We start from the raw sequence: 143,665 nt of genomic DNA, 5'->3' as shown, positions 1-143,665 counted from the left end.
CTCATTTTGATTTCTTTTTAGCACATGAAAAACTCTGACATCGTTATCGAGATAGACATATATGCTTGATATGACATAAAGTCCTTTACGTCACGCGTTGCCTTAAAAGAAACACACTCTGTTCTCTGACTAGAATTTTGTTTTGTGGTTTTTGTAGTGAGAACAGCGTTTCTTAATTTAATATGTTTTGTGAATAATTCTAAACTAATCACCAGTAGCGATATCTGTAAAAATTTTGATTGATATTATTATTCTTGCAATGGGAATAATGCTAAAGCAATCAATCATCTAAATGCCCAAAAACCCATTAAATGGCCCGCAGGTTATTATATTGCATGACCTTTATTCGAATACAAAACGTCTCCAAGAAAACACAAATAACAGCGCTGAATTGTTCAACAAATACAATATTCTGTTACCTCTAAGGTCTAAGGAAGACCCTGTAATTAAAGGGACACTGAACTCCAAAATATTTTTAAGTTCCTGGATCGGACAGGCATATACGTCAGAACATAAAGTTTCCGTGAACAATTTCTTCAGCATAATACTTAAGCGGGAGGCACATCTTGAGGTAGGAGAGAAACCGAAATGAACACCTTTATGGAGAAATGAAATCTAAAATAGTAGTTATTTTCTTTTTCCTTCCTAAATTAAAACGTGCCTCCCGTCTTAAATATTATGCTAAACACCGTTTTTGTTTTCAGAATAAAGAGGTGACGTACGCGCATAACACCCTAGCTTCCTCGTGTAAGCGGGAATAATTTATGTCGCTCAGTGAAGCCAGTAGACTAGACAGGGCTCAGCAAATGGTCTACGAGCACGCATCTCCGACTCTCACTATAACCACCATCTTGGAAAACGAGTGGCGCCACCTATAGACAGTTTGATTCACGCAACGCAACTTGATATGATTCATATCAAGGACAAAAGCGAGCGTTTTCTTTTAATCTCTTCTTCGCAAAAGCTGATGACATAGAGTGGGGGTCCCACTATCCCCCAGTGACGGCATCTGAATGCGACTCATAGATTGGATCCGAGCATTTTGTGAGCACTCGATTTGGGCTCGTGATAATCAATGGCTCGACAGGCATTGGGGTGGTGGCCCGTGTCCACTAGCGGCTATGGTATAGAACTCAGCACGTGTCCTGTGCTTTGCCAGCCTCAGCGCGTGAATATGTGATCAACATTGGCGGCATATAATTGGCTCCAGTTCACGTGGCCGATTGTTCCGGCTGCGAGTTGAGGGGATGAACCCTGCTCGTTTTTCTCTATTTTTGTCTGCGACGTTTATAGCGTGGGGAGAAAAACGAATGTGGGTTTTATTGGTCATAAACGTCAGGGATTCATTCTAAGCGGTATTCGGGCAAAATACAAGGATTGTTGAACTGCCTCTTGAACTTCAGAACCTTCCTTACCGCGTTCATAAGCCTTTTCTTCTCCAGAAAATAGTACAGATCTTTGATGTCCAGGGACATCACCTAACACTACCTTTCATGATTATAACTGAAGATCCCAATCAGTTTTTTTTTTTTTTCGAATTTGTCGAGGAAAGAGAATTTCATAGAGGCAGTTCCAACTTCTGCTGCAGAAACTTAAATACAACACTCTGCCAAGTCGTTTTCATCCTCCTTCGCATGGACGCTGCCATTTTGGAATCACGTGACGCGGCAGCCATTAGGTTGCTTCAACTTGCTGTTCCGCTCTACCTTCCGCGCCCTAGCGAATGCGTTGTATTCCTGTTTTTCGTCGCGTTTCACCGCGCTTTTTTGCCTTCGGAAATTTTAGCCCAATACGCCTACTCGACGACTAAGACATCACGATTGTTCAAAGGTCCTTGTGACAACTGAGGTTTGTTTACTAATAGTAGCGGAGCATTCTCAGTAACAAGCGCGTAGATTTATATCACGCATTTTGATAGGAAGGAGCGCAAGAAGTATCGTTCTTTGTATTCATAATATATCGAAAATAGCTTCTTTTGATTATGTGAGGAAACTCGCGGAGAATATACACCAACTCATGTTTACAAACAGAGCCGTTTATCGAGAGAGTTTGGCCATACATTGGTTTGAATAGGCGAGCATCTCGGGGCCAACCACAGGCCGCGAAACAGCCCCTAGCGGCGGTCGTGAGCTCTAAATTTGTGACACGACTAATTCAAGCCGTTTTAGCGTCGCTAGAGTTAAAAGGTGTAACTCTCAGTGACTGAAAACTTTGTGCGTGCGAGGTGTTCGTCACGCCAATATTCAAGTGTAGAATAAACGAACGTGCGCTCCAAACCAGGGCCAACTTGCTAGAAACAGCGTGTCAGCTGAGACGGTGAAAGAAAGCACTGCCAAAGCCAGCGCACGAGCCGAGCGGGACACCGCGTCTCCAGACGCTCGCGCGCCCCACCCTTTGCACTGTTTTCTTTCTGCCAGTCACAGGACGCTGTTCTAACAAGCCAACATCAGCAGTGCAGAGAAAGGCATGGGCACGAGCGCGTGGCTTTGGAAAGTGGCTCCTACGCACGAGTTCACGTACAAACAAAAGCGTTTTGCTGAGCTAGGTTCACGCGCCTGTACCTTTGTCTTCACTGCCGACATTTGTGAGATGGAGCAGAGAGACCGAGATTGAACGCCTCTATTTCACGCTTTGAATGTCGTTTGCAATATTCTGACGTCGCGGTCTCCTGATTTGTCGACGCTGTGTCACAAATTTAGTTTACGCTCTAAGCGCGGGGGGAATATTCGGCTCTGGCGGCGGCCTTTGCTCCGCCTGTTGGCCAAACTCTCCCAATACACGGCTCTGTTTACAAACAAACCGGAGCGCCCCTAGCGGATGCCACCGGCGCCGCGCATGCGCGGTGGACGGTGGGCAAGAAGCCCGCCGTCGCCCATAAACAAACCATTGCATTGCGTTGTTTTCGGCGTCGGTGGGAGTCCCCGTGCTCTTTTACGCGTTAGAATTGTTGATTTTACGTCCTCCTAACAATGTCTGACTACTTGAGCGGCTTCAGCAAAATTAACGATGCAAAACTTTGCGTGAATAATGTGACTTGCGGCGATTCATTTCACGCGGACGCTGCAGAACGGGCGCTAAAGCCTGACTCCCACGATAAGATTCTGCTCGCTATTTTCAGTCGCGACGTCGCTCAGGCTGCAAAAGCCACCATCCCTAGCTGAGATGGTGGACGTCGATACTGAAAACCGCAAGTAGAATCGGGCATTACAAATCGGTGATGGCCACTGGTAACAATGATCAACATCTTGTATCTACTGTTTACACTTGCCTACTTACCCCAACCAACCTTCAAAAGTGTTTTGAGGCCTTCACTTAGTTCTTATCGCAATTACCGGGTCAACGTTTGGTTTACGGGCCGCTGTTGTTTGAACGCGCTGACGACAAAAAGCAGACAAGTTTGAAAGGGCAGACGACAGTTCGAACGCATGCGAAATGGATTGAGGGCAAGAAGCACCGCGTCCCGCGTCCACAAACCTTTGGAATGTTACGTTGTCGGCGTCTGTGTGAGTCTGCGTACTCTTTTTCGCGCCGGAATTGTCTAATCTATGTCCCCATAGCAATGTCTTACCACTTTAATCGCCTGAGCGAAACTATCAAGGCTCGTTACACCGCTAAACTTTGCGTAAATAATTTGACTCGCGGCGATTCATTCGCGTGAACGCCACAGAATGGACGCCAAAACCACGATGAGAATCTTCTAGATATTTTCGGTCGCGACGTCGCTCGTGCTGCAAAAGTGTAGAAGGTAGCGGCGATGATCGACGTCGATACTGAAATTCGGAAGCGGAAACAGACCAAGCGTAACAAGTCGGTGATGGCCACTGGTACAAATGATCAACATCTTGTATGTACTGTTTACACCGAGCATACTTAAGTCGTTTGAGGCCTGCAATTTTTTCTTATTGCAATCACCGGGTCAAAGTTTGGTCTACGGGCCGCTTTTGTTTGAACGAGCAGACGACAAAAAGCAGACAAGTTCAAAAGAGCAGAAGAAAGTTCGAACGATCAGGCGGCCGTGTGAATTTGAAGACGCACTGAACCCGCGGGGGGCCCGGACAACTTGGCGGTTTCCTCTCGTTTATGTTGGAACAAAACAAATATATCTGGCGACCACAAAGTGTTGCCCGCACAAGCAATCGCAGTTCGACAGCGTCTGGTTTACCCTTTTCACGGCTACTATCCACCTACTCGGACGAACGGAGCGGGCAGAAACACATGAAAACTGATCTCAAACCTTTCCAAACTCTTTTGGCACAGCCCCCGTCGCAGCATTTTGACGAGAACGCAGGTTTTTTGTCTGGTTTCTCCGAAAAGAACACATGAATGCATGTCTCGCACGGCGACTTCTGCCAACACCACCTAGACTGACTAAGGCCCCTCCGTGTGCTCCTCTCCCCATCGCGTGACGTCAGGCGCTGTGTCCGACCGTCTTGACTGGCGACTCGACGGCCGACTTCGCACTCCGTGCGGAAGGTGGCCGAGCCGAGGGGCCGAACCGCGCGGATCGTTGAACGCTCGCTATGCCTACGATGGCGTCGCTCGTGCGCTAGCGGCTGGCGTTCGATTGAGATCGTATACATCACCAGCAATGGGTCGGTGCTGTGTGCCGGGATGTCGTGGTAACTACGATAACGGGCCGAAAGTACGAGTGTTCTCCTTTCCGTCCGATGAAGCGCGCAAGGCGAAGTGGCTGAGAGCGATTCCTCGCAAAGATTTCGTGCCAACCAAGCACTCTAGGGTAAGTTTAAGACTTTGATTTATTTTTTAGTAAGCACCAAATCATTCCCCTAAACATGTATGGTTTGGGCGAATGACACACGCGAGCGGTAGTGCTTGTCTGTTGCAGCCTGTACACGTTGTACATGTTCGCCCTTCCAGCGAAGTAGCTTCTCCGCCCCTCTAAGTTTCGATTATTTTGGGGGAAAACAGCAATCAAGTTTATACTCGTACCACAGGAAAATTTAAAAATGCGAATCAGCGAATTAGCGCATGCTGTGTGGAACGAGCGCGAGCTAGCTTATTGATTCCTACTTTCTGGGGCTATGCAGCCAAACCGGCGCTTCAGATGCACGAGCGCATCTGAAGTGCATATCAAAGCTTTATAATGCACACTCTTCATCCCTGATCGTTTCTCTGCGCCATTTCGAATGCTCGTGTGACAGGAGTTTTAGTGGATCGATTTCAAGCAGTCTAGTCATAATAATTTAATGAAAGTTTGATATAACTTCAAGATAATAAAGTTCAATGCGCAGTTTATAAGAGACTTGTACCATGTATTCCAAAAGCCTTGCCTCTTACAAGGTGCACAGCATCTGTAATATGTGTTATATATTTATTCTGCAGGTATGTGAAGAGCACTTCGCAAGCAACTGCTACATCACAACTCTGACACACCACGATGAAGCCACAGGGAGAACGTTGGAAGTAACACGTGAAAGGACCAAGCTGACGGAAGACGCGGTCCCAACCAGATTTCCGAATTGCCCGAGTTATCTATCCACAACGAGCACGGCCAGCCGTGAGGCTCCTGACGCGAAACGGGCAAGAGCAGACGCCGCAGCTCTTCAGGAGGCCATCGAGCAGTCTCAGATGGCGCACGAGGAACAAATACAGAAGAACTTTGTTCAGTCTTTTAATGATCTCACAGCCAAACTCCTCACCGCACCAGTTTCAAGCTTTTGGATTAAAACGGTGAACAGCCAGTGTGTCATGTTCCTCCGCATCGAGACGAAGGAGTCCCCGTATGTCAAGCATTCGGTCACAATCGACTCAAACTTGTCTGTAACTGTGTGCTTTGGGGCAGTTGCAATAAGAACACTACCCTCGGGTAATGCCGTGCCAGAAGCGCTCAATGACCTGGGCACTCTTTTTGTCCTGCTAGACGAGATTGAGCAGGTATCAAGTCATGCGGAGCACCAAAGCCTGCCCACGAAGATAGCAGCTCTCAACTTTATAAGCTCACTACTGCAAGACATCATTGCAGATGGATCGGACCTATCCCAGGACGATAAAGATTCCTTGACATTTTTCAATGAGCAAATTTGTTTGCTTGCAACAAAATCCCCACGCTACAGCTCCGATTTCCTTGTGTTTGCGACCGTCTTGCACTCAATCTCGCCTCACGCCTACCATTTTGCAAGGTCTGCGTCGGCCCTCAAACTACCGCACCCTACAACCCTTCGACGTCTTTGTTCCAGGCATGGCGGGGACCCCCTAGCGGAACAGGATCAAAGCTGTTTTCTAGGGTACATGAAAGAGAGGGTCAAGGCGATGAGGGAAGAGGAGAAGATTGTGACATTAATGATAGACGAAATACATATCAAGCCATATTTTGACTACAAAGGAGGAACCGTAACTGGTGCTTCCCACAACGCAGCCGAACCAGCAACCACAGCACACGTCTTCATGACTCAGAGTCTCTTATCATCATCAAAAGATGTTGTTCACATCCTTCCCGTTTCCAAGATGGACGCAAAGACACTCCACGAATTTGTCCTGAAGGTGATCATGCGACTCGAGGCAATGGGAATTCGAGTGATTGCTGTTATCACAGATAACAATGCTTTGAACCGCAAAATGATGTCATTTTTCGAGTCACCGCCGTCAGTGCCTCCCATGACAAAGGTTGTCTACCCGCACCCAGCAGACAAAAGTCGGCCACTATTCTACGTCGTCGATCCGGTACACCTCCTTAAGTGTATACAGAACAACTGGCTTAATCAGAAGAACTTGGGCAAGTGTTTTTACTTTCCGCAGTTTCAGCCTGCAACCCAAGGCAGTACCTCCACCGTAAAGGCTGCATCGCTTCAAGCTCTTCGGGACCTTCATATGCAAGAACAAAACAAGCTGCTGAAGTTTGGATTTAAGCTCAGCGTGAAAGCTCTCAACCCCACATCAATGGAGCGGCAAAATGTGAAGCTTGCGTTGAACGTTTTTAGTCCCTTTGTTTCAGAAGCTCTCCGAACGCGTGGAGTCGACCTCCAGATTGAGCTCTCTGCATCGACTGCAGACTTCATTGACATTGTTGTAAAATGGTGGAAGATTGTCAACGCGAAGAGCCCTCATAAGGGCACAAGACTGCGAGACGAACTGCAGGAGCCCATAACTTGCATCGACGACACGAAGATGCAGTTTTTGAAGGATCTGCTGCAGTGGCTAGACACCTGGAAAAGCCTAAAGTGCGACACAGGCGGCCTCACAAAGGAAACTCATGCGGCACTGGAGCTGACATGTTATTCGCTCTTGAAGCTTAGCCAGTACTGCCTTGAGGAACTGAAGTTCAAGTATGTTCTCCTGGGGAAGTTTCAGACCGACTGCCTGGAGGACCGTTTCGGAAAGTACAGGCAGCTAGCTGGTGCACAGTACCACATTTCTATTCGTCAAGTGTTCGAGTGTGAAAAAAAGCTACGTCTTCAGAAGATGTTGGTGTTGGTGCCACCTCCAGAAGCCAATGATGAAGAGGAAGCAGTTGAGGGTGAGCAAAGCCTGTTCAATGTGATCATCACCGAAGATGATTTACAGAGTTCGCAGTGCGACATGCCGGTCATTACGTATGTTGCTGGCTACAGTGCACATGCTGCACTCAAGCGCATGCGCTGTGAAGCCTGTGCTGAACTGCTTGTGATGGATGGACGAATGTTGGAGGTGGAGGACTTTTCCCTGATTTCCCACTTGACAAGAGGGGGTCTCAAGTTTCCGCAGCCATGCACTGTGACAATGGTCCTCGTCACTAAGCTAGTGGTTGAGAAACTGTCAGCTCCAGAGAATGTTGGTGCATTCTTGAAAGGCGGAAAGCAGCGGTCCTTGATAATGTCCATTGCGTTATCACTGCTCAAAGAAGCCCTCGACATCAGCCCCTGCTCGATGGGCCACAGCGTTTTACTCCTCATGAAGCATGTGGTGAGCGCAGCGACTAATACGCTGTTGAGGAACTACTGTGGTACGATCAACGATGGAATTCAGCAGAAGGCGCAGCAAGTTCAGAAGTCACGAAAAACAAAAACCCTGGCCAAGAAATAGGACAGCAAGCACAACTTATGAACTGTAAGCCTTCATCTAGAACACAGAGGAATGTAAAAACATTGAAGGCAGAAAGTCGACTGCTGAAAAAAGAAAACATGCTCAGTACGTTTGCTTTATTTATCTTTGGTAATAAATTCAACACACTTACATTTTTTAGCATGACTGGAGTTTGTTTTTCTTCCTTTGAACGCAATAAGATTGAAAACTGGATGAACATCAATTAAAATAAGGTAACTACATGTTGCAGGCAACCGCCTGTTGCACACCTACCTGCAACATTCATCAGCGTCAGGGACCCTGGGTTCAAACCCCACCCCTGCTCGTTTCGATCTGGATGAGCATCGTACCGGCGTCCTGTCGTGTGTTACAAGACTCACAACTGCGCGATGCACATTAAAGACCCCAGGCTAACGGTTGTACTGCACTGGCTACATTTCTCCTCTACGGCGAATGACTCGTCGCTGACCAACTACACGCTGTATAAACATCCACACAACCCCAATTATTCTTAATCATCAGCGTCAACAAGATAATGCCGAAAGTTCCAATCAAATTTAGCTAGTCATTGACGTGAAAAACCGTAGGTAACCGATCGATCAGAACGACAGCTTGAAGTTTGAACCTCTCAAGTACGAAGTGTTTACAAGGCTCCGGCCTACCGATCGAGCCGTTCCAAAGTCGTCAAAGGTTACCTGCGCACGAAAAGACTCTTCACAGCACGTAAGCATGTTGTGAATCACAAAATTACGCCAGATTAAATTATGAGCAAGGCAAATGACAAACCTAGAACCAGTAAAACACCAAGCGCAATGAGACCTAACGATGGGCTAGTTTCCAACTCGTCTTGAATCCTGATCACCAACTTCTCGTAATGCAAATATCCAGAGGCTTGCTTCTCACACACATAACAGCACACACCACCACACACGGATCATTCCTGGTACGGTCAGAAGCAGTCTAAAACGGAAACAAATTGGACGAAGCACAAGACGCCGTCACCACCGCAGCCATTGCCGAACGGCAAGAGTCCGGGGCAAACGGACATATGGCGTGACGTCATCAGGGAAGCGGAGAGGCCTTAGTCAGTCTAGGTGGTGTTGCTTCTGCCCACCGCCCCAGACCGGAAGTGCGTTCGACGCGCCACCACCGCGGCGTGACGTAGGCGAGTTGACGTTTAACTTATATTTTATCTGAGGCTAGGCGATATGTTTGTTCATAATGTCATACCAACACTGTAGTCACACCTATGGGGTGTATGAGGTTCTCAATCTTTTTTTTTTTTTTTTTTTTTTGCGACGTAAACATTTAGTTGGTCGGTTTACTTATGAAGTTTAAGAGATTGTGTACCGTGCTCGCTCCCATTTCGACAGTGATTTATTGATTATTCGCCTCCAGATCGAACCGTGTCGCCACCGTGCGGCCGAAATTGGAAACGCGCGAAAGCGGGGACACCGCCGTGCGTCGCTCAGAAGCATGGATCTCGACGCGGCAAGCCCGTTTCAGGCTGAGCTTGACATTCCTTATTAAGTATTTTATGTTTTTGTTACCGTTTCTTCTTACCAAAGGTGGTGTATCGTTTCCCATGCGTAGAAATTCAGCAAAGCGATTATTATTAAGTCGGAAGCTTCCATAATCTTTGTGCGTTGGTTTGTATACAATCGCTGGTCCCACGTATTTTTGTTATCTCGCACAAACCGCGGCTTTCATAAAGCATTGGATGTTGAGTGGGGCTGTGGTTCGATTAGAAAATTAACCCGACTGATCGCTACCCTTTAATAAACTAATCAATCAATAAATTCGTATGCTGATTTTTCGCCGGTCACATTTCGTGAAAGACGTTAAAACTACACATTTTTTACTGGTTTTATTGTGTCATAAATGGCATATCGCATTCCCATTCTAAACTTCACGTTGTGTGTCCTACATAAATATGAACACGGGAAGCCTTTTAAAATGAAGTATTTTTAAGTTATTATTTAAACAGTATAATCACCCTCGGTGAAATGACAAGCACGCTGAAGTGGTTTACCGTGCAAGCCTCAGTCACAAAAGAAATAGAGACGTCAAGAATATTAAAGCAGGCATTTTTTTACTTCTTCTTGACTTTCTCCAGCGCAAGACTAAAATTAACCGTCAAAAAAATTGCAATTGAAGCATTACTTGAATAATCTGAAAGTTAATCGATGAACTGCCCAATCCCGATATACGTTAGGTGAGGCCGGAGGCTGTTCGGAAAGTATCGTGAAGGTCGCTAGCCCTCATCAGTAAAATAGTATCACTGCGGCCGATGCTGTCTATGTCGTGGTGCGCGTCGTTTGTTGGGGTCGCAGAGTCTACTGTGTTTGAATACAAGATTATTTATCCAGAAATTTATATCATTAGCCTCTTGACATCCGCGGCCCTCACCAAGAAAATTGAAGCGGGTGAACTCACACTACCGAGAAAAGCATTTAATAACGGAAACATTGCTGCGTTGCTCGGTTACACTCGTTTTTCACAGTCACGGCAGATATATTAGAACAGTTTGTTTCACTTGTTTCCGTTATCCTGCAACCGTGCAATTTGCTGATCTTAACTAGAAGAGACACTCTCTCCTCGTCGCAACGCAGTAGATTTGTTCCGACTCCAAAAAACTTACCCACACTATGGCACAGTAAGAGGGCAGAGGAACTCAATAGCGTAGTAATTTCCAATACAGCGCTAACTTATCTTCATCCCAAATATTTATATTACTGAAAAAGCTAGAAGTTTAAATAAAAGCATAGAAGCTGGGATTTCACAGCCCGCAGTACCAGTATTATGTTATCTAGGTTGGAATTTATGTTTTTTTTCTTTTAATTCCCGCGTTGATGAACCAATACATTCATTTTAAAAGAAACAAATATTTAACATAAATATTCCAGTTCAGCCGGAAACAGGCATCAGTCGTGTTGATCCATGCTTTCCAACGTCTGCATAGAGCAGACGACGCTCCCACAGAAGCGATTATATAAATTTAGGCCGCACGCTGGCAACACCATTCGATCTTCACTGAAGCACCGAACAGTACCGCATTCTCTACCGCTGGAATAGTTTTCTCACCGATAGTATGTGACAAAGTAAACGCAAGAATCTACGCCGTCTCGCGCACGAACGTGGAAAGCCTATGGGGCGGCCGTTCTCCTATCCCCGCTTTGATGATGATGATAGCGCGACCGTAGCGCAACCTCTAGGTCGATCTCGAGGCCAATATTTAGATAGCTTGTGTCATCCACGTAATTTATTTTAACACAAAGGTTGGGACTTCCCGCGTAAGAAACTGCCACAGACACTTGACAGTAGCGAGTTTTCGAATAGCGTGCACAAAAAAACAACGTCGTTTCTATTTGCAAATCCAAAACGTAGTTTGGGTTCGGCGCATGCAAAATAATGACGACGCTTTTTTTTTGCGTACTTTGTTTTAGTTTTTGCCAGTATCTAGAATCAGCAATTTTTGACGCCAAAAAAAAACATCTGCATAACAATTACTTGAGTCCACGAATGTCGATGGCGAATAGAGGTTCACTCTTGGTGGCTGACGACGCCGAAATTTAGAAAGAGAACCTGTGGAAACAAATAAATATTTGTTCACACAGGTCCGTGAAGTGGTGCCTAGCGCTAGACTTCAGCCAAACTTTCCGAGGTATTTCTGCTCCTGCGCCTTTTAATTTTATTTGGCCAATGTTACGGAAGACAAATGCCAGATTTAATTTGACGAGCCTGCCACCTATATCATATCTTGAGTAAGCAAATGTTCATATAAAAATATTTTGTTTCCTATGGCCAATATCGCGAAATGCTACTTCTGAGTACTTTAACAGGGTTAATGATTAAAAAAATGTCCTACCCTGCCTGTCAAAACATGTTCGAGTACTGCATTTAAAAAAAGAAGCCGAGACGATACTTGTTTATATCAATTGTGTGCCTCATTACACGATACGTTTTTAGTCTACGAAGTTCACTAAAGGTTGGGTGCCCACGAAAACCAAACAGTGAGTAGTAAACTTGCGAGTTCATCTGTTCTGGCCGATTCAGCATATTGCTAATCAAGCTGTCGATATGATTATTTACATTCATGTGTTAGTCTCTTGGTCAGTTTGCTTTCCCGGAAACTGTTGGCATCAGGTACGGCCGCAGAAGATGGTAATCTTCCCTCTACATCAGTGAGGCGTTTCGCAACCGACCATAATCAGATCATCAGAGGAGTTGGTAAACAACAAAAAAAAGCCCACAATTAAGGATAAAATGCACCTTGTAGTCCTCGAAGTGGCTCGGTACCACTGTTTCCTTAGTATTGTGTTATAAGGAAAATAATCGTATCACCAAATTAAGCAAAAACAACGTAAAACCGCAACATAGCCGCATTCACGCTGAAGCCGAAACCAACCAAAAAAATGACGCAACCTAATGGCGCCGAGAGCGTCAGCGCCCTCAATCCGCCGGTGATGCAACTACCAAAATGAAAAGGTCTATAACTACTTGTAGAGGCGTTTCTGGCTTGAGGGTGATCCGAGACGTCTTGCGCAGACCAGCTGGGAGCACGTGAAGCGAAACCAAGCGCTGCAGAATGCCAGGATCATGGGTACTATACCCACCCCTGCCCATTTCGATCTGGATGAGCATTTTATTTATTTATTTTATGTTATTTATGAATACTGCAAGGAGGGGTAGCAAGTTTCAAAGCTCTCTTGAGAAAGAACAGCTTACGAATTGCGTTAGCTCTTACGGAATCAATGTGCTGCGTCCGAGTAAGGTTATTTGAAATCCACAGACCTCGGTACTTATAGTGTGTTACCTCGGACAGAAATGTATTATTAACAAAGTGATTGAACTTAAATGGGAGTTTTTTGTTAGTGATTCTCATAAAGAGTTTTGTCATAGTTAATACACATCTGCCATGCATCACACCAAGCAGCAACTTTTTGAAAAGCACTGTTTAGCAACAACTGATCTGCAATACTGTCTGTTTCTGAGTAAATTACACACTCATCAGCATATAGTTTATTTTAACCGGAATGTCTTGCACGATTTCATTAATAAATATTAAAAAAAGCAGTGGTCCAAGAACAGGCCCTTGGGGAACGCCAGAGTCAACGGAAAGTTTGTTAGAACAACATTGGTTAACACTACGAATTGCTGTCTATTAGAAAGGTACGCCGAAAACCATTTAACTAACTGGGTGTTTTTAAGTATCTTATCTAGCTTGTACAGCAACTTTTCATGAGATACCTTATCAAATGCTTTTGTAAAGTCCATAAAAATTGCATCTGTCTGTATCCGGTTATTGATTGATGTTGAAAAATCGTGTATCGTTTCAATTAGCTGAGTACATGTTGAGTAGCCTTGTCTAAACCCATGCTGATATTTAGTTAGGATATTGTATTTATCGAGAAACTCTGATATGTGGCTATGTATTATATGCTCCAAAAGCTTGCAACAAGTCGATGTCAATGAAATAGGACGGTAGTTTTTGATGCAATGCTTGTTCCCATTCTTATGGAGCGGTTTTACTCTGGCAGTTCCCCAATCATCTGGGACTTGGCCCTCGTACAAAGATCTTAAGAATAATATATACAAATACCTAGATACCCATTCCGCATACCTCCTTAAAAATGCATTGGGAATGTTGTCGGGCCCACAGGATTTCTTAATATCCAGTTTTAGAAGCATGTTCCATATGCCCTGTTCACTAATGACAACATCAGAAATGGGTGGGAAATGAGCATCAAAATTTGGTATAACATCATTGTCTTCCGTGAAAACCGATTTGAAATGTTCATTAAATGCATTTGCAATTTTTCTATCATCATCAACTTGAATACCATCAATTTCAAAAACATCATAAGATCTAGAAGATCGAGATATTAATCGGCAGAACCTCTCAGGAGACGTGGTTATCAAATGAAATGCGGTAATGATTCACCGTAATAATGTTGTTTGTCCCTAGCTAATTGGTTTTTAAGCTGAGTGCAAATATTAGAAATTTTTTCATTGAATTTTTGTGTCCACGCATGTCTTCTTTTTTCTTTTTAGTCGCTTTAGGTTCCTCCGCAGTCGTAATGTCTCCCGAGATATCCAGGAATTACATTTATTCTTTCTTACAATGCATTGTACAAATCGTTCAATGCATTCATTTACAATACCTTTTAAGCGATTCCAAAGCTCATGTGTATTGGCAGTGCTGTTTTCAAAAGCGTCAAAGTTGAAATAAAGCATGTCTACAATGGAAACGTCGTCGGCACAAGAGAAGTTTCGGAAACACAAAGTTTTGTCATCTCGGTCCACAGAAACGTCATCTATGGTCAATAAAACAGCCTGATGATCGGAAATTCCAGGTACTACCTCACATTTAGTATTACCAGAAATCATTCCACTTACAAAAAAAAAAAGGTCAAGTATCAATTTAGAGTTACCTTGAATCCTCGTGAAATCTTCAACGGCTCGTAATAAGTCAAAAGTAAATGCTATATCCAGCATAGCTTCACCAGATTCCTCACTCTGATTTTAGACTAAGAAGTTTGGCCAATCATTGTTTGGCAAATTAAAATCTCCAGACAAAATAATTCGATCCCCAGGCTTAACATGTACGCTAAGATAATTCCTCAACCGCTCGAGGACAGCAACTGAGGAACTAGGAGGCTTGTAAAAGGCCCCCATGACGTACCTAACTTTACCACTGTAAGCTTTGCAAAAGATACACTCTATGTCAGAAACATCTGGCATGCTCAGTATTTTTAAAGAATTCTTAAGAAGGACAAAAACTCCACCACCTTTACTTTCACAGTCCTTCCGGTAAACACTGTAGCCAGTAGCAACAAATTCACTGTCATATACGCTTTCGTTTAACCATGTCTCTGTTAAAATAACGATATCTGGATCATGAGAAAGCAACATTCCTTCTAACTCGGTAAGCCTTCTTAAGAATGCTCCTACAATTCATGTTCAATACTTTCAACGATCGAGGGCCACAGCTACGCCGTCAGTTATGGTTATCGTTTTTACTCAGCCTAAAGCGTGAGCATTTTCCTTCGTCCCAACCAAACAGTACCTTATCAACACTCAGCTTATCATTATACAAGTTTTACTTTCGCCCCGTTTTTTCTTTCTTTGGCCGAACTTTTCCATAACTTTTTCCTATTTCCAATTCTGAAAGAATAGACCTCTGATAGCAATATCGTGGTGCCTTTGAGTTTGTACGCAGACTTTATTATAGCAGTCTTTTCTCGGTAGTCCAGAAATTTTAAAATGGTAGGACGAGGTTTGTTTTCAACTTTTCGGCCAAGTCTGTGACATCTTTCAATTCTCGTTGTAGCAATACCCAGTTTCTCAGAGAAAACTTCGTTCTTTACTTTTCTTTCAAGTTCCTCTGGTGTCTCCGTGTTAGGTTCATCCAGGCCATATTGCCGCGCGCAAGGCTGAGAAAGCAACGCTCGGTCACGGTCCTCCAGAAAGTTCCCGTTTATTCATGTACCGCACGTAACTTCTATCATTTATCCCTGCTTTTGTTTTCTAGAAAGTGCGTGTTCATTCTCGCCCCGATCACGCGACGCTCGAACCGCTTTCGCCGATCCTTCGAGATAGCGGCGCACTCTAGATAAGAGGCCGCCCGCGACCTTGTCGAGTCAGTCTCGCCCTAGCGCTCGATTCTGCTGACACGCCGACTTCGACGACCGCGACGCTCTGCTTTCTTCTGTTTCCTTCTTTATTTTTTTGGCACAAGTTCGCCACATTAAACGTTTATTTCTTTCTGTTTATTTCCTGTTTTTTGTTTGGTCACCACCTGTGACATTTGACCCAAATGTCACAGGTGGTGACCAAACAAAAAACAGGAAATAAACAGAAAGAAATAAACGTTTAATGTGGCGAACTTGTGCCAAAAAAATAAAGAAGGAAACAGAAGAAAGCAGAGCGTCGCGGTCGTCGAAGTCGGCGTGTCAGCAGAATCGAGCGCTAGGGCGAGACTGACTCGACAAGGTCGCGGGCGGCCTCTTATCTAGAGTGCGCCGCTATCTCGAAGATTCGGCGAAAGCGGTTCGAGCGTCGCGTGATCGGGGCGAGAATGAACACGCACTTTCTAGAAAACAAAAGCAGGGATAAATGATAGAAGTTACGTGCGGTACATGAATAAACGGGAACTTTCTGGAGGACCGTGACCGAGCGTTGCTTTCTCAGCCTTGCGCGCGGCATTACTCCCCCCTTTAAAAGTGCATCGCCCCGATGCAGTGTAAAACAAATCAAAATAAAAAAGAACGATAAACTAAAGAGTCTTTGGGAGCACAAAAGGTCCACAGTCCTATCGAGCGTAGTACGGCTTCAGGCGCACGACGTGGACGACCTCAGGTCGTGGTGGGCGGCGTGACGATGTTCGTGTTCCGTCGGGCATCACCTCGTAGTTCAGCTCGCCGAGGCGACGAAGTACCTTGTATGGTCCAAAGTACCGTTTCAGCAGTTTCTCACTGAGGCCGCGGCGACGGATGGGCGTCCACACCCACACCCTGTCTCCGGGCTGGAAGTGGACGTCCCTGCGACGAAGGTTGTAGCGGCCGGCGTCGACGCGTTGCTGGTCTTGAATCAGGAGTCGGGCGAGCTGGCGAACTTCTTCGGCGCGTTGAGCAACCGCCTGGGCGTCGTCGCTCTCGTTGTCAGATGGCTCATGGGGCAGCATGGCGTCCAGCATGGTCGTTACCTTCCGATTATGTACCAGCTGGAAAGGGGTGAATCCAGTGGTCTCTTGAACCGCCGTATTGTAGGCGAACGTGACGTAGGGCAGCACCTCGTCCCACGTCTTGTGCTCTACGTCGACGTACATAGAGATCATATCGGCGATTGTCTTGTTGAGTCGCTCGGTCAGTCCGTTGGTCTGCGGGTGGTATGCAGTGGTTCGACGATGGCCGGTGCCACTGAGACGAAGGATCTCTTGCGTCAGCTGGGCCATGAACGAAGATCCGCGATCTGTAATCAGAACCTCGGGAGCGCCGTGCCGGAGGACGATGGACTCGATGAAAAACTTGGCGACTTCCACAGCAGTCCCTGAAGGAAGAGCTTTCGTTTCGGCGTACCGCGTGAGATAATCTGTGGCGACGATGATCCAGCGGTTCCCCGACGTCGAAGGCGGAAAAGGACCAAGTAGATCCATTCCGATCTGCTGGAAGGGTGTAGTTGGAGGAGAAATGGGCTGCAGAAGTCCGGCCGGCCTCGTCGGCGGTTTCTTGCGTCGCTGGCACTCGTGGCATGATCGTGTGTATAGGTGGACGGTCTTGGGGAGCTTCGGCCAGTAATACTTTTCACGAATACGGGCCAGTGTCCGGCTGTAACCAAGGTGTCCGGATGTCGGGTCGTCGTGGCAGGCTTGGAAGATCTCCTCTCGAAGGTCACTCGGGATTACCAGCAACCAAGGTGTGTTGTTGTTGCCGAAGTTCTCTTTGTAGAGTACACCTTGTCGGATGGCGAAGGTCGGCAGTACTCGTGAGAAGACACGTGGCACGGTACTCCTGCCCCCTTCCAGGTGCTCGATTAATGCGCGCAGCTCAGGATCGTCCCGTTGACGTCGTGCCATATCGTCGGTGTTCACTGCTCCTAGAAAGCACTCGTCGTCATTGTCGTCGCTGCAGCCGGAAGGGGTTTCGACGGGGGCTCTGGACAGGCAGTCGGCGTCGCTGTGCTTGCGGCCTGACTTATAGACCACTGTCATGTTGAACTCTTGTAGTCGAAGACTCCATCGAGCGAGGCGTCCTGACGGGTCCTTCAGCTTCGCAAGCCAGCAGAGCGAGTGGTGGTCCGTGACTACACGGAACGGGCTGCCGTACAAGTACGGACGAAACTTCGTTATTGCCCAGACGACCGCAAGGCATTCTTTCTCAGTTGTGGAGTAATTTTTCTCTGCCTTGGACAATGTCCGACTTGCGTAGGCGATGACTCGCTCTATGCCTTCTTGCACTTGGACTAGTACTGCGCCCAGTCCCGCGTTACTTGCGTCCGTGTGAATTTCTGTTTCCGCATCCTGGTCGAAATGTCCAAGCACAGGAGGAGTCTGGAGTCGTCGTTTCAGTTCGTCGAATGCCTGCTGTTGCTCCTCGGCCCATTCGAACTTCTTGGCGTCCTTCGTGAGATTCGTAAGTGGTGCGGAAATCCTTGCGAAATCCCGAACGAAGCGTCGATAATAGGCACAAAGTCCAAGGAATCTTCGCACGGCCTTCTTAACTGTCGGCGCTGGAAATGCCGCGACGGCGCGAGTCTTCTCGGGGTCTGGGCGGACGCCTTCGTTACTAACCACGTGGCCAAGGAACTTCAGTTCGTCATAGGCGAACCGGCACTTTGACGGCTTGAGTGTGAGTCCGGCGGTCTGAATGGCTTGAAGAACAGCTCGGAGTCGTCTCAAGTGCTCGTCGAAGTCAGCTGAAAATACTACGACGTCGTCAAGGTAGACGAGACAACTCTGCCACTTCAGCCCTGCCAGTACGGTGTCCATGACACGCTGGAAAGTTGCTGGCGCTGTGCATAGTCCGAAGGGCATCACCTTGAACTCGTACAGTCCATCCGGCGTGACGAAGGCTGTCTTCTCTCGGTCCCGTTCGTCGACCTCGATTTGCCAGTAGCCGCTCTTCAGGTCCATCGATGAAAAGTATCGAGAGTGGCGCAGCCGGTCTAGAGTGTCGTCGATGCGGGGGAGTGGGTAGACGTCTTTCTTCGTAACCGTGTTGAGCTGCCGGTAGTCCACGCAGAACCGAAGAGTTCCGTCCTTCTTCTTAACCAGCACGACTGGAGAGGCCCATGGACTGCTTGAAGGTTGGATTATGTCGTCATTCAGCATCTCTTGAACTTGCTGATGGATCACCTCCCTTTCCTTAGCGGAGACTCTGTACGGCGATCGATGCACAGGGCGCGCGTCGTCCTCAGCAACGATGCGGTGCTTGGCAACCGCGGTCTGGCGCACCTTCGACGACGTCGCAAAGCAGTCGCGGTATTCGGCGAGGAGGTTAACCAGCTGACGCCGTTCAGGGTCCGGAAGCTTAGGGTCAATGTCGAGCTGCGCTGGCGACGTACTGTCTTGCTGGGGCGGCGAGGATTCGTCAGTGATCGCAGTGATTTCGGCGGGGTTTCGGAGTTTCTCGACGTGGCCCACGGCTGCACCTTTCGTGAGGTGTTGCGTTTCGTTTCGGAAGTTCGTCACGAGGGCCACAGTCCGCCCATCCTGAAGTTCAGCTACTCCCCTTGCGACGCCTATGCCTCTTCCCAGGAGCAATTGGAGGCTTCCCTCGAGAAGAACTTCGCCACAGGAAGCTTCATCGATCCCGACAAGTACGAAAACACTCGACCGCGGTGGTAGGTTTACGTGGTTTGCGAGGACTCGGACCGTGGGTGACGTCGCTTCGGGTTCCTTCGCTGGTGGAGCAGGTTTTCGTAGCGTCAGCCGGTTTGTTCCGAGGTCGATGACGGCGCCGTACTCGCAGAGAAAGTCCATTCCGAGGATAACGTCCCTCGAACAGTCTTGCAGAACGACGAACTTGACAGGGCACGTTTCACCGTGGATTTCGACGCGAGCAGTGCATCTCCCGACTGGTGTGATGAGATGTCCTCCGGCGGTTCGTATTTGGGGTCCTTCCCACGGCGTCATGACTTTTCGAAGGCGGCGGGAGAGCCTCCCACTCAAGACTGAGTAGTCTGCTCCGGTGTCCACGAGTGCCGATGCGTCGTGACCGTCGATGACGACGTTTAGGTTGTTGGACACCGTTGCAGGGGCGTCGTAGCGATGCGTGGCGTCGGGAGAGTGGGAGCGCTCCGGCGTTCTTGGAGGCTCTTTACGTCGGTCGTCTTCGGCAACTCCACCTCCAGGGGTTGCCGCGCCTAGTTTCCCCGGCGAGGAGCGAGGGGCGACAGGCTTTCACGTCGGGGTCGGTGCATCGGCGAAGCTGGACGTCGTGGCGATGGCGACCGGAACTCTCGGCGGGACGCAGGCTCGGGGGACTGGGGTCGTCGCAGGTACTCGTCGATCTCCCGAGGGCGTTCACCACACCGGGGGCGCGGGTCGTTTGGGTGGAATCCGCGCAGCCCGAGTCGTCGGTATGGGCATCGGCGGTACACATGGTCGGCTTCCCCGCAGTGGTAGCAGAGCGGGCGTCGGTCGGCCGTTCGCCACACGTCGGTCTTCCTCGACGATGGTTGCTCCGGGCGAACGTCGTGGACTTGTCCTTCCTGGCGTCGAGGATACTGTGGCATCGGAGGGTCTCGTCGGGGTGGCGCCGTGGTCTGGCGGTTAGCTTGCGGCGATCTTCGGGCCATGGCGGCGTAGCTCAGAGTAGGCTCCTCTGGCGTCGTCGTTTTGATCGGAATCTCAGGTTGGAAGGCTCGGTGGACTTCCTCTCGGACGACCTCGGCGAGCGACAGGGAGGACGAGCGATCCGTAGCGGGGAGCATCTTGCGGATTTCTTCCCGGACGACTTCACGGATGATGTCACGGATGCCTGGGAGGTCGGTACCAAGGTCGTATCCGGATGTCGCCAGAGTAGTCACGCCAGGGTGCCGCTCGTAGTGTCTGGCGCGTGCTAGTAGCGCACGCTCCATATTCGTCGCCTCCGTGACGAACCCGTCGACAGTTGTCGGAGGATTGCGAATGAGACCTCCGAATATCTCGCTTTTGACACCCCTCATCAGGTGTCGCAGCTTCTTCTCCTCTGTAGCCTGAGGATCGGCGCGGGCGCTCAGGCGAAGAACATCCTCAACGAAGCTGGTGATGCTTTCATTCAGACCTTGGGTCCTTGTTCGAAGGATGTCTTCGGCCCTCTCGCGTCGGTGTTGGCTGGTAAACGTCTTCACTAGCTCTTGCTTGCACACCTCCCACGAGGTTAAAGAAGCCTCGTGGTTCTCCAGCCAGTACCTTGCAGTACCTTCCAGCGAGAAGTAAAGGTTCTGCAAGCAGTGCTCAGCTGACCACCCGTTATGTCGGGCCACACGTTCATAATGTTGCAGCCAGTCCTCGATGTCCTCGTGGGTGTCTCCGTGGAAAGGCGTCGGAGTTTTGGGTGCGACGGGCAGGTATACGACGCTGGCGGTGGACGGGTTCTGGGACGACTGGCTGTCCATCGTTGGCCTCGTTGGCTGCTTAGTCTTGGGCGGTAGAGGTCCGAATTCCGGGTGTAGACCTTGGGTGCGACGACTGAACCGGATCTCGGAAGTGCTTTCGTCGGTTCTTCGTGGGCTAGGCGTCGGACTTGCACTGTGGGCCCTCGGAGGGGTACGCGGCAGGGGCATGCGGTACCCCGCACCTCCACCAAATGTCACAGGTGGTGACCAAACAAAAAACAGGAAATAAACAGAAAGAAATAAACGTTTAATGTGGCGAACTTGTGCCAAAAAAATAAAGAAGGAAACAGAAGAAAGCAGAGCGTCGCGGTCGTCGAAGTCGGCGTGTCAGCAGAATCGAGCGCTAGGGCGAGACTGACTCGACAAGGTCGCGGGCGGCCTCTTATCTAGAGTGCGCCGCTATCTCGAAGATTCGGCGAAAGCGGTTCGAGCGTCGCGTGATCGGGGCGAGAATGAACACGCACTTTCTAGAAAACAAAAGCAGGGATAAATGATAGAAGTTACGTGCGGTACATGAATAAACGGGAACTTTCTGGAGGACCGTGACCGAGCGTTGCTTTCTCAGCCTTGCGCGCGGCAATATATGATCAAATTATTTCTGCGGCTTGTATTCTCCAAATCGTCAACCTTGGCCATAAGAGAGGATAACTGCGAGTCAAACCTTGTCAGTGTAGATTCCATGATTTTAACTTGGTTGGTTAATGCTTTCAAGTCTGTTACTTTCCGTTCTATCTCATCAACTCGTGTATTCAATGCGGTAATTTTCTTTTCAATTTCGTTTTGGGTGACCACCACTTCTTGGATACTGACAGTAATTTTGCCCTGTCCGGCAAGAAGTTGCAGCGGAAGCTAGTTGTCAGGTCCTGGATTTGCTTCTAGATCTCCGCAAACTAAGATATCTAACGGATGTGAAACAACACTGCTAACACGATTCAGTAGGCATCTCACACACAGTTGGCAGGGCAGCAGCACTAAAAAGCGGTCATCGCTCCGATAACAGTAAGATGGCATATATAATCACTGGCCTGCAGTACGAAGCAGAAAGGGTTAATTGCCAGTCGTGCTGCTGCCAAACCCACTGGTGAAGAACGGCGTCTTCGGTGTTCTTATAGCTGGTCGACGACCCACGTGACGTGACGTCACTGCATGAGCGGTCAAATAGGGAAGGCGTGACGTAGGGGAAGAACGGTTAATCAATGATACAGCGATCTTCACGCGCAGGCAATGCGGTGAGAAGTCCTCGATTCCAGTCAGTAGTTGCCGCTGCTTGATCGCAGCCATGCGACGCTGTCTGGGCTCCCAGGAGTACGGTCACAACCTGTAGTACGAAGCAGAAAGGGTTGCTCAGCATTTTTCCAGTCGTGCTGCTGCTGAGCCCACTGTACCGGCATTGTACCGGCGTGTGGTCGTGTGTCACTAGAGAGTTTTATGGAATCATTTCTGCACATCCGATACGGTACGATGGGCCCTCCTGTACGAATTGCGCATGTGCGAGCCTCCTGCGGTCTTACCGTAATGCGCCCTTCGAACCGCAAGGCACGACCCATGGCCGGCACCGACAGTCTCGCTTTGTGACCGAAGCATAACTGTCGGAGGGAGCGGCCTCATACACGAATGCAAGAACTCGTAGTAGCGCCTGGTAAGAGCGCCATAGGTGACAGCAAGTGTATAAAGTTGGAGTCAGCAAGTAAGAAAGAAAGTTCAAAATAAAACGTGATTGAACTTCCTCTTAAGAAATAATGTAACGTTTAGTATATCCCAAAACACACCTGCACAGTAGCTCAGCTGGTTAAAGCGCCAGTTTAGGGCTGGTAGCCGAGCGAAAGATAGGGGTAGAATTCAACAAACCAACAAAATAATGTGTTTATGTTATTACACTTCTAGTTTTTATTATTTTATGCAAACATTGGGGGGGGGGGGGGGGGGGTATGTATTTCAGGCACATATTACCCGTTTCTACAGCTGTCATTATAACAATGGGGGTTACCTGTAGTGGCAACGGAGTGAGCAACAGTTTTCTGCATTAAACTCTCGACACTTACATTAAAAATGTTGCCTGAATTAAAAGTTTGTGTCAGATATACCCTATATTTAATCACATATATCCTATAATCACATATATTCTGTAGAACGTGCCCTCTGAATATTAGGTGATAATTTTAAAAAGTGCACAGCTGTAAAGTGACAAGTTTTTCTTTTTTCTTCATGGTCGTACCGTACATGGCGCGACGATCGGTTCGGAGGCGTACGGGCACATTGGTACTTTAGACCCATGTTGTTGTAAAAAAACGATCTCCAAAGTCCGGTCTAAAAACATGCTTTTCGTGTAAGGCTTGTCAAATTATGAGGCGCTGGAGAAAACGAGCTTTCTGTGTTAAGTCCTTCTTTCGAACTCTTTTTGTTCGCGTTCCGCCCATTGAAAAGCATGCGCTAAGGGCCCCAGCACGCACCTGGTATCGCTGCGCTGCAGTGTCCTTCCGCACCATAAAAACCGTCTGCTTTCATCGCCGTCACCATGGCAACGAACGCCGATTTTCCGAACGCCGTCTGCTAGCCAAAGTTTAATAGTTCTGTAATGAACAGCCGCACACTGTCGCCGCGAGGCAGCGTGAATGCAGGCCAAGGGGGGGGGGGAGGGGGAGGGGGGGGGGGGAGAGTTGACACGCTACCCAGTGATAAACGCGCCATCCGAAAAGATCATTCGGTGTTTGTTGCCATGGTGACGGCGATGAAAGCAGAAGGCCTTTTTATTGCGGAAGAACACTGTGGCACAGCGATGCGAACGTCAGCACGGAGCCCGTTTTTGTCCTTTATGTGCTTAGCAGAATGGATGGGTAATTATTAGTCGGGCAGCAGTTCACGCCACCTCGTCTATCTGTGCAATGTTTCTTCTGACACTGCGCTATAACGGTGGCTCGAACGATTAGCGTAATACCATCGCCCACCCCACTTTATGGGCAAATATCGATTTGCAAACAAACACCGAGTGATCGCCCACCTTAGATATAGCGGACTCCACGATCCGCAAACATTTATCCTACCTAAATGATGCGGCCGCGGACTTTACGGTAGGAGTAAGCTCGTGACAAAGCAAAAAGGAGAAGGGCAAGACATTTCCCTTTGTTTACGCATTTTCTCTCCGATCTCCGCAACCCGAAGATGGTACATGCGTGCAAAAGGAAAACGATGGAGATAACAAAACAAAACTTCGTTTTGCTTAAAAAAAAATTGTTCGAACAATAAAAAAAAACGAAAAGATAACACAAGCACTAACCCATTCAGGGATTGCAAGGTCAACAAACGCCCCATATCCTGGAATGCAACCGCGGAGTGTAAGGTCAGAGATGTAGTAATGTCACTGCAAATACCCAATCATTCTCCCAGAACGTTGCGATCGCAGTTGGTGAGGTCAAGCAATGTTTGAGACAAAGCCAACAGGCAGAGGTAGATTTGCTGGAACACCGCACAGACGCCTGTGAAGCGTCTCATTTCGAGCACCGTGTTCGTTGTGCCGTCCACGCGACGCAGCAACGCTGCCTCAACCCGCGTCGATGGCACGCAGCGCAGGGACGCACCAGGACGCACGCCTGTATGCACCAAACAATAAACTTGCGCAAGAGCCTGACCCTTGTGATTGACAAGGCGCCCAACCTGGCCCGACGCCAAAGCATTTGCCCACGCTACGCCGCCTTTCCCACTTTCCCGGCATCGCTCTTCGTCGCGCCTTTCGTCAGCTGGCTTCCTCGCTCATTGCGTCTGGGTGGTTTTTCCATTTTCTAGCTAAAAGGAATGTTTGGGCTAGGTGGTTGATGATCGAGCACCTTGCGACATGGACGAGACAGACGACACTGCTGTCGTCTGTCTGATCTTTCGTCTTTACTTTGTCCTTGTTCTGTCGCGCTATTTTCTTGCCTTTCTTTTTACTAACGAAAAGAATGTCGCGGTTTTAGAAACGTGGTTTTACGGAACAAACGTTTGCGCTGTATGGCGATCGGCAATTTTCATCGCGCGTATGTAAGCGACACACTTCTCGATAATAAAACTATCTTTCATGAGCATTTCTTGTATAAAACAATGAAACTAATTTGAGTTTAATGTATCTCCTGTGCAGCCGTGCTAGACACGTACCAACAAATTGGCGTTTTTTTTAGCTTTTGCTTAAAGGGCAAATCCGGCCAAAACTTAAAATTAATTAAATTACTGGTATCGCTTTAGTATCACAAAATACGACCCCAGCCAAAATTTCACGTCCGTGGGACGCCGCATTCTAAACTAATGCCGATAATAAGAACGCGACCCGCCGTGAGCCGCTGCTCCTTAGCGGGCGGCCAGCGGGTTGCCGATCGCTAAAGCAACATTGGGCCGTGATGTCAACATCGTTCTCTCTTTTTCCTCCGTTCCGGACGGGAGCACGGCGCAGCCGTCGCGCGCGCTTCAAATTTGTGCCGCTACCACCGCTACTTCGGCTTGTAATTGCGTGTTTAGCCGTTGCTTTTACCTGCAGCCCGTGTAGCTTCGGTATAGCCTTTTGTTTATTTGCTTGTGAGGTCTCCTAGACTCGTTTTAGCGAGCAACTCGGTGCGCCCAAGACTGCCCAGCTGTTCCTCGAAAGATGCCGAGTGCTATGGGCTGCTCAAACAAGCCGCTGCGCAACCCGGAGGTGCTTTTTCACAAGTTTCCAACGGATCGGAAATTGGAGGAGGTGTGGGTGAACGTTGATCGAGGAGTGGACTTTGGAAAGCCTTGGACGTCGACCCCCAGATCGAAGCTCTGCTCCGATCATTTTTCGCCGGAGAGTTACGAACGAAACCTACGGGTGTTGGTTGCTTGTGGCTTGTCAGCGAAGGGGTCGAGGCTTAAAAAAGATGCCGTGCCGTCGCTCTTCGCCCATCGTACATGTACAGAAAAGGTAAACATGATAAAAGTATCCTGATCAATAAATAAAACAGTCATTGTCAAGTGCAGTGTTGAAGATTGAGTATTCATGCTCCATTGAATATCTGTTGAATGGGGAATGGTGGGCATGTAGAGTACGACCACTAACTATAGCTCCAAACACTGACGTTTGTAATGAAAACGAAAACAATGTTCTGCTTTGCGTCACTGCTTGTTTACTACGCAATCTCGTGTGTAGTATTCAGGTCCGTAACGACTACTAGCGAACAGCCGGCGCGTGAGGCTCATGCGATATAAACATTCGCCTCCCAATCGTTCGAACCCGTTACGCAGCAGTATTAATTAACATTGCGCTTGTGAATACCACAAGGGACTTCAAAGAAATCGCGAAAGTTCGGATTTGTAAGTTACAACTCTCTAATTTGCCCGAGTTCGGCTGGAGGTAAATATAATATTTAAAAATGCAAAAAAAAAAACACTTGCTTTAGTCAAAAGTTACGAAGGAAAACTTAAAATCCTATGTATTCTAATAAAAAAATATTGTTGTGGGTGGGGGTGGGAATGCGGAAGGGAAAGAAAGTGTTCTCACCTTGCTAACGTTCTCTGTTTTCCTTTATCACCAACAAAAACTTTTGCTAGCTTTGAGAAGAAAATGACTGCCCAAAGAACTTTTTTTTTAGTGCGGCAAGTTTTTTTTTTATTTGTACAAAGATTCACTACCTGGACGAACTTATGTGGTGAATTAGTGTCGTAGCTTACAAATTCGGCTTTTACGCGCCTGAGGAAAAAATAACGAAAAAACAGACGTCTACAGCTGTCTGTAGACGTCCAACCGAACACGTCTGTTCGGTTGTTGCGGAACCCGCCGGAGAGCCGCAAAGCTTCGTGTCTGGGACTGACCCGCCGCGCGAAAGCGCCAGCACTGTACTACGTCACTGGCAGCGCGGCGTAGAGCAACGCCGCTCCATCCACGGAGCCCCGTACAAATTACTCAAAAAAGGTAGTTAAGTTAAGTTACTGAGTATCGACGCCAAAAGTAATTGGAGTAGAGTAGAAATTACGCATTCGTAATAGTAATTGAGTAAACTACTAACTACTGTAAAAAGTAGCGAGTTACTTTGAAGTTACTTTCGAAGTTACTTTTCTTTGTTTTTGTGGTAGCAAAATGAACAGCAGTTTTGATCAATGAAAAACCCTGCGAGCCTAAAATAAATTCAATCTATTTATGGCTTGCGTTTTCGCCAAAATAGTTTATGCGCTCGCAGAAGCAATTGACTTTCAAAGTTGTTGATAGGAGAGTTTTCCCCTTTTCCTTCTAAAGACGTCCCCAGTCAAGCTAAATAGACGTTCCACCGACGGGCTGGATGGAACGACAGCGTTGAATTTGAGAAACAGGCTGTGCAGGGTCGGGTAAGCGAGTGTCGGCATCTTAGGTGTCCATGACGAAACATGTGAGGTTTGCCTCGGGTAGAGGGTCTTTTAAACAAACTCTCCTTCTTTTTTTTTTTCGTCAAGTTGAGATTGTTATGACTGGCCCCTCTTTATTCCGACGTCGTTATAGAGTATACGCTGAGCGAGTGCACCAGACCGTCAAGGGTTCAAGTCTTGCGCCACGACGATGAGATCATCCGGACGATTGCGCGTCCCGTTGTAGTGCTAATGCTACGCTACTGCAAAAAAAAAAAAAAAGATTGTTTTGGTTTAACAGAAGATGAACCGAAGTATACTTCGCCGCTGACGCCGGGTCCAACAAAAGGATCTCCCAAGGGTAACTCGCAATCCTCACCGGCGACTACAATATTCTGACACGCCTGAATCGTTTTTAACAAAGAGGAGGTCTCCCAGGCATAGATGGTCGGAAGGACGCGAAGGATTATGTGAACAAGCATCGTCGCTCGTATACAGTTGCAGCTGGAAGCGGGAACGTGCTCCCATGAACGGATTATCCATACCAGGGTTTATGCGCGGGATAGTCCGGCTTTGCAAAGGCGTATGCGCTGACGACAAGGCGCCCAGCTGCGATTTCATTCCAGTGGCGCCTTCCGTGGAATCTACCGCTTGAGTCAGAACTCCCTAAAGACAGGCACCACGAAAACAACGACAACCCTCAGAGTGTCCCCGTCTTTCACGGTTGCAGCTGGAAACGCGGCGCCTGCGTGCATTACCGGATTAGGTCAATACCCGGCCAAGGCTTGTTAAGCATCTCTTCCTGCGTTCGTGCGCGCCGGTGTTTTGTTTTGGCTGCTCGTCGCCACCTTGGCCCAAGGACGCATTCCCGAACAAGGGGGCCCTTTTTTCGGGAATGCCACTTCATCTGCCGGCGTCTTATTCATTTCTGCGCTTAAACTTTCGTGATAGGCAAAATTAGCACTGTATTGTCACGGGTGGTGACCAAAAGAAAACAGGAAATAAACAAGAAGAAATAAACGTTTAATGTGGCGAACTTGTGCCAAAACAAAAAGAGAATAGAAAATAATAACAAAGCGTCGCGAGCGTCGAGGTCGGCGAGACAGCAGAGTCGAGCGCTAGCGCGAAATTATTAGGGAGTTTTAGCGAGTCGTTTTTCAAGCACACGGTTCCGAAATCACGAACGGTACAGCTGGTCCGTTCCGTGAAACCGTAAGTCCAATTTGACATACTTTAGCGAATCGTGAAAGTGGCGCGACCGTGTAAACGATGATGATGATCTTGCTTAACGGTGGCGCCATCTTCTAGTAAACATGTGAAGCATTCTGCAACGTGCAAATCAGTGGCGAAGGTGGCCGACACCGTGGTGGCGGCTCGTGTTTCCGGCGTACGACTGATGTAAACAAGACAGCCGACGTAACATTTGCCGGTCGGAATTTCAAGAACTGCGAAGCTAGATAGAGTAAAAAATGTCTGAACGACCTTAAAGGTATGTGGTGTGTCTCCGTCATCTTGAACTTGAACGATCGTGAACGTTGTGTGCCATCGAACCAAATCATTTCGTCTGCTCGCGGTCGCCACGGCAGCTAGTCTGCCCGCAGATCGCTAAAATTTACTAGCATGCGCAGTTTACAGAATTCACAATCGCTTACGATTGTGAGCAGTTCTCGAAATGATTTGGTTCAACCTCTCAAATGAAGCAGACTAACAGGACGGCAAATCGCCTCCCGCTGTCCCTAGGCCTAACGCTCGGCTGGGTCGGCAAAGACGGTCGCTGAACCGGCCGCCATCTTTTTTTTACCCGAGTCGTGAACGGTGCTGGCTGAGTTCCGGTGACGACTCCAGCGGCCGGAATGGGAGAAACGAACGAGAAGAGCCTCCCGACTTCCCGAACGACTCGCGCGCGCATGCGCAGTGGCGTCGCGGATGCGTTCGAGGGCGAACCGTTCGTGTGGGAACGACCTGCTAAAACTCCCTACTGACTCGACAAGGTCGCGGGCGGCCTCTTATCTAGAGTGAGTCACTATCTCGAAGATTCGGCGGAGAAGGTTCGAGCGTAGCGCGCTCGGGGCGAGAATGAACAAGCACTTTCTAGAACAACAAAAGCAAGGATAAAGATAGTTTTGTCCGCAGCAAGAATAAACGAGAACTTTCTACAAGTCTGTGACCCTGCGCGCGGCATTATCCGCCCCTTTTAAATAAGTGCATCGCCCCGATGCAGCACAAAACGAAAAAACAACAAACAAAAACAAATAAAAAAAAAAAAGGCAGCAGAATCGCGAGCCGCAGTTCACCGTTCACAGTTCACCCGTCGACGAGAGTGGAAAGTTCTATCGTTCGTAATACGGCTTCAGCCGGACGACGTGCACCACCTCGGGTCGCGGCTGACGTCTTGCAGATGGGCGCGTTCCGTCGGGAAGGACTTCGTAGTTAAGATCGCCGAGGCGTCGGATGATCTTGTAGGGTCCGAAGTAGCGTTTCAGAAGTTTCTCGCTGAGACCGCGGCGCCGTATTGGTGTCCAAACCCATACCCGGTCTCCGGGTTGAAAGTGGACGTCCCGGCGACGAAGGTTATACCGGCGTGCGTCGACTCGCTGTTGGTCTTGAATCTTGACTCTTGCCAGTTGACGAGCTTCCTCCGCGCGCTGGGAGATCAGTTGAGCGTCGTCGTTGCCATCACCGGTTGGCACGTGAGGCAGCATGGCGTCGAGCGTCGTGGTAACCGTCCGGCCGTGTACCAGTTGGAACGGTTTCCCGTGGTTTCTTGCACCGCTGTGTTGTACGCAAACGTGACGTACGGCAGCACCTCGTCCCATGTCTTGTGCTCTACGTCGACGTACATGGAAATCATGTCGGCAATGGTTTTGTTGAGTCTCTCCGTCAGCCCGTTGGTCTGCGGGTGGTACGCCGTGGTGCGACGATGGCTGGTGTGGCTGAGACGAAGGACTTCTTGCGTCAGCTGGGCCATGAAGGATGACCCGCGATCTGTTATCAGTACTTCAGGTGCGCCGTGTCGAAGGAGAATGGACTCGACGAAAAATTTGGCGACTTCCACGGCTGTTCCCGACGGCAGGGCTTTCGTCTCGGCGTATCGTGTAAGATAATCGGTCGCGACGATAATCCACCGATTTCCTTGCGTCGATGTTGGGAACGGCCCAAGCAAATCCATTCCGACCTGCTGGAAAGGCCTATTCGGGGCAGGTATCGGCTGCAGGAGTCCTGCTGGCTTCGTCGGAGGCCTCTTACGTCGTTGGCACTCATGGCACGACCTTGTGTACAGATGGACTGTCTTCGGGAGTCTCGGCCAGTAGTACTTGTCACGAATCCGGGCGAGCGTCCGGCTGTAGCCAAGGTGTCCAGCCGTCGGGTCGTCGTGGCATGCTTGAAAAATTTCTTCTCGCAGGCTGGCCGGAACAACCAGCAGCCAAGCAGGGTTGCTCGTTCCGAAGTTCTTCTTGAAGAGCACGCCTCGCTGCAGAACGAAGCTTGACAAGTCTCGGGCCAAGACTCGCGGAACTGAACTTCCTTGGCCTTCGAGGTGTTCGATCACGGCGCGAAGTTCCGGGTCGTCTCGTTGAAGTGCTCCCATGTCGGCATCTGTCACTGCACCGAGAAAACGGGCGTCGTCGTCGTCGTCAGTGCTTTCGGGAGGAGATTCGACTGGGGCCCTAGACAAACAGTCGGCGTCGTTATGCTTGCGGCCAGACTTATGCACAATGGTCACGTCGAATTCTTGCAGTCGCAGACTCCAGCGAGCGAGGCGTCCTGACGGGTCCTTGAGGTTGGCGAGCCAACAGAGAGCGTGGTGGTCCGTGACAACGCGAAACGGTATCCCGTACAGGTACGGGCGGAACTTGGTTAACGCCCAGATGACAGCGAGACATTCCTTGTTGGTCGTCGACTAATTTTTCTCTGCCTTGGACAGTGCCCGGCTTGCGTAGGCGATCACCCTCTCTGCTCCGTCTTGTCTTTGGACGAGTACCGCGCCGAGTCCGGCGTTGCTGGCGTCCGTGTGAACTTCCGTTTCCGCTGATGGATCGAAGTGTCCGAGGATAGGGGGCGACTGGAGTCTTTCCCTCAGTTCGTTGAACGCTTGTTCTTGCTCCTCCCCCCACTGGAAGTTCACGTCGTCCTTGGTCAGATGCGTGAGCGGTGCAGAAATCTTGGCAAAATCGCGAACAAAACGCCTGTCGTAAGCGCACAGTCCAAGAAATCTTCTTACGGCTTTCTTGTCTGATGGCTTGGGAAATTCTGCAACAGCAGATGTCTTAGAAGGATCAGGGCTTACACCCTGAGCACTCACGACACGGCCCAGGAATGAGAGCTCGCCGTAAGCGAACCGACATTTTGACGGCTTTAGTGTCAGTCCAGCATTCTGGATAGCCTGTAGCACGGCTCGCAAACGTCTCAGGTGCTCGTCAAAGTCGCTTGCGAATACCACGACGTCGTCGAGATAGACGAGGCAGCTTTGCCATTTCAAGCCGGAAAGAACGGTGTCCATCACGCGCTGGAACGTCGCCGGTGCTGTGCACAGTCCGAACGGCATCACTTTAAATTCGTACAGTCCGTCCGGCGTGACGAAGGCAGTCTTCTCACGATCCCGTTCGTCGACCTCGATCTGCCAGTACCCAATCTTCAGGTCCATCGACGAAAAGTATCGGGCATGGCGCAGCCGATCCAGAGTGTCGTCGATGCGTGGCAGCGGGTAGACGTCCTTTTTCGTTGCGGCGTTTAGTCGGCGATAGTCCACGCAGAACCGAAGAGTCCCGTCTTTCTTTTTCACCAGGACTACCGGTGAAGCCCACGGGCTGCTTGAGGGCTGGACAATGTCGTCATCGAGCATTTCTTGGACCTGCTTCTGGATGACTTCTCTCTCTTTCACGGAAACACGGTACGGTGACCGATGAACAGGAAGCGCGTTGTCTTCAGTGACAATTCGATGTTTCGCAACGGTCGTTTGGCGCACCTTTGACGACGTAGAGAAGCACTCATTGAACTCGGCGAGAAGGTCACTGAGTTGTCTTCGTTGTGGGGTAGGCAGGGTTGGGTCGATGTCAAACTGCGAAGGCGGCGTTGTCTTAGGTGGCCACGAAGAGAGGTCTTCTGATATTCCGGCGATTGCGGCTGCGTCCGGGAGTTCCTCGGCGTGGCCTACGGTGGTGCCTCTCTTAAGGTGCTGGGCCTCCTGTCGGAAGTTCGTTACGAGTGCGACAGTGCGTCCGTCTTGGAGCTTCGTGACGCCTCTTGCGATGCCGATCCCTCTTCCTAGAAGCAACTGGAGGCTTCCTTCGAGCAAAACGTCGCCGCAGAAAGTTTTATCGACCCTGACGGGTACGAAAACACTTGACAGCGGCGGTAGGTTCACGTGGTTTGCGAGGACTCGTACCGCGGATGACGTCACTTTGGGGTCCTCCTGTGGTGGAGCAGGTTTTCGAAGCGTCAGCCGGTTTGCTCCGAGGTCGATGACGGCGTCATACTCGCAGAGAAAGTCCATTCCGAGGATAACGTCCCTCGAACAGTCTTGCAGAACGACGAACTTGACAGGGCACGTCTCACCGTGGATCTCGACGCGAGCAGTGCATCTCCCGACCGGTGTGATGAGGTGCCCTCCGGCGGTTCGTATCTGAAGTCCATCCCACGGCGTCGTGACTTTTCGAAGGCGGCGGAAGAGCCTCCCACTCAAAACTGAGTAGTCTGCTCCAGTGTCCACGAGCGCTGATGCGTCGTGGCCGTCGATGACGACGTTTAGGTTATTGGACACCGTTGCAGGGGCGTGGTTTCGATCTCTGCCCTGCTGGAAAAAAGAGCTAAAATCTCATTCATTTTTGCACCAAAACCAATGTGCATGAATGAGCAACCCGATGAAACTTGAATGTGAAATTACCCTAGAAACCCACAAGCTGAATATAGAAAATGAGACAAAATGGATATGTATTTCGGTGCGAAAATGAATGTGCCCGAATGAGCAAAATAGGCAGACTGCCATGAGCGGTTATGTGCTTTGTAAGGAGGATTCAATCGTTTTGAATGAGAATGCAGGATAGAAACGAATAAGCATCAATGAGCTGAAGAAGTGAAAATCCAGCAGCAGTAATGTGAAATTTTAAGGGATTTGTATGTTATGCTCATTGAATTTTTAATATTATTTCAATGGCAGAAAATATCGCGGGAAAGGTCTACTGTAGCTGCTTTTAATGCGGCAAGCACACTAAAAAACAGCTACAGCAAACCTACCTTGCGGCGAAGTGAGAGACACTCCAGTGTTGAAACACAAATTTTACTTTTCTGAAATAATACATGTGGAAACATAGGAAGCGTCGTCCTTGACAAGCATAGTTCCAGAGACACTTGGTCCGTTATTCTTGGTCAGTACCTAGCGCATGCCGCACGTCACGGCCCAGGTCACGTACGGCGCTGTTTATGTGTGTGGTCATTGCTGCCATCCGCTCAGCCAACACATCGCCACTGGCGCCATGTTCACGTAGCCAGTCCTCATAGCATGCTGGAAAAAAAATGCAACTATTAAACTCTGCATAATTTTGACAGAGAAATTTGTAATATTTAAAACAACCTAAGTGTGGGGTAATTTTAATCTTGCAGTATGCAGATATCTTTTTATCTTTTATATAAATAAAAAAAATGAGATACGTCTATCCTTTAGTTTATATTTGTGGGCATGACGGACATAGACGGCTGGATAACTGTCAGAATATGTCGACAAATTACAAATATATGGCAATGAACTTTTTATTTAGTGGTTTAATGAGGCATGTTGCAATCAGGCACGTAGCCAGGATTTTGTTTTGGGGGGGGGGGGGGCGCCCATGACAAATTGATGCATGAGGGGGAGGGGGGAGAGGAGGTCCCAACAAAATGTAAGATTTCGGGGGGGGGGGGGGGGTGGCGGGCCTCATGGGGGCCCCCCAAAATAGCCATTATTACAGGCTAACCCAATTTCGACAATTCGTAAAAATTTGTCGCTTTGAAACGTTCATTGTTAAAATTTTCTTTTTCGTTGCCTAACTCAAGAACTGCGCACCAAAAAGAATCTGGGAAGTTTTGCCGATAATGGTCCATAGAAAAGTGACAGTTGTTTTAGTCATCTCGTCACTATCTGTACAGCATATCCTCGGTAGTTGCTCCACAGTCAACCACCAATTGCAACATGCCCATTAAACCATTTTTTAACAGGTTTTGGTTAGTTAGTCAATACAGGTGATGGTTATCCACCCATGTAAAAATTATGGAAGAAAAAATGCCCTGCATATTTAAAAGATGCCTAGTTAAATGCATGCAACTTTTACCGAAAAAAATCTAGTGCACTACTGTGAAATATAATATACCAAACAGGTAAAAATAAATGTTCAAAAGGTTCGATACGCTGCACATTATTTCGTGTAGTATTTTTTTTAGTAACATCTCCAAAATCTCCATTTGTTGGTTATATTAATCTGTTGCTTCTTCTTCACCTTGTAGTCAGGTCATGAGAAATATGGCGGCCCTGTTGAATGTAATCAGTTAGTGATAAAACGGAGTAAACACGGAAAGTGCCGTAAACTACAAGCTACTCACCTTCTAGCACATTAAGTTTTGTTGGAGTCAGTGGTGGCTTCGCAGCACCTCCATCATTTATCAAACGGTTAGACACCTTGCCACTCGTAGATCGATTTTTCAAAATATTGCGTCCCCATATGGCAGTAGCCAGACTCCTCACAAACTTGGACTCTTTTTTTGTCGCTGACAGGCGACCCATTGGTCCAAACTAAGGGTAACACTGTCATTTACACAGACCTGCAAATGAAGCAGAGCAATGGATATAAATAAAAACAATAAAGGCTTCATTTGTAATCCTACGAAGCTGTTGGAAATGACAGCAAGTACACAAACTTCAAATTAACCGACAGTTCAAGCCAGCTTTATTTCATGACCACAATCTTAAAACATTGATCGGCCATTTTCTAATTGCAGATTTTAAGAGCAGATATAAATCTAGCTTGTGGCTTCTTTATAATTTTGTCCTTTCCAGTACTTTGTCAAAATATTAAAAAAACTAAAACGGCAACCACAGGCTATAAAAAATTTGCTGCATCAGCTTACCGTTCTTCCGTCAGTTCTGAGTTTAGCCTTCTTCACGATATCATGCTTGGTGTTTGCATTTATTGAGCATCCTTGACGGCGCAAAAAAAAGAAAAAAAAAAACTAAGTTAAACATTTTAAATCACCATGGTTGTCTTAGGCTTTTTTTTTTTTTTTTTTGTAAAATTCATGCTTCAGAAGGAAAGAGATACGCACCTGCTCCAGTGCTCTCGAGCTTTGATTTGATGCTGTTTACACCCTCAAGGATCACATCCAGAATGTCTGTGTTTTTGGCCTCTCTTGTCCGCATCTTTTCAACGTCTTCCTTAAGTTCCCTTGTAGTTTTTTTTTAGGGCAAGATACTTCTGATGGAGATCGTCGTACAACTTTTTGGGAACAACAGCACCATCATCCCCACTGTCTGTATCACTGTGGCTTTCGTACCTGGCATGCTTGGCACTCCGAGCCTTTGGGAAAAGTGGGTTCTTGCGCTTCTGAGACAACTTTTCTGAAATTATTTGCTTCATCTTTGCTGTTGCTTCTCTTGTACGATTCAATTTCTGCTGAGCCTGCACTATTACAAGCACCATGTAGGGAAAGCTCCAGCATCTTTTGATTTCATTGGCGGTCACATTTTCATGGACACTCTTGTCAAAATAATAATTGTAATTTACACCAACATTTCTTTGCTCTGCCAAAGAAAAATTTAGTATATAATTGCAATAAGGATTTCTTCAAATACAATTTATGTTTTCAATCACAGCAAATTATATAGAAAATTAGTAATTTTTGTGTAAAACTCAATTATGCAGTTTCTTAAATGAAATTTTAGAAAGAAAATCAGGTGACGGATTGTCTGGGTGCTATTCTCACTGCATTACTGCACTCGGCTTATCAAGCCTTTGAGAAACATCACTAGTATGTTGACTAATTAACGAAAATCTGTAAATTAACTGTTTGGGGCTATGTTGCAATTGTAGTTAAGCAAACCATTGTTAGGGTACTATCGAATTGAAACAATCTGCAAAAGGGCAACAAGCTTTTAGATATTCAGAGCTGAAATTACGCCTTTTGTGTCCTGGTTAAAAAACTGCATACTGGAAGGAGCGCGTTATGTTGCGCTCACATAGTCGTTTTGGTCTGGCTTGCGGGTTTTCAGTCAAGCCATGAAAGGCAAAATTTATATCTAAAAACTTGTAGCCTTTTATAAATTGTTCAAATTCGGCAAGGCTTTAATAATAGCTCCATTTAAAAGTGCAATTGCAACACTGTCTAATAAACGGTTCTAATGTCAACCAATCACAATAATTATAAGGACAACATTCACATACATACCTATTACCTTTTCGTTTTTCTTAATAGAGAAAAAGAACAAAAATTGTTATATATTGTTTTACACTAGACAAGATGTATCAGTCATACTTAACCTCATTTCTCTGAATATTACAGAAAATTTGTAATCTTCCAAGGTGTGCTTTAAAACTATATGGGGGAATAAATAATGAACTACAGTACCAAAAAACCGAACAGACTAAATGGAAAAACAATATAATTTTAATTTCAACCAGAAACCAGCTAAAATCAGTTTTTTTTGTGAAGTATCAATTTTCATACTTTAATCTGTATTTACCTGTTAAGGCTATTGTTTTATTCAGTTACCACTTGTAGTGACATTTAGTCTTTTATTTCATAGTGTAAATAATTTTTCGTGGCAACACAGCTCATTTGTACATATTATGTGAAGGCACCGGAGGGGTTCTATGATAGTTCTAAAAGGATAAGCAGCAACAAAATGCTTGCCATTTCGACCCGAAGAGCTGCTTGGTCGTCTTCCGAACTGCTGTGCTCAACAACCTGGTCAAGGACTTTAGGTAGAGGGATCCTCTTGCCCCTTTTGATCCTCTCCTCGATCGACGACTTTGAGTCTGCAAAGTGGTACACACAATAACATATAGGGCAAGTCTCCTCTGGTGTGCTGCTGTGAGGAACTGCATTGATATATATCACCTGCCAAAAGTAGTATTTGGGCTTTAAAACAGCCCGGCTCCCCTCCGTCTGGAGTCAACAAAGCATCATAGAGGTGACCCTTCTTGTAGTCATCCTCACTTCTCGGTTCAAAGTTTTTAATTGCAGATGTACTGATGATAGTCTTAGGTCGTGCTGTTCCAGTAAAATATTGCACATATGCGAAATTCATCTCTGTAAGAAAAGAATACAATCGAATTTAATGTGAAGTAATCGCATTATGTTCAAACAATTCCAACCGTCACATCCGCATGTGGTGGAGAAAATGTGGCTGATCAGCGAGGTAATTTATTACACAAACAAAGCACCAAGGCAAGACGAGACTACACCAATTCCCGATTAATATTTTTATATTAATTATACGCCTTAATCAACCGTGACAGCGTGCGGTCTAGAGAAGCTCGTTCTAACGAACGCAGTTTTAGCGAAAACAGTTTCTTCGAGCTGCCTCGAAAGTCGAAACTCGGTTTCGAGAAGATGGCAACCCCCGGCATGCTGCTTCCGATGTTTCTCTGATTCATCAGCCTAGCTTGCCGAGTACTCAGCGATGAACCCTTGTAGGTGCGTGCTCGAACTTGAGATTAACATTCCTTCGAGCGACAGCGAGCGCGCGTAGCAAGGTTTGCTTGCAAGTGTAGGTTCCCGCCGTGCACACATCGCATTTCTCTAAACCACACTTCGATAAAACGTACTCTTTTCGCTTTATATATAAATATGAAAGAAGAAGAAGAAGAAGACGAAAAAGAAGTGAGAGAAAAAAAAAAACGCGTGCAACGCAGTTTCGTTTCGCCGATCCAACCATGCGCCGGCGCAAACTGCTGCCTGAATCGCAGTTTCGTTTCGCCGATCCAACCATGCGCCGGCGCAAACTGCTGTTGAACTATATTTTACTGCAATAAAATCTTACCCTTTCTTCCTGTAGGAATAGATGTCCTGCGGTCTTTTCAGCAACTGAAAGCTCATACGCAGCAGGTGATGCAACCAAAACTAGCAGCTCAACTGGCTCAACCGGCCCAACTGAAACCGCGCGCCGACTCCGGCTGGCCATATGGCGAGACGGCCACCTAACACCCATGGCAAATACAGAAGAGAAGGATAACTCTAATAAAAAAAAATTAAGTTTCATTTTACAACTTAGAATTATATTTAGTTCAGGACGTTGTTATTAGCACTATAGACTGTAAAGATGGTTTTGTTTACAATGCGGTTTATGGCGCGATGGCGTGCGTTTCACGTTTTCGAAGTACCCAGGTCCCCGGGTAGCCATCCCGCCAATCCCGCTACTACAGCCACTGTACCGCTACTAATCCCGCTTCCCGCTCTTCCCGCGTCATTCTTCGCCATTATTGCTCGTCAAACAAGCGCTACGCCGATTCTGCCGAAACTTCTGCATATGAAACGGCATTATGGCCAGTAAGCAGCGGCCGAAGCAATACCGACGTTACCTGGCACCTTTATCCGAAGAGAGCGTGCCGCGGTCGACGCGTGCTCGGTGGCATCAGACCGAAAAGGTAGGCTTTTATAGTCGGTGAACCGTAAGATTTTATTGACGAAATCTTTTTGTTGTCAGATTCTTGCTGAAGGCGCCCCGCGACCTTTGGAGCAGAAGTCAGCTGCGCAGTCTCACAATCGTGGAGATGTGAGTTTGTTCATTTCAAGCGTTACTTCATGCATGGTCTTTCGTTGTTAAATACCGTGTGCGTTCGCTATCGTCTTTCTCTGTATCGAGCCACTGCTTCCAACCTCCGGCTCCTATGCTTTGCTGCAGTGCTTCTGGGCTGGGCTTTGTGAGCGAATATCTGACGAATAGGCGATGAAGCTCGCCCGACGGCGCTCGATGTGCGCGTGCGAACGCCCCGGGGCGAGCTTCGTCGCTTTTTGAACACAAATATGGCAAAACTTGCAACTTGCTTTTTGGACACAAATAGGGGAAAACTTGCACTTGTATGGGAAAACTTGCAACGAAAATCTGAAAGAAAATTCTATCATGTAAGACCCCACACGGCCCAAGACCTCAAAAGCCTTGACGATGTCAAGAACGACGACGACGACGTCTTGGAAATCGAAGACGTCTTGGGCGCCTTAGATTGAAATCTTTGGAATACGGACAAAAAATTTAAGAAAGCGCGAAATTGACGTGTGGTGCTACTCGATCGAACATATAATGTCCCTATAACCTAAACTCATACTGTGCGTGCCGTTCTTTCTCATGTTCAAGCTTTCTTAATTTTTGTCAAATACTGTAAAACGTTTTTATTGTGCGGCCTTTATATTTTTTAAATCCGGCTGGGACCATCATGGCTTGCACGTGACGTCAAAGCTGCTCTTCTTGCTGGTGGTGAAAGCGTGCCGTTAATGCACTGGAAGCTGCGCCGACTCGTTTCCGCCCGCTGGTAACGCTTGTTTTTTGGTTGTAGAATTAGTACTGTAAAGGCTATGCACCACCACCAGAGAGGATCAAATTATGTTGGTGCAGGCTATTCCAGGGGTCCAAATCCAGGCCTTTAAAGGTTGGATTATTTGTGTACGGTTAAACTAAGTTCTAAATCTTTTCTAATTAGTGAAATTGTGGCTCGCGAGCAGCAATAGTTTTACAGCATCTGTTTCATGGGGTCCATCTTGTGGGGAAGGAGGATGCCCTGCAAGAGCACGTTCTTCAGAGCATGAAACATAATTTTCACGTGCCTTCCCGCTCGACTGCTGGTTTAATCTACAGGGTGAAACAAGGAGACGGCAGGCTCTTTAAATCGACCGGAAAATTCGGTTTCTTAACCTATCGCGCTACGACTTTGTGCAGCGTTGCCCACAGATGGTGCATTTTTTTTTGTAAAATTTGCAAAGAGCGAACTTACCTGAGGAAGAAGTAAAGAAAGAAAAAGGCTTAGCTCCTATGGAAACGCAGCGAAGCCACCGGTCTTCAAACACGGCGCCGTTGCGCACGGGAGACAAGAGATGGCGCAAGCGGTCGCGACGCCAACTGCCTCCAACGAACGAGCAGACGACGCCGAGAGCCGGCGTATTTAGCAGACAAGGAACTGCAGTTCCTCGTTGTTACCGCGTCTGTTTTTGTTTCTGCGACTGTCGCCGCCTGCGGAACGAGTGTTGCTTTTGAGTCGAAAAGATTGTCTGCTGACGCTGGCACTCGGCGCCGCATGCTCGTTCGTTGACGGCGTTCGTTGCGCCATCTCTTGTGTCCCGTGCGAAACGGCGCCGTGTTGTTTGAAGACCGGTGGCGTCGCTGAGTTTCCGTCGGAGCTAAGCCTTTTTCTTTCTTTACTTTTTCCTCAGGTAAGTTCGCTCTTTGCAAATTTTACAAAAAAAAAATGCACCATCTGTGGGCAACGCTGCACAAAGTCGTAGCGCGATAGGTTAAGAAACCGAATTTTCCGGTCGATTTAAAGAGCCTGCCGTCTCCTTGTTTCACCCTGTAGATATGAGTATGTCTGCTCCTGAGCACTGAAATGGGTCTCATGTACGGTTGGTTGGTGTGGGGTAGAGTGCTGCAGAAGCTCTACCTCCTGTAGACGCTCGTTACCTCCGAAGCGCCAAAGCACAAGTGTGCTTCGGTTACGCATTCATGCTTGTGCTATCAAGGCTAGAAAGTTTTTGCTGCCGGGGGGGGGGGGGGGGGGGGGGGGGGCGGGGCGGGCGGGGGGCGGGCGGGGGGGGCGGGCGGGGGGGGGGAAGTGAAGGGGGTGGGTGGGTGGGTGGGTGGGTGGAGGTGGAGGTGGAGGTGGAGGTGGAGGTGGAGGTGGAGGTGGAGGAGGAAGAGGGGCGCAGCTTCCCGTGTGGCTTCAGCCTGTCAGCGACCATGGTGCCAAATGGCTTCCGAAGGACAGTTTGCTGCACCAGCACATGTGTTGCGCTCTGAAGGTCTTTTGCAAAATATAGTGCCTGATACTGCTCGCATTGGTGTTGATGATATGCCCAATGCTATTTGATGTGAGACAGTATATTGCCTTTTTTTTATTTGTTGCTGTAAACACTCTTTTATAGGGTCCGCCATGTTGTGGACAAGGGATTGAGGCTTGTTTGACCACTGGCCACCTAAGTGAGACAGACTGCAGTGGGCCAACTTCTCGACAGAGTGAGATTTCTTTGGCTGAAATGTCACCGGTGTTGCTCTCGGGTGAAATTCCGCAAACTGAAAGTATGTGTGAGGAGGCCGAGTCTCCGTGCAGCGCAGACAGCCTTTCGAGCTTCTCAGTTAGCTCTCCGGGGAGCTCAGAGTGCGAAGAGAAGGACATTCAGAGCGAAGGAGAGCAGCCTGGCTCTCCTACTGAACATGTTTCTGATGCACCATCAGCATTCAGCGTCAAGGGTTTTGACTTGACTACTCAAATTTGCAAATGTACAACAACGACCGTAGCGGAAGTGCTTGTTCTTCTGCTGTCATTTCTTGCAAAGCACCGGCCTACTGTGTCAGCCTTGGTTGACATCCTACAGCTCTTCAATGTCGTGTTCCAGAAGGACATCCTGCCTAGTACAAAGTACCTGTTCAACAAAGCATTTTCCAGTCCTTCCCTCATGATGCAGTATCACATGTACTGTGAGTATTGTCTAGGATATGTTGGCATCCGAGAGCAGCTACGTTTGCAACAGTCAACATGTCCACATTGCCACCAGAAATTTTCAGTGACAACTTCACCCTACTTTCTCATGTTACCCCTTGCACCACAACTAAAGTTCATGTTGGAAAATCAACCAGGGTTGGTCCAGGAACTTCAATACAGGAATGAAAAGAAACACAAAAATATATCCTGTCTTGAAGACATCTTTGATGGCACTCTGTATCAGGAACTTTCCAAACCTGGTGGCCTCTTGTCTTTCTGTAACAATTTTTCATTTTCTTTTAACACTGATGGAGCTCCAGTGTTCAAATCTTCCCGTGCCTCTGTGTGGCCTATTCATATCATGCTAAATGAACTACCACCAGTGTCCAGGGAAAAGAATTTGCTGCTGGCAGGCTTGTGGTATGGTAAGGGGGAACCAAACATGGATATGTTTCTGAAGTCGTTTGTCGATGATGCAAAGCATCTGGCTACAATAGGAGTTACATGGAAGCACGTTGATGGTACCCTTATTAATAGTAAATTCGTTGCAACCTGTTGCTGCGTAGACAGCGTTGCTCGTCCTGCGATGCAAAAGTTAATGCAGTTCAATGGCTATTATTCTTGTGGGTGGTGTTATCACCCTGGTGAGAACGTAGGTAATGTTGTCAAGTACCCTGTAGGCCCAGAATGCTACCCCGACAGGACTAATGAGACAATGGAAAAGGAAATGGAACAAGCATTTGTAACGAAGACAACCATTTTTGGTGTCAAGGGCCCGTCTGCATTGATAAACATGCCAAAGTTTGGGATAGTATCTGGGTTCGTACCAGACTACATGCATGCTGTCCTTCTTGGGGTGGTACGGCAACTAGCAGAGCTATGGTTCTCGTCTGTTGGTGAAAAGTTTTATATTGGAGAGCCCTCGACTGTAGCTAAAATTAACAAGAGATTAGAAAGGATGTTTCCCCCCAAAACTGTTTCTCGACTGCCAAGGCCCATTTCTGAGCGACGGTTCTGGAAGGCGTCGGAGTGGAAATGCTGGTTGTTGTACTATGCTTTTCCTTGCCTGGATGGCATTCTTCCAAGAAAATATCTTAAACATTTTGCTTTGCTTTCACAGAGTGTGTATGCTCTGCTCAAGGACTCTGTGACGCATACAGATGTGAATAATGCCGACCTTATGTTGACCGAGTTTGTTTGTGGGATGCAAGAGTTGTACACGAAAACGTCAATGACATATAACGTCCATCTTCTCACTCATCTGCCGAAAAGCGTAAAAGAGTGGGGCCCGTTATGGGCCCATTCTGCTTTTGCATATGAATCTGCAAACGGCTTTCTTTTAAAATTAGCAAAAGGGACACGAAAAGTACCTCTGCAAGTAGCCAAGAGCTATCTTTTGTACCGCTCTGTGTACTACTTCGTTAAATGCTACATCAGGCAACAAACAGTGCAAGAGTTTTGTGAGGGCTTGCTTGGGTCAAAGCGCTTAGTGCATACAAATGAGGTGGAGAAATGCCACCTTATTGGCAAAGGCTTAAAACATGGAAGTAGCCACAATTTTTTTGGTAGCTCTGTTGTTTTACCTGGCAGTGTCTGTACTGTGTATAAAAGGGTGATTGCAGGAGGTGAGTTGTTGCACTCTAAAGAATATGGTAAATGCAAGCGTCGCAATAATTCCTTTGTACAATTGAAAAACGGGTTGTGTGGAGAAATATTGAAAATCTGTGTATACAAGGAAAATGGTGTTCACCGTTGTGTGCTACTTCTTGAAGAGTATGTCTCGTCAAGAACGCTTCATGTGACCCATGTAAATGAGTATTATTCTAAGCAGAATGTGAGGATTGTCTCAGCAGACAATGTCTTGTCAAAATTTGTTGTCATGCGGTCAGGCAACAGGTTATTTGCCAGCCTTTTGCCCAACTATTATGAAAAGGAGTAACCATCATGTCATGTTAGTAGGTATGTTTGATTTGCCTACACCACCTGCACTGGTACTCTCAGTGTATGTACATCACTGTATCCTACTTGTTGGTGCAGACTATCTTGAGGACTCTTTAGGGGCTTGTTGTGTTTGGTCTCCAGGATCGAAATATTGTAACAAAAGGACGAGGACAGAACCACTTGTGGTGTCTGTCCTTGTTCCATTATGTGAAATGCCTTTAATCCTGGACAATGCATACCGTAATTACATTGCCCTGCACTGTACACTTTCTGCACCATGCAGGTGGGTGCAGCTAAATCAAGCATACCTACTGACATTAGCAGGGTGTCTACCAACCTAAAAAAGCTATAATTGCAAAGGAACTTTTGAGCTTCTGAAAAAGTCAGGGAAATCATGAAAAACTTAGCTAAATCTGAGAAAATGATCACTGACTTAACAGAGCCATCTATGTAGCATTTTGTTTAGAGGGAAACAGCCATATGGTTTTGGCGTCAGCCTTTCTTGGCATGTGCGTCCCTCCTGCCGCACGGAACTACAAGTGTAGCTAGTTCTGAAGTTTCACATGTAAAAGAAAACCTAGAAAAGTCTGCGAATTTGACATGTAATAGTTTGGTAGACACCATGATTAAGCAATAATGTAGGGATAATTGCTCTTTGGGAGAAGTCTGTTTTCATAAAGATGAAGGTGACTAGGGCTGTATTAAACAAGAACACGTACAATGGGTTACTGTATGCAAAATGCTTTACTTTTGTACTGTGAAAGGTTGCAGCTTCCAGTTAAAATAAAGCATTGTATTTGAAAGAGCAGTTGTGATATTCTTGTGTACCAGTACCTACTACTGCTTTACAGGCTGCTGCAAGTTTGTTCCCTGCATGAAAATCTGAATGTTCATACGATTGGGACTTCAGTTCTACTCGGGGCACTATAAAAAAAAAAAATCTTGTGCCATACGAAAGCCAATTATACCAATTATTTTCAGGTTGGCATAATAGTGAGCATAGATAGTTGTGCGACTGGGGGAGGGAACCCTCTGGTGCGGCCTTGGCATGGTAATTGAGCTTGTATTTAGTATATAACAAGTCGGTGATAATACGTCAAGGTATGGACACTAATGAGCAAACTATTAGTCCTAATAAGTGCTTGCCGACTCTAGAGATTGACTTCACTTGTCAACGCCTTCACGCTGCAGCTTCCCTGTAGTGTTTAGAGTGGCAGTAATAAGCGAACGAGGCATCACGCAGATTGGTGCTAATGGTCTTCATAGACTCTGCCAGCTATCGTCTACAAACTTGGCTTTGGAAGTTGGTTGCCCCGGATTGCAGCTTCCCTGTAGGGTTTCTACAAGCACCAATGAGAAAATGGTGAGATTGCTTGAGATCTCCCTAAAGTTGGCTTCACCTGCTTTATGAAGTAACCCTTCCCCCGGATTTTGTCTTTCCTGCAATGTATCCCATGGCCCGAATGAGAAAATGTCTTTTTAACCACATTGGTGCTATCGGCGCCAATGTGCTCATAGGAGCACATTGGTGCTCATAGAAACTTGCCCGAGTTCTTTCCCCAAGGTTGGCTTCACCTCAATCAGAAAACTGCCCCTTTTCTAAGATTGTGGCTTCCCTGCAGTCTTCCTATGTGCACCAATGAGAAAACTCTTGGTTTTGCACATTCGTGTTACACTGCACATTGGCACACATTAATTCTGACTACTTCCTCAATGTGAATGTGCGCCTCATTTCCAGCAGGGTGGTAGCGTTCGAGTGGGGCCCGGGCCCTCCGACGTTCGTGGAGGATCTTGGCGTCGGTCGTCTTCGGCAACTCCACCTCCAGGGGTTGCCGCGCCTAGTTTCCCCGGCGAGGAGCGAGGGGGGACAGGCTTTCACGTCGGGGCCGGTGCATCGGCGAAGCTGGACGTCGTGGCGACGGTGACCGGAACTCTCGGCGGGACGTAGGCTCGGGGGACTGAGGTCGTCGCAGGTACTCGTCGATCTCCCGAGGGCGTTCACCATAACGGGGTCGCGGGTCGTTCGGGTGGAACCCGCGAAGCCCGAGTCGTCGGTATGGGCATCGGCGGTAGGTGTGGTCCGCTTCCCCGCAATGGAAGCACAGAGGGCGTCGGTCGGGCGTTCGCCACACGTCGGTCTTGCGGGGTGCGCGAAGCTCCGGGCAGGCGTACTGGACCTGGTCGTCGTGGTGTCGGTCGTGCTGCGGCGCAGGAGACTGACGTCGGGGCGGCGCGACATAGGTGCGACGAGGAGGAGGCGGTGGCCGTCGAGTCACTGCGGCGTAAGTCAACGTGGGCTTCTCGGGGACTGCCACGACGACAGGAGCCTCTTTCTGGAAGGTTCTCTGGACTTCCTCCCGCACAACCTCGGTGATGGAGAGTGAGGCCGGGCGTACTGCAGCGGGCAGGAGCTTCTTGAGTTCCTCCTGGACGACTTCACGGATAATTTGACGGATGCCGGGGAGGGTGGTGCCAAGGTCGGATCCGGATGTCGCCAGTGTGGTTACGCCGGGGTGTCGCTGGTAGTGTCTGGCGCGTGCTTTTAGTGCCCGTTCCATATTCGTCGCCTCCGTGACGAACCCGTCGACGGTTGTCGGGGGATTGCGAATGAGGCCGCCGAATATCTCACTTTTCACACCCCTCATCAAGTGGTGCAGCTTCTTCTCCTCGGTAGCCTGAGGATCGGCGCGGGCGCTCAGGCGGAGAACATCCTCAACGAAGCTGGTGACGCTCTCATGTAGGCCTTGGGTCCTTGTTCGCAGGAGATCTTCGGCCCTCTCACGTCGGTGTTGGCAGGCAAACGTCTTCTTCAATTCTTGCTTGCACACCTCCCACGACGTCAAGGAAGCCTCGTGGTTTTCCAACCAGTGCCTCGCAGTTCCTTCCATCGAAAAGTAAAGGTTCTGCAAGCAGTGCTCGGCTGACCACCCGTTATGGCGAGCCACCCGTTCATAGTGTTGCAGCCAGTCCTCGATGTCCTCGTGTGCGTCTCCGTGGAACGGCGTCGGAGTTTTGGGTGCGACGGGCAGGTATACGACGGCAGGAGCGGCCGGGGCCTGCGCCTGGTCGGCCATCGTCGTCTTCTTCGGCTCGGGCTTGTCCAGTAGCAAACCGTATTCAGGATCCTCTCCCTTGACGCGCCGGCTGGTCCAAGTTTCGGGTTCCGCGGGGAGTGGTCTTCTCACTGGGCTTGGTACCGGACTTGCACTGCGGGCTCTTGGAGGGGAGCGCTGCACGGGCATGCGGTTACCCCGCACCTCCACCAAAATGTCACGGGTGGTGACCAAAAAAAAACAGGAAATAAACAAGAAGAAATAAACGTTTAATGTGGCGAACTTGTGCCAAAACAAAAAGAAAATAGAAAATAATAACAAAGCGTCGCGAGCGTCGAGGTCGGCGAGACAGCAGAGTCGAGCGCTGGGGCGAAACTGACTCGACAAGGTCGCGGGCGGCCTCTTATCTAGAGTGAGTCACTATCTTGAAGATTCGGCGGAGAAGGTTCGAGCGTAGCGCGCTCGGGGCGAGAATGAACAAGCACTTTCTAGAACAACAAAAGCAAGGACAAAGATAGTTTTGTCCGCAGCAAGAATAAACAAGAACTTTCTACAAGTCTGTGACCCTGCGCGCGGCAATATAATTTCGAAAGTAGTTAGTAATTTGAGTAGAAGTTACCTGAAAAAAGTAGTTAAATTAAACTACTAATTACCCAAATCAAGTTGTAATTGAAAGTTACCAATTTACTCGAAAAAGTAGTTAAACTACAGTAGTTTGAGTAGAGTAGTTGAACTACGTCCAAGTCTGAGCCCCGATGACACTTTAGGCCTAGCGATGAATGCGGGAGACCGCACGCACGCCGACTGCTGCCGAGTACGGCACCGAACGAGTTCACTCGTTTTCCGGTCGCTAGCTTTTGGGTATACAAGCGACGAGTACGGCGCGGCATAGCGCACGCGCGGCGGCGGCCGCCGAGTACGCCACCGAACGAGTTGACGGGTTTTCCAGTCGCTAGCTCTTGGGTATACGCACTAACTCTTGCTACATATGCTCGATAACTACCACATATACAGAATTAAAACAAAATCAGTTTACCTTCTATCTTTAGACGACTATAAATAGCAGAGGCAGGTGCCGCTTGGACCAACGTTTGGACTGCGTACTCGCTGAACGAGAACGATCTTGGCGTCACGTCCACATAGCGGCAGATTTCCAGTGTTGCCGGAACCTCGAGCGGCTAGTTTCGGTTTTGTCGGCCGCGCCCCAAACAAAACTTTGAGACGTCGATATCTTTAAAACTACGCACAATAACGAGAAAAAAATTACACCTTGCAACTCAGGGGCGCTAACTGCGCTAAAAACAGCCATAATCCCAAAATCGAAAGTATGGACCGGAGTTGCCCTTGAACGTTATATGCTTGAATGATCTTCCGACTCTCTCTCACCCTCTAGAAAGACCCTCCTCTTCCCCTTCAAAGTTCCCCTTTCCATAACCACTGATTGTCCGAGCATCCGTCCGGTTTTGGATTGCCACTTTCGTCCGCCATTTCTGCCCTACCGTGCCGCGACCTCGCATTCTCCGGCCGCGTGCTGGCCGCCAGCCGAAGCTTTTTCCACCAGTAGCACGTGTGTGGCGTGTTTTGCTTTTAGAAACGTCATTGAACTTCCGCTATGACGCGGTGTCCCTGATTCACTTGCACGTTTGCGAAACCCTCATTCATCTTTTTTCATCTTGTTGTCCCTTCGGCGTGAAAAGGCAGAAACAAAAATGCACAAGCAATGATGATATTTGCTGTCGACCGTTTTGAAAACAAGAGTGTCGGCGACACCAAAAGTATATATGCGCTTTGCTTCGTTCGCAGCATAAGGTCACGGCTTTGCATTCCATAAAAGGTGAAGGTGGCCACACTGCCCCAAAAAAGGATATTCTGTCCAACTCAAAGCAGGATCTAAAAACCGTGAGATAAAGCTCGGACAAAAGTAGTCGAAGAGCTGCACGATAAAAGCCTAGAATTAGTAGCCTGTTTTAAATTTGATGAAACGGAACAATGGGATGCTGGTCTAATAAAAGGGACGGATAAAACGGAGTGTAATATGTATAAAAGTGCAAAAGAAGAAGTGCTGGTCCTGCTTAAGGCCAGGACGGAGCCACAGATTGTGAAGAACTGTCATGGGTTCTCCACAAAGTTCACACTGTGGGGCACCCTCCCCGCACAGCAGGTGCCTGTGGGCCAAGTGAGTATGCCCAATTCTAAGACGACATACGAGAACCCACTGGACACGATTTTGGTTGTACGAGCTCACCCAAAACCCAAAGACTGGTTTTATAAGGTGGAGTTTATTCGTACGCTCGAGTCTCCGTTCAGTCTGCCAAGTGTTTAGAAGTACCAATTTCTAACCAGGGGTTTGATATCTTGAAAGCAGATGCCAGATGAAGTTTCTTAGAGGTTCACCGAGGAAGAAGCCAGCATGTCCGCCCCTTCATTGCCCACGATTCCTACATGGCTTGCATGGAGGATAGAAGGGTAGGAGAGGGCATGACGTCAGCCACGTAGCCTCCACAAGCCATGCTCCGTTGACGCCTCGCCTCTTTCTCATTTTTCTCCTTACCCTCCTCACTTTTCAGGCCAACATGACCACATCACGTGACCGTAGCTAGCCTTCGATCTGATAAAACCTATCAGACGGAGCGCACGCTAGCCTGCAAGGAATCCTTTTACAATCAACCATCCATCTGAAACGTGACATGTCACGCGCACCAATTGCCAGAGAGATGTACGCGTTGGCCACAACATCGTTTAAACTTTTTATGACTATGCTTCACCAATATTACAACGTGCCCCCTCCTAGTACTTATAACCTCTTTGATGACTTAGGACCGAACAAAATTTACCAGTATATTAACACTGCTTGAGGCAGCGGTTTTTAACTAACATGTTCTTTATATATCTCTTATTGAGCTCAATGCGACGATCACACTTCATGGATCTACCAACAGAATCGCCTTATTTCGTTGGCTATGATCTTCACCAGTTAAATATCCTTAAAAATAATGCGGGGAATGTGCTCTACCTTTTCCTGCCTAGCTCACCTACATACTGCATCTCGTCAGCTCTTCAGCCATTAGTGAGTGTTGACAAGTTCCACCCGCCATTTACCGTCTCTTGTCAGTTGTCCCCACTTATTAATACTAAGAACACTTCTTCAGTCTACAATTTTCGCAGGGGTGATTATCTGAGTCTGTATACATACCTTGCACATTATGACTGGACAACGATTCTGCAAGAACCTTGCATGCAGTCAGCAGTTCAAACCTTACTTCGGTCATTCGTCATGCGTTAGACCTATATATTCCGAAAAAAGTCATTCGGTACATCGAAGTATCCTCTTTGGTTTTCTTCAAAAAATTGTATTTACAAAAAGCAGCAATGTCATAAACAGTATAAGAAATCGGGACTAGAGGTTTTCTATAATAAGTTCTCTATTTACAATGCCTTGGTAAAGAAGCTACGCGCGCGACAAAGCGATTCATTTGGAATCCATTGAACGCCGTCTGACGCGTGATCCCGAAGCACTTCGGAAGTTTACAAACAGCATGTAAGTTAAAAAAAAGATAGGGGAATTACTTTGCATGACGATTCCGTTTACCATTACCTCAGCTCAGAAGGTTGCAGATATTTTTGCAGCTAGGTCACTTTTGCTCATGTTTTTCTTTGCATTCACTTTTGGTACAACATGGTGATTTGACTATCGACACTCATGATAACCTTCCTTTTTGCGTCCTAACTGATGACCAACTTTTGCTAGCGACTGGGGGCCACAAACCTAAACGGTCCTCGGGTGCTGACTCAGTCCCGTGTTTTATTATCAAGGGTTGCGGGGACATTCTGGTATTTTAAGGCACATATTCAATTTATCGTTTCAGCCTGGTATTTTCCCGAAGCAATGGAGAGTAGCTATTATAGTTCCGATATTCAAGGCGGGAGATGCTTGCCTCATGAGCAACTGCAGGCATGTGTCTCCACTGGGTGTAGGAACAAATGGTCCCGGAACTAATGGTCCCGGAATAAATGGTCCCGGAACAAATGGTCCCGGAACAAGTGGTCCCGGAACTAATGGTCCCGGAACTAATGGTCCCGGAATAAATGGTCCCGGAACAAATGGTCCCGGAACTAATGGTCCCAACTCCAAGGTAGGAAAAGATGGTCCCATAAGAATATTGTTTAGAAACTAAGATGCACCATCTAATATACTTCATCCGTTATGCAATCAGTGATTTCCTGGTGGAATGAAGGATCTCGTCTATATTTTGAGTCCGGTTACTTCGAAGAAAGTGGTCGGGTATTGAACTTAATTTTCTTCAAAATCGTCAGAATATTTTCGAAATGAGTACTGTCCAACAGTTATCTCCTAACTGTAATTTAGTGACCTTAGACAATATTATAGGAGTTATTACTATTTTCATATAAGGGGCTTTAGGATATTTATAGTATCAGTAGGCTCTTTTGAAACAAAAAATGAGTACCCTTAGTCATTCTGTTGAAGCCTTGAAACTTGAATTACTTCCATCTTGCCACGACGCGTGATGGTAGCACGTAGAACGAGCGGAGCTCGATTCCTTTATAGGTGCATCAGGTTTCCACGCACATTTGGTGTTCCTCCATGTCTCTTTAACCAGATCAGCAACTGCACTAGCTAGGTTAAACTGTATTTTACGACAAGATGTTCAGAAATTATACAATTTATTGATAACACATATATGGACGTGCCTTAACATCTTACTCCTGGTGTTCAAAACCGAACAGTGCGACTGACCTCGAAGGAATTACTCCATCGTCTTTGCTCCCTGGTCCTACAGGGCGGAGAGTCTGCAGTCGGCGCTGCATCTGGACCAGCGCTGTTTTTGTTTTCTTCTCCGTAAAAACTCCCGAGCAGTTTTTGCGGAGACAGATAAAGCTTTCGCCCGTAGAGCGTCGATCGCTTTCTGTACAGTTGGATGACTATGCCCGACTATGTTCCTGAATCCCCGGTTACATGCCTCGCAGTTGTTTTTGAGCATCTTTTTTATATAGCAGTGTTTTTGAGCAGTATATTTATATAAGCGAGCCGCATTCGATTATTGTCGTAGAAAAGCTACCTAACTTTTCTTTTTTATATGGGCTGAAAATAAATTATTTTATAACGCTTGTAGCACAAAAGTTTAAAAAAAAAAAGAAAATCAGCGCAAAATATTTTTGAGCTTCCCGGAAAAATATAAAAAACGGATGAGTTCGTGCAACCGGCAGCACCGAAATTCGGGGCTTTTCATATAAATTGGAGACCGTAAAACGTTTTACCGGCAAGTGTTACAGGATTTTATCGGATTTATTCGAAAACGCGAAACCCATATTGGCAATACTTATCTGGGACCATTTTTTCCTAGTTCGTACTTGGGACCATTAGTTCCGGGACCGTTTGTTCCGGGACCATTTATTCCAGGACCATTTATTCCGGGACCATTTTTTCCGGGGCCATTTGTTCCGTTTCCCGTCTCTACTGTGTGGGTTTTCGAAGGTTTTTGAAATTGTTGTGCAAAGGCGACTTTCCTTTTATTCACGCCACAAAATCAATCCTGCGCAGCAGGGATTCCTTTAGGGGAGATCAGTTGAAACTAGCCTATGCACATTCTTCAATTACAAGTCTCCGATCGTTTTTGACCAAGAGCAAGTTGACTTTGTATACTTTGATATGTCGAAGGCATTCAATATGATTAATCATGTTTTGCTAATGTCGAAACTGCGGTTGTATGGTTTATGTCCTTTGTATCTTGCTTGCTTTGAATCATACCGTTCCTCGCGTACAAACGCGGTTCGGATTTCGAATATTTTATCTGATCATTTCATCTCAACGTCAGGCGTTTCACAGGGCTTAAACATGGGCCCTCTCCTCTTTCTAATTTTTATAAATTATATCGTTTCCGCTGTCAAGAGTGCTAAAATTCTACTGTTCGCAGATGACATCAAGCTTTATTTCTTCGTGCGCGGCTTCATACGATTGTTTATTACTAAAACAGGATATTGACCATGTGTCAGTATGGTGCTCATCTAATCTCCTTAACACAAAACAAAAAAAAAGTTATTTTTTTGTCCAGAAAGCGTGACCCGATTGTTTTTCAATATACGCTACTGAATACGACAATGATTCAGCGTGTGGCCACCATTCGTGACCTTGGCGCTATCGTTGATAGCCGTCTTTCATTCAAAGAACACGTCCCTTCAATGGTGGGTACTTCCCTATGTGCATTGGGGCTGATTTCACGTATGACGCGGGAGTTTTCAAGATGTTTGGTTCATTTGTTTTGTTCCTTGGTTCGGCCAAGACTTGAATGCAGTTCCGTAGTGTCGAACTCCTTTTCTGTGAATCATTGCAACGAAATTGAAAGAGTTCAGGAGCGTCTGGTTCGAACTGCATACGATAGATACTTCAATCGTCGTTATTATAATTACGAATCCCTACTTAATTATCTTACTTAACTTACGAGAGCTAAGTAGACGGCGCACCATACACGATTTGTCGTTTTTACATACAGTCATCTGTGGTAGAATCAGGTAACAAACCTCCGCCCGGAAGATCCGTTCTTGATTTCAAACTCAGAACAAGCTATACATGATCTAAAAAATGACAACATACTAGTACAATATGGTTTTTCCCTTGACGTGGAAGATTTGTTTTATTCTATGCCTTATGACCATTTGTAGCTGTAAAAGAATGTATCGAGGAAAATGGTGCAATGCCCTTCCAAAACAAATCCGGCCTACATCTTGAGTCATTCTTGGAGTTACTGACATTCTACTAAGCATCCACAGTCGTCTCATTCAACGGGAATACTTACCTGTAAAAGAAAGGAATTTGCATTGGATCATGTGTGGCACCAGTGTTACGCGACATCTTCTTATCCAAATCCGATCGGGCCATCGCCCAGCGGGTATCCAACAACCAGGTGTCAAGAATATACAGATATGTGGACGATTATTTCGTGCTACTAAAAAATAGATATTACGTAAATAACGAGCAACAAATCAACGACATACTGTCACGGGTGGTGACCAATAAACAATAAATAAACAGGAATAAATGAATGTTTAATGTGGCGAACTTGTGCCGAAAATAAAGGGTACAAAAGATAATAACAGAGCGTCGCGGGCGTCGAAGTCGGCGTAGCAGCAGAGTCGAAACCTGGGGCGAAACTGATTGTGGCTCGCCACGCGGAGCCCCTTATGTACATGCGTGGTCTTCTGGAATAATCGGCGTAGAAACTTCAACGCATAGAACATTCGGGCCTGGAACAAGCAACATGATTCTCGAATTCTCCAGAACACTAAATTGCAGGAATAAACAAAAGACACGTCGCTCCCAGGATTCGAACCCTAACTTTTCGCGTGGGAGGCAGGCGCGATAAACCATTAGGCCACGCGCGCGCTGCCTGCTTGGCCAGCTGCGCGCGCGGCATTACTCCCCCCTTTAAAAGGTGCATCGCCCCAATGCAGCACAAAACAAAACAAAGCAAACAAAAAGAACGGTAAACTAAAGAGTCATTTGGAATATGTAAGGTCCACTGTCATATCGAGCGTAGTACGGCTTCACGCGCACGACGTGGACGACTTCTGGTCGTGGAGGGCGGCGTGATGAAGTCCGTGTTCCATCGGGCATCAGCTCGTAGTTCAGATCACCGAGTCGACGAAGCACTTTGTAGGGTCCAAAGTAGCGTTTCAGGAGTTTCTCGCTGAGACCACGGCGGCGGATGGGTGTCCATACCCACACCCTGTCTCCGGGCTGGAAGTGGACGTCCCGGCGACGAAGGTTGCAGCGGCCAGTGTTGATACGTTGTTGGGCTTGAATCCGGAGTCTGGCGAGCTGACGGACTTCTTCTGCCCGTTGGGCAACCACCTGGGCGTCGTCGCTTCCGTCGACAGCCGGTTCGTGGGGTAACATTGCATCCAGCATTGTCATCACTTTGCGACCATGAATCAGTTGAAAGGGTGTAACCTCGGTGGTTTCTTGCACGGCCGTATTGTAGGCAAAGGTGACATACGGCAACACCTCGTCCCATGTCTTGTGCACCACGTCGACGTACATGAAAATCATGTCGGCGAAGGTCTTGTTGAGTCTTTTCGTCAGCCCGTTGGTCTGAGGGTGGTACGCTGTAGTGCGACGATGGCTGGTGTGGCTGAGACGAAGGACTTCTTGCGTCAGCTGGGCCATGAACGAGGATCCACGGTCTGAGATCAGGACTTCGGGAGCGCCGTGCCGGAGAACGATGGATTCAATGAAAAACTTGGCAACTTCCACAGCAGTTCCGGAAGGAAGGGCTTTCGTTTCGGCGTACCGCGTGAGATAATCTGTGGCGACGATGATCCAGCGATTTCCCGACGTCGACGGCGGAAAAGGGCCAAGTAGATCCATTCGATCTGCTGGAAGGATGCCGTTGGCGGAGGAATGGACTGCAAGAGTCCGGCCGGCTTCGTTGGAGGCTTCTTTCGTCGCTGGCATTCATGGCATGATCGTGTGTATAGGAAGCGAGCAAGCCGGCCGTGTCGCGGCGGTCGGCTATTGTTCGCCGCGACCTGGCGGTAGCCGCCGCAGGAGCATCGGGCACCAATGGCGACGAACAGCACGGCGGACAGTGTCCCCGTCGTGATTACGACGGAATTTAAGGCAGTTAAGAGTTCGGAAAGTTCCTTCGGAAGCCGGTGCCCCCGGCTCAGAGTCATCGCGAAGTAATAGCAACGAACAGCATAGAGGACAGTGGGCGACTAAGAATCCGGAAAGCTTCTTCGGTAGCCGGTGCAGAATCATCGGGGGGCAGCAGTGCGATTAGCAGCACAGCGGACAGTGTTCCCGGGGTGATTACGACGGGGTTTAAGGCGGTTACGAATCCAGAAAGCTTCTTCCGTGGTGCCAATATGACGAAGAGAAAGTGAGGAGGTCCGTTTGGACGGACAAGTGGTTGTCACGGAGCGCCGTACTCTGCAAACAAGATTAAGCGCGCCCGCAAAAAAATTTTGTTGGCGTTGAGTGGACTGCGGTAATTATGTACGTTTATTTCTGAATCAGCTTGACAATAACTGGGCGATTTTTTTTTTTCGCGCCGTTCCGCGATTCTCTTTACTATTTTCCTGTAGGCTGATGGAAACATCCAACGGTAGGCTTAGGAGGGCGACCGCATTCCGCTTCTCGATTCCGGTGAAGTATTTGCTGCATACTTTAGAGCTTGCCGTCGGTGTCGACGCTGTTCCATCGCCGCTAGAAGAGAAAAAAAAGTTAATTGTATTATTCGTCAGCAGCTTAAACAAAGCGCAAACTGGAAGGTAAGAAACACCATTAACCTGTATAAACGCACAAGTCGTACCCAGGTCGCGCAGTACTCCGCCTCGTACGGCTTCGAAGGGACGATGTAGTACTTCGTGCCGTGCGCGATCTTGCCGACCACGCAGCAATTATTGCGGCTTTCTTGGAGCGGAATAGCCATCTCAGAAATTACAGCGCTAACCCACTACAACGCACAACCAACGCAGCGACTGGCAGAAGATGCCCGATGCAACGGACCCGTTTGCCGCTAGGGGCGCCCTGGTCGGGGCTTGAATTAGATCCGCACGGTTCCTATACACCTTTTCCGTCTAACCTCGACCCAGCGCGTAACGTGCGTAGCCTCGACTCGGCGACTCGGCGCACAGCGGGAATAGTTCTTCCGGTTCTAACACTTCCGGTATGCGGGAGCAGGCCTAGCCGGCTGGCAAGATGCTGAAGTGGTGCGCGTTAAATGGGTTTTGAAGCTTTTGACAGCGAAGTGAATTGTAATAAGGTGGGTTAATACATCGATGTATCATGTCCGCGCATATTTGGTCATCGGGCTGCAACATGCGCAGTCGTTGGCTGCAGCAGCAATTTCCGAAAACGGAAAAAAGCGCGCGACAAATTGTGCACCGAACACAAGAAGATCGCAAAGCGAATGCGGCTGTAACGTATACACTTTGCATCGCTTCCCCACTGATATCAGCGGGGAAGCGATGCAATATCAGCACATTAAAAAAGCAAATAGGCAGAATAGAAACCGACATCTACAAGTGCAGTAATAGGCCTCGACAAGTCAAATTTAGAACGAATTTTGCAGCTTGTGGTGCAAATGTAAGACCCTGGGTGTAATGATTGTTATTGGCTACTCAAGTTTTGTTTTTAATTCCGTTCATTCCTACGAGGATGTGCACTATAATTTTGTGTGTTGCTCGGTAGCGACGCCCGTTAAAATACGTTAATGGAAACAATACGAATAGAGGGCGCAAAATCGTCGTCACCCTCCCCCCCCCCCCCTTTCACCCCCCTCTGCTGAATAGTTCCGACGCATCTGGGCGTCATACGAAGTAGAGATGTCCCGGTAACTGGCGATCGTACCTCGACGGTGCACCATAACAAAAGCCGTTCGGCCCGCGTCGCCAACTCCCATTGTGAGTATTTCTACGATTAAACGATGATACTTCTATCCCCAGGGTCGCCCTCGCTCGCGCATAGAAACCCTCCGTTAGTCATTCGCAGAAAGCTGTCATTCTTCGCAAACAACAACACGCGAAGAGTAAACACTGGTAAACGTGCTCAGGAAAAGTGAACATACCTCCGATTTCGATTACCGGCGACGCTGGCGACTAACCTCTCGGCGCTGTTGGCGCAACAACGGGCGCCATGAAGGCGAATAAACACGCCAGAACACAAGAATAATTCACACTTTCAATAACAAACAAATTAAGAACTCACTAAAGGGAAAACAATGAAGATACGATGCACGGGGTCAATGGGGACAACGCGGGAGCTAGGAACAACGCTGCTCTCCGCATACCAAAATGGGCGCACTACTACAACTGTACGCCAGACGGCGCGGCTGTCGCTGCAACACGCAAGATGGCGACGACTACGCGGAAAAGGTGTATACCGGGTGAAACAAGGAGACGGTAGGCTCTTTAAATCGACCGGAAAATTCGGTTTCTTAACCTATCGCGCTACGACTTTGTGCAGCGTTGCCCACAGATGGTGCATTTTTTTCGTAAAATTTGCAAAGAGCGAACTTACCTGAGGAAAAAGTAAAGAAAGAAAAAGGCTTAGCTCCTATGGAAACGCAGCGACGCCACCGGTCTGCAATCAACACGGCGCCGTTTCGCACGGTAGACAAGAGATGGCGCAAGCGGTCGCGACGCCAACTGCCGCCAACGAACGAGCAGACGACGCCGAGAACCGGCGTTTTTAGCAGACAAGCAACTGCAGTTGCTTGTTGTTACCGCGCCTGTTTTTGTTTCTGCAATTGTCGCCGTTTGCGGAACGCGCGCCGCTTTTGATTCGAAAAGATCGTCTGCTAAAAACGCTGGCTCTCGGCGCCGTATGCTCATTCGTTGGCGGCGTTCGTTAATTGCGCAATCTCTTGTCTACCGTGCAAAACGGCGCCGTGTTGATTGCAGACCGGTGGCGTCGCTGCGTTTCCATAGGAGCTAAGCCTTTTTCTTTCTTTACTTTTTCCTCAGGTAAGTTCGCTCTTTGCAAATTTTACGAAAAAAATGCACCATCTGTGGGCGACGCTGCACAAAGTCGTAGCGCGATAGGTTAAGAAACCGAATTTTCCGGTCGATTTAAAGAGCCTACCGTCTCCTTGTTTCACCCGGTAGGTGAACGGTTTTGGGGAGCTTGGGCCAGTAATACTTTTCACGAATACGGGCCAGTGTCCGGCTGTAACCAAGGTGTCCGGACGTCGGGTCGTCGTGGCAGGCTTGGAAGATCTCCACTCGAAGGTCGGTCGGGATTACCAGCAGCCACGTCGAGTTGTTGTTGCCGAAGTTCTCTTTGTAGAGAACTCCTTGTCTAATGGCGAAGGTCGGCAGGGCTCGTGAAAAAACACGTGGTATGGCACTCCCATGCCCTTCCAGGTGCTCTATTAGTGCGCGCAGCTCAGGATCGTCTCACTGACGTCGGGCCATGTCGTCGGTGTTCACTGCGCCGAGGAAACACTCGTCGTCATCGTCGTCGCTGCTGTCGGAAAGTGTTTCGACGGGAGCTCTGGACAGGCAGTCGGCGTCGCTGTGCTTGCGGCCTGACTCGTAGACTACGGTCATCTTGAACTCTTGTAGTCGGAGACTCCATCGCGCAAGGCGTCCTGACGGGTCCTTGATGTTCGCAAGCCAGCAGAGCGAATGGTGGTCCGTGACTATGCGGAACGGACTTCCGTATAAGTACGAACGAAACTTTGTAATCGCCCAGACGACCGCAAGGCATTCCTTTTCAGTCGTGGAGTAATTTCGCTCCACCTTGGACAATGTCCGACTTGCGTAGGTGATGACTCGCTCGGTGCCTTCTTGTACTTGAACCAGTACCGCACCAAGTCCTGCGTTACCTGCGTCCGTGTGAATCTCGGTTTCCGCATCCTGGTCGAAATGTCCAAGAACAGGAGGCGCCTGCAGTCGTCACTTCAGCTCGTCGAATGCCTGCTGCTGCTCCTCGGCCCATTCAAACTTCTCGGCGTCCTTCGTGAGGCTTGTGAGCGGTGCGGAAATCCTTGCGAAATCTCCAACGAAGCGCCGATAGTAAGCACATAGCCCAAGGAATCTTTGCACGGCCTTCTTGTCTCTTGGCACTGGAAATGCTGCGACGACGCGAGTCTTCTCTGGGTCTGGACGAATGCCATCGTTACTAACCACGTGACCTAGGAACTTCAGTTCGTCATAGGCGAACCGACACTTTGACGGCTTGAGGGTGAGTCCGGCGGTCCAGATGGCTTGGAGAACAGCTCGGAGTCGTCGCAAGTGCTCGTCGAAGTCGCCGGAAAACACTACGACGTCGTCGAGGTAGACGAGACAGCTCTGCCACTTCAGTCCTGCCAGTACGGTGTCCATGACATGCTGGAAAGTTGCTGGCGCCGTGCATAGTCCGAAGGGCATCACCTTAAACTCGTAGACGAAGGCTGCCTTCTCTCGGTCCCGTTCGTCGACTTCGATCTGCCAGTAGCCGCTCTTCAGGTCCATCGATGAAAAGTATCGAGAATGGCGCAGCCGGTCTAACGTGTCGTCGATGCGGGGGAGTGGATAGACGTCTTTCTTCGTCACTGCGTTAAGCTGCCGGTAGTCCACGCGGAACCTAAGCGTCCCGTCTTTCTTCTTAACCAGTACGACTGGGGAGGCCCAAGGACTGCTTGAAGGTTGAATTATGTCGTCGTTCAGCATCTCTTGAACTTGCTCCTGGATCACCTCCCTTTCTTTGACGGAGACTCTGTATGGAGATCGGTGCAGAGGGCACGCGCCGTCCTCGGTAACGATGCGGTGCTTCGCAACGGTGGTTTGGCGCACCTTCGACGACGTCGCAAAGCAGTCGCGGTATTCGGCGAAGAGGTTAATCAGCTGACGTCGTTTCGGGCCCGGAAGCTTAGGGTCAATGTCGAGCTGCGCTGGCGACGTACTGTCTTGCTGAGGTGGCGAGGATTCGTCAGCAATGGCGGCAATTTCGGCGGGGTTTCGGAGTTCCTCGATGTGGCCAACGGCTGCCCCTTTCGTGAGGTGTTGCGCTTCATTTCGGAAGTTCGTCATGAGGATCACAGTGCGGCTATCCTGAAGTTCAGCTACCCCTCTTGCGACGCCTATTCCTCTTCCCAGAAGCAACTGGAGGCTCCCCTCGAGCAGAACTTCGCTGCAGAAAGCTTCGATGATCCCGACAGGTACGAAAACACTCGACCGCGGCGGTAAGTTTACGTGACTTGCGAGGACTCGGACCGCGGATGACGTCGCTTTGGGTTCCTCCGGTGGTGAAACAGGTTTTCGCAGAGTTAGCCGGTTTGCTCTGAGGTCGATGACGGCGTCATACTCGCCGAGGAAGTCCATTCCGAGGATAACGTCCCTCAAACAGTCCTGCAGAACGACGAACTTCACAGGGCACGTCTCATCATGGATCTCGACGCGAGCAGTGCATGGCCCGACTGGTGTGATGAGGTGCCCACCGGCGGTTCGTATTTGAGGGCCTTCCCACGGCGTTGTCACTTTTCGCAAGCGGCGAGAGAGCCTCCCACTCAATACTGAGTAGTCTGCTCCGGTGTCCACGAGTGCCGATGCGTCGTGGCCGTCGATAATGATGTTTAGGTTGTTGGACACCGATGCAGGGACGTCGTTGTGATGCGTAGCGTCGAGAGAGTGGGAGCGCTCCGGCTTTCTTGGAGGCTCTTCGCTTTGGTCGTCTTCGGCAACGCCACCTCCAGGCGTTGCCGAACTTAGTTTTCCCGGCGACGCAAGGGCGACAGGCTCTCGACGGGGTCGTGGCGCTGGAGACGCTGAACCCCTGGGCGACGGTGAGCGGGACTCACGGTGAGCGGGACTCACGGCGGAGCGGCGTTGAAGATGGCGAACGTCGGAGGTACTCCTCGATGTCACGAGGGTGTTCGTCGTACCTTGGGCGCGGGTCGTTCGGGTGGAACTCGCGCAGCCCCAGTTGTCGGTAGGGGCATCGACGGTAAATGTGGCCCGCTTCACCGCACTGGTAACACAACGGGCGTCGATCGGCCGTCCTCAACACGTCGGTCTTTCGTGGAGCAACTTGTTCTGGGTGGACGTATGCCCGATCTTCATGGCGTCGTGAATACTGCAACGCTAGAGGTTCACATCGAGGTGGTGCCGTATACGGGTGAGCAGGGGGCGGTGGTCGTCGGGTAGCTGCGGCGTAGCTCAGCTTCGGTGGTTTAGGAGCGGTGCTGGTGAGAACTTCTGGCTGCAGCGCCTGCTGAAGTTCTTCCCGGACAATCTCAGTGACTGAGGGCGTAGCCGGGCTTGTGGCAGCAGTTAGCAGCTTCCTGATTTCCCCCCGCACGACGTCCCGGATTATCTCGCGGATGTCCGTGGGGTTGTAGCCGGAAGATGAGAAGTCAGCGACGCTGGGAACTCGGTGATAGTGGGCGGCGCGTGCTTGGAGGGCACGTTCGATGTTGGTGGCCTCTGTTATGAAACCTTCGATGGTGGTAGGCGGGCTCCGAACAAGGCCTCCGAAAATGTTTTCCTTGACGCCGCACATCAAGACCCGGAGCTTTTTCTCTTCGGGAGCGTTTGGGTCGGCCCGATTCATCATGTGGAGAACGTCTTCGACGAAGCTCGTGACGCTTTCGGTCGGCCCTTGGGTTCTCGCTCACAGGAGTTCTTCGGCACGCTGTCGTCGGTGCTGGTTGGCAAAGGTGCGTCGCAGCTCGGCCTGGAATTCTTCCCACGACGAAATCGACGCTTCGTGGTTCTCGAACCAGGTGCGTGCCGTGCCTTCCAGAGCGAAGTAGACGTTCTGAAGGCACTGCTCCGGAGTCCATGTGTTAAGGCGAGCAACTCGTTCGTAATGTTGCAGCCAATCTTCAACGTCCTCGTGGACCTCCCCGTGGAATGGCGTCGGAGTCCGGGGTGCGACGGAAAGGTATATACGACGGCGGCGGCGGACGGGTTTTGCGACGACTGGTTGTCCATCGTCGGCCTCGTTGGCTGCCTGGTCTGGGGTGGCAGAAGTCCGTATTTCGGGTGTAGACCTTGGGTACGGCGACTGGTCCGAGTTTCAGGTTCCGCGTTGAGTGGTCTTCTCACCGGGCTTGGAATCGGGCTTGCACTGCGGGCCCTGGGTGGGGAACGCTGCACTGGCATGTGGCACCCCGCACCTCCACCAAAATGTCACGGGTGGTGACCAATAAACAAGAAATAAACAGGAATAAATGAATGTTTAATGTGGCGAACTTGTGCCAAAAATAAAAGAGTACAAAAGATAATAACAGCGTCGCGGGCGTCGAAGACGGCGTAGCAACAGAGTCGAACGCTGGGGCGAAACTGATTGTGGCTCGCCACGCGGAGCCCCTTATGTACATGCGTGGTCTTCTGGAATAATCGGCGTAGAAACTTCGACGCGTAGAACATTCGGGCCTGGAACAAGCAACATGATTCTCGAATTCTCCAGAACACTAAATTGCAGGAATAAACACGACACACCGCTCCCAGGATTCGAACCCTAGTTTTTCGCGTGGGAGGCAGGCGCGATAACCATTAGGCCATGCGCGCACTGCCTACTTGGCCAGCTGCGCGCGCGGCAATACGTTCAATCTTCACTGAAAACGCACAAGGACTCAACTTTACACCCGAGCTACCGACAGGCAACAGCTTTCAATTTCTTGATCTATGGATGATATTCCAACTAAACCACACTTGCTGGATGTACATGCCGTGGTCAAGAAACCATATACTTCAACATGAGTCCTCCCATTCAAAACTCATTAAAATGGCTATTATCAAAAAGTGTATTAGCACAGCCCTCAAGAAGTCATGATTACAAGGCAAGACAGTGCTTCGAGACACAAATACCCCGACTCAAGACCTCTGGTTATCCAAGCACCACCTTGTACGATGCAGTAGAAAGAATGATCAACACCCGCAGACGGAAAGAAAAAGCCAAGAACAAAGGACAACGCCCAGCTGCAATACCCTACATTCACCGGGTATCACACAACATGAAAAAGGTGGCTGCCAGGTATAACATCCCTGTCGTCTTTGCAGCACCAGACAAGCTAAAGAAGCTTTGTCCTATGATAAATTCCCCAGATGAATGTCGCAAAGAATGCGACCAGAGGCACATGCAAACATATATACCTTGCTAAAGCCAGGTTATATATGAAATACCTTTCACCTGTGGCAGAGCATATGTTGGTCAGTCCGGCTGGTGCGTGAACACCGGGCTACGTGAACACGCTGCGTCACTCAAAGCAACACCATTGGGGCATCTCGCAGTGCACGTAAGGGACTGTCACTGCCAACCAATACTTACAGAGACTAAGGTCCTGCAAAGGTTCCGTGAGAAAAAATTCAGGGAGCTTTACGAGGCAATGACCATAAAAGAAAAGGAAAACTCGAGTGTCAGTGCACCATCAGTGGCATTAACTGACAAAGAACTTCATTACCTGAACTTTCCTACTTGAAGATGTTTCATCGGTTTACTGTGAACAACTTCCATCCTTTCTTTCTGCTAATTCCGTTTTTTTTTAATGTAACGCCCTGCTCTTCCTTTATTGTTATTTCTCAGTTCTTTCAACCCTACTTCCTCTTCCCATCAAAGCAATTTCATTTTGGAAATTTTTTCATGCCAAAAAGAAAGACGAGAGATGCTACCTCCTTCTCATCTTCTGTGTGATTATTAAAACGACACTTGTGAGTTAGCACTTGTTCCGTCAATTTGTACTTGAACTTCGCGCTATTTATTTCGAAAATGCATATCCAACTAGTCCACCTTAACATTTTTGTAGAATTGATATAGTATTTCACTCGTATCATCTGTGAGCCTTCATGTCCCTTTTCCTACTCGTAGATTTTTTTAGCAATTTTACCCAAATACACCACACCATGCCTTGCCAATGTCTAGGATCCAGCACCTTCATAACGAGCTTTCTGTTCCTGATCTTGACATCTACTATGCAGATACGTTTTTAAAAATGGTGAAGCATTTATAGAGTGTAAAACTTTGTTTGCATTTCTAGCATTGTGTTTTCTTTTGATTTTAGTGCTTCGTGTTAGCTCTAGCGTCTTGGTATACGAGTGTATTGCGTTTGTCAATTTTGTGGCTAGTATTGATTAACCTGTGCCTCAACAGTCAGATGCATCTTTAATGCAATGGTTATTTTGTTTATAGTGTACCAATAAGTAAGCCTTCGTGGCCGTTTTTGGACACTACCAGAAAATAAAGTATATTATTATTATATTATTATGATGTATTCAATACTAATGAAAACTCCATTGAGCTCAGCAGCAAAAATACTTACAATATTATGCAGTCGACAAACTTTTTCGAAACCATCAAAGTAAACAGCCATGCCTACAAAAAAAGAAAAACGAGGTCTTTGCACCATTTGTATAAAACTAAATATGGCCCTCCACATTTTTTTTTTTTTAATCTTCGCAAAACTTTTGACGTAGGACCAGTGGGGAAACGCAATGTTTGCTCAACCAAGGTGAGCGACCAGTCACATGAAACTGGGAGCACATTCTAAGAGGCGGTGTATTCGGCATTCTTAAAAAAATTAACTCCCCTAACATTGAGCCCAAGAGATGCCTCGGCAGTAAAACCGCGAAAACTCAACGGCCGCACTATACTTGGCTCATTCTTAAAAAAAATGGAAAAACCGGGGAGGCTGAAGGGCAGAATATGTTGGATGATCGGGGTCAGATAAAATCCTGGCAACATAAGATAGACTCAAATACTGTCGTCGTTTGAAAAGGGATATCTGGTGAGATCCGGCATACAAGCTGGGAACAGGCGACGCGCAGAAAGCCCCTGTTGCTAGGCGAGTGGTACACAGGATCCAACATCTTTGGTGCTGACGACCTTGCCGATCCATATGCTATTGTTCCATAATCGAGGCAGGATCTCGAGAGAGAACTGTACAAAAGCCACAGACACTTTCTGTCGGATCCCCGGGACTTATGCGAAAGGACCTTGAGGATATTAGCAGACATTAGGCATTTAAGTTGCAGCTGTTTCAGATGAGAGATAAAATTTAACTTCCTGTCAAAGATGAGGCCTAGAAACTTGCATTTCCAACATATGGATGTGGGAGTTCTGTTGATCTCCAAAGCCGGATCTAGTGTTATTCCTCGACAAAGAGAGAAAGGTGCGCGCAGACTTTTTTCAGGCAAAAACTGAAAGCCATTATCATAGGCCCACTTACGCATTTTCTTTATTGTGAGCTGTGGCTGGCGCTCGCAGCTGGACAAATTGCAGGAAGAAACTGAAATATGGGCATCATCAACGTACAAGGAATATGAGATGGTGATTGGTATGAGCTCTGAAAGAGTTAAACGTAACAGCAAATAATGTAAGGCTCAAGACTCCCCCTTGTGGCACACCATTTTCCTGAGTAAAAGGGTCAGAGTAGGAAGCGCCTAGTCTAAGGTGCCATCAGACAGAAAGCATTTTATACAACGGAGCATGCAACCACGTAAACGACATGGGAACAGGAACCCAAGGATTCCGTACCTCCATGCTGTGTCGTACGCCTTCTCCGAGTCAAAGGAGACTGACACGCGGTGCTGTCAATTCACAAATGCATTACATAGTATGCACCTAAAATGACACTTGCGCAAAGTGTGTAAATGCAAAGATTTTACCCCGTGTAAAGAATGTCTCTTCCAAATCTGGCTCAATTTTTCGAAAAAGAAGTGTGTTCATTATGCGAGTAAATACTGTATGATTGTGACAATGAAATCACCTAAATTAAGAATGGTTCTTTCGGTTGATCAATAAGGCCTTCGAGTTCATAAATATAAAGCAGAACATGTGGGGGAAGGTATATTAGACACAATGGTAATGAGACGACCTGCTGTAACAAAGTTGCTACAGCTTCAAGTGAAGTACAAGAGGTACCTCCTCCGCACATGCTATGCCTCTCTGCACGACAACAGCAACATCACCAAAAGAATGGGCAGAATAAGCTATCTTTTCTAAAAATGCGATGATGGTGTAACATATCTCATGAGTGCAGTTAAGATACATTTCCTGCAAAAAAAACAACAGCAATAGGCCGTAGCTCATTAAGGAAAACATGAATGTCGTCCAGAGACTCCGGAATCGGGGGCAGGGGGGGCTCGAGCCCCCCTGGAGTTTTCCTTTACGGGACTCGGCCCCCTCCGCTCAGCCCCCCCCACACACACACACACAAACACACACACTCCGTCTGTCTTTCAGCCCCGCTCCCCCTTGCCTTTCATGGCCTGTGTACTGCCTGCTGCCGGCATGTCGAAGAAACAAAAAGTTGGTCACCGATTTGCAGACAGCGATGTTTAATCTACACTCAGACACGTCGGGGAAAACATTGGGAAAAGATCCCCACATGCGGAGCTGCCCAACTCGAAGCCCAAGTTTCCAGTGAGAAGCACCTGTCGGTTTCTTCAACTTTTTAAACAACTTTCTTCTCGCTGCGTCTGGGTTGTCGAAAACACGTGCGACACGGTTGCAGCCTCCCCTCGCTTTTGCAGTAGACCTCGGCAGTTCCACCAAATGAACCCGGTTTTGTTCACGAATAAGATTCAGTCTAAGCTCGTTATAACAGACCTCGAGTTTCAACCAGACTTCGGTCTGTTATAAGAAGAGTATGTTGTGTGCAGATATGAGGTTGAGTCAATGGTATGTAGAGGAAAACCAACCGAACTTCACAAATCAGTATGTTATATATAAATGTCTGTTGTAACCAGGTCTGTTGTAATGAGCTTAGACTGTATATTTATCGCTGAAACCAAGAACATTTCATCTACGGGTTCCGGGGCAGCTTGGGAGAAGTCACCCTAGGTTTGGGTTTCTTGGGTGCTTCGATTGTCGATTCGGACAAGTCTGGAGGAATAGGTGGGGTGGGTGGCGGGGCAGCCACTTGCATCTTTTCCTCCCGAGAGGAAAGACCAGGAGCGACATGAGGGGCGTGCTGCTGCATGGGTGTCTCCTCCATAGGGTAGAGCGAAAAATTTGCTGCCTCCTTCTGGTAGGAGACTGGAGGACCAGGCCAGGCACACCAAGTGGAGGCCTCTCCTGGGCAGTGGGAGGGGCAGAAAAGTCATTCTCATGGGATGGGAGACCCCCTGGCACCCCTGGCTTCTTGGGAGTTGGGGGCTGGGCCCTGGACCCCCGGGTCCTCAGGTAAGACCTGGGTGGCACGGGACTCCAACGTTGGTGCAGGACTCCTGCGCACCGCCTCGAGGAAACCACCTCTTGCAAGAAAGAAGAAACGCTTCCTGGCCCTGGGGGCAAGAGTTGTTCTCTTTCACTTTCTAAGAAAGGATCTCCTCTTGTTTCTAGAGGGGGCACTCATGAGAGTACGCCGGGTGCAGGCCACTACAGTTAGGGCATTTTGCGGCTCCTCCGCAAACGTCTGCAACGTCCTCCAAGCTCCCGCACTTGGAGCACGTGTCTTTGCCGCGACAACTCCTCAAACCATGGACGGACAGCTGGCACCAAAAACGCCATTGAGAGTTTAACACGTACGGCCAAACACGGCAGTTTAAATATCTTGTATTGACGGTTGCTGGGAGAGTGTGTCGCTGGAAGGTGACGATTAGGTGCCTGGTGCTTCCATTCCATCGCGTCGAAACATAATGCGCTTTACCACGACTACATTCGATGTCCAAGGCCCTCGAGAATTTTCTCCTTACTACTGTCAAGCAGCTCATCCTCTGAGAGCACATTTCGCACAATGTTTAATGTGTGGTGTGGTGTCAGTCACTTGAATGTCAACAATGTTTGTCATTTTGGAGAGTGCTTGACTTTGAGTTTTGGTAATTACCTCTCCTAGAAGGCCGCCAGAGGTCTGCTTCTTATCCTTACAAGAGTATACCAATAAGGTTTTCCAGGACTTCATTTGCAATTAACGGTGACATTTTTGCTCCGGGTTTCAAGTCATTTTCAGGGTGAATTACAAAACGCTGTGGCTAGCGCTACGTCCGGACGAAGCACTAAAACGCATATACCGTATTTACTCGAATCTAGGCCCGATAGTTTTTCCAAAAAAATTAAATCCGAAACTCGGGGGTCGGCCTAGATACGAGGATCCGGCTCCGCTATGACCGTGGGACGCCATCTTGTCTACATCGCTTCGGGAAGATACGCTGTGTACCACGGAACGCACGGAACGTTCGTCTCTACTCGACGCTACTCCATCGACCAGTCGATGCCACTGCTCCGCGGCTTTTAAGAGGAAAGTTGTCTTGGCTGCTGAACACTCGTCCAACCTGCAAGCGCAGCGTGACTTCGGCGTGGACGAAAAAAATGTGCGTCGCTGGAGAAAGCAGCGTGGTCAGCTCTTTGCATGTGCGGCAACAAGAATGGCGTTCTCAGGACCACGGAAGGGAAGGCACCACGAGCTGGATCGCGGCCGCATGGGACGACATCCCGGCGGAACTGGTAGTAAAGTCGTTCCGAAAGTGTTGCATCTCGAATGCCCTGGACGGTACGGATGACCATACGTTGTGGGAAGTGGACAGTGACAAAGATACCAGTGAGGACCACGAATGATCAGGAAAAATGCGGACATTAGCCGTGAGCATACCGTCGGATTCGTGACCGAAATAGTGCCATACATTGCAGATAGATTCCGTTCTGTGTTTAATTTATGGTGTTTTTCCTATACTTTTTAAACGGCCTAGAATTGAGAATTTTTTTTTTTATTTTTCGGCCCTGCCGTTTTTGCGGGGTCGGCCTAGAATCGATGCCGGCTTAGAATCGAGTAAATACGATACCTAACCCTCCCCCCCGCCCTCCTCACTCTCTCCCCCGTGAACCTAGGGAAGGCGAAGATTTGGACGTAACTTGGGTTACGTCGGACGTAACGCTAGACCAGGGGTGGCCAAATCGCAGCTCGCGAGCCGCATGCGTCTCTTTGCTGGTCCAGGTGCGGCTCGCAGATCCCTCGTAAGGGACTGCTCCCTCCGCCCCTTTGCACGTTTCCCCAGTAAGAAAAAGAAGGGATTTCAGGCAGAATAAGGTATGGCTCGCGGTTTGGCTACTTTATTACGTATGAGTGCACAAGGCTGTATTCTCGTACAGCCTTGTGCACTCATACGTACAGCCAGACTCTGAACAAAATTTAAATTTTCCCCCGCCCCGCCCCGCCCCCCCCCCCCCCCCCTGCGGCTCTTAGAAGTTTCGTGGTTTCGTTTGCGGATCTTAGGCCGGGTCAGCTTCACCACCCTGCCCTAGACACTTCGATTACAAAAAACGAGGGTGTTGAACCAAAATGCTCTTCGTTCCGGTTTTCGTACCAGTTCAGGAAAAACGTTTCAGCTCCGGTTAATTCCGGAGTGCAAAAAGAGAATCAATTCGGTTCATACTCGTATGCTGCAAAAACAATTGATGGCAGCAAAAGAAAAACTATGCATTTTTTATAAAAGTGTTACATATAAAAAGGAAAGGCTCACATTACTGTGTGGAACAAACGAGCTAGTGTTGGGGCACCTCGGGACGGGGGTGAAAGCGCAGCTCAATGTCAGGCAGCTGATCGACGAAGCAGGATGTCGTCACGGATATCCGGGGAAAGACGGCACCTATGAGACGATCGAATGAACTTCAGTGCAGAAAAGGCTCGCTGCGCGCTGACCTGGGTCGCAGGCACTCCCAGGGCTACTTGCGCAAATGGGCTGAGTTCTGGATGGCGTTCCCTTCTCTCCTCCCAAAACTGCAACACGTTAGCGTCCCCTGAAAACTGCAGCTCCTTATCAAGCAATGCTGAGAAGAGCTGTGTGCTTTGATGTTTGCATTTCTCAGGAAAAAACGTTTTGGTCCTTGCTGTTTCTGCTACCAGAGATCGAAGCTGTTTTGCTATTTTCTGTAGCTGTAAGTGTTGATTGAATCCCCCCACCCCTTCTCGGTGCTAGACTTTAATTTCGGACAGATTAGTAAATCCGCCGAGTTATTTTAAAAGCAGATTAGATGCGCAACAGTATAGCAACTAGTGCAGGTTCTAAAATCTCCAGCGGCGCTTTTTATCCGATCAGTTGTACTATGAAATCAAGGTGTTTAAACTAAATTGCACACAACCCTACAAAATTGAAGACAAGAAACACCAAAAAAAGCTCAAACTGAACGCCAAAAAAAAAAAAAAAACAAGGACAAATAGAAGTATAGGCAACACTAGGTGTGTTGTCTCTACCTCTATTTGTTCTTGTTTTTCTTTTTTTTCTTTTTTGCATTTAGTTTGAGATGAAAAACCAACTAGTTCAACTCACCATTTTACCACTATTTGGTCACTTTTGCTAACAAACGAATTGGGTATGTTCTAGTGATAACGTTTCTTTGATGAACCATTTCCGATCCTCTAGAAAAGGTTCGGACAAATGTGGGCATTTTTTAAAGAAATATATAAGACCAAAAATCCCAGAGAATTGATAGTTACCATGCTCATTTCATTTGAGTTCTCGAGACAAACTTTATAAATTATAAAGATGGCGGTTATGCGAAAACCTGATAATGCAACGTTACAGAGCTCTCCACTACCTATTTTTCTCGCTTCTTGACTTCCCGCATGAATGAAACGGCGCAAAAATAATTGATCAATTTTGTCCAGAAACGAAAAAATAAACATTTCGGCCTGCTTCAACTCCGGTTTGTGCGAAAATAATGTTTCTTTAATTTTTTGGTTTACTTTTCAGGTTATTGTGTTTTTCGCCATATACTTTTCACGCAACCTGACTTCGTGTATGAACTGAAAACCGCATGAAAAAGATATCAGTTCCTGTTCGCGCGAAAATAACGGTTTTTTTCAGTTTTCGGTTTGGTTCAATACCCTGCAAAAAAATTTTGCAAACGTTTCCGAGTCAGGATTTTTTACAATGGTCAGTTGTTTGGGACAGTGCCTTTTAAAGGATCGCACTGAATGGGGTTTAAAGGGGCAGGGAGGGTAGGAGGGCAATGAAATGTTAAGAATTCCCGTGCACCACCATCACTGAGCCCAACAAGGGGTCAGGTAACCCACCGTAGCAAAAAAAGCTTTGCTGGATACGTTACTCTAACAGTGCTGCCAGGCAGACAGGGGTCCATCACCACCCATGGTTAGCTCTTGCCACCAAAGAAGATGAAAGTGGAAAGAAGAGGAGGAGAGAAAAACAGCGACTGACTGAATGATCCTGGCCGAGCCTCAGCAGGACTCCCGTCTACGAGAGGCGGGGCCGAAGTAGTGTACTGCCCCACCTGGAGGGCCTTGAAGGGTCCAAGCCTAACCCAGGCTGGGCTCAACCACCAGGGTGCCCTTTTTACTCAGACACGGGAAAGCCACGAACAGCCAGGCGATAAGCGCATGCACGTTTCTGATATCCCCGCAGGGGGCACCTAAATTAGTGGGTGTTTCGAAGCGAAAAATAGGGACTCTAACCAAAACTTTAATAAACATTTACCTGACGTTTCGCGACCAGTTCCGTCCCTTGTTCACGGGTGAGTGACGAAAAGAAAAGACACGCGTCGCCTAAATGCATATACTGATGTTGGGGGCTTTGCTCACGTCACGCAGTCCCGAGACGTAGCTGCTGGGCAGGGAGCCCGAAGAACGATTCACATTCCCCTTTGTGTGCTGGATAAACCAGGACTTAACGAAGAGCCGCTTTCGCCGATTCTTCTCCAAGGCCAGCACGGTGCTTCCCTCGAAGTCGACTGTGTGGTCGGCTGCTTCTGCGTGCTCCGCAAGGGGGCTCGCCTCCACATCCTTCTTCCGGACATCATATTTATGACGCGTAAGCCTCACTGCGAAGTTTTCACTTTTGCCAACGCATGAGGCCGGGCAATCTTTGCATGTAGGTGTTTGGTGAGTGGCATCACCACAGACCCGCGGGGCTTGGGGTCTGTGGTGACGCCACTCACCAAACACCTACTAACCGAGGTGCCCCCTGCGGGGATATCAGACATGTGCATGCGCTTATCGCCTGGGCTCTGCCCGTCTGGCGAAGAGGAAATAAAATTAGGACGATCTGTGTCACAGTTCATTTTATTGTATGAATGTTTATAAAGCGGAAGTTTGCAATTGATATCCAACTGAAGAATCCGAGCAGACGCAAAGCCGAAGGCTGGACAAAATGCCATTGCTTCACACCTGCTCCAGACGTGAAGCAATGGAAAGACATATATACCCAGTAGCCAAGATGTCAGTACACCGGCAACTGGTATCCAAAGGAAAACACGAAAGCTGCGAGTCGAAATCACTCGGAAAACACCGATCCAGCGAAGGTTTGCCAGCAGTCACCTGTCACGGCACTTGCTGGAAGGGCAGCCTAGGAGGCGCTATACTCCGTTTCACCTTTGTTGCACCGCAGCCAAGGCCAGAAGCACAAGCTCATAGCGTTGGCAGCTGGCCTCAATCCAAGAGAGCTTGTGCCACCAACCCTAGAGCAAGAAGCTCCCACTTGTAGCCTTTTCTGCAGTACAGCATAAGGTGAAACAGTATACAGTAAACTCTCACTTCAGCAAGTGTCAGTTTCACAAATATTTCAGAATAACACTTTTAAAAAATCCCCGACGGTTTCTTTTTAACTGAAAATGTTTCAGTTAAATGAATTTTGGAATAGCGAATATTTCAGTTCAACGAACTAGATCTGTGGACCCAGGATTATTTTTACAATCAATTCAACAAAGTTTTGTGCTCTGCAGCGGCGGCGTATCAACGCTGGCATGTACAGCACCGCCGAGGCAAAGCGACGGTGCGGTAGACAACCACGCAGTGTGTCTGTGTTTCCTTTGTAATGGGTTCCGTTTGGCCATCCTAGTTTTGGGTAACAAAGGCAGGACGGCAGTTTGTGCACCCACTTTCGTAATGAGTAAGACGAAACGGAAGCGGTGGTCTCTATCAGATAAGCTTAAAATCCTTCAGCATCTGGATAACGGTCAAAGGCAAGTGGACGTTGCGAGGGAATATGGGATTTCACCGTCGACAGTGTCAACGATAGTGAAGCAGAATTCAAAGCTTGAAGGGGAAACTGCATTCAATCCCAACGGGAAACGACTCAGCATGGGATATTTCGAGCTAGAGGACGATGCCGTCGCGGCATGGCTTCATCACAGCAACAAGCTGTGCCAGAACAAGTGCAAAAAAACATAGGCTCTCTGGACAGCTTTCTTACTTCATGGGCTTTAAGAGTGCCGGTGGAAATGAAAATTACAGATTATTTTTTTCAAAATGAGGAGGCAGCAACGTAACTGTTATGCACTTTGGATATACAGTAAACTTTCGTTAGTTTGACCTCGGTTAATTCCAACTTTTCATTTAATTCGATCGTGTTCAAAAGTCCCGACAAGCGCCATACATTTCTATGGGGAGAAACGTTTGATAGTTCGAACTTGGGAAGACTCCGCATCGGATAATTCATCCCGAGCGAATGCACGTTGCAGGGCACCATGGCAGAAAGACCACCAACTAACGGCAAAACACGGGCCATTTGTTACAAAGCCGAACGTGCGCAAATATGCGCCTGCTCCTCTACGCCGTTGAGATGGACCGTAGCGAATGGGACGAGCCAGCGCAACCAATCTGGCGTGGAGTAGCGCGGAGAACATAGCACGTGGTCGGGCGCGGAGACAGCGCACGCTCTCAAAGCGCTTTTCTGTAGCATTGTGTGCGGTCCCTCTTGTGAGCCAAAAAGCGCAAATTCTTTTTTTTTTTTTATGTAGACGGTTTTGTTGTTTGGCGCCAAAATAGGCTTGTAAAACTTACTTTTTTTTTCTTTTTTAGAAAGCGGTTTTTTGGGGTTGTGACGTTTAGTTACGCTGCTCCGGAGCATGCTTTTGGGCACAAGTTTTAAGTGCAGACGGCAGCAGATCGTCCGTGAGTACTTTGGACAATAAAAGGAAGTTTAATTTTAACCGCTTTTCTGTGCTTTTTAGAGCGCAGCTCTTAGGCGCCCGTTTCCGGCTTGAGCGGCGTCGCCGTCGGCGTAACCGCACAGTGCATTATGGGTAAATTTTTCCGAAGGGACCCGAGGTCCTCCCGAAGGAACCCGAGGCCGTCCTGAACGAACCCGAGGTCCTTTGGCAGGACCTCGGGTTTCTTCGGGAAGACCTCGGGTTCCTCCGGGAGGACTTCGGGAGGACCTCAAATTCCTTCAAAAGTTGCATGCGACGGGTTGCATGCAACCCGCTGCATGCAACTGTCATACAACGTGTTGTATGCAACCTGTTGCATGCAGTCCAGGTTGCATGCAACCTGGTGATGTCATCGGCATCCGCATCGTCATCATTACTGATGACGTCATCGGCATCCGCATCGTCGTCATTATCACTGATGACGTCATTGGCATCCGCATCGTCATCGTCATCATCACTGATGACGTCATCGGATCGTCATTGTCAAGGTCACGTGACCCCCCCCCTTCAGTACCCATCCCTCCTCCTCAAGAGCTGCGCTCTAATTCGGCGTTACAGGGAGTTGTAAACGGCTTTCATTTTTTTTAATTCAATCATTCGGATAATTCGATTCAATTTCAAGGTCCCATCGAGGTCGAATTAACGAAAGTTTACTGTATCGATGTACATGACCCCATAAATTGCATTTCACACTTTTGACTGGATGTACGCTGTGCCCTATGCTCTTCCATACTTTAGCGAATATATTCAGTTTAGTGAACTTTCAGTTAAATGAACTATTTCCTTGGGTCCATTGAAGTTCACTCTCAAGTGAGAGTTTACTCTATAGCATCGGAATGAAACAGAGAGAGACTCGCGGAGAGGAGGAAAGAGCGAGAGATTCTCGAGTGAAATCGGGCTTGGCGCTACTTTCAGTATAAAGGAGCTTGAATCGAGACACAGCCCACCCCTCCCCTTTTACGAATTTCAGGCGGCAAGGGGATGGACGATGTCTCGTAATATTACGGCAGTTTCGGTTTCAGAAGGCGATGCACACAAGCGTTTGGTGCAGGCTTGCCACACATTATCACTATTTCAGTCAAACGAAAAAGGATGTAGCAGGGTTGGCCTCTTGGCACAGTTTGGCGCAACTGGCGCAGCAATCACACCACTGTATGTACCACCGAGTGTAGAATTTATATTATAAACTAGTCGCGAGCAGCGAGTCAAACCTGATGGTGACTGCAGATTGTACAGCACGGGCAGACATCCAGCTCCCGGGCATTTATTCCTACCACCTGCCCAGGCGGAAGTTGTACTCGTACAGCTTGGCATCCTCCAGGCAGAAATGTTCGTACACCTGGCAGATGCGTCCCACTTCTTCCACCGTCAGCTGCACCACCCTGGTCTGTGGATCAATCTCGACCAGCTTGACCAGGTCCTTCGCAAGGTCCAAATGGCGGCTGGGGAACAGGTTCCTGCGAGCGGACAAGGACCCTCATGTTGACTGCGCTCTCTACACTCTGCGGAACATTGGCACATGTGCGCAACAACTTTCATCCCATCTGCAGCACGTAAAGGCAACGACAAAGCCAAACGCTGCCCACTGGCCACGAAATCAACCTATGGTCTTGCTACTTCTGCTCTATCATCATCATTGCAGTGAGAAAGAAACATGGCCGCCTCAGAAGCTCCCCACGCTCGCGTGCAGGGAGCCATACACTTTGGCGTTTATTCTGCCGCATGGAAGAAAGCAATCTTATTGGGAAATGATGCTGCACAGTTCGATGCCTCACTGCAACACTCATTCGGCTCAAGATTGAATCATTACCATACTGCAACCAAAATGTCCACTTGTGTGGACACTTTGTTGTCATCTGCTATCAACACACATTGAAAAGCATGAATTCAGATGATGAAAGCCTGACTCCACGTAAGCTGCACTTCCCCTTTTTTCTTGTACGAATTTCTCTATGGTTAACCCATTGAGGACTATTTTTTATTCTGTTTTCATAAGACATATTGCAATACTTTATTTAAAATTGGTAATTTGCGTGACAAACAACGGATTCATTTGGCCTCCAGGTGCTGTTTGTTGCTCACTATTAATTTCAGATCTGTTTATTGAGGACTGTTTCACTGTGTGGTACTGTTTGTACTGTGTGGTACTGTGGTATTTTATAACTGATTGATAATTGCACAGCTGACATTGTCATCCTCACAGAAACGTACGGCTAAGTGCTAATGTGCATGACAGTGAAATATTTCCTCCTCACATAAACTATACTATTTATTGTCGTGATCAACACTCGCAAAACGAAGGTGGCATTCTGGTTGCAATAAAAAATAATGTATCACCCTACTGCAGTGGTTCTCAAATGGGGGTCCGCGGACACTTTCGGGTCCGCGAAGGCATTCTAGGGGTCCGCAAAGCCCTGCCTCATAAGTCAAGCCCGGCAATAAAAGTTGAATTTTTGAGGTCGAGAAGAAATGTTTCAGTTTTCGGGCGAGTTTTCTCGTGTGTATTTCAATAACAGAGGTCTCGTTCACACTAGCCCTTAGTTATATCAATTCATTAAATCATTATTATATTTAACCTACGTAGAATACCGCGCATCCGCCCCATTCCACATTAAGCGCCCATTACCGAATTGGTAAAATCTGAGAAAATACGCACACTACATTTATATGCAAAATGGATGACCAAACAAACGCCCATCTCCCATTTTTTTTTTTTTTAATTATTTCCAGAGTTTGAGTGGGCGCTTGCCCGGTGTTTTACGGTATACCTTTCCCCTCTCCTTATTACGAACGGGGTCCTCCATGATCTCTGCCGATCCACGGGGGGTCCGCGAAACATCTATGGCTGAGAACCACTGCACTACTGCATCAGTCGTAACAGTTCAATCGAATTAATATGGGTTTGCATCAGATCCCCTACTTCCCAAGTAATCATTGGAGTTGGCTACAGGACAGCAGCGAAATTTTTGCTGGTCATCTACAAGATGCCCATGACGAACTCGGAAGCACACATCATAAAGCATCCTTCTTACTGTTTGGAGACTTCAACTGGACCTCCCTCACTTTTGCAGGAAAAACTGCCGCAAATGAATCTAAAAGGTTCCTTGATTTAACGCTTGACTTCACCCTCGCTCAGGTCATTAACACACCAACTAGACTCCGCAACACACTCAATCTCCTGTTTTCAACCACCCCTGAGCATATTCAAAATGTCACTGATTTGTCGGGATTATGTGATAACCAAATCTTAAACATGACACTGTCACTTCCCATCAACAGAAAAATTCCCACGCCAGTGATGTGATTGGTTTAAGCCATTTTGGAGCACCTTTCGAAGCAGCCAAAACAGCGTTTCGGGGCAGCAAAAGTGGCTTTTGGAGCCAGATATTTTCAGAAAAATAAAAATATTTATTTTAAGTGCTGCACAAACCAAACGCAGGGCACTTTGTGTTGTATTGTGTTCTGACGTGACGTGTTCTGACAGAACTCACTGCTTGTGTTTTTACTGCTCAGACATCCCATAAGTGTACAGTGCTGTAGCCGTTGCCGAGCAATTTTGAAAAACCACTTGCCACCATTTTACTGGCTCCCGACGTGCCAGATTTTTGTCAAAAGTAAGCAAACGTAAAACAATGAATTGCAAGCATCCCGGCTGGTGCCTCTGTCGTGCAATCATATTCGCATGCACGTGAGGGCAACTTTGGCAAGCTTGCAGTTGCGCGTGCTTCGTCGCACGAGCGGAGACAACGGCTTTTCGATCAAAACCGAAACCATGCCACTCTGCACCGTAGTCAACTGACTCCCAAAACTGTATGTGAAATGTAGCTGTCGAGCATATGACAAAAAACAGTCCAGCGGCGCGTGCTTGCCAGGCCGGCAACCAAGGTACAAGCTAAACACACACAAAAAAAGAACCTGAGGGCATCGATGTAAGACATTGCGAGCCTGGGTCAAAACGTTCTTGGAGTGCTTTGTGCAATGACTGAACTCGAGACAAAAAAGCGCGCTGTGCGGGCTCAGCGTGCAAACAGTGCCTTCTTTGCTTTAGCTCACTTTTCTTCACCAAGTTTCTTTCGAGGCATATTTTTCACGTACAGGGGTCGAACTTGAAAGGAAGTCCACCGAGAGAAACCTAGGTAGTCAATACTTTGACATAACAGTCTTTGAGTTAAAGAGGGATTTTTGTAGCAACGTACGATTTAAACAAGAACAGGAATGTTGATGAACATGCGGCGGCACTTAGTTGCATTTTAGGAAGCGCCACATCTGCAGCGACGTGGGGACATCAATGCTCGACATCGCGCCACCACGGTGACTGGAAGGCAGAGACCAAATATAGTTTTCCCATGACCGTTGCTTTCATGAGCGAGAGCTTCAGCTAACAAAGTAACTCCCGCCGCGGAAAAACATGGTTTCATTTCACAGCATGACGGCGTGGCTGGTGCTCGGCACGCTAGCGTCGGAGCGTTCGTACACACCCGCGTCTATTGTTGAAAATATCTAAAAAAACACACAATACGAGACCCATTAGACGACGACAGCACGAAACGGCGGGGAAACCATGCAAGACCGGATGGATAATTGGTGCAGGGCACTTTGTGTTGGGCGGCCGCTAGTGCCACCTAGCTCACGCATGCTCAATTACAGTACTCAGTTTAGTTTCGGTTTTGAAAGGAGACCAAAATTGGTGCTTTGGCACAGGCTTGGCGCATATTACCCATATTTTGGCAAAATGTAGCAGGATGTAGCAAGTTTAGCCACTTGGCACAGTTTGGCACAATGGGCTCTGCAATCACATCACTGCCACGCAAAATTTATCAAAGATTACAAAAAAGGAGACTTTGCATCTATTAATACTGAACCTCACGCCTATTACAAAGACTTCAGAGAACACTTTACTTCCAGAACTGTTGAAGAAAAGTGGAACCTATTTCGACATAAGCTGACTGATCTCACTGATGCCTCTATTCCAACCATCTGCCTTAAATCCAGGAGAAATCATCGCCGGTTAAATAAGACCTTCCAAAGCTATAAGTAAGAAAAAGAAACACCTCTATAGCAAAGCAAAACGTACTGGCCTCATCCAAGATTGGAAAGCACACAGAGAATTCTCAAAAGAATATTCCAAAAACATTAAACATGCTAGAAGAAAATTTTTATCTGATGACACACCATCAATTTTTCGCAAGAATCCAACTCAATTTCGGCAGCTTCTATCACCAAAGTTTTATTTTCGATCAGTGCAATTAACCGACAGCAAAATGACCTAACACAAATTGGCGCTCAGTGCGATAAATGGCTTATGCCTCTTAACCACGAGAAAAGCAAACTGATATCATTCACGCGGAAAAATTCTACTATAATTTATCCATACTCTGTAAGCGGGATTATAATCGGCACTGCATCATCAAATAGGTACCGCTGTGTTCATTTGGTTCCTTCACTTTCACGAATTCAGCATATCGTCATTGTTACAGCTTGTTACAGCTAAAGCATCACGCACCCCTGGATACTTAAAACGCCACCGGAAAACAGCCGCCACTCACCTGAGAAAACTGGCCTACATAACATTGGTCCGCCAAAAACTAGGCTCTGCATCGTCCTCTGACATCCTTCACAAACCTACCTCACCGGTAACCCTGAAGTAATCCACAACCGGGCAGCTCAATTTATTACATAAACATATTCTTACGACGCGAGTGTAATACATCTCAAAACAAACCCTAGAGCTGTGGTGGCTAGAGAGTTGGGTGTGTCGAGCGGCGGCTGGCGCGCAGCACCAAAAGGGAAATCTGTCGCCAGGAGGCGCCTCGGAAGGCCTGTATGCTATCCGACCACGGTGTTCTGGCTGCGCTGGGGCCGAAATGCGCTGCGTGCGGACCTTTTCCCGGCCACTTGTCGGCTATGTTTTTTTTACAAAATTAATTGGCGTAGCATAATGAGAGTCTGATAAACCTGGATTTGATAGTCGACCCGATTTTCGAAGCGTCGACGAAGGTAAATGCGCACTTGAAGTCATTCTCTTTTCACCGCAACGCTCTCGGGGTAATATAAAAAAATGGGGCAATCTTTTTTTTTTTTTTAATTTCTCTCGTGTACTATGCTTTCGAAGTACGCGAAACGTCCACCAAGGTATCAGCAGCCGTGACGAAATTTCACGTTTCACGCCGCTGTGTCACGTCTATCAAATGAATCAACGCTGAACGGCGCAGGCACTTTAACATTATATAATGTCTGTGGACATGGATACTTGTTGTGCAATTTCCCTGTGATTCAAAAGCAGACGTGGCTGGCGTGAAACAACGCGAAAATTTGTCATGACGCAAAGCAAACAATGCATTTTTGGCACTTTACATTTTTGTTCAACGTGGAAAACTAGCAATGAAATACAAAATCGATTTTAAAAGAGGGTGAGCGAAGTAACATATTATACATCATAGGGTGCATACTTTCCGGCGTTTATTTATAACAAAAATCAGCAGATGTTTATCACCGTTTGTTTATTTCACCAATACCAGTGCCTTTCGGTGAATTCTCTCATGCAGACACCAAAAAAGGGGATCATCGAGGGGGCGGGGGAGGGGGGGGATTGCGAATGTAAACTACCACAGAAGACGAAAAACAGCCCAAATTTTATTTACATCTTTTACACAACCTCTTTCACACTTGATTATTGTAGTATATGCATACATTCCTAGGCTCGTGTCTGACACTGACGCTCGCTCCTTCCTGTTGGTGACGCGAAAGGCCAGCTTCATAAAGTCGTGTTCAAAAGTGCATGCAACCAGCTTAAAGGGACAATGAAGACGATTTTATTTTTTTTTTTTAAATGGTGTTTTAATGCTTCTTGGGAACATAGCATGACGCCCTATTTTTTGTAGACATTTGAAACGCGTATTTATGTGCCAACGAAAGAAGTAAAAAAACCGAAACTGAACCATCTCCAGTCTCGTTTCTGAGGCTCCGAAAACGGAGGTGACGTAGGGAGTGACGTCAAGTGTGAATAGTCGGTATCGCTAGTATTTAGGAGATCAAGACTCTGGTTACCGCGGTGGGTTATAGCAGCGCGGTGGCGCGGTCGTTGCGCCGACTCTGTCAACATGGACGAATGCCGCTCTCGCGAGCGAGTTCGAGCTTCCGTTCAGTGACCGAACACCAACGGAACGAGAATACGTGTGTGGCGGCCTCTGCCATCACCCTACGGAGACCGCCCAGCCGGCAACGAGCGGCCCGCATGCCGAAGGACGGACGCGGGGGAGATGCCGAAGGGAAAGCGGCAGCTAGTGCCACTAAATAAGCTACGCTTCAGAGTAACGACACTTGGCCATATTGTGGCTTAAAATCATGGTTGCCAGTTATCTGAAGCTTTATCTGAAATCACAGGAAACGCTTTTCCGTCCTCCACAAATGTTTAAACAGTCCCCGACAGAGAAAAGCAATATTAAATGAGCTTCCTAACACCGAATCGAATGCTGAGGAAGTCGCACTTTTGAATCATGACGATCTGCAGTTCCGTCTGCTCTGCACAAGCCCCAATATGGCGGCGCCCACAACAATGTCGGGGAACGGAGTGCCGGTACTCTAAGCGCAGCTCATTTAGTGGCTCTAGCGGCAGCGATTCCGCCGTTCCGGGATCCGGTTCCTCCGCGGACTTCCTCTTTTCGTCGTCAAAGAACACGAACAGCAACCCACACGTGAAAACTAGCGTCGCCCGAACGAATACTGGTCTTCAGTCGACCGTTAGAACAGCCATCTACAGCTACCATTTTGCAAAATCTTTCGAGTACCGTGTTCTTTTTTTAATTTTATTTTGTTGGCCCATAGTTGCTCGTTGCCAGTTTCGCGTCCAGCGTAGCAAAGAAAAAAACAATGATGCTGCTTTATTTACGGTTTAGTAATCATTTCCGATCCGATTTATACCTTTGATGGTTATTCAAGCGGAAATTAGAACAGTATTTCCAAAAATCGCGAACCAAAACGTGACCGAGGGCACGTCTCTCGTTTCGACCAATCGCTGACGCATCTCTTGTGACGTCGTGCTCCTTGGCCCCGCATCGGTCACGTGAATGCCGCTTCTGCTGGCTTCTCCCGCAACTCTCGGGGCGTCGCCCCAGTCGATCCCGGTACAATTATTACCGCGACTGTTTAATTGATTTGCGCGGCACACAAGCGCCGGTTTCGGCTGAAATTTGGGCAAAGTGGCCTGAGACGTGCCTGGAACCCAGTTCAATCGCCAAAAAGATCTCCGAAATTGCCTTCATTGTCCCTTTAAAGGGATGCTGGACTGAAATTCGGATTTCAGAAAATAAGAAAAAATACTTCAAGTAAGTACAAAGTAAATGAGACGTGATGTACTTTAAGTAGATTTGTATTAAATACACTGGAAACAATGTACTTGAAGTAAAGTACAAGTACAATGTACCTTCAAGGTAAAGTACAAGTATTTTAACAGGATCTTTCATGATGCCCTTTCATTCCCCTGTACGGTGATTTTTTTTTAATTGGTATGTATTGCCCAGGGGTAATCAAGAGTGCATGACGTCAAAAACAGCGGCGAATATTTGATAGAGTCAAGTGGCCACAGAGTAGTTATTTTCAGGCATGGAGCCAAATTCAGAAGTCCCTTTTCTGAATTTACACCCCTTGCACTGGATTGTTGCACCCAAGGGGGTTAAATGTAATAGGATGGAGCATGACGTCAGCCCCATAGCTCTCATAGAAAAATGTCCTCTCCTTAATTTAAAAAAATAATAAGTGTGCAAGCGAGCTGACGATAATTAATCAGAATGTGACACCTGAGATTGGGGTGAGAAAAATTAAGGAACTTGTCTTTTACTTCGACTTGAAAATTTAGTTTTTTCGCACCATAGTCTCAGGTGCTACATTATGATTATTTTTCTCTTCTAATATTTTAAACCTCCTCGCTTGCGCTGACCGACCAAGAAGTAGCGAGAGTTCAAAAACCTACGGGAAAGCCGCTCCCAGTACAAATGGGGCGATGCGTCGTCTGCTCACGTTTCTGGTGAGAGTAGAATAGCCCTCCCGGTATTTCTTCGGAGTTGACAAGACATCACTTTGTGATAAAAATTTAACAAAACCAAATTTGGGGAATGTACTTTGAAGTTAAAAATTGTACTTTCCTCGGAAAGGAGCAGAAACAATCCTTTAAGTAAAGCACAAGTACATATTCAAAGAATGTACTTCAAGTGAAGTACAAGTTTCCTAAATATAATATAAGTAGTACCTCAAGTACAATGTACTTAAGTATATTCTACTTTAAGTACAATGTACTTAAAGTACTTTCCAACACTGGCCACAGACGTGTTCAGCAGGACGCTACGAGCCCCAAAACATCATTTATACAGTGATATCTCGAACGGATCGAGCGATACTTTAGAGCAGTGGTCGGCAACCAGCGGGCCCGCGAGGCAGTATCGTGCGGCCCTTAGCCTCCCTGCACCTCCCCACCAACGCGGTCAGCTAAAAAAAAAAATACAGTGTAGACCGCATATAACGTATGTCGCGGGAGTCGCGAAAATCCGCACTATAAGCGGTACCGCGTTATAACCAAAACATCAATTTTTCAGGCCAAAATACATGCCATGAGACAACCTACCTTTGTAAAAGAATTTATTTTATGTTAGATAAAAAATAAAGCTTAGTTTGAGGAAAGTCTTTATTTCACCAGACTAGTACACATCTCTCTCAAGTGTGTCACACATTTTGAAAGAAATAAGCGGCTTTTGCCTGGCGCAGCCTTTTAACTGCGTCGCAGGTTGCGGACGGACGTTGCGAGCGTTCAGGATCGCTAACCCTAATCACTTTTCTCCGGAGATGAAAAAGCGTGACAATTCGCATCCTTCATACGGTACGCGCCAGTAATACCTTGAACTTGAGCACAGGCATGAAATGCTCCAAATAAGAAATCCGGGCGATGTTCGAAAACACAAATGCTTAGAAAGCACCACTTTAGCCGAAGTAAACAAACACGACGACACGGGCGTTTCTGCCGTCTTGAGAGCGCCGCCACATCGCCGCACGAGTAGGTGGATCTTCCCTTCTAGTACGTGCTGGGTTATCATAGCGACACACAACGAAAATTCACTGTCAAGGATAGCGTTTTTTACGCGGAACGATGAGATGAACGCCACAACCGACGCCATGTTTGCGGACAGAAGCCGCCGGCCCGCGATTGGCATGCAACGCGCGCGAACACTTCTCGACCTGCGATTGGTCTGTCGTTTCGGTTGTTTGTTTCTTACGCAGCGGAGGGACGCACGCACATGAACGACACGTGCGCGCGTCCTTCCGTCGCTATGGCAAATGAAGCCTCTCTCTTCGCTTCTCCGAGCAACCTCCTTGCCCCGCGAGTGCCGTTTGCGCAACACCTCGGCTCGCGCCGTTATCTAGTGTCGCACAGGGAAGCGTGCTCGCTGCTCCGGTCGTCGGCGCGGTCGGCGGGCTGTGCCAGAAACCGCACTATAACCGGTATTTCCCTTCGCGCGCCTGCATTTTAAGCGGTATGTAATTACATGGAGTTCTATGGGAGGCGAACCGGTGGTTTAAAAAAACCGCGTTATACCCGGTCCTGCACTATAAGCGGTTACGTTGTAAGTGGTCTATACTGTATTAAATAAATAAAGTTGACCTTCTTTTTTCCCCTCCCCCCAGCAATCTCAGAGAGGCCGTGGAGGCTCATCTTTTCCCTTTCCGCCGGATGTAAACCATGCCCCGAGGGCATTCCCCAATCTCCCGACCCAGTGACCCTGTTGGCAAGGGCTCTTCTCAACCCCATTCAAGGGACGGTGACCTGCTCTGTGGTACACCGTGCTCTGCGGTTAGCGGGGCTCGCGACACAAAGCGCAAAGACCAATGTCGCCGTCCGAAAAGTCGTCAAAGCTGGATGAGACATCGGGGAGCCCCTAATTGGAAAGCACCAAGGCTGGCGGGGTCGAAAAGCTATTACCTCTCAAAGGGGATCTTTCCCGCCATCCCTATGCAGGGGAAGAGAGGACATCTCCATCATAGTATATGCAGACCGCAGGCGCCAGCTTTTACTTTTTCTCTCTGTGTGCTCAGAGTTGCCGCGTCGTCCGCGGTTTCCTGACACTTTGCTTTACTTTGTCATTTTTTTCTGGAATTTCACGGACAAAGGTTGTGCTGCGATTCGATGGGTAACCGGCCGTAACAAAAACAGAGCCACGTGCTTGTCCTTAGCCAAGCATGTGGCTTGGCGGAGCTGAGCTACAGTGGGAACACAGGGGGGAGAGGGGGGCGGGTGCAGGTATTGTTCAGTACGCACGCACGGGGGGGCTCTGCATATTGCCCCCAGCACCCCCAGGGAAATGTCAGCGGGCGCTCAAGCCCCCATTGCCGCTCCACCCCCGGTTCCGGGGTCCCTGTCTTTGTGATTATCACTTGCAAAACTCGTTCCGATTGGATACTTGCTACACGACCAATCAGAACAAAGCCCCTGAGGGCAAAAGGGTGCGCACTTTGCTTGGACTCAATAGAACAGTCACTCCTTTGCGTCCGTCCGGGCAGTCCGGTCGTCTCAAGGGCCCTATTGACAACTTGAAAAGTAAGTTTCAACATTACCTGTTACTCACATAAATGTGTTTTCTAGAATTCGCCTTTAAAACAGGTTATCTTCTTTCTTTTTTTTTTTCTTCAGACTGTTCGTCTGCAACATGTCACCGTCTAAATGCGGCAAGAAGGGGAATCGACACCAGTTATGAAGTGACGGAGGAGCTAGCTGCTCTAGAAAGCCTGAAGGGCACAACAACAGGAGATATTTTTAACAAGCTATGCGAGTGTCTGGAAATGCTGCAGCTAAAATGGGAAAACCTCAAAAGCGTAACGACTGATGGCGCAAGAAATATGATTGGCTGTAAAGCGGGTGTCGTCGGACGCATCAACTCAGAAATGACACGCCTGGGCGTTGTTGCTCCTATTCATCTTCATTGTATTATCCACCAGCAATCACTGTGTTCCAAAGTGATGCGCTTGGAGTCCGTGATGAAGGTGGTCGTACCTACTGTCAATTTTATTCGCAGTCGCGAATTGAACCATCGTCGATTTCAAGAGTTCTTGTCGGAAACAGAGGCTGAGTATGGGGATGTTCTGTACCACACAGAAGTTCGATGGCTCAGCAGAGGAAGAGTTTTGCGACGTTTTTTTTAGCTTCGTGAGATCGCAGTGTTTCTTCGTGGGAAAGGGAAACCTCTCAAAGAGCTTGCTGATCATGATTGGGTGCGTTGTCGACACTCCTGGCTGACGTTTCTCAGCACCTGAATGACCTGAATGTAAAATTACAAGGGAAGGGGAAACTCGCGTCCACGATGCTCGCAGACGTGAGAGCTTTCGAGATGAAGCTCAGTCTCTTCCAAAACCAAGCTAGAGAGTCTAATTTTTATCATTTTCCTTGCTGCAAGATTTTTGCAGGCGAGACAGCAACGTCACTTCCCACGGAAAGACTCGGCGAAATCTTGCGCGAATTGAGAAGAGAGTTTGAAGTTAGGTTTGCGGACTTCACGAAGCATTCGAGCGACATTTGTTTATTTCGAAATTCATTTAATGCAGATCTTAGCCAGGTGCGAGAGTGTTACCAGATAGAGCTGGCCGATCTGCAAACAGATAATGATTTGAAGAGCGAATTTGAAGCAAACGACCTTGTTACATTTTATGCTGGCCTTGCGGATTCTACGCTCATGAATTTTAAAGGGTCCCTGAAAAGAAAAAAAAAGTTTTTTTAAAAACAGTCTGGTTGGGACACGCGTGTCAAAAAATTAATTTTACGCGAAAAAAAATATTTTTTAGAGCAATATTGACCGCGCCAGACGCTATTTAGTCGGCAGTCACCTCCTTTCCACCTTTTTCTCTCTCGGCATCTCGGGCGCGTGGAGGAGACGTACACCCCGCCCAGGGGGGGGAAGGTGCCGCCACTTCCAATGCACCCTCCTCAGAATTTACGGCGCTCCGTGGGGGCCGCCATGTTAAAATTTCAGACCAGTGTTGCTGCATCTGTAGGAGCTGACAGAGAAAGTCTGGCCACGGCGCAACACCGATGTACGCTGTAGTGCCACTAAATAAGCTACGCTTCAGAGTAACGACACTTGGCCATATTGTGGCTTAAAATCATGGCTGCCAGTTATCTGGAGCTCTATCTGAAATCACAGGAAGCACTTTTCTGTCCTCCACAAATGTTTAAACAGTGCGCGACAGAGGAAATCAATATTACAAGAGCTTCCGAACACCGAATATAATGCTGAGGAAGTCGCACTTCTGAATCAAGACGATGGGCAGTTGCGTCTGCTCTGCACAAGCCCCAAAATGGCGGCGCCCACAACAATGTCGGGGAACGGAGTGCCGATACTCTAAGCGCAGCTCATTTAGTGGCTCTAGTACGCTGGAAGCTAGAGCCGGTTTGCTTTCGTTGTTTTTGTTTGGTCAGAGAAAATCTAGCAACAACGCACGTTCAAGTTTCAACATGGCGCGGTGTTGATGTCGCTGGCCTGTAATAAGGCGGAGCCTCCTGAGGGGGCGGTTCACCGAATGATACTTTAGCGAATAGTTGGGCGCCGCGAAGCGGCGTTTACGTGTGGGCCAATACACACACACATGTGGGTTCACATTTTTTGTAATGAGCCGCCTCAGGCTGTCGCCGCGAAGCGGCGTAAAGCGCAGCGCGGCGGATGGGTTAACGCGCGCCCCCGTTATTGCCCCGGAGGCTCCGCCTTATTACAGGCCAGCGACATCAATACCAGGTTCACGACAGCGCTCCGTTGACTTCGGCAATCTTGTTCTGTTTGGTGCATAGAGATAGGTTTGGTGCAACACGGCGATGCGACAGAGAGTTGAAACGTTCGTGGTGTGTCGTGCGGTGCTTGGAGGTAGAATCCCCTACTAACACGAAGCGCAAATTGGTTATTGTGGCGTTGAAATTCAACGGGTTCAGTTCCGTCGTCGTCAGCTGATACGGTCCAACTGGTCCGGGAGGACGCAGCGAGCGCTTTTAAAAGTAAATCTTCCTTCGTTCCGTTTCAAAATGTGGAAGATTCTCGACGCATACCGTGAGTAAAACGCTGCGGGCGTTTTCAACAAAATTACGTCGTTTTAATTGAACAATGGACTACGGATTCTTGACCTAGACCTGCCGTTTTTATGCTTCGTGTTGTTGGCGTTTGCACAGCGACGCACACCGCCCGAGTAGATGATTCGGTCCTGCAAACGACCGGTCATACAGAATTTCAGAGAAACATAAGTCACCACTGATATTTTCTTGTAAATCTCGTGTGAATTTGTTGCGCCTCTTCGTAGTGGATCGGCTTGGCTACTTTCCCGGCTTGGCGGCGCCCCGCACGAGAGCCATTGCTACTTCCTGGCCGTGTTCCAAAATTTACTCGATCTTACCCCAGGGTTAGAGTTTTGTACCCTTGGCGTTCTAAAACCTACCCGCGTACAGCGTTTTTCAATCTGTGCTGTCACGTGATACGATCCGCCGGAATAACTCGGATCCATTTGGAGATTTGGAACACAGCCCCTGTGTCTGCCGGTCGCACGACGTACGCGTCGTATCGTGCACGATGGACCCCGACCTGAAGCGTCGGTTGCTTCAACCCTTCAACGCTGCCAGGAACTGGGCTTTCGCCCGTACGAGGACCTTGCCTCGCCAGCCGGAAGGCGTCCGCTCCGATTGCCGCGAGACAACCGCTCGCGAGGAGGCACCTACTTCGCCGCGGAAGGCGGCGAAGCGGGTGCCTCGACGAGTTCGTCTGAGCCGCACGACCTTTCAAGCCGCCGCGAGGACAAGCAGTGGTGACTCATTTTTTTATTAAACGTTGAGTGCGGTGCCGCGTGCCTTCACTAAACTCTTTACGGGAACCGACATCTAAAAAAAAAATTGGCACTGGCGCGCGCCAGAAAACATACAAAAGATGGGGTAAACGGGGCACACGAATCACGCAAAGAAAACCAGGAAAACAAAAACCTGTCACACCGCGCCACTTCTAAGTACTTACGATGACTAACTAACACAAGCAACAAGCCCTCTTCAGAAGGTTTTCACATATAAACGCGATAAAACTATAAAACCACCCGAGGTACGCGAGACGCGTTACAACGACGGCGACCATGACAGAAAACAAAATGGCAAAGCGTTTGTTTGTTGTTTTGTTGTAGTATCCGAACGGAAGTTACGATTTTGTAAAACGTTTGTAAGCAATTGCGACATTCATTCGATGGATTCTTTCTTAAACCTAAAAATATGTCATTCAAAAGGCGATCTCAAGAGATCACGAAGATTTTATAACCAACATCTAAGCTGTCACTCATTCTATTGGCCAATGAGAAGCCGATTTGAATGACCATGGTTACCAATGAGAAGCCGAGCTGAATGACCTGGAATTTGCGCGCAAAATTTCAAATAAATCTCTCGCCGTCAATATTGCTCTAAAAAATTTCTTTTTCGCGTAAAATTCATTTTTCGACACGCGTGTCCCAACCAGACTGTTTAGAAAAAAACTTTTTTTTCTTTTCAGGGGCCCTTTAAGAAACCCGCAGCCACCATGATAACAGTGTTCGGAAGAACATATGTCTGCGAGCGGACTTTTTCAAAAATGAAGTGCATAAAATCCAACTTGCGCTCACGAATGACTGACGAGAACCTTCTCAATGTTTTGCGACTCGCAGTCAGTAGCTTGAATGTGGATGTCTGTAGTTTGGCGAGCACAGTTCAACACCAGAGGTCTCACTGAATGGAGTCTCTAGGTTTTTGTGGAAATGTTGCATCTCATGTCGTATGGCGTGAAATGAAGAAACTGTTCATTTTAAATTTATATACGTCAATGTAAGTTCGTGCAAGTGCTTTTTTTATTTGTAATTTTTTACTTTAGCCCCCCCCCCCCCCCCCCGGCCTGCTGCTTGCCGTCCGGCCCATTCTGCTCTGGCTTCGCGGCGACTCGGCCCGCTGCGCCAAAAGATTGCCGACCACTGCTTTAAAACGCTGACTATGAAAAGTTAAATGTGGTTGTTGTCGATGCATTTTTATATTAGTAATGCGTTTGTACTACATTTCATTACATTTTTGTTTAGCTTCTTGCACAGTAAAATGTACTAACACCTGCCAGAACCTCCAAGAGGAGGTTAGCGGTATTTATAAATAGATAAGTTTCTCCGCTTGATTTAGCGGGCAAATTACGACATCACATCACGCAACACCGTGACGTCACACGACACCATAATGGTTTCCCCGCTAAATTTGGCGGAGAAATCAATGTCTCACGAGTACACTCTCGCGATGTTGGGTCACTCGACACCTAGACATACGCGACACCCTATTTACCACTAAACTTAGCAAGGAAATGGAAGTCACGTGGCACTGTGATGACGTGCAGTGAGATGAGCAAGAAAGGCTCGCGGAGGGTTCTCATACGTAAAAACTCCTCGTGACAAGAGAGAGGGGGGACTGACTTGAGGCCGTTGCTGAGGTACTTCTGGCGCCCGTTGAAGAGGCAGTTGCAGACCTTCTCAACCAGGTCGAAGGGCTGCTGGATGACCGGTTCCACCAGGGGCACCAGCCGCACCACGCCCACGTCCACGTCCGGCTTGGGGAAGAATGAACCACCTGCACGCACCACCCTGCCCACTCTGACACCAAAACGGGGCTCGGCAGCAAGTTACCGCGTGCCCGTGATTCTCCCGCTCGCTCCACAGTAAAGGTTTCGTGCCCCGACATGCGTAAAGCTGCCTGCATCCACCATTGCTCCGTCTGAGTTCTCACGGGATTCAACCCGCAAAACTGTGTAGAGCTCACATTTAAATCCAACATTCGGTATTTTTTTTCTCAGAGACAATGTCACGGGATGATCACGTTAATTACATTATATCCAAATTGTCCAGCACTGTTGGCTTGACATATTGTAATAAACACATATTTCCACTTAAGGTAAAGTTGCTAATATATAAATCATTATTTTATTCCCATATAAACTATGGTCATCTAGTACGGGGCACAACTACTTTCACTAACTGTAAAAAAATATTCATTTTGCAAAAAAAGATACGAAGAAGTATTTGCAAAGTTCCACTGCAATATCGAATGGATTCACTTTTTACTCAACTGGGTGTAATTAAAATTTTTGATTTGTACAGATACCGCCTTTGCCCAAAATATATAATTGAAAAAAACATGCACGTACATCATCTTGAATATTTAGCGAATCTAACACAAAAAGTACACTCGTACCAAACGCACATTCTGCAACCCTGGCAAGTGCCTCTTTTTAGAACAAATTATGGCCATTATACCCTAGCATACACACTACCGACCATCCTTAACCACCTTCATATGCACAACATAGAACTTGACACGCTATTGGTGGGTACCTCGCGGGACATGACACTCTCTGGGCAAATCAGCCACGATTGGACAGTGCTTTTGTGTGTATTTTCTAAATATTTTTTGTAAAGGGGAATATGCTTGTGTTTTGTATATTGTACAATTAATTCATGTAGACTATTTTTTTCTGGTTTTTCCTCGAATGATGTGGGGCAGTGGTATTTTTTGTCTACTCTTAAATATTGTATGCCAGAATTTTTTTTGTTATAGTGCCTTGGACAATGCATGCAAGTGACGTTTTGCTATAGTGTCTGCTTATTTTCTTTAGTTTCATATATCTCATTGCCAACTGTTCAATCTCTTTTTTGTTTAGTGTTCTCAGGGTATTTCTTTTTTTTTTTTCATGCATGCTGCTTGTAGCTGCTGAAGTTATGGGGGCTTAGGACCAGTCAAGCTGTATAAACAGCTTTTTTCCAAAGCCCCCACCAACACTGTACCTTTGTTGTTGGAAATAAACCTATTATTATTATTGCTCTAAGCAAAAGCGGCAACGACGGTGATTCACTGCCAAGTTTTTTGTATATCTGCACCGAAATCTGCTTCTACAAAGTGCTTGCGCGCTCGACGATCCCGATATTAGTACGGGACGACAATCTCCGGTGTCGGCCATTAATAACAGCAACGTAAAAAGTATTTTTCGCTCCTCATTTCATCGAACAGCTCTTCGCTCGCTGGAAGGTTCAGTACGACTATGGTGAATCGGATGAGTGCGGGCTTTTTTGCCAGCGCACAAAGGGGATCTATGTTTTCAATTTTCACCCCTAGCAGGAAAGAAGTTAGTTAGTGAACGTCTTCTACAGCACGGTGCTCGGGTAAGCTGGCACTCATTCGAAGCCACGACCTCGCCAAGGGCCAGACCGTGCCTCTGCCTACTCGTCACACGCTTTTAATCTGCTACCATTAATGTATTAGTAATAAGAACATAGGTGGTTGAGCACGTCGGCGTACCGCAGCTCGGAGAAAGTGGAACAAAAGCTCGCTCCACAGGGTTCAGCCGCCTCTTCCTGCCCATTTCGATGGGGTTGCACTACCGTTAAAGACCTTGAGCTAGCAGTGTTACGGCAGAGCCAGCAGACGCAGGTCCCGACTGACCGGAGAGGGTGAGCTGGTGCTGGACGCTGCAGTACGCCTGGCACATGACGGACAGGCGGCAGCGCTGGACGTGCATGACGGGGGCCACGATGCGCTCGGCCACCTCCTTCTGGAAGGTGAGGGTGAGGGGCACCCGCCCGTGCAGGAAGGGGCCTTTCCGCTGGGACGCCATGCGCAGCCACCGCACCAGCAGCGGGGTGGACACGCTGAAGGGCAGGTTGCCCACCACATGAACGGGGGGCGGGGGGCCCTCCCACGGCACACCCAGCTCTCTGCGGGCAAGAACAAATGCTTTCTTCTGTTCCTTCGTTTGCTTCTGCAGCTAATAATCTGATTTCTTTGATCACTTTTCCTGAAAGTCAATAAACGAATCCCAATGTAAATTAATCCGCTTCATCAGAGAGAAATCCATCCTATAACATTGGTTTAGACAGAAGAGCTCCAACCAAAAAGCAAAAAAAAGTTCAGCCCGACGTTTCAAAACTTGCTCGGTTTCAAAACTGAGCAGGTTTTAAAACGTCGGGCTGAACCGTTTTTTGGTTGGAGCTATTCCGTCTAAACCTAATCTTTCCCCAACCAGAACGATATCTGTCGAAAATGTTCTCATTCACATATCATCTGTACTTCCTCGAATCTGACCTAATTGAAACCGTTTTAACATATAAATGCCTTAGTGCAAGACTAACGTCCGACATCTCATAGAATAACCATATTGAAGCCCTACATGCTGACTCATAACCGTAACCTGCGTAATGCTCCTCCACTTGTCTACAAAATGGTATACGACACATTCATCAAACCAAAATGAGAATATGCGGCTTCCATCTGGAGTCCCCATCAGGTCTACCTCATCAACCACCTGGGCCCGTTTTCTCGAACGCGAACCGTGGGTTAAAGTTAACTATTGTCCCTAGAAGAGGGAATTCCAGGTCACGTGACTGGGAGAGCAGGGGCGCCGAGGGAGGAGCAGTACCTACAAGCAAAATGGCCGCGACGTTGCTTAATGAGGGCTAATAGTTCTGCTTGGTTCTGCTGAACATTCATTTTGATCCGGCTGTTATATTAAGGACGCACCATCAATCTATTAACATGTCAAGCAAAGTGGTAGTTCATAGGGACTACTAAACTAACCGACGGCAGCATTCTGCGAACGCATCACTCTTCAGTAGTTCGGGATCTAAGACATATGAGGGTACATAAGCCTTGCAAGTGTTTTTATGGTGAGTAAAAAAATGTTTTGCGAACGAGTGTTGGTATATATTTATACTAACATGTTTAATTTGTTACACTATGCAAGACAACTCGTGAGCAGCGATTACTTTGCGAAGAAAGGGGGTTATCCTCGATAAAGTCTCCGTTCCGGGTGAACAGCTGGGACATTGTACTGTTTTTTTGTTTGCAGTGCACCGACAGTATGCTAACAGCATCGAGCTTTCTACATATCCCCGGTGGCCAGCGATTCAATGGTGAAGAGAAGCTTAGCTTCTCGTCACCGGTGGATCGGTTGGGCAAAAGGAAAAGGGGGCAAACAGTTGAGATCAGCAGGAATCGCAGAAACGTGCGCCGCAAGGAACAAAAACGAGACTACAGCACCTGCGTTGCCAGACTGGAAGGCACACGAGAAAGTTAAGCATTGTTTAAGGCGAAACATATTGAAGGAAATGTTTCTTGCATTTTCGAATATTTGTCGGCAAACTCTAGCATAGTAGCTAAAATTTCTTCGTACCATCTGAAGCAAATAAATTGGTCTTCAAGTACAACATTACTATATTTTGACTTAAAATACCATACTAGATCGATAACAACCAGCAGAAAAAGAGGATAAACAAAATGACTGGCTTGTTTCACCGATAGATGGCGCATCTTACTGCCCAATCAAAAATAATTATTGTAGTTCTATATCCAGCCGTTTATTACAGTAACTAGGTACTTTTTCCTTCCTAGGCACCGTGGTTTACCAAAACGGGTTTACCATTGCTTCGAAAAAACCGGCCCTGGAGGCAGTACAAAATTAATGAGCTTGACCTGGATGTATTAACTAGCCCATGTTTTTTTTCTATTTCTTTTTTGTTTGTCTCGATTTGTATAACATGTACGAGGTGTGATCAAAAGTTCCGGGGCTGAATTTATAACTTAATAATAGAGGGCAGCACAATGATGTGCACACAGCAGTCGGAGAAGGGACCTTCGTGCCTCGTTATATCAAAGGGCGTCACTTTGTGAACGTTTGGAGCTGCGCTGCACGAGCTTATTTGACCATATGCACGAGCATAATGGCGATCTTTCCATAGACTGCAAACCAAAGCGGGAGCGAACATCAATTTTACGTCAAACTCGGCAAACCCAAAGCAGAAACCTCTTAAATGATTCAAAAAGGTTATGTAAAAAAGCAGTGAGGTGTGCAAAGTATTTTTGAGTGGCACTCGCACCTCAAGAACGGCAAAACGTCACTGAAGTCAAGGAAAGGTGGGATAAGGTTGCCCTACCGCTCTTGGTCTTCCAGCGACGCTCTGCCGTTCCAGAATCGCAAGTGCCACTTGAAACACTTCATAAAATTCACTGGTTTTTAACACAGGCCAGCTGAATAATTTCAAAGACCTCTGTTTTATATTCGCCAAGTTTAACGCATAATTGATGTCCGCTTTCGCTTCGGTTTGCTGTCTATGGTGAAATCGCCAGTGTGGTTGTGCATGCGGTCAAACAAGCTTGCGTAGCGCAGCTGCAAGTGTTCACAAAGCGACACTTTTTGGTATAATGGGACACAGTGGTCACTTTTCTCAACCCCTGCACGCGCATCACTGTGCTGCCCTCTTTGTCTATGCTACAGAATCAGTCCCGGAACTTTTTGATCACACCTCGTATTTAACCCCCCCCCCCCCCCCCCCTTCATTAATGTAGGTAATGCCCTAACTGGGCCCTTAAGGCCAAAATAAATGAAATTAATATATTTTCTTTTATTTCTTTGTGTTTCAAAGCTGTGCCACTACCTTTAAGGCTTTCAGTCCAGAGTCGTGGTATCGCTGAAATAAATAAAAATAAATAAAAGAAAGCGCACCATTTAGTTAATCGGGCTACGGTGCTGGATTTTCTTTGTCGTTTAAGGGGTGCTATTCGGGTAGAGATTTGCGCGGCATCAGTGATCGGCAGAACCTGCAGGGCTCCCTTCACGACTGAGCATTTGCGAGAACGGTGGGGAGGCCCATACGTATTTCAGTGTTATCAGACGCACATAATAGCGGTCACGCTCTCCAGATCACGGCTCAGTGTGCACCCAAGAGAGTAGAAAAATGGAGGCATACATGAAACGGCGATATGCATTTATGACAGCAGCGCTGTTAAGGCTTGTCCAGACAGGACACTTCAGAAATCGTGAGGCAACACAACACCATCGTGTCATGCGGCACTCCGCTTTCGTCCATTTTTTTTTTTTTTCTAAGTGGGAATGCTTTTTTTTTTTGTCAAAGTTTGCTTGTTTTCTTCACACAGGCCTTGACCATAAGCAAAGCCCCCAAAACATTTTTTATATTTGTGATAACTGAACGACATGTTCACAGTTTATAGTGCTTGATCTCCTTTTCATAAATCCAATGTTCTAGGTACAATGCACATGCAAAAAAAAAAAATTATTGCATGGATGAAGGGCATGTTAACACACGTAAAAGAGCATAATAAAATAGTCTAATTCAACCTTTTTGAAGCACCGAGTGCAAGAAACAACAAAAAAATCTGCAAAAAAAACTTTTTTTTAAATAAATCAAAATTACAAAAACAATTTTTAAAGGACTAACAAAATTTTTTGTACTTTTTATAACTATAAAAAAACATACCATCTAATTTAACCTGGATAGTTGCATTCTATGGATCCTCAAGCCCATGAATGCCAAATTTGGTTGTCATAGGACAATATGAAGAAGCAAAAAAGATTCTTGTGCACTAACTGTAAAGATGCTTTAAAATTGCAAAATTAAAAAAAATGTCTGATTATTACAATAGATATGAAAGCGGTACACGCTCCTTCGTGGCGGGAAAAAAAAATGTTAAAATTATCTTTTCTAAGAAATTGAAGCTACAAAATATTGCAAAGGAGAGGAGATGGCTAGGCCTACTTTTCGAAACAGTTGTAATGGCAGGCTATGTGACAATTTGAGGAACCGCGCACACGATCACGGCCATCTTTCTGGGTCGCTGGGAGGTTTCCAAATGCAAATCTGGCCGATTTCGCGACCATATTTAGTCTTTACGCTTTTATACATAAAATATGAAAATTTAAGGATAATAAATTGTACTAAAACCTGAAATGAGAATTTTTGCAAAATTTCGACCTCATCTAAGCTTTCTCATGAGAATGGGAAGAAATGTTGCTGTGGGCCGCTGGGACACTTTATTTAAAGAAACCAGAAAAAAGTACTCCCTGTTTTCTCTGATACAATCAGAGGAGTCAGAACTAGTTGAGAGGTTAGAGAGTGACAGTAGAGGGAGGGAGGAAAGGAGGGGGGGGGGGTGCAATGTAATTTTTCTCTCTCCTCCGTATTGTTTACATTAAAGGAATACTTCAACGAAATTCGAATTACACCCGTCATGTTCAGAAATAGGCTGAATATGATCCAAACTATCTGTAAAAGACAATTGCACGTTTCTATTTTGAGCCTGATGGCTGTATTTTTTGTTATTAACGGCTCATTCTTTTCAGCGCCCCGAGAGAAGCCAGCGGAGAGCACGTCACATCCGGTGCAATCGTGACATAGTCTGTCTCGAGATGAGCAAAACTGCGGTGAGGCTAACGTCGTCAGGATGCCCTAGCTCTTCCAGCCACCGAACCAGACGAAGCACGCCAGCGATCGGGCCACCGCAACTAACTGCAAAGCTGCTTTTGTGTGAATTTTGAGTGATAAGTTAATCTTCTGTAATCTTGTAGAGGGAGAACAGCAATGTCTGGGTCACACAAAAGACAGTGTCGTTGAGCGGGGAGTTCCTCCCTTCCTTCTTCTCTTGTGCTGGCCGTAGAGCTGTTGGGATCACGTCAGGTTCAAAGCATGTTGAGACAGTCATCGTCACTACCTGTCAAGGTTTCCAGACGGGCATGACAAAGGAGGCTTTAGCGTCATCCACCAGGTGCTCTTTCTAATTGTTAAATTTGTTTTTTTGATTCCTGTTTGTGACTTTTTTTAACAAGATATTGATGTGTCGTATAGACCAAAGAATAAGCGACAAAACTTCGCAGAACTAAAGTGCTTGGAACGCGTCTCCGATTGATGTGTTTACCGCCTCCAGAAAAGTGGTCTCTCGATTTCCGCCTGATGACGTCATACAAGTGTCATGCTGTCGCCGGTCGCGACCCTGGCGCTGTCTAGGCAGCGGTAGTGGATGTGCAGACACCTGTTCTGCTGCAGGTCGCTCTTCACTGCGACAGTCCACGGAAGCTACAGCAGTTGGGACGCCTGTGACGCCGTGACGACAGCGACACTCACGTTCGCTCGTGCTTTTCGCCAGTATTTCTATGACCAACCGCCAGGATCTATGACAGGCAACAACATGACACTCCGGCTTCTGTGACGTCATTTGTTGCCACTTGGGGACCACTTTTGATGTATGGGCAGCACAGGACGTTAAACACACCAGTCGGAGAAGCGATCCAGGCACCATAGTCACCATAGTTGTAGTATCCCTTTCAATTTCCTTCTATGGGGCCGATCACCCGCCTGTTCCACTGCCACTGGGTTCAATGCCCCAGTAGCCCAAGAGAATGCTTTTTCACCTTTACACTTTAAAAAGGCTTAACTCTGTACTGAGTGATATGAAAATCTTGGTTTATATTTGTAACATTAAAGGGACACTGACAGGGTATTTATGCTCGCTGAGGTTTTTATTTGCACGTGACATATGAGAGCCCAACTACCCTGAACACAATTTGTAATTCGAAATTCCTTTTCTTTCTGCCTGAAAACTAAGTGGTTCGAGTCACGCTCACTCTCTCTTCCGAGGTCATGCGCCGCTTTTTATGGTTTAGACACAACCACCAAATATAATCAAAGCCATGGGTCATCCAAGGCACACATTCAATACTAAAAATAGACAAAAAATATGGCACCTATTTTTTGTGGCTTCTAAAAAGCTACAAATGCATTAATTGACAAAACTAGAAGTAGCACAGCCCCGTGACCTCCGGTAACTCTCTCCTCTTCCATATTTCTTCTTCCTCCCCAGTCCAGTTTTGGTTTCGGTTTCAAGCAGTTGCATTTTTTTTACTTTATTAAAAATATATATAACGCTGTAGCAAAATACTGACTGGGTACTCTTCTGACACCATAACGAATTGCCTGGCAAAAAATGAATAAATATTGTTGGGGGGTGTCGGTGTCCCTTTAAATTTAGATAAATTTTGAATCAATATTTGCAGGAAACAAATGCACCACCTAGGCATACTTTTTGTTCCCTAGTGTTGGAGCATGTGATACTGAGATTTATTTTGAGTGGATTAGATGCATGTGGACCTCAGTGAGACCCAGACGGCAGAGGAATGGGTGCTCCCGTCAGCGTTGGGCACTCACTGAGGGATCAGGTCCTCCATGCTGTAGTTGAAGACGTCCCCCATGATGATCTTGAGCCGGTTGTCTGCAGCCTCTGCCAGCAACTGCGTGACAGCGTCTACCTTCAGGCTTCATTTTTCACAAAACAGTCACTTCTTGGGGCATCCAAAACGAGAGATGGTGAAAGGGGCTAGAAATGCAGGCAAGCTGGTCACCTAACTCTGTGATAAACACCAGGCTAGGAAAAACCACGAGCCTCAAAACACAGCTATCGCTATACTTCCTCGTGTCACAATTTATCCACACTGTCAACCTTCTCAAAGGGTCACCACTACCCCTTGCAAACAAGGTGACAGAGAAATGGATCTACAAACTGCACTGGGAGAAACCAAAAAAAAACCAATAGTTACAAAAAGAAACAGCATGTTATAGGAGACAAGTGAAAGCAACGGCAAATAACCCCTTTTTTGAGACCTCTGCATCATGTCATCCCTCGCTCTCTCTAGTCACGGGGTTTTCAGTCATCATCAGCTCGTTTGCACCCAAACTTTCTGATGCATTCTTTTTCTCGTTAGCTTAATCGCAAGAAAGTGTTGGCAACCTTCGGAGAGGGCGGACGGCGTGTACACATCCTCAAACAGTGAAGTTGCTGCGTTTAAAGTGTTTTGCGTGGTTGCCCTTTTTTTTTTTTCCTAGTCTCGGGTTTGTTATAGAGCCGGTTAACAGTATTGCAAACTCATAGAAATATGCTAATTTTGATAGTCACTGATTTGCCTCAAGTTCAATTCAACACATCAAAGGGATACGGACACGAAAATTGAAATACACCTCTCACGTAAACGTTCGGAAATAATTGAAACATCATCACAAAATCTGCTAATGACAATCACAAGTTTGTATTATGAAGGGTGGCTATAATTTCCGTTACGTGTCTCGGGAGATCCGGCGCCCCAAACGCGTTTGTGACGTCACGTTTAACTTCACAGGCTACAGGGACGCCGGCCTGGTTGTGAGCTTGGCCCCTCGCTCACTCCAGCCCTCACTCACACGCACAAAACAAATGGACAAGATACTCGGAGGCTGCCTCTTCAGGCCTGTCACTGATCGCACGCCTCTGGAAAGCGTGAAAAACTGGGATTGTATGTTTCTGGAATGCCTTTACTCGCCCTTTTCTCTATAGCCTTTCTGAATTTAAAGCAGCCAAATAGCGTGCCAAGAAGAGTAAAGCAATGCAGAATATTCGGAAAACGTGGCGTGGGTAGCTAAAAAACTGGCAGAGTACCATTTAATAAAACACCCAACGCTCCAAACAAATTTTTTGTTACGCCGTCCGCTTTTGTTTTACAGTTGGAGTCCCTTTCACGTCCCCGAGATCATAACCAAACGACGGCAACCGAGACAAGCATGTACCGCCTGTAGTGACATGGAGCTTGGCGGAACTACGGGCCCACTTTGAGAGGACCGCATAACTCAATCTTGTAACGTACCACAATGTAAGTTAGCACAGAAGTGTACCCGAGTAACAAACTAACAAAAATAATGTTTTTGCTACACTACCTCGCAGTGGCATAGTCAGAAATATTTTTCGGGGGGTATTTTCTTTCGGTGGTGCAGTTCGAGGTAAAAAGAGATAAAGGAAGTGTGTATGAACAAAACCCTATGAAAACGGTTTCACCTCACGTTCTCAATGTGATCCCCACATAACAAAAAGACAAGCACACGTGCTACTCCATACCTTAAATGGCTAAGCAAACACATTAACGCGCGAGTGCCCAAAGAGCGCGCAATAAATAAGTGTCATAGACAAAGGTTTTGCTCTCGACAACGCGTGCAAGTGACCGGATGGCTTCGGACGATGCGGTTGTGCCTGCTGACAAAGGTTTCGATTATAGCCTTCGCTTCATTTGGAAACAGGGTTCGTACAAGATTCAAACAAAGATATTCAAGGATATTCAAGGAATTTCAAGGCCTTGTGGGAGTATTTTCAAGGACCTAACTCAATGTTGGATGTACCAGATTTCAATAAAACACTGTTGTCAACAGATTGCAGATATAATTTTTATTGCACTAAGCATAGTTTAGGGTAGATGTTTAATGCCCAGTAACTCTTGTAAAATCTTCCCTCCTTGCTGGAAAGGTCTCAAACGGTGCACTCAGACTAGACAGTAAGCAACCTAGTCCCCATCTACTTGCCGTGATGCCTACTCTGTAGCCGTCGTGCATTGTGTGGAGGCCACAGGTGCCAATGTCGACACACAGAACTTGGTATATTTGTTGTAGGTGCACTTAAAATTTTTGAAAGAACTTCAAGTTAACATTGGAAGCATCCTTCGATATCTGGAGAATCTTCTCAAGAGGCAGTGGTTTGAGTGCACTCAACAGCTTTCCTTGTATGTCCCCGACCGTGGAGTGAACCATAAACACCGAGTTGTAGTACCTTGTTGTCACCTTGTGAGACGAGTCCCAACCTTACGTGCACATCCATTAGTTTAAAATGCAAATAGTCGCTAGAAGACTCATAAAAAAGCACCATGTACTGCTCACACTGTTCAATCTTCCGCTGCAAGGCCTTTAGAAAGAAAGGTCTCAGTCCATGGTACGTCACACAGGTGCATTTCTTTTCTCAGAAAAAAAAAAAAAAAGCTTTTGCCACCTCAGTGTCTGGGAGCATGTGTTGGAACAACTTGCCCGCTTCTAACAATGACCGGTAGGAACAGTGGGATGTGACAACCTTCAGAGTTCACACCACTTCGGCGTTTGTCACTTATTCGTGCATGTTGCAAGCAGCTTTTAGGTTTGGCAAATGCGGTAGAGGCGAGACAGTGGCTTGTTCACTCAAGCCCGGAGCAAGGTAATTTTGCACCGAGCTCTTGGCTGCAATCTTTATGATGCCGGCATCTTCCGCGCTCTTCATAAGACTCTTCAACGCCGACTCGCCCATGGCGGCGACATCGAAGGTTTTTCTGCACGGCTTGCATCCTGCACGACGCTGATTTGCCGTATCTGGCGCCACCCAGCCCTTATATTCATCACTACAAAGCCAAGCGCCTTGAAACCCGCTTTTGCCAGGCAGTCCCGGATCAGACTGGATTCGGATCTGCTCCAATATGGCCAAGCAGCCAATGAACATTGGCTAAATCTAAACAAATTGAGATAACATAGACTGAAACAAGAAACAATCGATAAGCATAACAAAAATGTACAATATATACCCGCATTTCCTATTATAAATAGCTTCTCACAGATTTTCAAGGTCTAGCCAAAAATCTAGGGCTTTCAAGAGCCTTGTAAACCCAATTTTTAAATTCAATGGTTTCCAAGGGTTTCAAAGGCTTGTGCGCACCCTGGGAAAGCAATCGTACATCGAATGTGCCCGTGGTCTCCATTAAACAAAAACAAAAAAGTGACAGTGAGGTATCAGGTTACTGTTCGTTAAACACGAAACGCGGTCCTCGAGGTTCCTCCCGCCCGTATCTCGGCACGTGTCAGCCGTAAAAGTAGTGGAGGCACAACTCGCATACTTCTCACTCTCTCTTGCAACTCCGTTCACTCGTAAGCTGACAGTGCGGTGCAAGCTACGTGCTCAGTTTGGCCAGTTGTACGTCTATTGTTTACCACGTGATCACGCTCCCGCCCCGTATAGCCACGCAAAGAGAAAGGGAAGAGGTCGATTGGTCTCTCCAAAGCATAACTCCCACCACGCCGTCATCATAGGGGCCTTCGGGGGGAGAGGTCACCCTCACCTCCGGCGCTCGAGGTCACTCCCAAGCATGCGTGTGTCCATAGCTGGACACCTGCTGTAACGAGCTCCAGTGAGCTTAAAGGGATACAGGACCGAAATTTCAAGCTCACTAAACAAGGCCGGGCGGATAGGCGAGAGGCTGCAAAACCAAAAAATATCATTCATAAGGCGATATATCTAACGGATCGCCATATTTTTTGGAAAAGAAGCGCGCAATTAACCCGGCCGACGAGACAAGGCACGAAACGATTCCCATTCTCTCTCCTCCTCACTATGTCCCTTCACGCTGGTGAACCGAAGCGAGGAGGAGAGAAGCGAGGCCGCTTCTCCTCATTCTCAAATTCTCCCGGAGAACAGTTACATCAAAGAACTTGCTTGATCGCGCCCTTTTTTTTCCAAAAAGTATGGCCACCCGTTTGAGATATCGATGTACGAGTGATGTTTAGGGGTTCGCAGCGTTCCGTTCAACACTTCTGCAGCCTTACTTTGCGAAATCCAAATTTCGGTTCAGTATCCCTTTAAGAAAAGGATTTGGGCACTAATCTGGACGAGTTCAGCGACGGCTCGAGCATTTCTCCCCCTGTCCAGGAACCACAACATTTCTGGCGTTTCTCTGTCCAAGGAAGACTTTCGTTTCTTCTTCCGACTCGAGAAGATAATGGCCGGCATAATCTTTACGCTCCCGGATGCCTTCTTCTCGAGCGCATATTTTTATTCCTATTCTGGCAAGCGGCAGCGTCGCTGCTGACTAGCCTGGTTCCATGTGGCGGCATGATATTTTGCCTAGCGCGATGCCACAAATGCAGCTGGCAAGTCCCTATAGACCAACATGTCGTCAACAAACGTTTGCTTACGGCAGGTGCAAGCACAGTGCGTGCACAGAAACTGCGTGAGGTAACACGCGTGTACTGATAGCAGCGTGACGTCCGAGCATTTGTGTACAACAGCTATTGGAGTAACATTTGCCAATACAACATTCCAGTGCAAGTTGAGGAGTTTGTGCCCAATTCACGAGCCGCAGTCTTCTAACGCAAAATGAAACAAACGAGCCTAGGCGAAATCTGTTCATCATTTGAATGTGTTGCCGTAAAGCTGGCAGGTACGGAAAGAAGGAACTATCCTTAGGAGTGCAGTCCCAGAGCGAAAAGGAATCTTTCACATCTTTCCCCAAGTGTCATCCTCTTTCATCCGAGATGACAGCGTGCACAAGCTCCCAGACAACCCTAGTGGTGGGAACCTAGACAGGCGGGACACAGCGGCTCAGGGTCTTCAGCGCACGAGTCTCGGTAGAACGCAGCACTCATGATTGCCTCTTGTTTGCCCCATGTCTGCCTACACACGGCTGAACATCAGGTGGCGGCTTACGTCATCTAGACAGTGTTCGCATAAGGAGAGTGCATCGGAAAGTGCTTGGGCTGCACGAACGCACCTGCAGCCCGATCCCCGAGCAAGGTACTGAAAACCCGCTCGATTTAAAGGACCTTCCCGCACATGCAGGGCGACGTACACACCTGGAGCGACGGCAAAAACCTCGGGTCCTTCTCGATGACGACCACCTGGCGAGCCCCGAGCTCGAGCAGCGGCCTGGTCAGGCATCCGGGTCCGGGCCCCACTTCGATCACGTGGTGGTCCCTGATCTTGCCCGCCGCCTTGACCAGCCTCCGCGTCAACTTGGGGTCCATGAGGAAGTTCTGAGACAGTTGACGCATGGCGCGGATACGGTACATGCGGAGCAGGTCGCGCACCGTCGGCAGCGGCGGCAACCGCAGGGCCGCTTCCCGAGCCGCCGCCATCCTGCTTTTGCACCACGATTCAGCACGGCGGTTTGGGAGCGGCTGCCGCAGCAGGACGACCAAGCCGGACGATGAATCGAAAAGATCAAGCACGAAAGACCGTGAAGAGCTGCAGTCGTCGGAGCAACGAGTTGGGGAACACCAGGAGCATGGACGCCGCCATCTTGCCATGCCGCAGAAAACAAAAATGTTTTTTGTTTCTGCACATACATTTCTGGTTAATCGGTGCAGTTGAATAAAAAATAACTATTATCTTAAAACATACGTATATTTACTAACAGAAGCTTTATTTAGTAAAAATGGCCGGCTGCCGCACTGCGCTCGGGCGGCGGTTTTAAAAGGAACGTGAAAGGAACGGTCAGTTTTCGTTTGTCTGGCGAAAGTGGAGTATCGTGTTGCGCAGTGCGCAGTCGCTAGGCACTGGGAGGACCGTGCAGTTGGACGCGCTTTTCTTTTATCGTTTGTAAACTTTGTACGGCCGAAGCTCTTCGTTGTCAGTCACACGAAGGACCATGACGACTTTTACGCGTTCCGCACGTTGGGTGAGTCGCTTTGTTTGTGCCGCATGGCTTTTTGAAATCTCAGGTCAGTGGCTCTCCCGGACGGCCGTTAGATTTCGCCTGTCGCATTTTTTTAGCCGCTCCTGTTCAGCTAGAGTTCTGTCCTTCCGTTTGTTAAGAAGTCCGTTCTGGGCTGGCGTACTGTTTTCGAAAGCCTGTTGGGGAAACGAATGATGCCTCTTGTCATCCGTAGGCCTCGTCGGCGGCTTCGTCGACGGAAAACGCCTCCGAGCGCGGCGGGTTCAAGAAGCCTCAGGTTACTCGAGGCACCCAGCGAGTCGCTCTACGTCCCCCGAACAAGGTCCAGCCGGTTCAACCCGCTCTCAAGCCGAGCAAGCTGCAGACGGTGAGCGAACCCTTTCTGGGCTTGCCGTTTCCTTCCATTAGCAATCGGTTCAGTGCCCTGCAATCAGAACTAAGCGTCTTTTTTGCGGTTTCCACGTCTCTTGGGTTTCGGGCAGGCCAGCAGGAACGAGAGAGTAACTAACAATGTCATATTTTAACCGGACGACGCGGAAACCTCCACCTACGGGGGCGACCCGTAAAGCCGAAAGCGCGCGATATGTCAAGTCTTTGGCCCTGGGCTTACTACTGGTCAGAGCTGCTAAAAGCCTCTTTTTAGTCGAAATACAAAATATAACTGTCGCAAACAGTTTCAAATATTTATGCAAGTAGTTTTTGTTTAATATTTTAGATCTGAAAAAGAAACAAATTCCCCGTTGACATACCCGCCACCAACCGATGCAAAATGCGGCTCACTAGAAAGGGGTAATGGGATCGGGCACCGACAAGCGGCAAGCGTAGAAAGGTTTCGGATGTGTGCGGCGGCGCTGCGGTCGTATGCGGGCCTGAAGATCAGTCCGGTTCAGTGTTCCGAAGGCCTTTGGCAAGAAGGTTTGCTTGCGTTTTGGACATTTGGCATTATGGCAGCACAAAGTGGCTCTTGTTCTGATCTTTACCCTGTGTTTGCTGTCATTTGTGGCCAATGAAGTGTCGTGCCGAATTAGTCTTTAATCGCGCAGCAAATGCAATGCCCTGGCTGCCCGCTTCATCCTGCCTATGCAGCGCATGCTTTAGTGGGGCCCTCTCGAGCAGTTGACATAGTGCGGCAGCCGTGAGCACTCGCTGAGCTCACTACCCCGCCTCTAGATTTTTCATGCTTTCTGAAGTTCATCCACTGGTCACTCGGTTGTTTCTTTGAGGCATACGCAATAAAAAGGTCAAAAGTATCGCTTTTTTCTCAAACATCTTGCGAAAACTACTTCACGTACGAAAAGTGTGCAAAAGTTCCTTTCTTCTTGAGGTGAAACCGCATGTCTGTTACTGTTATTTCTGTCATTGCTGTCTAAACATATCCAACACGTTCACTCTTTTTCATCCCATTGCCTTTATTCACCGGAAGAGACATTAAAACGGAGACACAAACTGATGCCATTTGTCTCTGGCTAGCGGCAAGGGGCGGTCTTTCCAATTTAGTAAAATACAGAAATCGGAGCACGCAACAAAAAATAGCGTTATGAGCAAATGCTGTTTTTAAGGCCAGAATTAGCTAATGGGGGAAGACTGGGTGGGTGACGTAAGGGATCGTAAACCGTGTGCAGGAGGGGGAGTAGAATAGGTCTGGTCTCTACCAGGGCAGTCTGGTAGTTGGTTCTGAAAGGGCAATTCTGAAAGGATGGGGTGCCGCGGGCCGACAGGCGTTTTGGACGGCCAACATCGAAGGCTGTCCTCCAGTGCTCCATTCAGACGACACGCTTTGAAGACGCCTGCACCTAGTTCCATCTCAGCCGCAATCGGTGGAAGCACAAACACGGTCGTCTTCCATTCACCCCCAAGCCAGAAGTGCAGTGGACCCTATGTGCTCGGTGGACCAGCCATGCGCCTGTCTTTGACCGTGACTTCAGTGTGGGGGCTAATAAAAAGGAGGTGGTCTGGCAAGCATGCAACTTTCCCAGTACTGTCAGCTGAGGGGTGTTTGAAGTACAGTATGCTACCCTCAGAATTCAGGTTTCCACCTACAACAAAGAAGGCTAGTATAGTCCCTTAATTCCACACCTGGTTGGAAGCATCTTTACGCGCACATTGCCTTGTTCATCTGAACGGTAGCATAGCTTCTCGAGCCCTTGGCGGTTCGGATGAGGCCCGGTGCAAACTCTGGCCTAAGATGGGTGGCCTAGAATTGGGGCTGGTGAAGCTTTCTATTCGGAGCCACCCAAATGACTCGGCTCTAGTTATGGTGAGCTTCCACCGAACGAAATTAAGGCAGCGATCCAGCCTAATCCACTTAGTAATGAAAATATGCTGTTGACAAGACATTGCTGTTGCGTGTGTCCACAGAACCTTGCGGTGTCGGCGAAACGCGTCTCTATGAAGTCTACAAAACGATACTGACCAGCTTTTTTCATCTGTGCCTTCTGTCGCGGTTTGTCTCGAAGGCGACAGCGGAAGTGATGCTGCGTGAAAGAAAATGCTCTGTGAAGCTCTTCACTTCGTTCATTGTATTCATTCCTTCAGTCCTTTCAGCACTCCGTTTGTGCATTGATGGGGCAAGAAAAACGAACGATAGAAATTTTGGGTGTATTTTCGTCAGGTTCTGGGGAGCCTTCAATATCTAATTGACATATCTGCCATGAAGTCGAAAGAGCTAGACTGGGACACATTTTTAAGTCGAAGAAATGACAAAAATGGGACACACGCAGATATGTCGAACTCGGCTGAATAAATTTTGATATCCTGCTGCGTTTAAGACGAGTGCTTGTACCCTTTTTGCCATCTGTTCATATGTTGAAGTGGTTTACCGTGCAAGCTTGTGTCCTAAAAGGAAAAACAGTCAGAATTATTGAAACAGGTATTTTTTACTTTCTCCAACAGAAAAGTTCATATAAATGCAAAGAACAAACAAGTAACCACCACTCGAATAATCTGAAGGTTAATCGATGAACTCCACAGTCCCGGAGGGTGTCCCAAAAGTCTCGTGGGAGTCGCTAGGCCTGAACAGCAAAAGGGTGTCGCTGCGGCCGATGCTGTCTGTGTCCTGGTGCAGGTCGGTCGTTGGAGTCGCAGGCTCTACTATGTTTGAGTATAAGAGTATTTAGCCAGAAATTCATAATATTAGCCTCTTGCCATCCGCGGCCCTCACTGAAAAAATTGAAGCGGTGAACCCACACTACCGAGAAAGGCATCTAATAGCACTCATGCTACAGTGTTGCTCGATTACACTTGTTTGTTCCACTCGCGGCAGATATATTAGAATAGTTTGTTGCACTTGTCTCAGTTGTCCTGTCGACAAACACTTTCAGGATCGTAACTAGAAGAGGTACTCTCTCCTCATCGCAACATAGTAAAATTGTTCAGACTCCTAACATTCAGACTCCAAACATGGGGGCGGCCATGCTTCTGTTCCAGCATTGATCATGATGATGATAATGCAACAGTAGCACCACCTCTAGGTCGGTCTCTAGGCCAATCGTATGGGGCAACTAAGCCTACCCTTGTAATCATCCTCAATGTCAGCAGGATGCAATTTTTAACAATCGCTTGACAGGGATTTTCTGACCAGGTTGGGAGAAAGCACGAAGCCAAACCAAGACTGTAGTCTGGCTATCCACGGGATGTGTTTGTGCGTGCCCAGCCCCAACTTGGGCGGAAACCATCGATCGCAGGATTGCCTATGGGCGTGCTATGAGAAGAGTTAAAGGGCCACTCCCAGCCCCAGCATCGATACTTTTTTTTATGAACGCTTTAAAAGAGTGTCTGATATGCCGGGTTCTAGTTGCAGATATGTGCAAAATTTTCAAATCTAGCTTTTTGAGAAAAAAGTTTTCTCTTCAGCTATGTAGTGTCTAAGCTTAAAATATTTTGGGCGATTCCTGAGAATAAATTTCGGTTGTTTGCAACAATAAAAGTATTCATGCTGGGGTTGTCTCTTTAACCTGTCACCAACTGCAAGTTTAGGAAAGAGTTCCTATTGTTGTGCCACAGAGAAAACGTGCGATCGGTTTGCAGCGTTTCGTGAATTCTTTTGAGGTGCATTTGGTTCTGTACGCTCAACTTCTTACTCTCTAAATCGTTACCTCCTTTCGTAGAGCCCAAAAGGGTGCCACGTGCCATTCTCAGTTAGTTACAGCCTGGCTCACTGCATCTTGCTTTACAGTGTTAGCAATGTGTACAACGGGAAACAAATTCTAAATTGAACAGTTTTCGAACGTGCCAATATTCAAATCGAACGTTACGAATGTTTATTGGAAGATTGAGGAACTACCAACGAAGACGATGGCATCTTCCATTGGAAGCTGGCCCCATTTCTTGATGGGAAATTTCCGAAACGTTGCTCGAGTTTTTCATTCAATGATTATAGGTTCCGAAACTTTGTCATCTGAACCCCATTACTACGTTTGGAGGCATTGAGCGATGTATAGTTTTGCGGTGGGAAAGCAGCATATTCCTCACGTGGGATTGCAGCTACGAAAATAAATGTTGAACCCTGCCATCTTTTTCGCAGTCGTCAACGGCAGCAAAGTGTCCGGAACCCAAGAAGCCAACACTTCGGGCTCGCGCGGCGGTCGGTGCGAACCATGCCACAGCCAAGGAAGTGCCAGCGGCAGACCCTGTAAGTGGATCAAAATTCCTCAGTCTTTGGTATCTGATGGGCCCTTGAAACAAGCTCGAAGCTTTTCTCGAAAGCGCAAATTTGCAGGCTACCCATCACAATTCCCAAATGGCCTTAGCTTCGTGAAGGCACACTCCCATGTCTCACAAGATGGGAAACGAGACGAAGCCCCAGGACTGGAGAAAAACGGAAGTGCAATGCAAAAACACTCTCGGTCGCGGCTCAATTGATATTTATTAAAAACTTTAGAAAGGTGCAAGGACTTAAGATGGCTATTTTTTAGATTCAGGGTGTACTCCGCCACTTCCTTAAGCTAGATGCAAACTGTTTCCTTAATCGCTGAGCTTTGCTCTTCCTGGCCTGCTATTTTGTATCTAAAATCAGATTGCCTATAAAGAAACTTCGGAGAAAATGTGATGGCAAAAGTAACACTCAAATGTTTTCGTGCTTTCCGGTGGCGTGGCATTACTGACACGCTCGAAGGTGGAGCAAGTAGTCTAAAATGCGGGATGTCCCGCACGTTTTGTTTCTCGGTTTCAGGTTGGCGCGCAAGTGCCCGTGCGAGCTTTGACGGCACTGATTTTACTCTAATGATGCGTCCCGTTACTATGGTTCCCGTTAATATGAATACCGCACTATGTGGACACCATTTGCGGGGACGAACTAGGAAATAGGGCACATTTTATTTTATTATTACGGACGAGTTTTACGAGGAACGGAGTTGTCCATATAAACTAGGCATCGTCGTATTAAGGTTCTTCCGACCACTTGAGAAGCTCTATTGCCCAAACAGTGCCCACCACTCTAGTGTCGCTGGTGGAGGCTGTTTAAAAAAAATAGTGAGGGTAACGTTGAATATCTTTGCAAGTTTCTTCGAGCCAATTTTGAGGAATAGGTATGGGCACTACAGTCTGTTGCGGGTAGTTGGCCCCTTTGGACGAGCCCTACACTCTTTCCACTTGGGCAGTAAGCGAGACGATTGAGAGTAGAAAGCTTGGCGCAAAACCCACAACACATTACTCTGCCCGTGTGCACACCTTTACAAGTAGTGCACGCAGTAGTTGTGCTGATATACAGCCTCGGATGCACCGTTGTCGATCGATCGTTTAACGTCTTCAGCGCATTATAAGTGGCTCCGCCAACCCCTCGTCGGTGGCCATTGCGGCAGGCTCGAGGCCGAGGGGCGCGTTTCGCGCCGTCTAATTTGTTTTCCTCAGCGAGGAATGGCGGTGACGTCGCGTGCTAACCACGTACAATCCGTGGTGACTTTGTGCCATTGAACGGACGGGTGGTTGCAGGTGGCGTCCCTGGACGTGGCCGGGCTCTGCGTGGAGCCCCTTGAAAAGCCCTCCTTCTCGAGCCAGCTGCTGCTGCCCGACGGCGTGCCGGACATTGACTCCGGCGACCGGGACGAGCCCCAGCTGTGTGCCCAGTACGCCAAGGACATCTTCGACTACCTCGTCTCGCTCGAGGTGGGCTCCCTTACCGCCTGGCTGGCCTCGGTCCGGCTTCATTTGGCCGGTCTGGTACCGCCGCTAGCCCCGGGTTTTTAAGGCGAACCACGTTGTAGTGGCAGGGCCGGATTATCCGGGGTTCGAATGAACCGGGCCTTCTTCGAAAGACTTGCGGCTATCGTAATTTGATTTCCAAACACAAACTTTAGCTGAATGTCGGCCAGATACGAACTAAGATGGGAAACAAACCTTCTCTGTTGTGCAGACGGCAACTGCTTTGATCGCATTGCTCGACGGTTTTGTATGCTGTAGTTCTACTGGAGTGACAAGCAGAAGCATGCATGCCCGCGACGTGACCTTTGGTAGGCTCGCAGCCTCTCCGCTCTCGTGAAGTAAGCGTTGTACATCGAAAGCTAGCTCAATTCAAACTTGGCCCGTTATTGATAGAATAAAATACGAAGACACTTGAGACTGCTAACGTGTCGGTATGCAAGAGCGTTTGTACACTCCATAGCATATTCTTGCAAGCTGCATGCCACGCCGAGCCCAGTTGGGCGACCTGTGCGGGTGCTGCCAGGGCGTACTCTGCGGCCAGCCGCTCTCCAGAGTCGGGCCATTCTCCCCCTCTGTGATGGCCGGGCCGCTGCGCCATGGCAGTGGGGAACTATGGTGCTCTTGCCAGCCGATGGGAGTCTATCCATCGATTCGCTGCTACAGACCACAGGCTTCGCTCCATCAAACAGGGGAGTTTTGGGGCTGAACGCGGTTTTGCTCCATGGGGCAGTTAATGTTTTTAACCGTCACTTTTTCTCTCACGATTTGAGATGAAATCGCCCATGGGGCCTGGTGTGCTGAGAGACCCTGGAAATTGGGGCCTTTTGCTTAGTCAGACGTGCAATGTCTCCTTGTCTGGTTTAGTGTGGCCGTAATCAGATAAGCTGGTTGAGAATCATTTTGCTGTGCAATAGCTGTGCATGGCCGTCCTTAACGTGGCCCTAACGCCGTTAGAATCGGACCTAAAATTGGCCTCCCATCGCCATTGGATTTGCCTAAATGTTTCGTGAACTTTAGACACATTTTAATGGGCTACTTTCTGCGCACAGGAGCTCAATTGCACAAATTTGCTTTATATGCACCTAAATTTTTTACGCCTTTTGGTCAGTCTCCCCGCAGTGCCGTCTGTTGCGTGGCAAAGAAAATTGACCGAATATTGTTGAGAAGGTTTCAATCCTACCGCGGTACTAGCCACATCCGCTCGTGCCTTCTCAGGCTAACGATAGAATAGGAGGAATTACTTCAGGAGCGACCCCGTATATGTGAAAAGAGGTCTACTATGCCGGAATTCCAACATTTTACGGCGATACCGATGTGGCAGGGGTAGAACGGCTGCGCCATCCTGCGCCATTTTGCAGAAACTGCGCCACAGCCAGTATCTTGCGCCAATATGCGCCAGTTCATATAATGTGGGCCAAAAATCTTTTTATTTTGTCTTGGTTTCGGTTTTATTGACTCGCTTGGCCACAATGAGCACGTTTAGCTTGGTTGGCCTTGCAATCCTTTGTTCTGTTTATTCTCCCTGTGTATCGAGAGCCGGAAGCGTGCGAAAAAACTAGGATTTTAAACACTACACCACCTGCGACTGGATTGTTATTCTTCAACCATAAGCGGTTAAGCAAGTCGGCTGAGGTGAGGTAGAGTCGTTAAGCGTCAGATTGCCTGAGGCTCTGCGGCCCGGGATCCAGAAGTCAACCAGTGGAAAAAAAATGAGCAAGAGATTCCTTTTAGTACTTCATCGTTAGGAGGTAGAACCGCATTTTGCAAGATAAATCTTGATTTGATAGAACTGAAACGCGGTCCAATTCGAAACCTTTTCGGCCAGCATCTCTTGCGCGAGTGATAGATCTACTCGGCGTACATTAACCTTGCTCCCGCTTATCGCTTCAAATACAATAACTTTGTTAATAGTAGTCTGCTGCTTCGATATTGAGTTGCACAATAGGATAAACTCGAAATGTGTTGCCCTGTTCCTCCGCGCAGCTGCGTGTCCGTTGTTTACGCATGTCACGTGGTTCGCACATATAATTACTATGTCGAGCATCTGTGGGTTGTGCGATAAGCAGTGCTGGTTTGCATTTTGAGCAGCTGAAAGCCACTCAGAAAATATTGAGGACGCTATCTTCATAAACATGGGGTACCGGCTTTTTGATTCTCAATAAGGCTCACAAAGTTTCAATTTTTCTCATCTGTTAAACTGTTATCCCATCTACCTAGGTTCCTAACCACTCATGTTCATCTGTGCTGCTAAGCAGAATTGAAAATTGCTCCGTGCTTGTCTAAGACTCAAGCTGAAGTGCAATGAAAACTGATTTGAGCTGCTCCTAGCCTGCTCCAGAATGTAGTTTTAGCTGCTCCCAACCTGGTCCAAAACAGCTGTTTCAGCTGCTCCCGTGGCTGCTCCCAAGTACATTTCATGAGTTCCACCCCTGATGTGGTTAATCGGTACGGATTAGCCGAAAAGGTCCATGTTGGGAACTGTGTGTTGACCAGGAAAACCTAGAATGCCGGGGATTTCTCTCTGTAGATGTCCGGAAATTGTAAAAGATGCCATAAAACATTAGTAAGCTCAGACAAGCGATTGATAATTGCGTAAGGAATATTTTTGACCGACTGCATGGAGTGAAGTTGCCCAAGGTGGCGCTAGTCGCTACTTGATTACGGGAGAATGACCACTGTGCCTCCGTTGAGCAACCTTTGTTCATCCAACTAAATCTGGAAGCGACCTTGGGGCAGGATGGACGTCTGCCGGGATGGACACTTTAGGATGTTGGGGGGACTTTGAGGATGCAGTGAGTAGAGCTGTACCTGGATCTCGCAGGAGGCGTTCCCGGTAAAGGACCAGTACCTGAGACACAGCCCCCACATCACGGGCGACATGCGGGCCATCCTGGTCAACTGGCTCATGCAGGTGCACAAGAGGTTCCAGCTGCTGCCCGAGACGCTCTTCCTCACCGTGTCTGTCATCGACCGCTTCCTTCAGGTGCCCTTTCCCTCCCCATAGTTCAGTAGTCTTGGCACCTGCCTTAAGGCAAGACACTGGTTCTAAAATCGACTTTTTTGTTTATTAATGGATTATAATGAAAATCAGTGTGTATATGTGTTTTGGCTTCCTCTTTTCAAATATTCAATTAGTTCTGCAATATCTCAATTACTTTTTGAGTTACGAAGAAAATAATGAAGCCTAATTAGGTCATTGCTTACGACTCATTAAGGAACTTTCTAATACGAATTGTTTTGCATAAGTGATATGGATTTGTAGCTAAAGACCTCTCATGCAAGATGATGCTATTTATATTTTTGTAAAGATAGATCATTGTATAAAACTAGTCTAATTAGGTCAAGTACACTATTTACAAAGCCTAACGAGGTCACATTATCACTAATAATAAAATTTCGGGCCCATACTGTCATACAAAAATAGCATCACCCTGCAGTTCACTTCTTTCTGAATTCAACGGTATAAAGTTTATAGAAATCCTTGAAGAATAATCTCATGAAAACAACCGTAAGGCTAGGCATGTAGACGAAAAATGCGAAGCTGAGAAAATTGCAGTTGAAGTTTTGACACTCATTGCATAAAATTGAGCAAGGGATCCCATGCAATAATGTTCAGCAATATGAAGCATAGTTCTATATGAACAAATTGAGATGAAAAATTCTGCAATCCGTTCACAAGAACCTTTAAAAAATAATATAAAACTGAGAAATAATGTCTGCAATGTAAAATAAAGTTATAAAAGAATGAGTAGACTCTATAAGGGACAACGGGAGGAGGCACCAAGGCTTGCACGTTCCGAAAGCAGATTTGTTTGGCCCTGAAAAGGGCCTTTGTTCGTGTAGCACTTGAAAGGGGAGCCCCTCACAGCTGTCCAGGACTGTAGTCCCCAGCTGTTCCAGTTTGGTGTTGCCTGGAGAACCTCTGCTTTGCATTGCTGCTGCTCTGGTGGGCAGTATTGGCCTTACGCAAACGCAGATTGTCCTTCTCCATGCTTTGAGAGCTTTCATGTCCACTTCAATGAACTGTGTCCCAGCGTCGCGCGTCTGGCCTCCTGTGGTGACGCCGAGAAGGTCGAATTTGCGCTGGGTCGCCGACTTTTCCGATAGCGCACACTTGCATTCGTCCGATCGTGCGACTCGTTGCGCCTGCTCGGCCGTGGAGTAGTATGCGGTGTCGACACGAACCGCGCTCGCAAAGCTCGACAAACTGCCGCTGCTGCATGGAGTCGCGATGTCTCCGGCTGATGTTTCCGGAAGATCCAAGGCATCCGGCGGTGCCGATCGCGGTGGCGCACTTGCAGCACACAGCTTCGACTTTTTGTTCCACGGTCGCTTCCTCTTCCTTCCGAACGCTTGCCGCGCGCTCGATTTCAACCGAGCGTCGTCCGGCATCTCGAGAACTCGAAGCGAAACAAAACAAAACACGCGCGACTTCGTAGGAAAACGAACCAACAATGTTCAACGCAAGCGCGCAAACGGGAACTAAAACGTGCGCTCGACCACGGAAGAAACAAAGCAGACAGGCCTAAGGAGACGGGCGGAGACGGGCCCAGGAGCAGACGACGCACCTCTCGCCAGCGCGGGAACGGAAAGGAGGAAAGAAGAAAAAGAGCGGAGGGGCGCGTTTAGGCCAATAGCAGGGGCGCTAGGCGCCGCGCGTGCTCCGACGTATGGGCACCTTGCTAGCCGGCCAATGAGCGATCGCAATTGGGGCCTTCGAAACCCGCGGAATGCGGACGTTCCCCGATGTTGTCGCGATAACGAATGGCATGGGGACGTGGGGAAAATAAGCGGCTTTCCAACAAGACCAAGATGGCCGCGATCCGACGAGCGATCGCGAAACGCGCGGGGCGCGAAGTTCCACTTGTTTTCATTGAACTCGCTGTGTCAGGGCTCTGCGGGGACATCGTACATATCATTTTTTTCATGCTTAGACATTGAATTCGACATTGAAACTTTGCAGGCAGGTACCTTAGACTACAATTAATCCAAATAAGTGAATTTTGAAAAACGTGAAATTTCGCGTTTTTTGACCATTTTAAGACCCGCGTCTCCCCTTAAGAGCGTCCTTCGGACACCATTGGTGGGCGTGGAGGCCCGTTTCGGAACACTCGCTTTGCCATCGTGTCGATAGCTTGACGAGTGAAGTTTTGATTTTCTGGGTTTCTTTTTTGTGTCTCGCGACGTCTCTTTTTAATGTCGCATTCGTCTGAGGCGTACTGTGCTGCACCGGCACACGCGTCACATTCGCCTGGTTGAATCAGTGCGGCCGCACTGTGTTCGCTTGGAACTTTATGCGGCGTGCAGCACCGTTGGAAGGAGACCAGGGGCAAATCCAAGGGGGGGGGGGGGGCGTTGGGGTTGGTCCCCCCCCCCCCCCCCCCTTTCTAGGAGGGCAATTTGACATGGGTGGACCCGCCTGCTCACAAGAAAGAATGGGAGAAAAGTATCCCCACAAATTTTTCGCCCCCCACCCCCCCCTCCCAAAACGGAGTTCTGGATTTGCCCCTGAGGGAGACCATGCAGGTCCTTGCACTGGGTCCTTGAGTGAACGCTCTCCGCTTCCTTCGGCACCTCTCTCTCTCTCTCGCATTGTCGTCGGCCTTCCTTCCTCGTCTCGCAAAACATGGCGGCCCGAGAGAACGCGATGTCGGCACTGCTATCAAATACAATATAGCTTCGCCAATACTGGAAACTCCTCCGAAAACCCATAGGAGCGGCGGCGAACGTGACAGTGGCGCCTCTAGCGGACTCGGAGTCTACGGAAGCAGTCGACGCAATGGAAAAGTCTAGGCTCCGCGACGTCCTCGAGCTTTACGAGCCCCCGTTTCGTCACCCTAACAGCAGAAACAATTTATTGCGGTCAGTCCGCTTGCAAAGCGGAATCCACTGATCGCAACTGCAACGACAATCGAATAACAACGCGCGCATAAACAAAAGATAGAGCAGTTACTTGGCGGTCTCAAACGCCTCTCAGGGGATCACACGCGGTTGAAACGCATCTGGGAAGCGGAAAAAAGGCGTTTAGCTACTCGAACTACGTTGTAATCATTAAAACATGCAAAAACGACGTGTTAATATTACCAGAGCAAGCGCACGAGCTGCTGGAGTATAAAAACAAAACAAAAAGTAAGGATAAAAATGACCGTGCAACCACTTACCGAACTTTGCAGAAAAGATGGTGTTGCCATTTCCGACGAAAATAAAAAGAAACGGGAAAGAGAAGCGACCTACGGCGAATAAAACAAAGAAGCTAGCAAAAAACTATTTCAACGACGACTATCGTTGCGGCGCTTATAGAAAAAAAGAAAGAAAAATGGAATGCAGCAAATGAATAGCTGGTGGTCGCCACCGGTGTTGAGTTCACAACAAACAAAGCGGAAGCAACACACGAAACTAATGAATAAAGAAGAAAGCGTTCCTTTTTTCAGCTGCTTGTTTTACGTTCGTTTATTTGATTTCGCGGCGTAGGTACGAACTAAAAACAAAACACGGGAAATAAATAACGTAGTGCAGCTCACACTGCCCGGTAAAAAAGAGTCGCAGAAATGTTTTGGTCGCATGCAGCAATCTTCAATATGTGCTAGCAGTGAGTCACCTTTTTTTGCTTTCGAATTTCTTTTTCCAGTGACTTTGGCAGGTTGTTCGTTCGCTCGCTTGACGAAGCAGTTTAAAAGTGCATTCAAGTACTTGTTGACGTAGGTGTCCGTAGGTTGACGTAGGAAGCAGAAGAAAGATTTTCCACCACATCGCACAAACTTGTTCTTGCAATGGTAGGCAGCACATGGCATGCCTGCCATCTCTAAGTATGCTCTGGTGTATGCTCAAATGAGGCCGATTGATCAACAAACGATGACCCGTAGCAGACGTGCCGGCCGGAGTACACAAATAAAATTCGAATAAAAATGGATAACCAGTTTACACTTCTTAATATATTAAAAAAAATATCAAAAAGCGCATATAACGATTTTAGATTAGAAACTCAATCGAAGGCGAAAATAGGAGGTTATGGCAGATGACAGTGGAAGAAAACAAGAGCAACAGCAAAGTTGCAGACGGCCCTTAAAATGCCCGGGCCTAGCGTAGCAGACGAACCGGGGGCATTAAGCGCCGAAGCGAAGGAAAGGGAGTAAAAGCTAAGCCAAACAAAGCACGGATACGGGATGGTTTACCTGTCGGGCAAAAAAAAAAAGCAAAAAGCAAACAAAAAATATACACAGCAACATATAAGCAGGAGGAAGAAATAACGCGGCAGAGTGGCGGCGCCTCAAAAATATAAAAGAAAGAAGACTCAAAAATGGAAAGAGTGGAGACTGTTCAACGAAAGTCGGCCTTTATCGTAGAAGTAAAGAAGCAGCGAAGCAGAAGATGTTGGTCGTCCCCGCGCTAACAATCGGAATTTGTGCACTGTAAATAACTTGACTGAAATCACCTTTTTTCGCGGGGCTACGACGCTCTCCCCTTCTTTCTTTGCAAGCACGAGAAGTCTGCTTTTTTCGTAACTCCGCTTTTGTTAATCTATAACCGCGTCAGATTTGCATATGCACAACGCCTTCTTTCGGAGCATACTAACATCGCCGTAACTTACGTGGTTTGAAATTGACTTCTGCTTCTTCATCCGGAGATGATCTTAACGGGATTAGCCAGCTCGCCTGTTCGACGAAACGGTTGTAAGCAAGACATTCATGAGAAATGGGAATTGCAACAACAAAACGAATTGACTGGTAAGAACAATAAAGTTGAAACGAAGCTATGTTCTGAAATGTTTGTACATTTCCCTCTTTCACGAAACAGCGCGAAGGCATACATTCGTGTTTTGCTTGGCTTACATAAGTTGTGACAGAATGTTTTCTTCGGGAGAACTCCGAGATTGCACCCAGAAAGCTGTAACATCTTCCCCACGCGAAGAGAATGTTCTTCACTCATGAGCTGGCACCCATTTTTTAACTTTCAAAGCAGCGAATGTCCGGGACAATTTTTTTTCGTTGCTCACCTCGCACGGAGATAGGCAAAACCAATGGATTTTGGCGAATTTGTCTGCCAGCGGAGACTCCGAGCTCGCCAGGGGCGCTGCAATCACTTTTCGCCCGTTTTCCGCGGGAGTTGCCAGTATTTGCTTCCACGGTATTTGCTGCTATCTTCTTTCCCTCAAGCCCTCTGCTCTGGCTAAGATTCCAGCAGTGATGACAGACATCGGTTTTTCCATTTTCGAGAAGTGTGTGTGTGTGTGCGGTGCTGCGTTGTGTCGGCCGCCGAGCAACCAGCCTACCACGCCGGGCGCATGAAGCCTTTGTCTTTCTTCCGACCCAAGACGTCGGTGAGTCTTTGGACTTTGCTCGAACTTTTCCCTGGACTTTGGGTCCCGCAGTGGACTTCCCTTTTTCGGAACTTTTGTCGTCTTTGCACCGGCGAACTTGTTTCCCGGCTGCAGTTTGTGTCGCGAGCAGCAAGTGTGTTGTTGGAGTAACCCGTGCTCGCATTTCGTTCTGATGGTTTTGTCGTGTTCTCGCAGTGTGTTGCTTTTTATCGCACATACATTTATTGTTTATATTTTAACCCCCGCGTGCCGCCGCCTCTGTTGATTTTCACACCGAACGTGGACCTATCGCTTCTCACCAATCCGACAATGAAATTGCATACTGGCGGTTTCATTTGGATTCGGGCAACGAAATGCGGTCATCTTTTTTTATTTTGCTTCAAATTTTTTTATTACGTGGCACATGTTCCAAGAAGAACAATCCTTTTTTTTTTAATCGCTCTCAATCTCGAAGTATTCAAAAGAGTGTCTACATTTTTGTAGTGTGCTATATTTGCAAGTAGCTAAGACGACATTATAACTACTATTTATTATTTGTCGCTCCAATCTTTGTAAAAATCCTTAAACATGCCTCCGCGAACGACTGTGACCTAAATTACGGATTTCGTTTGGAGTCGACTATGTTTAGTATCGCTTTTAAAATAATACCACGTGTAGAACCTTTCATTGCCTTCCAAATTAAGCGAAGTTTGCATTTCTATCATGTACGAGTATTGAGAAATAAATTATGAAACGGAGAGGGTTTTCACTTTTTGCTCAATTTCAGCATGCTGTATAATAAAAAAAAGTTTTTAATTTTTTTTTTTTTCTTTTTCTCTTGTTGCATTCTTTTCACACCCTTCTTTTACCCAGCATACATTCCGTTGGAGGTATATGCACTGTTTTTGAGTTTTAAGCCTCTAAGTATGCTAAAAAAGAGCAAATGCCGATGGTGGGTAAAATACAAAATTTTGAAGCAAAATAAAAGATACGACTGCACCTCGTTGCCTGAATCCAAATGAAACCACCCGTATGTATAAACGCTTTGTTTCATGGTCCATGTGTTTTTGTTCTTACGTTATGTTACTTTCATTGCTCACTAAATGGCGCGAGCCGCCGCCCCACTCTTGCGAATCACTTAACCGTCCACCCGTTCATGTCTGGCCCTTGCAGTGACCGCACCGAGCGCGTCGCACGGCGGGATGCTTTGCGTTCGCCTGGTAGCGCGTCATGTGGTGCATCTACAGTGGCATGGCCTTGAGGGCAGCATTTTCTCGGTGCCGCGCACGCCCCAGATGAACGTGACATAAACTGAGTGTGAAACTGACGACCGGTCATTGACAGCCGTGGCTCCTACGGGCCCAACGGGTGCTCATGAGCGCGCAAATCCTGCGACATTTTTTTCTTCTCGTCTTGCGGTTCACCCCAATGGGCATCTGCTCGGCTCGTGGCATTTCTGTCACGGGGGTTGACCCGAGTTATTGTAGCTCAAAACCTTTTTAGGCTAGAACTCTAGTTTTTGCGGAGCTTTTTGTCGTCAAAATGGGGAACATTTTATATATTCTGCATTTTTCGAAATCTAGGCCTGATGTACCATACAGAGCGTCCGCCCATCCTACGATAAGCGTCCACCCCTCAGTTTTGTAATATTGGCAAAATATGCGAAGGGTGTATCTTCTCATATATGTTGACCTAAGGAGCGCTCGTCTTCCAGTTTTGCACGATTCTCCAAATTTTTTGTGGCTGCTTGCTCGGGATACAGTACCTGGTGTAGGCAAATTGTTACGAAATAATTAGTGCTTGACAAACTGAATTGGAGTCTCTGCTTGAACTTTTGCATCATTGCGAGGCTCATATATTTAACTTAATTTCTATAATTGAGTTTCCTCACGAGACAGCCATTTTAAACTCGGTGAGGAAAGGGCACGGCTGATTGTAAAAAGTGGTTGCATATCTCTCGCTCATTGCACCTCACGATGGGCATTCTGGTGCAATGCCAAAACAAGGACGAAGAGAGAACTGGATAGGACACGGCGTAACTTTGAACCGAGTGGTTTATTTCTACGACACAATTTTAATAATATAAAAGCAGGCACACTTGGCAGAGCACAAAGAGACGGTCTAAAACCACACCCCCCTCAAGTGCCAGCATCATTGGTTCTTCAAGAAGTATAATTCTTTATCAGACAAGGACAAAGAGGGTGCGCTTACGCAAGAATTGTCCTGGTGCGACCTAATCCGGAAGGCTTCGTGAATTTCTCTGGCAGTTTTTGTTTTGCAATGGCCCATGACGCAGGTGTCACCAAAAATGGGGTTGCACTTTCCAGAGTTGGGCCCGCATTCGCAATGGTCGCAGTGGACCGCTAGGTGGCCAGACGGGGGGACTGCCTGATGGCCGACGCATGCTCTCCGACCCTATCATTGATGCACCTCCCCGGCTGGCCAACGCACACCTTACCGCGGGGGAATTTTGTACGTGACGCTAGTGGCACACTTGCGGAGCTTAGTGATGTGTCGTTTTCTGCGGGACTCTTGCGGCACAACCGATTCCTCTCCCAATCTGCTTATCCTTTTACACAGTGAAGACAGTTTGTTCGGTGCAGAAAAAACGACTGGTATGTCAAAGCGATGGGCCATCTTCTTCAGGTTGTGGGACATCTTGTGAATGTGAGGCGAGACAACAGGCCTACCGATCCTCCTGGGAGTCCTTTCGCACACTGCGCTGTTGTAGTTTTTCGTCTTTTCTGCTAAGGTCTCGGAACCATCTCGAAGAACGTGCTTCCTCTGCTGAGCTGAGGATGAAAGCTGTTTTTCATCCGGTGCGGGCAAGATTTCCTTACCTCAGCCCTTAGGCAAGATGAAGCAATGCCCAGGGAGAACCGGGAATTGTCAGGGAAATTTTAATTGCCGGGAAAAATCGGGGATATCGTCAAAAACACGAGCCCAGTCAGGGAGCCGGAAATGCCATTGAGTTCCCTGAGCTAAGACTTGAGGACTTGAGGGCAGAAAAATAGGCAATAGATTCTGCTTAGAGCGGAGCGCAGGCTCTGCTTACCCGATGTAGTCTGCTACACGATGCAAAGGGAACAGCCGATAAATCCCTTTCAAGCCTTGGATTGGATTGAGGGCTTGACACTAGGCTAGATCCAGTTAGAGCTACCAGATGTAGTAACAAATTGGAAAGCCACAAACCCCAATCCAATTTAACCCAAGCTGAAAAAGTATCTGAAAATGTGAATCTGGCGGTCATGCTGCCATTCGGTTATTGACGTGTGTGGTTGCATGTCGTGTCTTCATCATGTTCCCTTACGGAAGTGGCAAGAAAGTGCTCGTTTAATCCGGACTGGACGAACCCAAATATTTTGAAATGTGCAAGTTGGATTGAGCTTATGCTAAATGATCCTCACAGTGTCCAATGCTCAATGCACTGTGTTGTAATGGTCTTGTATATTTATCTGCCTCTGCAGTGGTCACAGAATTTCATCTGAAATTGTCGGGGAATACCTGGAAAAGTCGGGGAAATTTGAGATAATAATTTGCTAGACACCCTAAACGCCCCGCTTCACCAACTTGGAGTGCACCGAGCTGAACGGCACCATTCCGTTTTTAACGGGGCTCATTCACCCAGCAGGCACACTCCACGCCCAAATGCAACCCAAGATCCTAAAAGCGCAGCCGACCACAGGCCCATGTCTGCGGTCGGCTGAATTTTAAGCCGAAAGCACAGCTTGGGAACAGTTTAGAAAAACCCGCAATCTCTCGATCATCCCCAATTACAGGGCGGGACACGCACACCAAATAATCATCTATGCAGCGAACAACTTTTACTTGTTCCTTCTGTTGCATTTTTTCAAATATACGCTCGTTGCAATTTGCAAGAAAAAATGTCACACAGGACCACAGCGGAACCGATACAGATACCACGTTTCTGCACAAACAGCTCTGCCTCGAAGGAAACAACAGTGGAGTTAAGGTAGTGGTTCAGCAGCTCCAAAAAACCTTTGACTGAGAGACCGCCCGCATTGCGAAATGGAACCTCTCCATTTTTTCTCAATACAAGGTCTGACAGCCTCAGAAAGATGTTCATGAGGGACCGAATAGAAAAGGTCCTCCACGTCAATGGAAAAACCTGTTGTCCCCTTAAAAATTCCTCCCTGTAGGAACTCTAAAATTTCTTCAGAATTCCTGCCCAGGAGAGGATCCCCCAGCTCCAACGCAGAAAAGTGTTGGAGCTGGGGGATTTTTAAAACTGTTTGCAAGCTGTGCTTTCGGCTTATAACTTACCCTCGATACATCGGTCTGTGGTGGACTGCAGCTTTGAACAAGGCAGGGACGTCTCGTGCATTAAGCAGGCACATGCCCCTGCAACATAGCGCGACGTAAACAAATGGTCCGAGATGTTTCTGGGACAGAAGTCGGGACAGAGCAACAGAAGGTGATGCTAATGCGGGGAAAGCGCATGAAAAGTAGAGTGGTAGCAAAGATTGGCTCGCACGCTGAGAGTGCCACCCGTCCTGGAGTGCAGGCGGAGTGTGTGCCCCGTTCCAAGCTGCAGCTGGTGGGAGCGGCCTCCATGTTCCTGTCCGCCAAGTACGAGGAGATGTACGCCCCCGTGGTGGACGACTTTGTCTACGTCACGGACGGGGCCTACTCCAAGGGGGAGGTGCTGCGCATGGAGAAGGCCATCCTCAACAGGCTGGACTGGAGCCTGGGCCGCCCCATCCCCCTACACTTCCTGCGCAGGATCTCCAAGGCCGGACAGGTCGGTTCCTAACCTGCCCCAGGGAAACGTCGAATGTTTCTTTAAAGCTGCCATTTTTCTTGGCAATCTATGTTCGGGTTGATGGGCGAGATCCCAGTCCGGATATTGATGCGACAATGCGGTGCAGAAGCCTCGGGGACATCGATAATGCGCACTCTACAGAGTGTTTGGTGCATGGCTAAGTATCAATGGGCGACTATGATTTAGTCTTAACCACTGTGTAAGAAAGGTCAGGGGGTGTGACGTCCTTCGAAGGCGTCAAACTTTCGTCCCCGGTTCTCATACGCGCCACCAGATGTTGCCACACACATCAAGGTCTACGCGAGGCGGTGAGACCACCTGCTACGCACGGAGTGAAGCGTTCGGCAACTGCAGCGAAGCTTTACACAAACTAAAGTGTAGGGAAAAGTACTTTTAAGCGGCAGTGGATATTTCTGATATTATATAAGGCTATTAACCATTCCAAAAAGGGGTTTTTGCTGGCGTCATTTCTAGCGTTTGTGCGTATGGCGCGTGCTTCCTTCCTTTCTGAAGCAAAGAACACTCGAGCGCTTTGTCAGCATGCAAGCGGCTCATAGTCGATTGCGAAAAACAGGACGCCGTGGTGACGGTACGCTATTTGCGTATTAAGTACGCTCCAATTGGGCACCGCCGGCAAAACAGTTCTCTCGTTTGTACAAACAAGTTTATTTTAAAATAAAAACGGCACGTTTTTGGTATAAGTTTTAAAAGATGTCTATGTTCATGAGCCTCACTTACAACTAATACATAAAGTGCCTTCTGGCAGCATGCAACTTTTTTTTTTTTTTATTGCAACATTCCGTTAAAACGGTCAACTAAAATTCTTTGATGCAGCTGGCCTACCGACAGTGAGGACTCGTTGAACTTTAGTTCTGGCAGATAAACGAAACGTGGCAGAGATATGCTTTGATTTATAAATTTTGTTTATTAGAGAAGTTAGAGAAGCCTTTCATTTTTAGGAAAGAGCAGCATTTCACAAACAAAAGTCAACACTGCACTACTCGTGCACTTCCAGGTAAAGTAACGCTGATTCTGTTAAAAAAAATACTTGCGAGTAAATGTACATAATGATAAAAGAAGTTTCAAGAGCTGAAGATATCTAATAAGGCAGTCGTTTCGTAAGCTTTCGTTTTTTCTTTTTCTGAAATGTCTGCCATATTAGACCTTTCCTGCTCTTCAAACTTTATGGATTGTTCCAGGAGAAGTGGTCTACTGAACTACCTCTGAGTGCTTGCGCAGACTGAGTTTTGTTTGCCTGGTGAATGTTGAGCTGTTTGCAGTACTGACGCTTCGCATCCCAACATAGTAGTGTAAAACGTGCACCATGACCTCCACTTTGTGTTCCTGGCAAGGAAATAAGTGGAAATTGTCCAGGACATGCTCAATGGTTATGTCGTACGAGTGATGCAGCACTAGTTGTGGCTGTTTGTCCAGTCTTGCATGCTGAGCAGCTTGTGTTTTTAGCAGTTTCTTGCACAGAAAGCCTGCTACATAATAAATTATGCATTCAATGGCTGATGCAGGGGCAAATCAAATAGATCCTCACATTAAACGTCATCTTCAACTCGACCGTCAAGTTTCCTTTCGAGCTCTCCTAGTCGCGACTCGCACGGAACATCTTCCTTGAATGTTGTGGTTAAATCAGACAAGCTTAGGAGATGCAGCTCTTCACTGGCATGAACTTTACAGTTTCCGTACTTGGGCGGCTTCACAAGACTGTAAATACAAAGCATGTTATACAGTTGCAAAAACGTAGGCATGCGGGGATGTTTGTTTGGTCCACCTGCTTGGCGTATCACTCTGAAAAATTTTTCGAGAACACCCCGATTAAACTTTGCAGTTAACACAAACTTGAAATTGCATTTCGTCAACTGGTGACTTGTGACTTGTTGAGAGAATGGTCATTTGCAGTCCCTCAGCAGTCGATTGTGATAAAAAGTTGTAAGGACTAATTCTTCCTGCCTTCAGTTCTTTCTCCCAGTCATTGAGCCATTTCAAGGAGGATTCAAGTTCTCTAAAATGTTTGCCTTCTAGCTTTAGACCTTCCTTTGGGTGCCTACGATTTAGCGCATCAAAAAGGGTATTCATCCGCACTGTAAGGTCAATTGTACCTTAGACATTTCCAAGTCCAGCGGTTCCTCTGTTAGAGGAAAACTCCAGACCTCTTGCAACACTGAGGGTGAACACCTGAGTTGCAAGCTTGACCCGCATTTTTTCAGTGTTCGAAGAGTGTATAAATGAGAAAACGTCAGCTTCAAACAAGCCCTCTCCTTGCCTTCAGCCTTCGTACCTTCTACGTAAAGTTTGTCATAGTGTGACCAAAAGACACAGGCACCGTTAATACAAAGCACTTTCTGCTTCACAAGGCGATTCTGTACACACTTGATAAGGTGCGGTGCATCCAACAAAACAAAAACCTTTCGGTCTTCACATGCAGGATTGACAAAAGTGTTCCTTGCACCCTCTGACACTCCTGTCTCATCAAACTGTTTCCGCATGGACCGGTTCGTCGCAGCACCGTCACAAACACTTGCATCCACAAATGCGCCGGCATCCTCGAGGAGAACGGCCTTCAGGATGAGCTGTGCCAACACAGTCCCTTTTTTAGGGCCACGGCTGGCAAAAACAGCAACAGGCTGCGACAAAAGAGCGAAATGTAAACACTAGTCCATGGTCTGCAAGTTGGTTCGGTGCTTCCACTTCCTTTCCAAAGTCTGCATGGCCTGTATAGGTCATAGTTTTTACATTCACCCTCATCTCCTTTCGGACGTGGATCTCATCGAACATAAGGATCCCGTGCCTCTTGGAAGTATCTTTTGTTACTCGCTTTTTCTTGAAAGCAGAGAAAAAGCGAGTGTCAAAGCCTCACTTGACACGAACCATAGGTAAGTACTTCCTTACAGTTGGTACACAAGGAAGCGGCAGGATGTTGTTGTCTCTTAAAGGGGCACTGACACATCAAAATAATGTATATTTTTATTATCCGAAACGATTGAAAATGATGCCGGGACATTGCCCTCAAAATTCTAAACTTGGGAATTCAGTATTTCTGAATTAAAAAAATAATTTCCAAATGCCGAACTTGAAGTTCCCGCGTGATCCGCGCCAGTGCAGTGAGTCAAATTTTGCGGTCTCCTGCGACTCGACTTTCGTTGGGACCTCTGCCGTTGCCACAGCAACCCAAGGGGAGGAGGAGGTGAGCAGGCGGGATAAAAGCCAGCGCGGGAAAAAAAAAGTTTTTTCCCCGACTGAGCGCCGGCAAGTTTTCCGAAAGAGAATACAAATCCAGGTAGCGACATCACACCGAAATCCGATTTTTGGTATTTCAAAAAGAGGGGCCGTAGTGCATTCGCAGTTGCGTTAGAAAACATGTTTTACGATTGCCGTTATTAAATGGTATAGAAATGTCGCCTACAAAGCTTCTAAATTTCCTGATTTTTGACGTCGCCGATCAAAAGCAGCAGCAAGGAGGTGAGCGCGGGAAATATAAACGCCAAAAATAAAAAGGCACGCGCGCAGGGAAATTTTTTTTCGCGATGCGGTTTTCTTTGTCTATGACGACAACTTGCATTGTTTTAGACAATAAAAAATAATACAACCTTTGGGGTGTCAGTGCCCCTTTAAGGAGTATGCCGACGGGCTGCGGATGTGCAAGAGCAGACAGAGCAGGAGCCAATGCTCAGTGTAACATGTTTTTCTTGTTTGTGCATTTGGCAGCTGCAATGCACTCTTTTATAGCTGTTGCTTGTGCTTCGGGCATATGCAAACCACTCAGTTTGTCCTCCAGAGCTTCATCAGAAATTCTGGACAACTTCGCTTGAGTGTCCTTCAGCTGGCAGTTAAGTGACTGCGCTCTCTTTGCTAGACGAACAACTGATTTCTTCAATGCATACTGGGCTCTTCTGAAAGCAAGCACATTGCTGTTCCAGGCAGTGGTCAGGCAGATATATTGAGGACGTCTTATCCCTGGTCTTGTCCAGCGTACATTTTTCATGAATCCAAAGTGTAGTCACAAGGCACTGGCAGTGTGAGCACGCACTTTCACTGTCCTTGAGCAATAAGGCACATTGCTTGTGTCGCCACCGACCTGCGACATTAACAAAAGCACCTGCTGGGTGGACATTTGGATATGACTTAACGCTTGGTCCACCAGCACACGAACAGGCCTGGTGCATATCTGCAACCAACTCTTCAACATTTCGACACAGCTGACGTCACCAGAAAGATTGAGGAATTTGAGTGTTGCTCGCTTACCCAGCGGAGCCACATTGAGACCTAAATCTTCATCAATGCTGACCACTTTCCTTGCAACCATGTGAGTCGGTGGGGCAGAGAAGTAGTTGTAGGCACCTTCGTTTTCCACAACACTTGCTTGTGTTGTCGCTGCTCTAGTCGGATAAAACTCGTAGAACACAATAGTTTGGAAGCCGGCGACCTCAACCTTATGACACTCCCAGGCGCCAGTTGGGAGGGGTACACTGTCTGCCTTTTCGAAGATGTTCTCGAACGGTTTTGTGACTGGCAGGGTGGTAGTCGGTTCGGCAACTTCGGCACAACTTGCAGGTGCACTTTCACTGACCATGGTGCACTCTTGCAAGGCTTCAGGTGACGAATCGTCTTTGTGGCCAGCATGCGAGCTCTCTGAGCACTCCTTTGTGACACGGTGTTGCTTGGTGGGCGGTAGGCACCGACGGTTTGCGGGTCCTTTTTTTTTTTTCTCGTTCTTTGTCAAGTATCTGGGGCACCCCGGGAACTTTGTTGGCACTGCATCTTTTGCCAGAGCAGCTTTCCTTGGCGCACTTACGAGAATGTGGCCGTTGTAGACGGCTTCCCATGATTTGCTCACAAAGTTTATTTCAAAATGTCTCTCGCAGACTAAGTCTGTCGGCTGCAGTAGGTGGTCTTTGCGCGGGATCGCGTGACGCCATACCTTCAGACGGTAGTCTTCTTTTGTGCATGTTTTATATCCTGCGTTGCACCATGGCACGAAACACGTTTTTTCCATTGCCGTCAACTTTTGGTAGCCGAGACGGACCGGAAACAAAGCGATAAACTGTGCAACAATGAGCCCGGCGCACGCTATTGCTCACCAAGGACGGCAACGGCCAACCTCCGTGTCGGTGGCACGTCCTGGCGGAAGGGGAGAGAATCGCATGCCCATCTTTGACGCCACGGCTCTTCGGTGGAGGCGCAGCGTTACGCCACCTGAAGTATTTCTATCGCAGTGGTCTTAACGCTTTCCTGACCTCAGGGAAAGTGCCAAATTTCGAAGGATCCGCCCAAACGCTTTTATTTTCCTAAATACTTTGCCTATCGTGCAATATGACGCACAAAAATGTGGCCAATTTGTTTTTCCTTCAAATTAAACAAAAGTTAGCATAATGTATAAAAAAATGAAATTTGATTTTTTGAAAATGCGATGTTACTGCAGAAGGCGCATAAACACCAAAACTTTTAAAAGTACAGTCACCGACCGATTATTCGGACTTGGAGGGGACCCCCGAAACGGTCCAAATAATCAAGCAGTCCGAAAATTCGGTAAGTGAAAAAACTTGCCTTTATTACGCCTAAGCAGGATTTAAAAATCCGTCAAGTTGCTTGCTTCATGTTACGCCTGCTCGCGATGACGTCTGCTTGCATTTGGGCGAGCGTCGTGTTCTCGTCGTACACATCCAATAGCAATGTTAATGCGTTTGTGATGTCCGCTGTCAATGGCTGCGGGCAGTAGTAGTCGTCGGAGTCTCATTTTCTGCTGATGCGAGGAACGAGATCGGAGGCGCAAATCCACGAGCGCGAAAGGGCGATGTGTAAGTGAAAGGAAACAAAGCAAAATGATGATGATGACGTGCGGCTAAATGGAAAAAAAGGGTTAGCATAGCGTCACCTTGCGGTAAGACTCGGCAGTACTCAAGTCGCGTTGCCACGCCAATTCGTATGCAGCCACCGTGGAATTCCAAATGGCCGCTTCTCAATGCTGTTTCCCTCCGATTGCTCGCGACGATTTTGTCCAAATAATCAAACTTTCTGACTTCGAGCTGTCCGATACATTGGTCGTGAATATACACTCCTTTGATGGGTTAAGTCACGGTTCCTCCTTCAGGTCCGAATTATGCGAGTCCGAAAAATCCTTGGGGGTCAGATTAAAAAACAACAAATAAAAAAGAATTGGAATATATGAACCTTCTCCCTCACCCATGGCTGTTACTTCGGAAAATTAGTGTGTCTAATTATGTCTACTTTTGGTTTGTTGGAGCGTTAACGATGAAACTCAGATTGGACCCCTCACATTTCCAGCAGAATGCTCTTTTTGTTGTAGCCTCAATGACAGTTTCTTGGTAGGTAGCAGTTTGGTCCTTGTTGAGAAGAGAGAATGTGCGCTCCAGAGTGGATACTGAAGGCCCTCTCTGCACAGGTGGACATAGTGGAGCACTCCCTGGCCAAGTATGCCCTGGAGCTCTCCCTGCTGTGCTACGAGCTGTCCTGGGTGCGTCCCTCGGAACAGGCTGCGGCGGCTCTCTGCCTAGCCCTGCAGCTGGACGGCAAGGCCTGGGACCCCACCCTGACCCACTACGGCCGCTTCAGCCAAGCCCAACTGGCGCCCACCGTGGCCAAAATGGCCGCCCTCATGCTGGACGCCGACAAGGGAAAGCACACGGTGGGTCCCTTCCGCTCTTACGGGGAACTACATTCACACATTTGCCTTTATAACAGTTTTTTCTAGTAGTTGGTAAGACCACAGTCAAATGCTCGAACACACCCACAACGAAAGCACAGGTCATTCGCTGCACCTGATTGGTCTAGCCGATAAAAGGGCAAGTATGACCAATGCCATGATGTTGCGCTTTTGACGCTGTTTGATCGGTTATAAATAGGCTATCATCAGCTGCAAATTGAAGGGACACTGCAATGAAAGAATCCTCTTTTTAATGGGCCTACGCGGGACAGCTCATTTTGTTCTCTAAATTTTTCTCCAAAGGAAAAATGTTGCATAACATTTACGCCGCTCAACGCAGTTTCTGCGGTGGTCACAGCGCACTCTAAGCCCCTCCCCCCCACAAATGAGTTGCCCCGCCCATTGCTACTGGATGGGCTTGGCTGCTCGGCCAAACAAGCGAAGAAGCCTAGTGTCTCCCTTTTGCAACGTTTAGATTGGAGTGTGACAGCCGCTGGCAAGTTGCACGAGTGTGGGCGCTGTAGCCTCCAGCATTGTCCGCTATTTCGCCGCCGCTTATCGTCTGCAATGCCCGTAGGAGGCAGACACGCTATGCGTTGGCGTCCATTCTTGCCTTGGTTCGTCTGCTACTCCGCCCCCATCTATAAACTTTTCTGCTGCTCGTCAGACCCGACCACAAAAGCAGCATCCTAGAGTTTCATTGTGCCCGAGCGACGGTCCAATACAAACATCTGTTGCCGTCTGTCGATGCGCAGTAAAAAGCGACAGAGAGGTCTAAAAAAAAAAAAATGACAAAAGAAATGTGTAATCCTTTTAGCTCCTACATTCTCGTTATATTTTTCGCGTGGCTTCTACGATCGTTATATTTTCACGTGACACCTGCGAGCAAGCTGGGTGAGCGTCGTAAGGCGCAATTGAAACGTGACCTAAAGATGTTTGCTTTGGCAGGCCAGGTGCACCCTCAAAACTTGAGCTATGCTTGCCTTTCGAAGCGAAATGACTGGGACATACCCGGACGGCCTCGATGCAAGCCGATCGCCCGATTGCCTTGGGCCGAAATGGCTCGCAAATTCTTAGCTGCATGGGTATCTTCTGGGTAACGCAACCATGGTTGCACAATTCGCGGGGCTACGGGGCTGCTTTCACGGAAACCATCATCTTTATTTGGATTCAACACGTGCCAGCGAACCAATTGAGCGTGATTGAGACACATGTCGTATGTACTCGAATATAAGTCGACCATCAATAAGGTCGATGCCTTTATATTAAACTCGCAGAGAATAAAAACAATATATAATAAAAAAAAAAACAGGTTGACCTTTCATTTTTTTTGTGAAAGAACAAGTTTGGGCAAAAGAAAGAAACTAACCTTTATTAATGGCACTCTCGCAATCGTCGTCGGAACTTCCGGAAATGTCATGGTCATCGGAAGCTTTGTCAGCTTCATCAACATCCTCACAAATTTGCAACAAAACCTCACTGCCACCCTCGCAAAATGACACCAAGATACAAAAGAGGGTGGAGAGAAGCGACCAGAGATGACATACAAAGACGCGACCAACATCGCAAGAAGCAAAAGTAACCTCCGTATTGTTTGCTTTAGTGCACATCCGCAAGGGAGAGAAGGAGGGGGCAAAACACCAAAAGCTTTCGGCAAAGTCAGCTCGATGACTGGATGGCTCCATGCACCCACTAACATTCTGAAATTGGGTCGCAAATGTAGGTCAAAACTTTCTAGTCGCTATTTAGGTCACCCCTTAATTTTATGCAACATTTCCAAAAAGCTCAGTTTTTCCACCAATTCACTATTTACCTTGCGACTCACTTTTGTGTGGAGTTTTTCTATCTGCACATGCTTTCTACGAGCGTTCGATCGATGACTTGTTAAAACCAGGATGGACAAAAAATAAGGATTAAAAAAGAAGAATCGGACATGTGATTTAAAGCAGATTTTTTATGATTTAAATTGCTGATAAGCTGCTCTAACATTATCTGCTTCATGCTGTAGACTTTTGTGCTTTGAAGTTGCTCCAAAATGCATAAACTGCTGCTCCAAAACTAGAATTTTGTGCGCTTACAGTGCTTCAAAATCCAGATTTTTCTGCTCCAAAATCTGTTTGACCTGTCTCCCCCCCAGAGGGCAAGCGCCCGACTCGGCTAGCAGACAACAAACCAGGAGGTTGCCGTTCTCCATCTTTGGGCTGTAACGAACATCGAACTCTCGCTCATGGCTGGCATTTTTATGAAGTGGTTCGAGTGGTTATGGCTACTCCAAAATCAGCCTTTAGAGCTCTGTTGTTTTATTTCAGTAGATGGTCAACTAGTGTATCTTTGTTCCGTTACTTCAATCGCAGTAGAGTCGGCCAGCACCTCAACCACTGTGTCTATTGCACTAGGAGAGCACGTTTTTATTTATTATTCCCGATTTCCACTCATTCCGCATAAGGCCTACACCGGTACAACCTTTGTATAGTAAAATGGCTACAGCAACCGGATTTACTTTTTGCTGGAGCGACCGGCTGCTTTGACACAGTTATTCCATTTCTTTTTTATTTGCGTGCAGGTAACGTCGTAATTCAACTGTTTATTTTTTTTATTATTTAATATTTATTGAGCATAGCATTATACGATAACTTGCATATCAAAATCCGCTAATCTGCGCTTGAAATTTCTGGCACGCTGGCCGAGCCTTTCGTTCGTTTTCATCCGTGTCACGCTGCGGTCAAATGCGTATATAACCACGTTTCATATCGCACATTCTCTTTCCTATATGGATGAAAACGAACGAAAGGCTCGGCATGCTGCGGCTGAGCGTCTACGCAGACAAGCACTACCAGAGCTTCACCCCAATCAACATCATTCACCATGTGAAGATGCAGCTGTTTTTTGTTTTTTGTTTTGCACGAGCACGGGAGCACGTGCTCCTGAGCGTGTGAGCTCACGAGCCAGAGCACGTGCACCCGAGGGTGGATGGACATACGGACATGGCTAGCCCCTAAGGAGCTTCACCCCTGAAAAGCGAGCGTTAGTGCAGAACCACCGATGGTGCTATTGAACATTGCTGAATATGGTTGAATGGCGGACGGCCAACCAGTCCGCGATAGGCCTCTCGTCCACGTGGAGACCGCCGTCCGTCGTTCGACCATATTCAGCTAGGTTCGAAGCACCATCTGTGGCTCTACGCCAACAGCAAGTGTTGAAATCTTTCATCGCTTTTTTCAGGGGTAACTGCAAAGAAAGATTTTTTAAACAACCTAATTTGGACAAGCATGCCAAAAAAAAAAAATTTCCGTGATAAAAAAATTTTTTACAGTTATATTTATTACATGATACTGATTTAAGTTTGCGGTTATTTTGTTTGTTTTAAATCGCGTACCACAAAATTGGGGTTCTGTGATGTTTAGCGCTGATTGGCTGCTATACTTCTCATTGGCTGAGAGATCGACAGCTTAGATCTTGGTTGTTAAACCTTTGTTATATGTAGCAAGTTCCTTTTGAGCGGCATATTTTTACGTTTAAAGAATAAACCATGTGATGAAAGTTATTATTCTTTACAAAACGCTTATACAACTTCCGTTTGGATTCATACCATAACAAATGCTTCGCCATTCTTTCATGGCCGCCGAAGTCTCTGCTCCCGTCTGTCTCGCCTACCTCGACTAATCGTTTCGCCGAAGTGATCAGTGTTTCGTGCTGACCCAGGTGCTTGAGTGAGACTTCTTAAAGTGAAGCAGTGTGTGTTTAGCAGCTGTCGCAGGTGTACGTGATAGGAAGCGATGCGGGGTTTTGGCTTTCATAACGCGATTCTTTCGTTTTCCTCTTTGCTTGCTTAGCGTGCTTTTTTTTCTTGTTTGTTTGTACATGCAAATGCCTAGTTTTCGGAGATTTCAGATGAGTGATCCCGACAGCTAGCCTTCCAGCAGCCATGACGCCCCGAATGGAATGCTATTTCGCTGGAAGCTATCGGGCATTCGCGTAGCGACAAACGTGTCCAGTTACGTTCTCGTCATAGCGCTCCGGAGGCCGTCAAAATTCGCACCGGGTGCATCGAACATCCGCGACTAGACACAGCTGTTACGTAAAAAAACCTGGCACAGCCAGGTTATTACGTAATGGCTGTCCACATAAGCCTTCGGACGTCCAAATTCTGCGTTAGCCGACAGATTTTTTTTTCTCCGCTTTCGAACCATCTTATGTAAAGTTGCTGGAATGAATGTGTACTGTTATCGTAAATCTTGGCTTGTGATTACGCCTTTGTAGAAATAATTAGTTTTGTTGGAGAGACGAAAACAACGAGCATGGGAAAATCTGTTGCATATTCCGCGTACCTTGCGAAAAGCGCGAAACACGAAGTCCGTACCGTCCCGGCTTCCCAGTCTTCAACCTGCCTAAGAGCAGTTTGTACCTGCTAGGTGCTAGTAGGTATGTCTACTGAAACTGGAACTTGAAACTAGGGGCAGTGCCAGAGAGCAAAGACAAAGTTCGAAAAGCTTGTTCACCCTCCCCAATTTCTGAACTCTCAAGTGATTGTACCTTAAAGGGCAACTCCGCTTCTTTTCCAGTAGTGCAAAACTGTACAGTTCTCTTTGTTATCATCTACAAAACCCCCATGGCAAATTTTACGACGGAATTCCGCCTAGAAGTTCATTAAAATCGCTGTCAAAGTTTGACAAGCACGAATCCGCTGGTTTTGGATGGGACGTGCGGGCCAGACAACACTGCCCGGCTGCATTTCCGCTTCCTCCAAATTCTTTCTCCCGGCACATCCGTGACGTCATCAAACATGTACAGCTTTTTTTTTTTTTTTTTTGTTTCTTGGGGAGAGCACGGGTTACGCCAGCGCCGTGAGAGACGTGAGTGGCGCGCTCGGCCGGCTCGGCGCTCGACTATTGATACTACTGATAGGCCCATCGCCTCGTTGAGCGCGGCTAATCTTCTAGTTAATCTTCTATAATCTTCTGGGAGGAGAATAGCGACGCCGGTGCTAATCCAGGAGGCACAAAGGAGGATCCTGATAAGAGGGGAGCTCCTTCTTCCCCTTGTATATCACGTGGGTGTACATGCTTAGTGATGCCGAATATACAATGTTGTCCGGCTTTGCCACCATTTCGGTTTCGGTTTGTGATCATGGCTAGAGTAAAATTACACGAAAAATATTTTATTTTTCTCGAAACAAAGGATTGGGGATTGTTTTCGAGTGCTTCAAAGAGCAAAATCGGCCACTATCTCAAAATTTTTGAAATTAAGCGGAGTTGCCCTTTAATAAATGCACAACGCCTCTTCCCCCCCCCCCCCCCCCCAAAAAAAAAAGATACAACTTATGTTCGCCACGTGAAAAATGGTCTCAGTTCATGCATCTGTGAGCAGGTAGGAAGTCTTGCCCAAATTTATTTACACCGCACGATGAGCGCAACACGTCACTGTGCAAACAGTCCAACAACACGAAGCGTAAAAACAGCAGATTTAGAACAACAATTCGGAGTCCATTGTTCAATTGAAACGGAGTAATTTTGTTGAAAACGCCCGCAGCTTTTTACTCGCTGTAAGCGTTGGGAATCTTCAACATTTTGAAACGGAAAGAAGGAAGATTTACTTTTAAAAACGCTCGCTGCGTCCTCCCGGACCAGCTTGACCGGATCAGCTGACAACGACGGGACTGAACCCGTTGAACCTCAACCCCACAACAGCCAATTTGCGCTCAGTGTTGGGTGTCTACTTCCAACCACTGCACCACACACACCACAAACGTTTCAGTTCTTTGTCGCATCGCCGCGTTGCACCAAACAGAACGAGATCACCGAAGTCAACGCAGCGCTGTCGTGAACGTTGGCTTGTGGTTGCACACTCGTGGACCCTGTGACTTCCTTCGTTTTCAAAGCACACACGACGATTACGAATAATACTTTCGGTCCTCCGGGAACATCAGACGGGCACTTCTCCGGTCACGTCTTCGCTATGCGCTTGCAAACCGTGCAGCTTCTCGTGTTCCGTCGAACCAAAACAATATTGGTGCCATGTTTAAAGGGAAGATGGGACGGTTCTGCATTTGAGAAAAAACACTTGAATTGTGTTCACTTGGTCGTTGGAATAACAGATATCCCAATTATGTGTCAATGCGACGCACCGGAGAGCCACAAGAGCAATTTTGAAATAGGGCTGAAGCCCCGCCTCTTTAGCCTTGAGCAGCCAAAAGATCCGTCGATGACGTCACGTACAGCGACTGTCTTTCGCGTTTTCTTGCGTTCTACAATACTTGCGCAGAAAATGGTTTGGGTATTTGGGTTCACGGGGTAAAATTACACTACAATTCACTTCTAACTCATTTTTTTCAGGAAGCTCCGTAGCTTCCCTTCAACGCGCATTGTTGCCAGATCTTACCAAAAGTCGAGACGCTGCGTCATTCACCTCCGCAGCCAGGTCAACCCAAAACAAATCCAAGAGTGAGGGGCGGGGCATAGTTCTCCTCCGCGGGGGTCGAAAGAGCGGGAGTTTCAAATGTGGGGAGGTTCCGACTCTGTCTAAATTACGTCCTGTGGCGTAAATATTGCAAAAAAGGTTGTTTTTTTTTGCGGAACATTTCTTTTGTGACATGCTTGTCCCAATTAGGCTGTTTAAAAAAAAACTTTTTTTTCTTTGCAGTTACTCTTTAATAAGCAAATCGGCCGCGCACGAGTGTAATTTCGGGAGTTTTAGGATGCCCATGGATAGAGTTATAATCATAAAGGGAGTATGTGCATAAGGCACTTTAACTACGTTGGGACCAGCATTGCGCTCAACCCTCTGGTCTCCTCCTCGCAGACCACTTACCAGAAGTTCAAGAGCAGCCGGCTGGAGGCGGTCAGCACCCTGGCACTGTCGCGCAGTGCAGCCCTCCAGAAGATTGCAGGACGCACCTGAGCTCGGACCGTCGGGTTGCACCTTCAACTCAATGCCAGAGCTTTTAGCATCATTTTGTACAACTACGTGTATAAACTGCTTTTAGACCCCTGTCGGTTGGGGGCTCCAACCTCCGCCCTCTTTGAGCACCATTGATGGTCTTAGCGATATGTACTTTACTCGAATATGATGCATTTTTGTATGAAGCTGGACTGGGCAATTTGGAACTTTGTCCACGTTTTGTCCGTACCCGTTGCGATGTTTCTCTTCATTTTCAACTTTGACACATGGTTTTTTTTACTGCTATTTATCATTTTTTCTTCCTTCCTTTCCGATACGCGGGTTTGGTCGCAAATGGGCAATTTTTTTTTAACGAACTGCCTAGGCCCGCAGATGGGTCCGACTGATAATAGCAAAAAAGGAATTGTTACTGCATAGACCAGGAGTGGCCAAGCTGCAGCTCTTTGCGTGTTAAAGTGCGCCTCGCACTTTAACGCACCCCCCGCCCCACAAAAAAAAAATGGAATGCGTTTTATATCGAAAGACTCGTTGCGGCTTGGTAGTCTTGTGCTACTGCTACTTTACGTACAGGTTGACTGTATTTGACTCGGATAGATTGAAAGTAGTTCAAGTTTCGTTTATTGCTATGGACAAAAGTTTGCACGCCCCCCCCCCCGCGGCTCTTGGACGTTTCGGGGTTTTGTTTGCGGCTCTTAGGCCGGGCCAGCCCTAGCATAGACTATCGGGTGTTGTAATCAACGAGTGTAGCAGTGGCGAGCGAGCTGCCATGCCACACAACTTAGGAGCTAAATAAAGCGGGCCTCGGCGGGCCCTGAAAATTAGTGTCGGGTTGTGTTGGCTGTTGGAAATGAATAGCGGACCGTGGGGAGGTTCGGGCCCAAGAGACAGTGGGACGGGGTTCTAAATGTCGGCCCGAGTAGACATCTGCGCAGAGCTCCCATATTTCCTAAGCCTCCCCTTAGTCGAGTATTTTCCCGTCTTAGACTGTAGTAATCCCTCGTTACAACAAAATCAATTTTTTTGAGTTATTGCTTTTATCGAAGTTTGACGTGGTCCAGACCAAAATGTACGCATTTTTAACCAGATTATTCTCGGTATATCGGCGGCCGACCACGCATAATATGAAGGCTGCAGTGCTAAAAGTAGGCAAGCTTAAACGGAGGCAAACGAGAGACCCTGGCATCCCTCCTGCTTCTCCACGCAGGAAAACTGAGTAAATGGGTAACGGAGGGCAGAGCGCACAGAGCTGGCTGAGCGCCGCTTCAAATGCCAATGCCTCAATGCGGGCAGGGAGCAGCGTCGACGTTCCAACACTACTTGCGGTACCCACGGCTGACTCTGCCAGACTCCTATCAGAATCAGGTCAAGGGAGTGATGTAGTCTGGAGGAGACCATCCCTTTGTGAGCCCAGACGCGCACACCTGCGGCCTACTGTAGTTGCCAACTCAAGAAGGGGTGAGGGAAAGAGGTGGGAGAGGAGGGAATGGACAACACTGGCAAGGGGAGGGTAAAATCCCCTCCTTAAACCGGCATTGCTTCGTCCTCTCCCACCTCCCTTTCCCTCGTCCTACCTTCTTAACCTGCAACATACCATACATGCACACGTGCGTCATATGGAAATGACCAAATGTCGTTTGAGGTTGAGAAAAGTGGCCGGCCCAAGGCCCAAATCGCCAAAGAATTTTGATATTCCGGCATCAGCTGTTAGGCACTGTCCACCATTTTGCGGAACAAGTGAGGGTTGGAGAAGATTTTGTGCAGGCGAAAGTACTCCTGCAACCCGAAGATGAAAGATTGCCAACTGTTTCGTGCAAGTCTGATTCTCTCTCAAGCATGGTTGCCGAGCCGGCTCACCATGTGCACAGCTGCAACGATCTCTACAGACGTGCATGCAAACATGTTGGCAAAGCCACAGAGCATAACTTTGATTCGTTCGCGCTTGTCGATGCGAACGTTCCCGTTGTTGCTTTGGCCACAGATGGTGCAATCGTTGACTTGGCGTACGGCCAGGGTAAACACCAAGCGACGTCGGAGTGGCACCTCGGGAAACGCAGAATGCGTTTCCTGAGGTGCAGTGTTCTTGCGATGCCTGGAGTAGTTTCAGGAGAACTCTGCCCGGATGAAATTATCGGCAAACTCCAATTAATTACTTTTACTCGGTAAAGCTGCCGCAAGAAGTTTATAATGGAGGATTGTTCGTTTAAATATATGGTCGGGGTGTTTTGCAGTGCTCCCAACTACCTTCGACGCTGCTGGTGCTGTTTTCTCGGCTCCATTGCTTTGATTGCATTACCGCTTCAATAATTTTTTTGTCCCATTCTTTTCTTTATAACGAGTAGTGATGGGACGAATCTTTATCCGAATCGAGATTCGGAGCCGAATCTGCAGATTCGGAAAGATTCGGAAAAGTAGCCGAATCTCAAGCGATTCGGAAAAGTTCGGAAAGATTCGGAGCGTTGCCATGGTTGCTAAATCACGTTGATGTGTGTTTCAACTTTTTGTGATATTAAATTCACTAAATTCTACGAAGTACACGAAAGATTATTGTAATATAATATCACAGAACTAAATAAAATGTTCCACTTTGTTTATATTATTTTGAATGTTTATCGAGAACGGTAGCCAGACATCGCGGGAAAGTTGGTTTCGGTTCTGGATTACGACCCAAATAGGCATGCTTGATGCACGCACGTGGAAATACAAGCGTATGTTTTCATCGCCGCAAGAGATCGATGCCGTAAGTGCTGTTCGGTACAGACACATTTCGTGCCGATAATTGCTGTCAGTGTGGCACACACTAGAGCACTATATAGCTCCTACGGAGCAGAGTAGCGCAATCCTTTGAACTCCGTGTTTTGCCGACAACATGGCCGACAGAGCGGCTCGGCGCGAGTCACGTGGTACTCAGGGTTCCAGGAGGCGGCCCGCCCTATGGGAGAATACATGGAGATCGACACAACACGGCTGATTAAAAAATGAGCGGCGAGTTCACACTTTTCAAAACTAGTCTGTCGTGAAGTTAGTAAAGCACTAAACACTTTATCAAAGTTTTAACAATATCGGATACGTGTGCAAATTTTGAGAAGGCAATTTCCAAGGCAATGGCGTTTGAAGCAGACGATTTTTGCTCGCAGCGGAGATGGGCTTTTCGGGTTGGCCGGAGCGGGTCACGTGAATGGTGTGACGTCGCCGTGTCGTCTGCTGCATGATGCCGCTCAGGCAATTTTTAAAAAAAAGTCAGGTCCTTGCGGGGCACAAAACTTAGCGCAAATTATTCTAAAGTGTTCCATTATTATGTCAAAAATGATTGCGATGCCGTACGTTCCCACAACACTGAAGAAACAACGATTTTCTCACGTTCTCCATGCATTTCTGACCGCAGTTGGAACCTCCTGGCGTTCGCCGCTAGTCGCCGAGAGGCGGCGTTCTAGATTGCGCTACTCTGCTCCGAAGGAGCTATATAGTGCTCTAGCACACACCACACAAGTGAGTATGTTCGATTCGATTATCTACAACGATCGACTATCCACTGAGGTATTGCTATCGGAACACGGGAAACAATCTGAAACTTCGTTAATGCATGCTATCCGATTTAGTTATATGTCTGTTTCCGAACAATGAAGTTGCGTTGGACACCCCTGTATTGTGTTTCTTTTTCATCAAATAAAGTTCACGTATACAAAACTTGCTGCCGATAACGGAGAAACGACAGTGCGACGTTTTTCTTTGCCACCGGTATCTCGCTCTCGCGACTTACAAGTACAGACATACGCAGCTCTAGAGAAGGAGACGAATCATTTCCTTGGCTGAATATATATTTATTTTTCGTTGCGCCACATTATGTATAATACACAGCGTTTCGCTACATTTTACCGATCACCGCGAAACCGCACAGAAAGCGAGACCGTGCATTGGTTAGGCCTACGTCAACCACACCGATCAGCTCAGCTGGACCTGGGCGCGTGCCAGGGTCTAGAATGACAGTACAGTACATACCATACGTTGAAATAAACAAGACGAATTCTGGTCATATGCAGTAACAGTAGCTAGAAAAGCACAACTGACCGCATTCGCGAGGTTTACGACAAGGTTTATGCTGCCGCCTGCAACCAGCGAGGATTCGGACGAATCTCCGAATCTGCCGAATATTTGTCGCGAGAAGTTCGGAAATTTCCGAATCTGTCCGAATCCGAATCTCGGGTGATTCGTCCCATCACTAATAACGAGGGACTACTCTAATTTAGAGGAGCCATTTATTATAATATCTATTCTTCTGTGCGCGAAAACAACCATAAGGTCTTCACGTTGGTACACTAAGGATCACTTAAAAACGCTAAACAGAAAGGGGAACAAATTTAAAATAACTGCCTATATTGCAGTAAACAACTCGGTTATATCTGCTTATGTTGCAAGTACTTTCAACTTCACAAGGAAGCTCTTGAGGTTTCTCATGTAGGTCTAGTGTTGCCCTTTCGGATCTGCTGAATCAGACACGGGATAACTGGGCTTTCGTATGGGTTCATCTTGAAACTGCGCAAATGTTACACGGACAGAGTGGCGCTGCGTTGAGAGCCCTCCCAAGTGTCCAAAGCGAAGGAGAATGTCTTGTAGGGCTGGAATCAGGTTCCTCCGCGGTGACGGGCGGCGAGGGATTTGTTGCCACCTTTTGTCTCCACACTGCCCTCTTTCTCCAATAACCCTCTCCAACCCCTTTGTCTCTAAAGTTTTACCTCATCTCCCCCCCACCCCCCCCTCTCATCCCTTGCGGAGATGCTGCTTTCTAGCAGTTTTACAAACGCGCAGGTGCTTGGGCATCGTCAGTTACAGGCTTTCTTCGAAAGCCTGTCTTGTCTGTCTTCGATGTTACTCTTTCCTTATCGTAAATTAGAAACTAACACCGTTCAACCATTTACGACATCACTGGCAGTGGGCGTTTCCAGATAAGATCGAACAACCATGTCCGGCGACCATTTTTAATTTTGATTAAAAAAATATTTTGCTGACTCCGTGCCTAGAAAAATAAAACCAATCCTTGTTTAAAAATAGCAGCAGCAGGCAACCTTTATTTGCGCCCAGAAAGACTAAGCGATTGGTCAGAGGCCCATCTAGGAGTCCCCTCCCAATCGCCCCTTAGGCGACGGCCAGAATCCCTTGGACTCTAGCGGCGTCCTCGGCCAGTCGGACGACTTGTTCCTGCACCTCAATAAAAACAAAAAATTCTTGGCAAAAGTTTTGCAAGCACCTCTCTGTCAACTGCGCGTTTTGCTTTCCCGAAAAACCTGTTTTGGCTGCAGGACTGCAAATATTTACTGACAAAATGAAGGATTGAAAAAAAGATTAATCACCGACTATTGTATGTCGGTTATTTTGAGAAAAAATCGCCAAATAAGGCAC

The 143,665-nt window shown here is 47.5% G+C and overlaps 3 protein-coding genes and 2 long non-coding RNA genes across 6 annotated transcripts; 2 read left to right on the top strand and 3 right to left on the bottom strand.

Annotated features, from left to right (window-relative positions):
* The first annotated feature begins 4,435 nt into the window (after positions 1 to 4,435).
* Positions 4,436 to 8,363, top strand: LOC121835869. Its single transcript, XM_042290407.1, has 2 exons — positions 4,436 to 4,738; positions 5,344 to 8,363. Exons 1-2 carry the CDS (start codon positions 4,589 to 4,591, stop codon positions 8,017 to 8,019), a joined length of 2,826 nt encoding a protein of 941 aa, XP_042146341.1. The 5' UTR covers positions 4,436 to 4,588; the 3' UTR covers positions 8,020 to 8,363.
* A 25,323-nt stretch (positions 8,364 to 33,686) lies between these two features.
* On the bottom strand, positions 33,687 to 35,764 carry LOC121836184. Its single transcript, XR_006077817.1, has 4 exons — positions 35,716 to 35,764; positions 35,521 to 35,591; positions 34,996 to 35,214; positions 33,687 to 33,925 (listed from the first exon to the last, which is right to left on the bottom strand). It is a non-coding gene; the product is annotated as an uncharacterized LOC121836184 (long non-coding RNA).
* Positions 35,765 to 37,299: 1,535 nt separating this feature from the next.
* Positions 37,300 to 40,298, bottom strand: LOC121836185. Of its 2 annotated transcripts, XR_006077819.1 has the most exons (3): positions 38,432 to 40,298; positions 37,507 to 37,698; positions 37,300 to 37,424 (listed from the first exon to the last, which is right to left on the bottom strand). It is a non-coding gene; the product is annotated as an uncharacterized LOC121836185 (long non-coding RNA). The 2 variants fall into 2 exon arrangements; XR_006077818.1 differs by lacking the exon at positions 38,432 to 40,298 and having other exon boundaries at positions 37,507 to 38,282.
* A 35,317-nt stretch (positions 40,299 to 75,615) lies between these two features.
* On the bottom strand, positions 75,616 to 105,113 carry LOC121836183 (mitochondrial dimethyladenosine transferase 1-like). The gene is made up of 5 exons (XM_042291005.1): positions 104,664 to 105,113; positions 99,432 to 99,514; positions 92,884 to 93,155; positions 90,864 to 91,017; positions 75,616 to 75,850 (listed from the first exon to the last, which is right to left on the bottom strand). The coding sequence occupies exons 1-5, from the start codon at positions 104,943 to 104,945 to the stop codon at positions 75,664 to 75,666; spliced, it is 978 nt and encodes a 325-aa protein (XP_042146939.1). The 5' UTR covers positions 104,946 to 105,113; the 3' UTR covers positions 75,616 to 75,663.
* A 6-nt stretch (positions 105,114 to 105,119) lies between these two features.
* On the top strand, positions 105,120 to 138,380 carry LOC121836182 (G2/mitotic-specific cyclin-B-like). Its single transcript, XM_042291004.1, has 8 exons — positions 105,120 to 105,487; positions 105,699 to 105,851; positions 110,007 to 110,114; positions 111,413 to 111,586; positions 114,444 to 114,605; positions 124,444 to 124,680; positions 131,114 to 131,356; positions 138,173 to 138,380. Exons 1-8 carry the CDS (start codon positions 105,458 to 105,460, stop codon positions 138,269 to 138,271), a joined length of 1,206 nt encoding a protein of 401 aa, XP_042146938.1. The 5' UTR covers positions 105,120 to 105,457; the 3' UTR covers positions 138,272 to 138,380.
* The last annotated feature ends 5,285 nt before the right edge of the window (positions 138,381 to 143,665 follow it).

This window comes from Ixodes scapularis, unplaced genomic scaffold, assembly GCF_016920785.2.
Source record: "Ixodes scapularis isolate PalLabHiFi unplaced genomic scaffold, ASM1692078v2 PGA_scaffold1__304_contigs__length_218370807, whole genome shotgun sequence".
Classification (NCBI taxonomy): domain Eukaryota; kingdom Metazoa; phylum Arthropoda; class Arachnida; order Ixodida; family Ixodidae; genus Ixodes; species Ixodes scapularis.
The sequence above is the reverse complement of the archived record's forward strand: the minus strand, read 5'-3'. Positions and strand labels throughout refer to the sequence as shown.

Coding starts and splice junctions, on each gene's coding strand:
- LOC121835869 (XM_042290407.1), top strand. CDS start 4,589: ATGGGTCGGTGCTGTGTGCCGGGATGTCGTGGTAACTACGATAACGGG. Junction 4,739..5,343: donor TGCCAACCAAGCACTCTAGG/GTAAGTTTAAGA, acceptor TTTATTCTGCAG/GTATGTGAAGAGCACTTCGC.
- LOC121836183 (XM_042291005.1), bottom strand. CDS start 104,945: ATGGCGGCGGCTCGGGAAGCGGCCCTGCGGTTGCCGCCGCTGCCGACG. Junction 91,018..92,883: donor GCACCAGCTCACCCTCTCCG/GTCAGTCGGGAC, acceptor TGGTGCGTGCAG/GTGGTTCATTCTTCCCCAAG. Junction 75,851..90,863: donor TACCTCAGCAACGGCCTCAA/GTCAGTCCCCCC, acceptor GTCCGCTCGCAG/GAACCTGTTCCCCAGCCGCC.
- LOC121836182 (XM_042291004.1), top strand. CDS start 105,458: ATGACGACTTTTACGCGTTCCGCACGTTGG. Junction 105,488..105,698: donor TTACGCGTTCCGCACGTTGG/GTGAGTCGCTTT, acceptor TGTCATCCGTAG/GCCTCGTCGGCGGCTTCGTC. Junction 105,852..110,006: donor AGCCGAGCAAGCTGCAGACG/GTGAGCGAACCC, acceptor TCTTTTTCGCAG/TCGTCAACGGCAGCAAAGTG.